Genomic DNA, 137358 nt, shown 5'->3' on the forward strand with positions numbered 1-137358 from the left:
GAGCACATGGCGCGTGCTCAAAAAGTGCAAATTCGCGTCATAGACTTTGCAGGTATAAATCGGCTCGCAAAATTGGGCGAAAATGGCTAAATTTGCCCGACACGGGTCCGGTCCCCGTGCAGTATCTCGGTAACCGTGGGTCCGATCGGCATGGGGAACACAGTATCGTATATGAGGATCGAACGGGCTATCGAATGGTGAGCGGTGCAGGAATGGTACGCGCCACGTGCACCCGTGAGGGCACTTATGCTTGAAAAATTGACGTTTCGGACGGATTTTGGACTTAATGCTATTTTCGGGTGACTGTCTGACGGAGCGGGTTCAAACAACGCCTGTTGGCAAGAGAAATGTACCGCCTCTCAAGGAAAATTTGTGAAAAGATAATTGATCAAAAACAATGTGGAACAAATCGCTGGAGAAAATGGTATTTGTTCATGACTTACTTAATTACACGGGTTTTGCTGCATAACCTGATACGTTTGACAACTAAAAATGGCATCGTTGGAAAGAGCATTCAATTTTGTTTAAGATCCAATCATCGCTTTTGCAAGACGAGCAACAGTATTCTTAAAAATATAAATTTTTCAAACCTCTACATGGCAATTCATCTATGGCTCTCATTTTTCAATGACCCATGTCAACCTATGCTATAAAATACACTTGGCAAGTTCTATAGTAGACGTATGGTTACCAGACACGAGCACCTCGATGCGATGGATGTTTTTGCCCAATCCAAAATGCTTAGCCGTCAAAAGACAACCGACCGAAATGATACATGACCCACGGACACAAGACCAACCAAACGCCCACCGATCGAAAATACCCCTTATTCGCGTTGCGGAGCAAGCGGGTCACCCTAGCGGGCCCCATCCACCCGGGGGGCCCGGGCCCTATCCACAGGGGGCTGGTCCCCGTCCATCAGAGGGCCCGGGCCCCGTCCACCCGAGGACCCGGGCTCCGACCACCCGGGGCTCCGGGGCCCGTCCATCAGAGGGCCCGGGTCCCGTTCTCCCAGGGACCCGTTGGGCAATATTCCTAATCTGATATACAACACAAACAGCATATCGAGACAAGCCTATGATCTGCTTCAAAATGTTCTACAGCCTACAACTGAAGCTGAGTAAGCAGGAATAGTGCAAAACATTGCATTATCCCTCCAACTTGCATTCTCAAAAAGGTATTGACTTCTTGCCACACCCCTTTGACACTACGCCACCTGATGATAAATTAATAGAGCAATAATGCAAGAAGCCAGAGTTGGCCTGCGCTAAGCTACGTTACGCACTACGTTACGCTACGTTTGCTTTTTTGGCCAAAACTACGATACCGAATTACGATACGTTATATATTGCTACGTTACTGAATTACGGTATTTATTAATTAACGCAGCAAATTATTTTATCGTACTACGTTATGCAATATGTCATCATCCACTACCCAGTGGAAACGGTTAGTCTCTAGTAAGCCAAATACTGCGCACAATGATCGCCGGCTTTGCAGCATCGTCGGTGCGGCGGTGCCTACGCGCTACTCGCTAGATGCGCTGGACTTCCGACAGGGAATTCCCTGGGACTCCCCAGTGGGAAATCCCCGGTGTCGGTCCGGCCGGAAGAAAGACTCAGTGGTATTCATATAGCAGGCGTCTCACATCCGTGTAAACGGCCGGAGGTCTGGTGACGACTAACGATATGAGTAAACTGAAAAAAATTATGTACCTTATACAAATACAGCTGACCCAGTGGCGGCGGAAGCAGGGGGGCAAGGGGGGCAGCTGCACCCTAAAGCTATGGAAAGGGGCGCCTCGAAAATCTGTAGAGGAGGCAGGAAGTTAAGAGGTGCGGCAGCCATAAAGCTGAGCAGTGCGACACCGCAACTGATAAAGGCACTTGTGACACGAAGAGGGTGGCAATGACGTGGGAAAAGTATCTTTTGATATGCTGAAGAGTGGAGGGCATCCTTATCTGAAACAAAGGCAGATGCTGCCGACCCTGTCGAATATAATCTTGCCAGGCGATAAAGGCTAGGAGGGCGCAGCCACTCGAGAAGCGCGCCATGCGGAAGAGGGGCGCCTGCATGCGAAAGAGGGGCGCCTGTGTGTGGGACGAAAAAGAAACATTTATGGAGACGTCTTTGAAGGCGATAGCCTCCGAACGCCAACACGAACATATGAGGGCTTAAAGCGTTGCAGGCTCCATGCGACAAAAAGGGGCGCCTGATGGCCGATATGCGAGAGGAAATTAGTTTGTGTAACATTTATCGGGGGCGGTTTGCCGTTTACAACATATGAATGTTAAGGGAGGTCCGAGATTGGGGCCTGTAAAATTGCACTGTCCGTATGGGCGGTTACACCCCTAGTGCTAGGACGTATTTTGCGTGTTTTTTTTTTACTGGGGAGATATATGGTAAGGGGCGCCCAGCGGGAAGGGGCGCTTCAATATCGTTTGCACCCCTATCCTAGAATACCTTCCGCCGCCACTGAGCTGACCTGTAATTGCTACGGAATCCATTTCGTAGTTCCTACGTTATTCTATTATTTTCCGTACTACGCTACCGAAACATCCCAATTACGCTACGAAACGGAACTGACAGCTACGGGTTACCGAAAAATAATGATGCATATCTTCATCTTATATCACACTCGCTGAGATGTAAAGTTTGAGCTTCTTGCAAAAGCAAAATTGAAATAGTTAATGTGAGAAGAACATGTGAGATAGGTACATCTGGAAGAAACGTGGTCTTCACTGAGCCACACATCTCTAAATCCAAAAGAATAAGCGATCACAAAAAATAGAATTACTTGCTATGATTTAACACAAATTCACTGAAATTCACAAGCAAAAAGAAGTTGTAATCCTTCTTGGTAGAATGAAAACACATTTCATGCTACCATTCTCGGTAGCATGGAACATGGTATCCGGCTTTGAGTCGATGATGTGAAAGTAAATCAATAATATGACGTCATTATCATTTCATCTATCTAACTTACTATTCAAACAGAATCCGTCTGTGAGTCTGTGAGTCTGTGTGTCCGCACATCGTGTAGTGGGTTCAATTAACCTCGCCTACAGGGCAGACGCATGTCGTAGGAAGTTGAAAGTTGCACACCTTATAGGTGACAGAGCGGGTCAGCGCCTTTTCTAGGTTTTGGCTTGCTGGGGTGCACGGTTCGCACGTGGGGCGCGCTGGAAGAACGCCAATGAAATTTTGATCGGTTCGTAGATCTTCATTGAGAGCCGGGGTCGACAAACTTTGTGGACTAAATGCATGCCGATCGGTGGCGGGTGCCTCGCATTGGCGGATGGGCAAGTTTTTAATTTGAATGAAAAGTGGCGAGATAATGTATAGATTATAAAAATGCACCGTGAAAGGTGACCAAGTATAAAAATGCACCGTGTTTGCCGCAATGCGTCACATTGGTGACAAGGCGTCATTTTTGCCGCAAATCGCACAGTTTTGTCAAATATGGTCCGATAAGGGTACAATTTGTTGCCAGGATACATGCTCAGCCAACAGGTTCAGATGCGCCGCGTTTGTCGCAATGCGCCACATATGCCACAAAGCGCCATTTCCGACAAATACGATTAAGCGTAATGGAATGGCACGAATAGGGGCAGGGCTGGGAACACTTTAAGTCTGATATTTAAGTACTGATTGGATCCAATTATTCTGTGACCTGACATGACCCGGCGGTGTTGGTAGGGGGTAGGGGTAGGTGTAGGGGTAGGGGTAGTGGTAGGGGTAGTGGTACGAGTAGTAGTAGGGGTAGGGTAGGGGTAGGCAGGGCTGCGGAGTCGGAGTCGGAGTCGGAGTCGGTCGGAGTCGACAGTTGTGACCGGAGTCGGAGTCGGAGTCGGAGTCGATTTTAGAAACCCGAGCCGGAGTCGGAGTCGGAGTCACCGAAAATCTGTCGACTCCACAGCCCTGCTAGGTCTGCGGAGTCGGAGTCGGGAGTTGGAGTCGGTCGGAGTCGACAATTCTGCCCGGAGTCGGAGTCGGAGTCGGAGCTGGTTTTTGAAAGCCGGAGTCGGAGTCGGAGTCGGAGTCGCCGAAAATCCATCGACTCCGCAGCCCTGGGGGTAGGGGTAGTAGTAGGGGTAGTAGTAGGGGTAGTGGTAGGGTAGTGGTAGGGGTAGTGGTAGGGTTAGGAGTATGGGTAGTAGTAGTGGTAGTGGTAGGGGTAGTGGTAGTGGTAGATGTAGTGGTAGGGGTAGGGGTAGGGGTAGTAGTAGGGGTAGTGGTAGGGGTAGTGGTAGGGGTAGTGGTAGAGGTAGGAGTAGTGGTAGGGGTAGGGGTAGGGGTAGTGGTGGAGGCAAAAGTAGAACAGTGGCCCGGGCTGATCCGATCGGACGAGAGGCGACCTATGTGACCTGGCCTGACCTAAAGTGACCGGGGCTGACCCCTTTGGCCCATCTTGACCCCGTATCAGCGAAATTTCATCCAACAAAGCCCCCAGAACAGCTCTTTTTTCTCTTCACATTTCCGTCCATATCTATGCTTCTAGCCAACATATCGATTTGAAACGAACACCATTCGAAAGCAAATTGGCTGGTGCCGCAATTTTTTCCTACCACGCAGCAAAGCAAGTGGCGCAGCCGCTTGTCTATATTACTATTTGAGGAGGGTGCGTCTGTCCGTTACCGAGGTCCCGACTTGGTGGTGCTTTGCGTGGACTACAGGCCAGACCGTTGCACCTATCCCGGTGAAATTTGCACAACTTATAGATCAAGGATGCGCGACGTGCCTTTGAGGGGTCTCAGCTTGATCGGATTGATAGGGAGCGCGTGGTGCGTGCTCTAAAAGTGCAAATTCGCGTCATAGACTTTACATGTATAAATCGGCGTGCGAAATCGGGCGAAAACGGCTAATTTTGGCCGACACGGGTCCAGTTCCCGTGCAATATCTTGGTGACCAGGGGTCCGACCGGCACGGGGAAAACAGCATCGTGTAGATAATTGAATGAGCAATGGAATCGTGTGCGATACAGAGGATAGCACGCGCCACGTGCACCGGGGAGGGCACTTTTGTTGAAAAATTGCGGTTTTTGGCGGATTTTGGAATTGATTTTATTTTTAGGTGACCGTTAAACAGGGCGAGTTGGAACAACGCCTGTTGGCAAGAGAAATGTACCGCCTATCATATAAAAATTGTGAAAAGCTGATTGATCCAAATCAAGGTGGTACAAATCACGGGAGAAAATGGTGTTTGTCAATTTTGTGTCACTTTGTTCATCAAAATGGCTTTGCTCCATGATCTGATGTATCTGGCAATCAAAAATGGCACCGTTGGAAAGAGCATTCAATTCTGACCAAGGTTAAGTCTTCATTTTTGCATGATGAGCAACAGTATTCTAAAAAACGTAAATTTTCCAAACCATTGCATCGTCATTTTTAGCGAAATTCATCGATGGCCCTCAAAAGACTTCACGCCAGTTTTCGAATCATTCTAAAGTAGAACGCATGATAATACGACACGGGCACCTCGATGCGATGTATCTTTTTGTTTTCTTACAAAATGCTTGGCCGTCAAAAAGCAATCGAACGAAATGGATATCTACCAACCAAACCGACACAGACCAACCCAATACCCACGGGTCAAAAAATCCCCCCTTCGCGTTGCGGAGCACGCGGGTAACCCTAGTTTGTCCTATTGAAGTGCATTTACCATTAGTTGTTTAATTTAAATTCAATATGTATTGCAAAGTAATATAATTTTTCGAAAGTTATTCAATTCTAAAGCAAAATGACTGTATTTATTGTTTTAGACGTCATTTTTTGTCTCCTCCGATTCTCATCGGAGGCACGGACGTATAAATAAACTGGACCCGCAACCACCTCCATCCAGGTGAAGCCGACAAGGCGCCATCTCACGTTGCCAAAAACCCGTGCTCTGAAAGGTCATCGAGCCAATACAATTGGAATTGCGTCTAAACGGATGATCGGATCGAGATGCTGGTGGTACCGTTCGACGGGTAATGCTTTGAGGCAGGTGATGATGCATGTCACAGGTCATTCGGTGTCACGTGGCGCGTGCCACGTGCCGACAAAGTCAGGAAGGGCAAAAACCTTTAAGCGACGCTCCAAATTAAACGGTGGGCGGCACAGGTGCCAAATTCACTGGTCACATGTCCCGGTGTTCGACCATTAACATATGGTATGCTCGGCAGCAGGGGGTGCGGAATGCACGCGCCAGGGGCGAAAAACATGTTTTGAGGAGGCATCCTCCGATTCCGGAAAACCTTGACCTAGGCACACCAAATTTGGCACAGTGACACGACTGGACGAGCGCTTTAAGGCGCTGTACAAATAGATGTGCCGGGGTACACGGTGCACGTGCTGTGCACGTGCAAACCTTTTGACGTGGCACTCTGTGTCACATATACGGCAGAGCGGGTAGCGCTAGCAAGCTCAAAGTGCCAAATTTACACAGGCCATCCAGAATGCATTCCCGCATAGTTATTGAGCATATCCATTTCCCGGTGGACCCCGAAGGTGCGCTCTGCACGTGCAAAAAAAAAATTGTCCGCGCCGGGCGGTGGGGATGCATGGACGCATATTTACGTCTGGACAACGAGTTGCGTTGGAGAGGCCGGAAATAGTGGCGATTTCGGGACCGCAAGATTGGACCGTCATTGGAATGATTCGTTTTGAAACCGTGCACTGTTTTCGGCCGGAATTTATTAGTTACTACAAAATATTTTGTAATTACGTTTCCACCAAGAATGAATGCCATCAGGGCTAAATTTTACTACTTTTGCATTTTGTCAAGAAGCATATAGTGCTGTTATATTGCAGTTTTTGCGCGTTTGTTACAAAACATGAAGCGAATAAGCGTCAGTGTTATTCATCAGCTTATACGGCCTTGATTCATCAGTGCCAGAAGTTAACTTGAGGGGAAGCTATGCTAATTGCTCTTGTCCATCCACTAGAAGTTATTAAACATTTTGTTTTGTGTATTCCAAAAGGAGAGGGAACTATTTTATTTGTGCCTTCATGTCAGAATTGAAGATGGATCATTAAATTTTCAAGGCAGTTTACAAACAAGCATTTGGTCTTTCTCGTATATAAGCAGTGGCTAAGAAGAAAAGGTTGATCAATCCTGAAGTTCAGTCATCGTACCTCAACTTGGCAGCAAGATCCCCAAGGACAGAGGTTATATTGTATACCTGTCCTGTAAATCAAAGCATTTTTGTGCCTGCAAAGGCTTAAGCTATTTGTGGTGTGTTCGGAGTGAGGCTATATGGTCGTTTTTGTCGTATGTTTATGTGGAGATTGAATATAACTGTGACCCTTTGCTTGTTTGTATACTTACTATGGTCAAACAGGGAACAGCACATTCACATAACATACTCACCTAGCACCTAACTCATAGCTGTACCCTGCAGGATCTGTACTTGTTCATGTCTCGAGCATTAACAAAGCACTAAAGTAGCTTAGTAATCATTTCCCACATTTTCTGAGCATCTAACATGACACAGCAGTGCAGAGCAGCTTCAGAGAAGAAACACTTCAAATGCACAGACTCACACCAGCCACCCAATGAGCCAGTTCCTCAGTTGACTGTTTCCCTGGATGCAGCTTGGCAAGGTGAGCTAACTATAGGCAAGTTGAAGGTTAGCAGGTAAGATTGAGTTAGGGTGAGTACCTACCTATAACTGGGTGCTACTGCTATGCAGGTCTTGGGTAGGCTGCAAATATGTGTGACGATTGAGGTTAGGTCAGCTGTCAGGTTATTCAGGTATGCTCATTGCTCAGGTCACATTTTTATGGACACTTGGCAAATTAAAAAACTACCATAACCTAATGTAAGCTAACCCGACTACAGCTACACAACTGCTTACTATAGGCACTAAGCACCTACCTACTTGTGCCTACATCTCATACCATGTCAAAACTCAAAGTAGAGTTCCTTGGTGGAAGATTACCCTCAGTACTTTTTATCCCAGCCCTGTGAAGAAAACTAATAGGTACTTCTAACCTCTGAGTCACTGCTGGCCATCCACAGGAAGAGACACTGAGACTGAGAGCTTTGCCATTGTATATTGGACCAACAATCATGAATCACTATCATGAATGACTATGATCATCATATGATCACATGGTTGCATGGATTGTCACATTGACAATTTTATAACAATCCTTTTTTCAAGAAATACAGTAATGATTAACATCAAAATCAACATAAAGTGGATTTCGTGATCCAAGCTTTCTCCTCCAGTTGCAGTAGCAATGGAATGATCGCATGTTTCATTTGCCAGACACTGAGTACCTGATGCACATTACAATCTGCATAGCATCTAAGCATAGTAAAGCTGCCAAAGTCCATTCATTCTAGATTTTTAACTTGATAGTTAGCACTAATTTATCTTGCTGTTGTAAGTTATCATTCAATATTCATACCAATACATCAATATGCGCTCATCAGTCAACATTTTCTGGCATGATCCTGCTCAGCGTGCTCTTCAGTATAGCTCCAAGATAAGATCTGCAATATTATAGCAATTGTTTTCGGCCAATAAGCTCTTTTAATTTTACTTTTTTTGCTGATATATGAGCCCGATCAACTTGCGTTTATCAACCAAAATTTCATAACTTCAAGTTCAACTTGATATTGATATTGCTCAGGAGTCAGGACCTCTGTCAGCCTCCTGGATAGTTCGGATTGCTTTCAGTCACATGCTTCTTGAATATGATATAAGTCAATCTTAAGGGATCCAAAACATCCAACAAAACGACGTACAAGAGTACGGAAACCACCAGATAAACTTAAAAAGCGCCTTGGAACAGAGCCAAGTGGTGCTCCTCCATTTGTTTGTTTACAATGATTGTAGTGCTGATGTATTTTTAGGACTCTGAAGGTCGGCTTATAAAAAATGAAACGTTTTTACAGAAGTTGTTGGGCAAGTAATATTAATCTGAAAGAACTAAAATATTCAAAAGCCAAACACTATGAAATACATGAATCGGAACGAAAAAGTAACCCAAAAATCCAGCCTAATCACCGGCTCCTAAAACTGCAACAAAATCAGCACTTTTCCCCGCAACTCGTTGTCCAGACGTAGATATGCTGCTTGGACACCCCATGTGGATTTATGTAAATATCTCAAAAACGGCGTTGTGTAGCGCCGCCGTTTTTGGCACACCTTTTCATACATCTTTTTCACATATGCTGCGTAGCTTTCAGACTTAGGTCACTCAAGGTTAGGTCATAAGGTTACGTCCAAGTGACCTTACCTTAGGAAAAGTTATAGTGTCCGTCATAGCTACACAGACTGAACAATCGGTCTAAAACGTTGGCAGCGATTACTAAGAGCACCATAAAACGTAAAGTACCTCTACCTCGGAATTTTACTGTCACTGACCTAGGGTTCTGTTGATTTTGCGACCTTTCTATTATAGGTAAGTCAATGGGAGACAATTAAACTGCGCTTCTGTTGCACGAAACTCATATAAACATACTAAACAATGCACTCAAATAACGGGACACTGGTAGCAGGGAAACGTGACAAATTTAATCGGGAAATTGCACCTGTGACTTCTACTTATGTCCTGGGGTTGTTTCAGGTCATGATAGCCCTCCACAACATTTTGACAGTAACCTTTGGTAGAGACATGCAAGAGCGCTGAAAACACTTTTGATATGTTTAGTTCAACTTCGTAAATTGAGTTTGTCGCGAGTTCTACGGGTCATTTATCAGGAATGTCACGTTTGTTTTGATCACAGCTGATGTTTTCATGCATTTAGGCCAGGTCGGGTCAGGTCAGGTCAGGTCAACCAGTAGGTGTCCTGCCGTTTATCCATAGTAGGTGTCAACCACCACTGATGGCGTCGTAACATGTTACGAAGGCACTAAAACTATAACTTCTTAAATGTTAAAGGTAGTGTGCCAGCTTTCCTGGACTGTATGGAGTTAATGGCCCAGATAAGGAGAACCGGATTTTTAGAACTTATCCATACCTTCAAAACTCATGGAAACGTCTTAAATTCTTCAAATTTTGAGTACCCCAGTGCGAAATTCGCCCCGACGCACAATGGGACCGGAGCGAAAATTAGCGCGACATCGGTACTTTTTCGTATTTCGTGCCCGCTTTTCACATGAAAAGGATGGTGGAATTATAAAAATGGTAATCGGTGTACTTTCTAAGCAATTTCTGATTAATTTAATTAATTAATTATTAATTAATTCATTAATTAATTGATTAATTAATCGGTTGACCTGCCCTGACCTCGACTCCGCTCGGTCACCTGATAAGACGGCAGCACCTGTCAGGCCAGGTCATGACGGCACCGGAAATTCCGATAAGCAAATAATGTAGCCACCAAAACCGTGAAGATGGGAATCTGATGGCCTACATGACTATATAACAAATTTATTACGGGTCAGAAAAGTGTATCAGAAACTCCGATAGAAGGTATGGATATTTCCGGACAAAACTTTAATATAGTTGGTACTTGGCAACCTTGTTCGGTTCCTGAGGTTCTGTTACTCGCGGCTCCCGGCCGCGGCGACCTGGAGTAAAAAAATGCCCTTCATTTTCGCTGCCGCAGGCTGACGCAGCTAAATTATACATTTTCTGAAAGGCAATTGATTGGTAAACACCATATTGATAAAAGAACAGCGGGACCTTGCGGGACTTTTTATATCGGCATTCCAGAATATCTATAACAGTAAAATTAACTCACAATTTTTAAAGCACCAAAAAAAACTGAACATTTGAAGCGTATTTATATATTCCGCTATGAGTTTTTTTCTTCCATCGTGTAGCCCATGGTCTAAACTATCAGGTTAGACGTCGAAAATATTGATAAAGCCGTCTAATAGATATATTTTTTATCTACATTAGCTGCTATTTTTCTCCGTACGAAAACGGGTCTACGATGCTTGGCACAAAACTTTGTGTTTGGGCTGATGTGGCGCGGACGCTGTACACTATGGACGAAAAATATTTGCAGATTCGTGGTCCATGGACATTTCTGAACTACGTGACACAGTTTAACTCAATTTGGGAAAGGTCGCCAAATCCACCAATGTCGCGCTAATTCCGGCCGCGGTCCTATCGTGCGACGGGTTGTCGGCTCCCCGCCACTCTCGCTGTGGCGGGGAGCGGGGACGGTCGAGCGGTGCCGAAAGCCGGCGGAGTTGTGCGTAGCGTCTTGGCTGACAGTGCCCAGAGAACGACATGATGACTGAGGAGCCATAAATGCTCAATGCGCAATGCGCATTGCTTGTTCAATGCTGATATGTTCGCTGATATTTGTTTTATTTTTTATAAGCTGCAAATGACGGGCAGATGGCATATAACTGACATAAGGTTAGGAATTAGGAAATATTCACCTGCATTTAAAGCCTATGGCGTTGCAGATAATGCGATAATGGGATGTCGGATGTTACCAAGTAGCTGCCGATTTGTACATCGCTATGCAGCCATCGAACAACGCAATAATAAGTTAATTGCCTTCGCTTCACATCATAAGGCTCGCTCGTATTTCAAACAGATACCCTACATCGAAAACCGTATTTGTTAGGAATCGTTAACGTTTGTTCGAAGCACGTGTGAGTAGTAGGTTGAGGAGTGATGGTCCTCTTGGTCCTATATACAAGAGTAAACAAGAGCCTAAAGCCTAAGCTACACTATGCGTGACCGTCCAGGAAATTACGTGCGTGATCTGCAGATCCGTGATTGCGAGACTCCCTTGACATCGGTTTCTGCGTTTTTCCAGAATTTCCGTGTATTATTGTATTCTGACATAATAATAACAACTAATAAATGGTTTCGCAACAAACGCTTAACTTTGCTATCTTCTATACTATTTTATTAATAATTAGTTTATTTTGTTAATAAAACATCAAAAACACATGAAAATTAAAGAAATAATTATTAATTACGTCACTTGGATTCATACGGTGCGCCACCAAGTGCGCCAACAACTGTCTCATATCACGCAATCACGCAGATTCTGCAAAAAAGTTCGTAGCTCTTAACTTTATATCGGTACGGAACATCCTGACCGTCCTGACTATCCGGCATTTCCTGCACTGAACGTCCGGGATTTCCTTGACTGAATCTGCGTGACCCCAGTGTAGCCGACTCTGTGTATTTCCTATCAGCTGAACTTGACCTGCGTACCGATTTTCTGCAAAACCCGCAAACTCGCAGATCACGGACGTAGGATCCCGCATAGTGTAGCTCAGGGGTCGGCAAATGGTGGGGCATGCCCCCTTTGGGGGTAATGGAGCCCTTTCGGTGTGGGTAATGAGGGATTCTGAGAAAGCCTATCTTTTTAGAGTTTGTAGCTCCAGTGATGGAGCCATCGTGACTGTTGCATCCCAGGGTTCAAAGATTAGCCCAGGCCAAAGGCACAGCACACATTGATTAGATACCAATTTTCACGTACCTGCTCGCCTCACCATCTCACCCCTCCGTACAGTCGTACAAAAGCAGCTGCAACTTTTAACCGTCGCCCGTCTGTTGGCGTTTCAACAGCCGCTAACGTAAGGGGGAGGAGTCGATCGGACCCCCGCGGCCTCTCGGACTCTGATATGGAGCTGTGCATAAAAAAGACGAGCGTGCTACCCGTGACAATAGGAAGCCGCTGCTGCCCATTTTTAAGGTCCTTGGTCATTCCGTCTCATTCAAGAGAGCAATGACAAGTGTCGAGAAAATCGGGACCCGCTATAACTTCTTGAAGTGAGATTTTATGGCTCAAGATGATCTCCAGAAAAAGTTCATAAGCCAACGGTCATTATGGGTCCAGAGGTCAGTTTTACCAACAGAAAAATAGCCGCCTGCCGGAATTTTTGCCTAAAGATCGTTTCGCATATGGAGCGTAAACGGTAAAGCCCTATCCGCTTACGAGCCCATCGCGTTTACACTCCGTATGTGAAGCGGTCTTGAGGCAAAAATTCCGGCAGGCGGTTATTTTTCTGTTGGTATAACTGGTCTCAGGTCATGATATTTTCCAGGCTGGTAAAAAAAAAAATGATGGGCTCGAGGGTACAATTTGGTCGTGATCCAATGCCTTTTATGTGAGATTTTAACGAAAAACCACCCGCCGCCCCTATACGTACAAGGGTTAAATGGGATATAACATAGGCGGCGGAACGGGGAGGGCACCGGGGCGCCGTGCACCCTTTAATTTTTGCATTTTAACATTAGCCCTATGGGCATTGCATGGAAAGAATGGGATCAAAAGTCGGCAGTGGCCCCCCCCCCCTCCCCCTTAATTGAAGGTGTTCCGCCGCTACTGGGATATAGGTAATAAATGTTTTGTGGAGGAAGTGTCATCTTTTAAATTTGATGCATTGGAAATGCACAAATACCCAAAGAGTTCCAGGACGGTATGGAATTTCAGAAAACTTGGTTGTGTCAGCAATGGGGTCTGGTAGGTGGGGGTAATGGCCCTGCCTGGCGCCCAAAAAGGGGGCACGACCCCGAATGACCTGCCGACCACTGGTGTAGCTAAACCTTTACATTTACTTGACCGTCTGCTGCAATTGATTCATAGCACGTGAAGCGTCAGCGAAATTCATAGTCCTTTACAGATGGCAGGGGTGTCGTTTGTACAGAGGTCGCTGATGGGCACGGGTCAATGCCGCAGTCGTGGGCGGAGCCTAATGTCATATGACGTAGAAAGCCTCTATCCAGGATGGAAAAACAGTTAACATTACGAGTCAATGACAAGTGCCTGAAATATTGAAATGGCGATAAAATATCTAAATTGTAAAAGTTTCGGCAGGTCTTGAAACGGCCATGTCCTGAGCTTGGTTGAAATTCCTCCACGCATTTAAAAATAATCGCGAAAAATTAGGGTCTCAAGGGGTCTGGCGTTAACAGTAGGTGTTTGACAAGGATTGAACTTGAGACGGTCTTGACGGAGGTCGAGTCTGTAGTGAACTCCCGCCCGCTGACACTGGTGAGTGACGAGGCTGACAGCGACAACCCCCTCACCCCTAGTCACTTTCTGATTGGGCGAGGTGCCGGGTTTCAAGCGAAATTGCTGGAGGATCCGGAAAATGTCTCAGGGAGGGCACTATGTGTTCGTAGAGTAGGTACTTGCGGAATATCCCACCTTCTGTACGCAAGTTTAAGTCAAAGGGTAAGTTAGAGATAGGTTCGGTGGTTCTCGTCAGGGAGGAGAACCTTCCCCGGATGAGGTGGCTTCTGGGAAGGGTCACCAAGCTATTCCCAGGGCGGGACGGGTTGATACGGTCGGCCGAGGTTCGGACTCAGCGTGGTCTTAGGACTCGGGCGGTCCAGCGCCTCTGTGATCTGGAGGTCATGCAGCCTGCGCTGGTGAGCTGGGAGATTTAAGTGCCAGGATTCAGGCATCCATCCTGTGTCCTACGAGATCCTGTTCATTAGTCTTCCTCTGTTCTTCCTGCTCGTTTGCACCCACTCTCGCCGTGCTTAATATTAGTTAGGCATTTAAGGATTGACTGTTATCTGATTTGATTGAGTGGTGAGACCCGAGTAAAGCCTACTGAGTTCGTTTGAAGCGTGAGGCTTCAAAGGCCGGGAGGATGTTACGGAATATGAGTTTCAATTTAGGTGCGTTGTTTCTTGTGCAGTTTGCAGTGAATTTAGTGGTGTTGTGTTTAGTGGTGTTGTGCCGTGTGGCGTGTGCCGTATGGAAAGTAGCGCACAGCATTCATTGTTCGTCTTGTTTTGGACACGTGTGGACGTGTGAGATTATTGAGATATTGTTTGAAACTCGATACAAATATAGAAATCGAGACAACGTCATCAAAATTGGCAGGGGATAGGTGTTTCATACATCATTCATAATTAAAGTGCAAGATGAACATTAACGTAATTGCATGTAGCGGGTAGCTCTGAGCCAAATAAGGTACATACCTACCTATACTGTGCCAACTTTTAGCTCTAAATTTGAAAATGTGTTTACAAATGGCAATAGCCAATAGGTGACATTGTTGTCAGCAAGCCCATCATGAGATAACACAGTTATGAATATGATGTACAATCATTGACGTGTGGGAAGCACTAGACATCAAAGCAGTAAAGAAGGGAATCCAGAAAGAGATTTACCTCACTTTGACTTGAAAGTTAACAGAAAAGAGACTGAAGAAAATTGCAAATATCAAGGTGTGCTAAGTAGCACAAGAGTCTTACCTAGAACTTCCTATCATAAAGTCATCCCCTTCCACCCCTTCCCCCAAAAAATATCCGTGCCGAAATATCGAGTAAAATGCTACATAATATGCAGATAACCTATCAATAAACAGATTACCAAAAGATAATGAAATGCGGCGAAGGCGTACTTAAGGAAAGATGGCCCTCCGATCACGGACGTATAAATAAACTGGACTGACGATCCCAATGGCCCTCCTATGGAAGATAGTGAAGCCGACAAGGCGCCATTTTACGTTGCCAAAAAACCGTGCTGTGAAAGGTCATCGAGCCAATACAATTGGAATTGCGTCTAAACGGATGATCGGATCGAGATGCTGGTGGTACCGTTCGACGGGTAATGCTTTGAGACAGGTGATGATGCATGTCACAGGTCATTCGGTGTCACGTGGCGCGTGCCACGTGCCGACAAAGTCAGGAAGGGCAAAAACCTTTAAGCGACGCTCCAAATTAAACGGTGGGTGGCACAGGTGCCAAATTCAAAGGTCACATGTCTCGTGGGGGGATCCATGTGATCGCAAGGCACCTCGCAGTTGCGATCAAACGTAAGTTGAATCGGAACAGATATTGGAGGGATTCATCACATCGTAGGCTAAGTAGATACGCAAGTTGTATCGCAAATGGTGAAGATACGAACTAACTTTACGAATCTTCTCGGTCGATCGGAAGGCCGATCGTAGCGAAGCTTTACCTCTTTCTCAAGAGAAAAATATAAGAAATTTTCAAAATTTTCACAAAACCGGAATATATGTTAAACAAATGTGGTTGATGAACACGTGTGCAAAATTTGAAGTCGATTTCTTCAGAAATGGCTGCGCTAGAGCGTTTTAAATTTACACGTTGAAAACGGTCACTTTCACGTCATTTTTGTAATTTTTTTTCAATTTTGAAATTTAAAAAGTGTTTTGGGCAATTTTTCGCGTTAATTGCGAAAATCTGACCAAAACATGTATCGCACCATCAATGATCCGATACGCCATCAGAGGCCGCGCCGCGGACAGGTGGGCGCGGCGATACCTAGGCCGCGTGGGGGTTACACTGGTGTTCGGGAAGGGCTATGTCAACGCGAGGCAGGCCGCGGGGGAGCCGGTTGCGGCGCCGGTCCGTATTTGTCGGCGCCTAACAGTGCAGCGGTGCGTTTATGGCGGAGGGAGGGGAAGCGGTGTAGTTCGGCAAGGCCGCACACAGGAGAGGGCACACGGGCCTCCCCCCCATTCGAGTTGGGGCCCCTAATCTTTAGACCGCCGAAGACCATGTAAAATGAAGTGAAATAATGATTGAAAAGACCGGGAGGGCCCATCTCGTTCCCCAGCAGGCCCATACGAGTCCATAAATGCCCAGTAGCGCAGCCAGGGGTATTGTGGTGAAATTTCAATGGCCCTCAAAAGACCTCAAAGGGCCCACAGATGGGGTCACCGGGTCCTCAGATGGTCTCGAAGGGCCCTCGGTTAGCGTCAAATGGCCCTCATCTGGTGTCAAAGAGCCCTCAGATGGCCAAATGAAGGGCCACAAGATGGCCTCAAAGGGCCCTCAGATGGGTTCAAAGGGCTCTCAGCCAACGTTAAACCTACCTCAGAAGACCTTAAAGGGCGTCAAAGGGCCCTAAACCTGCGTCAGAGGGCCCTGAGCTCACGTCAAACGACCCTCCGAAGGCCTTAAAGAGTCCTTAGCTTGCGTCAGAGGGCCCCCAGCTGGTGTCAGTGAGTCCTCCTCAGCTGGCGCCAAAAGTCCATCTGAAGGCCTCAAACGGTCGTCAGCTGGAGTACTACGGTCCTCAGATGCCGTCACGCGGCCCTCAAAAGCCTCAAGGAGCCCTTATAAGGTCTCAAAGGGCCCTCATTTGGCCTCAAAAGGCCCTCCGCTAGCGTTAACCGGACTTCAGAAGGCCTTAAAGGGCCCTTATCTGGTGTCAGAGGGCCCCCAGCTAGTGTCAGAGGGCCCTCAGTTGGCGCAAAATCGCCATCAGAAGGCCTCAAACGGTCCGTAACTGGAGTCCAACCGCAACGGTCCTCAGGTGGCGTCAAGCAGCCCTCAAAAAGCCTCAAAGGCCGCTTAGAAGGCAGCAAAGGGCCCTCATATGACCCCAAAGGGTCCTCTGCTGGCGTCAAACGGACCTCAGGTCTCAACGGGCGTCAAAGGGCCCTGAGCTCGTGTCAAATATAAAAGCGCCCTTAGCTGGTGTCAGGAGGCCCCCAGTTGGTGTCAGCGTGCCCTCAGCTGGTGTCAGAGAGCCCTCAGTTGGCATCTACTGGCCATCAGAAGGCCCCAAACGGTCCTCAGATGGCGTCCAACGGTCCTCAGCTGACGTTAAGAGACCCTCAAAAAGGCCTCAAAGACCCCTCGGCTGCTGAAGAGGCCCTTAGCCTCAAAGGAAACTCAAGAGACGTTAAACGGCCCTAAAAAGGCTTGAAAGGGCCCTCTGCTGGTGGCAAAGGGCTCGCATATGACTTCAATAACAGCTTTGTCAAAAACGGACCTGAGAGACCTTGCCGGTCCCTGGTTATAAGGGACTCCTGTCTCTTGCAGTAACCTGAGTGGCCCACGTTTACTCACGTTTACTGAGGGGCCCCTGGTTATTGAAGGAGTCCCTGGTTACTGGAAGGGCCCCTGGTTATCAGAGGGTTCCCTGGTCACCTGGTGGGTCCCTGATCATTTGAAACCTCCCGATCATCTGAGCGCCCCCTGATTGCCTTGGTCTTGGCGTTGGCGTACAGTTTAAAGGGACTATCCCACCTTTAACATGGGGTTTGAGTTGAGATAGCCAAGTTTGCGGCGAGGTTCAGAAACCACTATCTATCTAGGTTGCAACCCCCGCGGCCTCTTGGTGTTGAAGAAATTCGTTCCCTTCATTTGAAAATGGGCCTTGTACAAGGCCCTATCTTCAACATGGAGCGACCGTTAGTGTGACGTCACCTCGTTTAGTCATTCTGATTTAAATGGGTTTGTTCGTTGAAAAATCGCTTAAAACCTGGTCTGAACTTTGTTGTGGTGCCTACAGAGTAAAAAGAATCAGCTTTATGACAGTAATGTGGCCTGGGGAAGGAGTTAATTTTGGGCTGTGACGTCACATATTTGAAAGTTTGTGTTTGGAATATCGGAAGCCTAGAATGTTTAATGAAAAATAAATGCCAGAACCGTGTTCCTGGTCATCCAATCTATAAAGTCGGGTGTAATAGATCAGAGACGGGCTCTGGGCACGAACTGTTTATTGGCGGCCTTGACCAACGGAGCGGGCACAGATATGGCAGCGGTACAACGGCTGCCATACGAAGGGAGCTTCCCCTATAACACTTCCCCCTCCGTTCCGGACTAGGGGTACCTCCGGAACGAACCAAACCAAACAAGCATTTGCATAACAAAAACAGAGCGCACTGAAACATCCTTCTCACAGCCGCTGCGGCCCCTGAGTAGGCCGTGGCCTCAAGTTGTACGAATGACCCGGCCCGCCGGCTGGCCGCTCGGACTCCACCGGAGCCGCCGCCGCGGCCGGAGCGACCACCGGTAGAGGATCAGCCAGCGACACCTCATCCGCACCCGGCCGCCGGCGCACACCCGAACAATCACGGCGAACATGGTCGAGATGCCGCTGCACCACTCTACCGCAGTCTAACAAAACCGTCACCTTCACACTTGTCACCTCTAACACAACACCCGGTAACCAGGAAACGCCGCCCGTCCCCTGTAACCTGGTTACTGCCGTCACCCACACTGCGTCCCCAACATTCACATGTCGGGATCGGGAACCTGTATCTCGATATAGTTTTTGGGACCGTTGTCGACTTTGCATCTCGAAAGAGAGATCCGGCCGTAGTCCATCAAAATGAGTACGAAGCGGCCGGTTCAAAAACAATTCCGCCGGCGACTTCTGAGTGGTCGTGTGCGGCGTAGTACGGTACTGAAACAGAAAACGAGCCACTCTGGTTGATACGGAACCCTTGTACATTCTAAAGCCCCGTTTGAAGGTCTGCACACATCGTTCAGCCAGACCATTCGATGGGGGCATACGGCGGTGACGTGACGTGTCGGATACCATTCATAACGCAGAACTGTTCAAAAACAGGAGAAGTAAAACATGCCGCGTTGTCAGAACAGAGTACACGTGGCAGACCCCAAGACGCAAACGACATTCGCAGTTTATCCAATGTCACAGCGGTGGTCGCTACTTTAGTTGGATAAACATCAAGCCACTTGGAATGCGCATCAATAATAACTAAAAACATCATCCCTTCCAGAGGACCACAGAAATCTATATGCACACGATCCCACGGACGAACAGGCCATTCCCAAGGGTGAATGGGGACGTTGGCGGACTGGTTTCGTCGCTCATTGCACGCTCGACAACCGCTCACTACGCGCACGATATCGTCGTCCATTCGTGGCCACCACATATACGCTCGAGCCAGAGATTTTGTTCGACTCTCCCCCACATGTCCATCATGCAACAATTTGAGCAGCTTCTCCCGGGCCTGCGGCGGGATGACCATACGTCCGCCCCACATCACACAGCCATCCTGACAACTCAGCTCCCCAATACGCTGCTGGTACGGCCGAAACTCGGCAGGCAGTGCCGCGTCACGCGGCCAACCGTGCTGCGTATAACGCAAAACCGCTGATAGTACTGGGTCTCGGCTCGTCCACAAACGAATCTGAGCTGCCGTGACAGGCGTTGCGTCTAGAAACTGCAACATGTTTACCACCTCTGCAGGAGTCGGTGACGAGCCGTCCGTCACCGATGGTAGCGGCAGCCGGCTTAAACCGTCACAATGACCCTGCTTCGAACCTGGCATGAACTCTAAACGATAATCATAAGCAGCGAGAAGCAACGCCCAGCGCAGCATACGCGCCGAGATCATCTCCGGTAACGGCTTACGCTCTCCCAATAAACCTAATAGCGGCTTGTGATCGGTGCGAATCACAAAGGCACGGCCGGCTAAATAATAATTAAACTTCTTCACACCACTGATCACTGACAAAGCCTCACGATCCGTCTGAGAATAGTTACGTTCGGTTTTATTCAACGACCGCGAATAAAACGCTATCGGGCGCTCTCCTACCGCCGTTTTCTGATTCAGAACTACCCCGATTCCCACCGGGCTAGCGTCACACGCGAGAATCACTGGCAAAGAGGGATCGAAATGCGCCAGTACTGGCGGAAACAAAAGCAACGCCTTGGCGCGACTGAATGCATCCCTTTCTGCAGAGCCCCAGACCCAGGGCTCACCCTGACGCAACAGCTTGTACAGCGGGTACAGCACGGTTGACAAATTCCTCAGGAATTTGCTATAATAATTTATCAGCCCCAACCAGGCCTGCAGTTCTGTGATGTTCCGCGGCTCGGGCGCCCCCCGTATAGCGGACACTTTGTCGTCGGTGGTTTGCACGCCCGCCCCACTAACCGTGTATCCCAAGTATGTAACGGAGTGCACCCCAAAGCAACACTTCGCGCGATTGGCTCGCAACCCCGCCTCAGAGAGCCGACGCAGCACTTCCCGTAGTGCCGCGTTGTGCGTCGGAAAAGACGGTCCGGCGATGATTACATCATCCAAAAATACCGCTACACCTTTTATATCCCCGAGCAGCTTGTCTAACGTCCGCTGAAATAACGATGGAGCAGAGGCATACCCAAAACTCAGACGAGTGGGTCTCAGTAATCCCCTCGGAGTGTTCAAAGTCAATAACTCTCTTGCGTGCTCATCCAACACCAACTGATTGTACGCACTTTTGAGGTCTACTTTAGAAAAGACAGAGCACCCAGCTATTTTCACCAACAGCTCCTCTACCCTGGGTAATGGGTACTGATCGAGATTCGCTACTCTATTCACGGTCAGTCTGTAATCACCGCACAAGCGCAGGGTACCATCTGACTTCGGCACCACCACAAGCGGCGCCGCCCACTTACTGTCGCGGACTTCCTCCAACAGCCCCAGGCGTATTTGGCGCTCCAGCTCCTCGTCGACTCGCTGGCGGTACGCCAGCGGCACCGGGCGGGCCTTGAAGAACCGCGGCGTGGCGTCGGGATCCACCACGATCGACACCGGCTCGCCCGTGAAGCAGCCCAGCTGATCGTCAAACACCTTGGGGAACTCCTTCAGTAGAGGGTGCAACTGAGGATCGGCAGTCACACCCGACACCCGACAAATGGCCGCCCAGTCCAGGCGAAAATGTGACAGCCAGTCACGGCCGAATAGGCAAGGTCCGTTACCCTTCACAATCACCAGCGGCAGGTTTACAGAGACAGAGCCATACTGCACACACACCAACACCTCACCCAACACAGACAGGGCATCACCACCATACGTCTGCAGTTTGAGTGCACTGGGTTTCAGCACTGGACCCCCCTTTGGCCAGAGCTTTAAAAACTCGGCCTCGGAACACACAGATACTGCCGCCCCAGTGTCCAGTTCAGTTCTGATCGGGCGGCCGTTGAGTTTTACGTCTACGTACAAAGGGGGCCGACGACTATCACGCCCTGTACCAGCTGATTCGTAGAACAGCTGATACACCTCACCGTCCTCGTGAGCGGGCAGGTCCGATGGCTCGTCGAACTCGTCCTCAGCCACCAGATCCAGTCGTCCGCTGCTGCAGGCATCCCGAACATGCCCCATCGCTCCGCACAGGAAACATCTCCGCGATCTGGCCCAGCACCGCGACGGGCTGTGTCGACGACTACGGCAGCGGTGGCAGGGGTGGCGTCGCTCCTCGGCTGCATCTGGTCGCCGGCTCCGCCGACCCGCTCCGCCCCTGTGAGCGGCCGGTGGGCCCGTTCCCCGGGCGCGCGGCGCCAAATCTCCCCGCTCTTCACGGGTGCGGCTCTGCCGCTCTACCCGTCCGACTGCAGCTGGTGGGATGACGTCACAAGCCACGTGACCGTCCTGCGCCGCGGCCAAGGCCGCGGCCGCGCCGGCCGGAGCTGAGCCTCGGGCGATCTCCCTCGCTTGCGATTCAGCTGACTCGAAGGCCCGCGCCGCGGACACTGCGGACGCCAGAGTCAGATCCGGGTAGCTGAGAAGACGCGTCTGGAGACGACCGTCACTGATGCCACAAACAAATCTGTCCCGCAGGTTGTCATCCAGCGCCTCCGGTGTAAACGAGCACCGCTTCGCCAGACATCGCAGCCGGGCGAGAAACTCAGCCACCGACTCGCCGTCAGCCCTGCAGCACGAGTGAAACCGAAACCGTTCCACTATCACCGACTCGGCGGGCTCAAAATGATTGGACAGTACCTCCACTAACTCTGCATACTTGCAATCACTCGGCTTCCTTGGCGAAACCAAATCCTCGAGCAGCCCATAACACTGAGGTCGCAAAACACTCAGCAGTATCGCACGTCGCTTCACCGCGTCCGTGTCTGCCACATCACAGGCGATGAAATACTGCTCCAATCGACGCACAAAACACTTAAAGCCCTCCACTGTCGGGTCAAACTCTGGGGCACGGCCCCACAGCGCTGCCATGACCCCGAAAGGCCCGCGGCAGTTCCCTCGTCGCCACTGTAATAGATCAGAGACGGGCTCTGGGCACGAACTGTTTATTGGCGGCCTTGACCAACGGAGCGGGCACAGATATGGCAGCGGTACAACGGCTGCCATACGAAGGGAGCTTCCCCTATAACATCGGGCACAATTTAACTGGTTTTAACAACATTTTAGAAGGTGGGATAGTCCCTTTAAAGTCGTCGGCACACTGCGGCCTCCTCTTTCACAACAAGTTGTGTTTTATAAAAGACGTTCCTTTCGGCTTTTATTGACTTTAGCCAAAGGAGGTTAGTCAAAGTATGGCCGCAAGCGACGAGGCCCAGCAGTCGAATGTTCGGGGGCTCTGCCCGCTCCGGCCCGGCCACGGCTCGGCCGGCACACAATGTTACACGTCACACATGTACGGTTCTCCAGGGTATTAGTCGTTGGTCGCTCGGCGAGCGGGAGGGCAACCAGTTCCGCCCCTGTATCGCGTGCCCCCTTGCTCCGCCCAGTTACGCACGAGCGTACTCCACGCCGCGTAGTAGCGTGGGGAGGGGAGCGTTAGAATGGTGGCATGTGTAGAGGCTAGAACCGGTTTCCACCGCCATGCCACCGCCCAGCGACATGGAGCGGGGTCAGTGACCAGGGCGCAGGGAAAGGCCAGAGGTCAGCTATAACGTAGAGCTTTGTGTCTCCCTCCCCTCCGCGTGTAACGGCCGCACGACAGCGGCCGGCGGCCGATCAGGCTTGACATGTCAAGGTCACCCGCAGTCAACGGGCTCGGAGGGTTGGTCGAGTGCGCGTCCGTGGCTGACGACAGTCTCTACCATGTGCTATGGTGCCGATTAGTGATGTCAATTACGGAAAATCGGAATACCGATACCAAACCAAATACCAACCAAAACCGTGGAGAAATACCGAAACCAAACCAACTTGGGAACATGAGGAAAATACCAACTTTTTACCGATTTCTTAGCCTCCTAAACATTAGCAAGGGTTCATGATACCAACATAATACCAAACACATTAGCATTGAAATACCAAATACCGAGTTGGTATCGGTTTGGCATCGGTATACCAAAAAGTTTGTATCCGATTGACATCTCTAGTGCCGATAGACTAGGGTGGGTAATAAGCTTTTGTTCAGTGCATATGGCTGCTCGGGTGCGTCATCTGATATGATGCTTTGTAATGTGTATGATACGTTTAAAACCTCGCTGGCAGTGGCCGAGAGGAGAAGAGGGGGCGGGGAGACGGGTGCCGCCTCCACATGTCTATTTGCTGCGAGAGCTGAAATTTTGCAAACCTGACCTTTGATTCCAGCCGACTTTGTATGACAGCAGCTGTATTTTAACCCTCGCTCATATTGGTGTTTTGCCAGCGTCTAGCATAAAGGGGAGGGGGTCCGTTGGACCCCTTTGCCGTTCAGACCCTGATCGAGCTAGAGCTTCGCGGAAAAAGAGCGTATTGCCCGTGACGAGAGGAGGCCGTTGATACACAATTTTAAGGTCCTAGGTCATTTGTTGATAAGTCAATATATACTCAAAAGTCGGGAAAATCGGGACCTGTTAGAGCTTCTTAAAGTGAGGCTGTTATAAGGTTTTGCGGGGGTGCTGATCACGAATTTCAAGTTAACTTTTATCACAGATGATGTTTTCGTGCATCTAGTCCAGGTCGGGTCAGGTCAGGTCAGGTCACATGTTACGAGGGAACCAAAACTACTTAGTAAATGCTCAAACGGTTTCTAAATGCGAAATCAACTCCAAAATCTACCCTAGAAGCATGTAGAACTCGAAGCAGTGAACTAAGGTCATCAAAGGTCAGTGACCTGACTGTCCTTCACGTGACCTTGATACCCACTAGAATCCATGGGATCAACATCCTTTCACATGTTTGATCGCTTAAAGCCACAAAAAGACAATAAACGCGCTCATAATGTGAGCCGAAATACGCTAAATCGCGATTCCGGCCAAACATGGTCTCGGAAAACAGGTCACAAGTCAAAGGTCTTTTGAGTCAGTGTCATAAGAATTTTAAGGGTAGGCGTAATATTGATTAACTTGAGGGTACTGAAAGTTTCGTCGCGAACAGCCGCTTTTTGCGCGAGTTATTTGCGAAAAACTGAGAGTGGGGCGTCTGTTCGACACCCTCTTACAAGTGCGAAGGTTAAGGTCAGGCCGTTGACCAATGACGTCAAAAGTGAACCTCTGTAAGGTCCCAAAATGTAGCGACGTCGCAACACCCTTCGTGCCAGGGGACCTTTCACTGGGTAATGAAGCTTATATGATCTACATAATACTATCTCCTAGAGGCCTCACAACTTGAATGTAGTTATCTCGTATTTTTCTTAAGAGTCACCTGAAGTCAGGTCGGTCACGTAACTTCACGATTATTAATCAATGGGGAAATATGAAAACTGTTATTTTGGCGCCGGGAGCCGTCTAAAGCTATCTCAAGCGCATTAACCCTATTCCTGGCGGGCTCCGCCGGGACAAGAAACTGGCGGGGGGGGGCCGATTCGGCCCCCCCCCCCTGAGATCTCGAGAACGAAGCAAGATAGCGACAAGCGGTAAACGGCATCGGATACGCATGGACAAGGTCTACAATTTTTACGAAGGTCATTTTCAGGTCAGGTCAAAGATGACGTCACAGGGGTCGAAAAAGTCAAAATGGCGGCGCTAGATATGGAGAGTTTTTCTCGAATAACTTTCGAATTAGTCAAGATAGGAACAAACTAAGGGCATCATCGTGATCCTCTCGTCAATCCGCATCGAATGACATATATGTTGACCTCGAAAGGTCAAGGTCAAAGATTGACCTCAGGTCACGTGACCTCGAGGTCATCATGTATATCATTCGATGCGTCTTGACGAGCTGAACACAATGAGACCATCCACGCGTCTGTATCTTGTTCCTGTACGGAGTTATTGGCCAAAAACCTTTGGTGACCTTTGATGACGTCACATGACCTCACAGCTGCCCAACAGCAAAACAGACCTCAAGGTAGTGAAGGTTGATCGTATATGAAGTCATGTATGGTATATGGGGCTATTCCGATCCGTTTTAGTGGTAAAAACAGGGAGTTGATTTTTCCCCCATTGACTTATAATGGGGAGGTCGCGAAACTGACCTGACCTTAGGTCACCGATATCAAAATTCCGAGATATACAAATTGCACATACTGGTACCCTAACTAAAGCCTGAAGAGAAGAAATTGATCGGTCAAAAACTCTAGCTCTGGCGTGATTGCAAACTTTTCTGAGGTAGGGTCACCAAACCGCCTCTGGTGACCTGACCTGAGGTCAGATCAACTCAAAATTTTCAGACATGTTGCGTAGAAGCCTTATAGGAAAAGTCAGAAAATTTGAGCTTCCTAGCTCAACGCGTTTGGGAGAAATAACCAAAAAACCTCAGGGGGGGCTCCTGAGGCCCCCCCCCCGCCAGGAATAGGGTTAATTCGTGATATTATACAATCTTTACGAGCCCCAGCATTTACTTTTGCATTCTTGATCTTAGGCGACTTCATGTATGACGTCACTAAGGTCACAGGAGTTTTCACCAAAAAAGTCCCGATCAAATTGAGCTAGCGAGTCGGGAAGCCACCAAAGGACTTGTGAGGACCTAACCGAATCAAATAAGCGATACGATCTCCTTGGGCCAGCTTCGTGGACTGAGTGGCTCTGCCCTGATCATGACCTGAGGTGAACACCTTAAATTGACCTCAACAAAAATAAAGCGTATACTATTCGACGCGCTTGAGCATGCAAAACTCGATGGTGCCATTACCTTGGCTCTGTATCCACTATGGTGAAGTTGTTTACCAAAAACCGATCCCGCGACTTGGAGCACTTATTCTGACCTCAGAGTTTATCGTTTGACCTGAGACATTCAACTCGGGCAGCAGCTGCTGCATCTCATACGACACACGCGCTCAGTTTTATCCGGAAGGCGCTAGCTCAATTAGGGGCGAAAAGACGGAGAGGGGTCGTAATCGCCCCCCCCCCCCTCGGCCTGGGTATATGCAGAAAACCCAAAAGACTGTTGAGGGTTAAGCACTGAAGTGATATATTATGATATGAGAAGATATAGGTCAAAACAAGTATGCACACGAGCGGGTGTGAATAAAATTGTATTTGAGGTGCCTGCCTTTTTAATTATACGTTCGATTTGCTTTTGTTATTGGTAAGAACAGAGGCAACCAGGAAGAGCGCCCCTGAAGAAAAGGTGGCGCACTTGACGGGTGCGATTTTAAGGTCTAAGGTCAGTCGGGGACCTCTAAGTTCGGGTCAAGCACTCCATGTTAGGGGTAAAAGAATGGGGGCAAAAAAGCATCCCGATTTTGGCAGCATCGTCTTCGTCATGCTGTGTCACGGCACCTATCCACTCCCTCGCCCGAAATATAGTTCCCGTTTTGTATCAGTTCTGGCATAACCCGCACATTATGCTGCATGTTGTTTGTCATGAAAAACAATGCATGTTCAGCTACGTTCTACGCAGTACGCACTAACCTAACCACCATCTCACCATCCATCACTAACCACCATCCCGTTCTGTGCTCCCTTCCACCCCACACGAATCAGCCGAGATACTAGTCAGTCGGGCTAGCGCTATCCTCCCCTCCCTTCCTGACTGCACAGCGCTGAAACCTAGAGCCGAGACTTCCCGACTCCCGAGCGCGACCTCTGACCCCACGCGGTCCGAAGGGTCAGCCGTTGCCTAAGGGCGCGCCGCCCGCCGGCCACCCGGATAGCCTCTGCTGAGTCTCCCTTTCATACACCGTTTACTACGCGCTCGATTCATTCATGATTCTGTGTTTCCGCGTTCCTCTCGTTAGATGGCTCTACTGATGTCATAGGCGATCCCAGGCAGATTGCGGCCAGAATACCCCAAACGGCAGAAAATGAGGTTTTTGGTGAATATCTCGGAAAGTATTTGGCATACAAGGATGCAATTTTACAGTCTAGTGGTAAATGTGCATACACACAATTCGGGTTCATACTTATGCATTTGAACATAATATAGGACCAGATATATCCAAAAAAGCAAAACCAACAAGACTTTTACTGGAGAACCGTACGTCATATCCCGGGGCCAATCAGGAAAGGATTGCCATATTAGGAATTAAAGCTGGGCGGTCGGCAAGGAGGCTAATTGAGAGGACAGGGAAGTTACTTCGTTACATCACAACTGCGAGGTCCTTTTGAAATTTGATTCCAATAAATCATAATATTTCAACTTCAATTACTTTATGGGAAAGGATATGACGTACAACACAAGTTAGTCATATCATTCACAACACAACAACACATAATACAACACCACACGCATACCACAACACATCACAGTACAACACAACATAACACAATATAACACAACACTAGCGATATATAAGAACAGACAAGACGGTCGATGATATTAAAGTCTCGTAGTTGAAGAAGTAGTTATTGTTTATAAGAGTCCACCAGTTCAGTTCAAACTTCACTTCTGGTTGCAGTTCATGTGACTCACTCACCCATTTCTGCCTCTGTCACTCACACCATTGCTCAGTGTTCATACTTTCAGTCTCTATCGAACCATTAAAAGTCCACTGATACTGTACCGGGGCACCGGGGCGATGGGGTCCAGGTGAACAGGTGTCGGGGACACGGTGCTGATGTAGGACGTTCCGCCGGCTGTGGGGTCCCGTGGGCGGCTCTGGTGCTCACCGCGCACCACGAGACCCGGAGGGCATCGAGTGTGTACCCAGTGCCGGGCGGAACGACGTTACCGTTGGACAGCAGAGCACCGAGTTCGGGCGGCTTCGTTGTGTCGCCGACGTCAGGTATTGTCAGCCGACGTCAGGTCTGTCAGCCGACAGCAGCAGCGTCAGCTGATGGCGCCGCGCCTGTGAGGTGTCACCTGGGGTACCCGTTGACCGGCGGCAGCCTGGCAGGTCATCCAGTCTTTTCTCTATTATCGGGGTTACATGAGCACAGTAAATACGTATTTAGCCGCTAATTCGAATTAGGAACGCATTACCGACTCATGTAGCCACCTGCTAGTACGAATCGGCGATCCGATCCGCGGTTACATGAGCAAAGCAAATACGTATCACGATCGGATTCACCGCTAATGCGAATCAGGAGCGTACTACCGACTCATGTATCCACCTGCTAATACGAATCGGCGGTCCGAACAAAATCCGCTGAGAAAGAGGCTTAGAAGCGAATAGGACCAAGATACGTATTACAGGAACTATTTCTTCGCAAAAAGAAACATTAAAATGCAAAATAATAGATATTTTTTTCATTTTCTTCTTTTGAAATAATATTTAAAAAAATATGTCGGTATTTTGCCAAGTTTTCAACACTAAATATAGTGAAAACCAAATAGTAAATATCCACATAATTTCAGTTGAAACATTTTTCTGACAGCACTACAGACGAATCAAGAGAGGCAATTGCCCAATGAGTCAAAGCAAGACAACTTTATGTTCAACTTTTTTTTGTTAAGTTAATTGAGAATGTTTTGAGCAGATTAAATGCAAAAAAGACGTAAGATAATAAATTTTTAATTTAGTCACCTCTATTGTTACGGAAGTGCGCCACATTTGTATGCTATTCCGTTTGTAATGCGCATCGGGCCGAGAGCCAAACTAGATCCGTTTGACGTCACTGATACGAATTTGCTCATGTAGTCGGTGCACTGAATGCGTTCTTGGGGAGCTGATGCGAATTAGCGTAGTGCGTATTTGGAACGGATCGCTCATGTAACCGAAACGTCCGAGGCACACGATTCGGGCCGTATTTCACAAGAACTATTCTTTGCTGACTGGAAGCGTCAAAATGCAAAATACTTTACAATTTTTTTTATTGGCTGCCTCGTAGAAAATAGCAAAAAAATGTTGGTATTTTGGTTTAGTCTTTGCATGTGAAATAAAATGAATGAAATATTTTGATAGATAATTTTTTCTGACCACCCTGCTGTCGCTGCATGGCGAATCAGTGCCCACTGACTTAAAACAAGAAAACTTTGTTTTCATTTTTTGATTTCATGTTAATTTTAAATGTTTTTGAGCCTATCAACTGATATAAGTATTTAAAATTTAGCTCAGTCGTCCCGGTAAATGCCGCAACTGCGCCATGACTGTACGCTAATCCTATTCCGTTTGTGATGCGAATTACCGGCCGTCGAGGAGTCAGCCCGGGTGAGCCAAACAAGATCCGTTTGACGTAGATAAAACGAATTAGTCTCATGTAACCGGTGCCGTAGATCCGTTTGTGGGGAGCTGATGCGCATTAGCGTAGTGCGTATTTGGAACGGATCGCTCATGTAACCCCGGTATATGACCGGCTGCGACCTCGGCGCCAGTCAGCCTCTGTGGTGTCTGGCGGCCCCCGGGGCCCGGTTTCATATCTCTCGGTTCGATAGGCTGGTCTCTTGTTTCTGCCGAGACAAAGAAGACGAGCGGCAGTATCTTATGGGCGGTGACAGATGGGGAGCCAAGTCAGGTGTCTGTCGTGTCCTCCAGGGCTGGTGTCGGTCGTTTGGTCCGGTGCAGAGTCGTCATGAGTCGAGTCGGGGGTAGGATTTATGTCAGGGGATGAGAAGTCGGGGTGGACAGAGGGGCTGAACGTCAGACATCGGGCGTACTTTACGGTTAGAAGCACTAACGCAACCAACGCCGCTGTTGTGGTGACCGACACTGAAGGAATAACTACTGTCCTAAAGTAATGACGATCCCTAACTTTGAGTATTTTAATCCGTTGCTTCAAAGCAGAGAGCATTGTTGCCTTCATCTGCATCGGCGGCATATTCTCTAGCGCATCATCAAAATGTACATCCTCAGCAATGCTGGCAGTAACACGCTGCCATACGTCATTAGACATTAAGCTACGGTTCATCTGTTGAAGCTGGTACGGCTCAATATGGGAATCAGTGCGGTAATGGGTGGGAAGCTGGAAATGGAAATTCGAAGCTGCACAACCGAAATCCAATGTTACTAACGTCAAAGGGGACACAGTCGTCACAACTTTGGTCTTGTTCATAACGTCACCGTTTTTACAGCTGATCTGTAGGTCAAGCGGGTCCACACTAATGACTATCCAATGTCCGTTTCCTATGTACTCTGCAGTCGGGTCACTACTTTGGTTCACGCGAATAACGTTGTCACAAAAACGGTCAACTTTGTCAGTCTGGTTGGTCAACAAGGCAGTGACACACATCGTCGAGGTCAGCACATTGCTCTCTGGTGGAGACCGCCTCCTCGAGGTGGAGAGTGGAGACGGCGGAGGCTTATCCCGACGCCGTCGCCGAGCTGGTGCCCCCGGCCCGGTGCATCAAAACGGTCTCCAAAAGTGCCCCTTCCGAGGGGTGCTCCTGGCGGCGGCTACCACCACCGGCCGCCGCTGCATCGCTGCGCCAGCCTCTTCTGCACTCTGCTTCTTCCCTTCACCGCTCTGGGGCAGCGTCACGCCCACCAGCAGGCCTGGAGCCGCGCGTCGCGCGGCTCGGCCTGCTGAATGATTAGCGCCCGGGCTGCGCCCCCCGCCGCGACCGACGGCGACGGGGAGGCGCGAACTGGTCGGCCGGGCAACCGCCGCCGTCGAGCCCGCAACCGCCGATACCGCCGTAACCGTGCACGGAGAAGTCTCCTCACCATCATGGTGTGGAACACGGAGGGCCTCCGCCCGAAGATAGCGGAGTTGTCACCCTGGCTTTCGGAAGCACGAGTGGACGTGATCGCGGTCCAAGAGGGTCAGTTCCCCAAGACGGCACCAAGGCTGCCTGGCTTCCAGCCCCCAGTCGTGGCGCGCCGCACAAGAGGCAGAAGAGCTGACGGCCCCGTGAAGGGTGGGGACGTTGCCATATACGTCCGTGATGGTACCCACTTCACGACTCTGAGTGGCCCCTTCAAGCCCAGTGTGGATGACACCACCGAGATATGTGGCGTTCGCCTCATCGGAGCACCCGATCTCGAGCTCATCAACTTGTACCGCCCGCCCATCCGCCCGGATGAGTCGGATGATCGTCAGGACAACTTCGACCCGAGTCAACTACCCTGCGGCGACAACACCATCGTTGCCGGTGACGTCAACGCTCACCACCCGCTGTGGGACGTCAACTGCGACACTGCTGACGAGGTCGGCGAGAGGATCGCCACCTGGCTGGATGACATCGGCTGGACGACCCTCAACGATGGCCGGCCGACATTCAGCAGCTACCGCTCCGGGAGCCAGACAGCCCCCGATGCGGCGTTCTGCAGTCCAACCCTGTCGCGGCGGGTGACATGGAGCGTCGGGCCCGATCTCGGCAGCGACCATCTCCCCCATGCTTCTGACAGTCCGGACCGGAGGGGCCGCCCCCCAGAGGATCAGGAAGACTAGATGGTCCTTCAAGAAAGCCGCCTGGTTGGCCTTCCAAGACGAGTGCGAGGCTGCCTTCGCGGAGGCGGGGCCGGAACACGAGTCTGTTCAGGAAGCCGCTACCAGGTTCCACCAAGTGCTTCAGCAGGCGAGCGTGCACCACATCCCAAGAGGAGCACGCGCAGGTGCTAAGCCGTGGGCCCTGGATCCGGAGCTGGAAGAGGCGGTCGAGGCCAGACGCGCGGCACGGCGCGACATGAGGAGCGGAGACCGCGCGGCCAAGGAGCGATGGGTGGCAGCGAAGCAGAGGGCAGCGTCGATTGAGCGCCGTGTCTCCCAGCAGCAGTTCAGGGACTTTGTGTCGAGCACCCTCAACAAACACCAAAGCCTAGGACGCGTGCACAAAACGCTGAAGAAGTGGGAGGGCTCCACAGACGACCAACACAGAGCTGCCGAGACCATGGAGGACAACGGACGCACCCTCGTGACGGACCGCGAGAAAGCCACAGCCTTCAACCGCACATACGCCACCGTGTCCAAACAGGTGCGGAACCCGAAGGTAGACCGTGACGCCAAGAGAAGGCTGAAGGCTTCCAACGTCAGGACCTGCAACGAGTGCCGCGGGCAGAAGACGGGCTTCTGCTCACCGTTCACTGAGGAGGAGCTGACGCGCCAGATCTCCCAGGCGCAACTACAGAAGTCCCCGGGCCCAGACGACCTGTGCAATGAACACGTCAAGCACCTGGGTCCGAGAGCGCGCCTCGCCCTCCTCAGCCTCATCAACGCATCGTGGCAGGCCGGCGTTGTCCCGCGTGAGTGGCGGCGCGCCGTCATCGTGCCCATCCCCAAGTCGGGCAAGGACCCGAGGAAAATCGGCAGCTATCGGCCCATCGCGCTCACCTCACACATCGCGAAGCTGGCCGAGCGGGTTATCGCGACCCGACTCACCCACCTCGTCGCGGAACGACAGCTCGTCCCGCCCGAACAAGTCGGGTTCAGAGAGAAGCGCGGGGTCGAGGACGTCATCGCCCGACTCACACAACAAGTCCAGGACGGGTGGCAGAAGAAGCCGTGCCCACCCTCCAAGAAGCAGGTTCCGGATGGCGAGGCGGCCCAGAAGTATGTGCTGGTAGCCTTTGACTTCGCTCGCGCGTACGACAAGGTGGACCACCGTCTCCTGAGAGCCCGCCTCGCAGAACTGGGGATCCCGGCCTGCGCCAACACCTGGGTGTGGCACTTTCTGCGAGATCGGAGAGCCTGTGTGGAGCTGAACGGCACGAGGAGCGAGGAACGGGTGTACCGAGCGGGACTGCCCCAGGGCAGTGTCCTCTCTCCGACCTTGTTTTTGTTGTGGTCGGCCCCACTCGCGTCAGCCCTCAGGCGTCTCCCAGGAACAACACCGTTCATGTTCGCGGACGACACCTCGGCCCTGTGCTCGGGCAACACCATCGCCGTGGCTCGGGAGCGGGCGCAGCTGGCGGCCACCTCGCTCGTCAGGTGGGCCCGCCGCAACAAGATGGAGGTCGCGGGCGAGAAGACCCAGCTCCTCGTCCTCTCCCAGAACCCCCGAGACGCCGCCGATTGCCACATCCGCGTGGCGGGCCAGCTGGTGGAAGGGGGAGCCGAGCTGAAGTTACTGGGAGTGACTCTCGACAGGACGCTGGGCTTCGGCGCACACTGTAGGAGCCTCCGCCGGCGCGTCCGACCCCGCACCGCCCAACTACGACGCCTCACCGGCCGCAGCTGGGGACTCAAGGAGCAGCAGTTGCGCGCCGTGGCCAATGGCTACGTGCGCGGCGCCCTGGAACATGCGGCTGCTGCCTGGCTGCCGGCAACGTCAAAAACCAACGTGGAGCTACTGGACCGAGAGATGCGCGCCGCGGCCCGAGTGGTCACGGGCTGTATCCGCTCGGCGCCCCATCACGGCGTCATGGCTGAAGCCGGGATCCTCCCCGTATCGGCCAGGCGCCCAGCACTGGCGGCGCGCATGCTGGCGAAGGCCGCCGCCCTGCCGCCGGAGGACCCCCTGCATCAGCTCGCCATGGACGACCCACCGCGGCGGCTCAAGCTGATCACCGGCTGGCGGGAGGTGGGCCGAGAAGTCCTGCGGGAGCTGCGGGTAGAGCTGCCAGTCGAGCCCCTGCTACCGAAGAGGCCACCGCCGTGGACACCGAGCGGACCCATCACATTCAACGTGGGGATCGGCGCTCTTCCCGCAGGGGCCGCCAACTCGACCAAGAGGGAGGCGGCGCTGCAGCATCTCGGGTCCCTGACACAGTGCGCCATCTGGGCATGGACCGATGGCTCAGCGAGCGGTGGAGTGTTCCGAGGAGGGGCTGGCGCCCTGATCATCGGAGCGGACGACAGCCGCACCGAGCTTCGGATCCCGGCGGGCACCCTCTGCTCCAGTTTTAGAGCAGAGATGGTAGCCCTGCAGAAGACCCTGGAGCACATCATCGAGAACGAGAGTGGTACGGATCCGGTCATCATCTGCACGGACTCCATGTCGGCCGTGGCCGCCCTGAGGGAGGGCCCGTCGGCCCAGCGGTCTGCCCGAGGAGCGACGGTGTGGCAGCTGTTACGGGAGGCGACAGCTGGGGACCGACCGGTCACCCTGCAGTGGGTACCATCCCACTGCGGGATCCCGGGCAACGAGGCCGCCGACACACTGGCGAACGAGGCTGCGGCTCTGGCGCAGGAGGACGTTCCGCTCGACGTGGAGACCATCTACCGAGCAGCGGTCCGTACTGCAAGAGACCGCGCCGCCAGGGAGAGGCCGTCCTACCCGGACCCGGAACACAAGGCCGCGACCGGTTGGTACCGTGAGCTGATGGGCACAGGGTACCCACCGCCAATCTCCAACATGGACAGGACGAGTGCAATCGACGTCCACCAGATCCGAACTGGGCGATGGAGCGGCTCCGCCCAGTTCCTCCACGAGATAGGAAGGAACCCGTCCGTGGACTGCCCACAGTGCCGCAGTCTCGGCTGTATCGCGGCCCGCTGCAGGCTCTGTGGAGAGGAAGCCGACACACCGAGGCACATTCTCCTGACATGCCCGGGGATGATGGGGGTCCGCCTCCGGACCCAGGCCATCGGCAACATACTGCCGACCCCAGAGGAGGTTCGGCGCAGCGATGTGGTGGCGGCCCTGGTGGCCGCCTTCAGGGCCCTCCAGAGCCACTAGGCTACACCGCGGCTTCGCCGCGGCTGCGGGGACCGACAACAACAACAACAGGTCAGCACATTCATGATAGGTCGTCGAATGGGACAGAACGGTAAACGTCTTCGCAAGTACAGTTGAATGTCATCGTCATCAATGAACATAAACTTCAGCGAGTCCTGAGATAGCGCAATGAATTTCACGGGCTCAATATCATAGTTGGCGACTACGGCCTGACTGCCAGTCACTTTCGGTACGGGTACGTTGAAGACTTGGAACACGTTAGTGTTGCTGAACGGAGATCAGGGGGATAGTCACAAGAACAGATACACCTTTAGTTGTTCTAATAGTCCGGGTATGAGAGATAGAGAAGTACTGGTCGGTGTCCAACGGGGAGAATGGCAAAGCTAATTCCCGGGGCAGGGTCTTCTGAATGCCTTCCAAAATTCCTACGAAACGGCTAGGGGGAAGCAGTGATCTTGGTAGAATGCCGTTTTCGGCCAAACTGAGGATAGTTTCCATATTCATAATACTTTTACGAAAGTCACGAATGGAGGTGCCGAGGTCAGCAAATACCTCGTCCATCCGAGACTCCAAGTTAGAAGCAAAATAGCCGTTGAGAACGACGTCCTTGAGTCCACCTATTTGGTCAGTCAAGTAGTTTGTCGAGTTAATCAGTCGGTTAATAGTCTGTCGGTTCATGTCTATGTCTACAATAGTCTGGTTGATCATAGTCACGCTACTGTCAATCACGTCCAACACATCGTCCTGAGCGTCAGTCAACTCATTCACACGAGACAGAATGTCCTGGATTTCCGTGGTCGTCGCAGTACCGAATAAGGATGAGAGGGCATCACCAACAAAGGGTAGAAGAGCACGTTTCCTACGGTTTGAGCTAGGTGTCTGCAAATGCTGTAAAGCAGCAACGGTAATGTTCAGTTCCTGATCTAGTAGATCCGTTTCATGCATGAACTTTCCCCAAATGCGTTGTATCAGGTCAATACGCTCATGTTGGCGGTGCTGCGCAAAACGACTAGTAAATCTGTTTTTGAACACTTTAACACGGTACGTTAGTTTTTGCACATAAGTCCACGATGTCTGCGTCTGAATGGGAAAATGTAAAGTCCAATGATTGAACGAGGCAAAGAGGGTTCCACGGGGCAAGAAAAGTACGTTGGCGTCGACAGAGCATAGACATATGAGGGAGAGAAGAGGATAAAACAGATTCGTCCACATCTGCAAACACACAACAATTCATGAGTTAGTATGGGTTAGACACTGGGTTGTCGTACAGACAACACGTCAATATCAACGTAAATTACACTTGACGACATTCCAGCCGTCCGAAACATCCGTTACATCTGACATACTAGCCAGTGTACTAATAACGGCACATAACGGCATTCTAGCCGTCCAAATCATACGTTACAACTGACGTCCTGGTCAGTGTACATAGCATACCGCTCAGGCACGTCTGCCATTTGACGGTACCGCGGCAGCGTCCTCTCGGTTAGGTAGCGCTGCGATTTGATGCATGAGCTCCTGCATCATGTCCAAACTACGTGCTAACATGTTTTTAGTAGGGTTAGTAGCACTCACACTTTTCACACATTCACCGGCTGACTGTTCCATATCAGAATCCACGTCTGACTGCCCATGACAAGCCCATGACAAGAAAATTTCGACGGGGAGGTTTGAGTTTCTGAATCGGACGACAGTGACTCAGAGAGAAAACGAGGCCTCTTGACACGAACGTGCGGCATCACGTCAAGCTCATATTGTTTTGCCTTTTAATTTAAAATCATTACGAGGGCAACATGTTTAGGTGGTTCTGCAATTCGTTTGGACGTGTCCGATTTGATCACATTTCACGCTAATTGGCCGCCCGTCCTTGGTCTATGGGTACCACGATGTACCGCGTGGTACCTGCCTTGCATTTGTGACCGACTGTGGCGGTCGGATAATATCTAGCATGTTGCCAGATGGCCTGGGTTGATGGGCATTGAGGCTGGGCAGCCATTACGAAACACGTTAGTCAAAACACTATAGGTTACCCAACACACAAATCAACAAATACAATTTAACAAATGCAAAGTTGCAACACAAGACAATAAAGAGATGTGATCGAATTAGTTTTACGGAAAATAGGAAAGAAAACCGACTGACTGATGACTGACGAGTAGTAGTAGAAGATGACGTACCGTTAATGTTGATGAAGAATGAAGAAGAAGAATTTGAAGAAGAAGCTTGTAGTCCCGACGTATCCGGGTCTCACGGCGCCAATTTGTAACCTTTGGCTCGTGATAGTAAAAATAAAACCTGAATTCTCGCGTTGTGTTTTATAAAAGAAGACGTTCCTTTCGGCTTTTATTGACTTTAGCCAAAGGAGGTTAGTCAAAGTGTGGCCGCAAGCGACAAGGCCCAGCAGTCGAATGTTCGGGGGCTCTGCCCGCTCCGGCCCGGCCACGGCTCGGCCGGCACACAATGTTACACGTCACACATGTACAGCCCTCTGCAGACTGCGTGGTAGGTATTCTTTTTTCGACAAAACCGAGAATAACGCGAATACTATGCTATCGGCCACTCGGAAATCGTAACAGCAAGAAACGCGATACTCCGCAGCTTAGATTGGCATCATCACCGTATGCATTTTCCATCCAGTTTGGCAACAAAGCCCAAAAGTTTATATTTGCCCCTAAAACGAACTTTTACATTTTGTTGCCACACAAAGCGTGTACTTTGTTTAGTGATAGGCCCAATCGAAGGAGTGGAGCATGATGCATCTATTTGCAGTGAGTTTTGACCGACTGATAATATGGCTTTTGAATTATTATCAGTTTTGTCGGAAAAAGAATGCCTACCACGCAGTCTGCCGAGGGCTGTACGTCATATCCCGGGGCCAATCAGGAAAGGATTGCCATATTAGGAATTAAAGCTGGGCGGTCGGCAAGGAGGCTAATTGAGAGGACAGGGAAGTTACTTCGTTACAGGGTGACCTGAAGCCATCAGAAAATACAGTCATTGCCATGGACGACGAAAGTTATTTTCCGTTTCATTGCCCGGAAGTCCAAGCAAATAGAGGTAATACGGAAAACAAAGAAAATACCGCACCAGAAGTCAGATATCAACGCAAGGAGAAGTACCCAAAGAAGGTGATGGTTTGGGTGGTCATTTCCACGGCTGGGATCAGCCAAAGTTTCATGGCATACAAGAGTGCCATGAATGGTGAGACACACCGAAAGCAGTGCCTTCCTCGGTTAAAGGCCTTCGTTGAGAAACACCATGCTAAAGAAAACGTGATCTTTTGGCCAGATCTGGCCTCATACCATTACGAAAAGTCCGTCCTGGAAGAGCTGGAGAGGCTTCATATAAAGGTCGTTAAAGGTAGTGTGCCACCTTCCAATGATTTCCCGTTTTATTTTTCCTAGGATAAGAAGCTTCTGTTTTTACCTAATATCGCAAAAATCGAAAATGGGCCTGGAATAGTCCCTTTTTTGCCTAAAAGTTTATCGGTTTTTCGATATGTATAACAACTGTAGTGGGCTGACCTGCAAACAGGCGTCGGCAACAATCGCGAATGCGGCGCACATGTGACAATAAGCAAAGGTCATTATAGAGTTACAATGTACGGGAATGAGTTTTCAGCTGTCTAATCGTAGACAACGCAATGTCGAACTTAAACTGTAAGCCTGTATTGGTATTGTTTCTTTAATTTGGCTGTCGAACATTAATTAATGGTTTGAAATATGATTTTATGTAAAATAATTGATATGAAACAGCCGTCTCTTAAGTTATGACCCCATTTCACCACACGCAAATGGAAGAAATGACAATGATCAGCTGACGCATTTTTCTTGGCCGAAGTCAGAGCGCGCGGCCCGACGCACCACGCGTATTTGGAAATTCCGACCTCGACGAGCATCAGAAGCCACCTAACAGGCGTGTTCGAAACCGCAGGAGATGATGATGAACGGGTTTATCGAAACTTGATTGGATGAGCCTATCGGTAATAGCGATTTTAGTGTGTGCATTTTTTGTTCATAGTGGTGTGAAATGTGGTTGGGGTACGACCGACAACCCGTCGGGGCGAATTTCGCACTGGGGTACTCAAAATTTGAAGAATTTAAGGCGTTTCCATTAGTTTTGAAGGTATGGATGAGTTCTAAAAATCCGGTTCTCCTTATCCGGGTCATTAACTCCATATGGTCCAAGAAAGCTGGCACACTACCTTTAAACGAGACGAGAACCCACCTGCAGTGCCTCAACTCCGACCAATAGAAAAGTTCTGGGCTTCGCTGAAGGCATCAGTATACAAGGATGGCTGGCAGGCAGAAAATGAACAGGAACTCCAGTCACGAATAGTCAAAAAGCTGAAGGAAGTTCCCGCGGAAGTGTGCCAGAGGCTGATGGCACAGGTGAAGAGTGAAGACAAACGTCCGCCGTGTGTCTGACGAAGGCCACCAGGCGCTCCTGCGGCTCTAGGTCTAGTAGAGGACAGTGCACCGAGTGTGTTGGTGTGATCTTCATATATCTGAGTTGCTCAGTATGCAAAATACAAGCTCCTGCATTTTGTGTCAATTTTTAGTTGTGGACCTTTATTGAAACACGAGCGCCAGCTGCGCCGCGCTTGAGCGCAGCCATATCCTGGGATAAATTTTGGTATATAGTTGTGAGCTCCCGATTCTAGCTGTTTTTCTAGATGATATAGTATACTTCTAGTATATACTAGGAAAAAACTTTGGAGTACCCGACTCTTTAGTGCCCTGAGTAATATAAAATCTGGCCTGCCAAACATATGGCCAGTCAGGCCCAAACCAAAGCGGGATGACAATAGCAGATGTCAAAGCGATACTGTATCAGCAGAAACCATTCAGATGGCAAGGAAAATGCCGTGTGTTGATGTTTAGATGTATAAAGGAAACAAGAAGGAAAGAAGTCCGGAAAAGGGAGGAAAGATCCTTTATCCCTGCCTCAATGTTGAGGGGGCGCCGCCCCCTCGGCTCTCAAGTTGGGGGGGGGGGGGCAAGCGCCCCCGTTGCCCCCCCCCCCCCCCCTGTTTCCGGGTCTATGCCTCGGCAACAGTTAAAAACAAAGCTTCTCCCAAATTTGTCGACACTTTATCCAGGGGTGGACAATTGTGCTGAGTTGGGGTAGACCGAGTCTTCCCAATTCCACGCTGGCTGCGCCGGCTTCGCTTTGGAGCCGCACCAGACAGCAGAGGTCAAGGTCACCGCCAGGGCGGCGGAGGATTTGCTGCGCCCGTGCAACCCCAACTCGGCATAGTTATTTCTCCACCCCTGACTTTGTCCCATCGTACGGACATTGGGTGCCTGCTGCCACCAGTGACGTCATAGCATGTTGATATTTCAAGACACAATTTCCGGGTACTTACCGTGCACGATTTGAAATATAATATTTTTTTCGGTAAGAAACTCTTGGCCAGACGATGAAGCTGCCAAAACTCACGTGAGAGCTTCGATAATGAACTTGGAGCCAGCGTCCTTTTGAAGAAAAAAAAAACGAACTACAGTCCCGCTCACATGGTATGCTATTTGTAAGTTACTAAGGTACTGCCGTCGATTTGCCTAGTCACTAGCACCAACATGTTTTCGGTGGTAGGGCGGTGCCGTCGGCCGCCGCCGCTCAGTGAGGCGTGGCGAACAGCAGACTGGCGGCCGGCGCCGCGGCGGCCCGCTCCGGCGAGACCGACCCCAGTCGGTCACGGATGTTCTCCACGATCAGGCTCATCGCAACTGCAACAGGACAAACGGTCAGACGGCTGTGAGCAGCTGGACAAACGGTCAGACGGCTGTGAGCAGCTGGACAAACGGTCAGACGGCTGTGAGCAGCTGGACAAACGGTCAGACGGCTGTGAGCAGCTGGACAAACGGTCAGACGGCTGTGAGCAGCTGGACAAACGGTCAGACGGCTGTGAGCAGCTGGACAAACGGTCAGACGGCTGTGAGCAGCCGGCTGGGCCAACTGGTGCACGGCCAATCCTTCAGCCGGCCGAGCCAGCAGGCGCCCTGCGCGGCTCGTCTTTGTTGGCCGATTCATCCCCGCTCATATCATTAACCCGCGCCGGGCCGGTGCTCTGAAATTCCGCGCCGGGCTGGGGGGTGTCTGAACACCCCCTTCTTCTAACTCGGCTCCTGAGCCACGTAGCGACACGCGGTAAGCGGCAATCGAAAGAACGCCCAAAATAAGGACGAAAACACTTCGGTAATTTTTTGGGTCAGGTCAAAGGTCAGGTCAGCAGAGGTCACCAAAGGTAACATTTTGGAAAACTGCCGACAGCTATCTCGGGAACCGATAGAGCTCATGGTGTGTCAAAAGTGGAAATAGCCGCCCGGCTTTAGTTCGCCAGCCTTGTCAATAGATGGCAGTACCACAATATGGGCAGCGGATCGTGCAATTGACGTCAAATTTTCGTTATCTGCTAAGAATTGAATGGCGGATCTTTTCATGCAAGAATCAAGTAAATCGGTCCACAACTTTTCTAGCAACAGAGATATGAAGTCAAACACCCTGCCAGAGCGGCGGCGCGGCGGCCGGCGGCAGCCGTTACGCGCCGCCTGGGAGACTGGCGGCGCTGAACGGTTCCGAATTGGCACTGCACTAAAACCTGTTAACTGCTTGGAATAGTTATTATAGCAAAATTTTCATTCAAGTGAGGAATAACCAAGGGCAGGAAGGATGTATGCTTGTGTGCGTACTATGTAAGCCAAGAACCTGCATTAGCAGATACTCGCTAATATTAGATCCAGCCAAGTCCAAACGCATTCCAGGTGATGTGTTTCTGATGGGTCAACAATATTTATCGTTCGAGGGCGGATACAGTTTTAACAATACAAAAAATATTTTTGCACAGCTCTATTCCTTTAATAATTCTCTTCAACGCCTCATTCCTAGTTAAGCGAATTAGCCCACCCTGGTTGAATAAATAAGGCGATTTCGCCACAAGGGCGCGGAAAACCGACCGAAAACGGCCTCGCTCAACGTTAATTTGGGCATGCAGACTCTTAAAAACTCGCATTGGGCGGGTAGGGTTTCCCAGGTATTGGCTCCAAAACACCGTATTCGGCTCCCGAATACGTCCAAGTGACCCGCCACGTTCCTAGTTAAGCTCTAATTAGATCAAGTGACTCATAGGGAGCGAAAAAGCGACAAAAAGCATGAATTTTCCTATGGCGGCTGGCTGCCGGGTTGCCAGACGGCGCACCGGCTATTTCCACTTTTGACACACCATGTATAGCGCCGCGGAAAAGCGCATTCGATAGCCCTTTTACAGACCTTTCTGAGTTATGTTCTCAGATTTGACCTCAGGCCAACGGTTTAGCCTCCAGAGGGCAAAAACTCCAAAAATAGCCGTTTTTACGAAAAACGTTTTTTCGGCAATAACTTTTGACTCGAGAGAGCCATGACATTACTTTTGCCAGCATCGTGTTCCTCTCGTCGAGACGCGTCGAATGAACTATAATTTGACATTGAAAGGTCAACTTGTAAATTTGACCTCAGGTCAAGTTTATGACCTGACCGGGAAAGGTCATGTTGCATATCAGTCGATCCGCAACGTCGAGCCGAACACATCTAAGGCGTTTTCAGCGCTCTAGCACGCCTCTGTGGCAGAAGTTATTAGCGAAAAACTGTTAGATTCTGTTCGTGACCTGAGATGACCTCGGGGACATACCGAGGGGTCACAGTTGCCATTTTCCGGTTCAGTGTGTCAATCTTACCTACGTCTCGATGCTTGAGAGTGTCTAGAATAGCGTTCGTGCAAAACAGACGCTTTTTAATTTTCTCCCATTGACTTATAATGGAGACTGGAGAGGCCGTAAAATTGACCTGACCTTAGGTCACCGATATCAAAATTCCGAGATAAACATTTTGTAGATAATGTTGCCCTTATCAATCGCTAAAAGTTTCAAGGCAATCGATCAATCGGTGTAGCTATGACGAGCATTCTTATTTTTTCTGAGGTGAGGTCACTTGGCGTGACCTGGTGACCTGACCTAAGGCGACCTGGGTCTGAAATTTTCACAACATGTGCGGAAAAGATGCACAAACAGGTGTGCTAAAAACGGCGGCGCGGAGGCGCCGCCGTTTTTGAGATATCTGCGGAAAACTGCAGGGGCGGGGGGTGTTCAAACACGCCCCCCGGCCCGGCGCGAGTTAAAGTGGTGTCACGTGGTCGGCTGCGCCCGCCGTCCCGCCGACCGCAGCGCACAGCCAGCTGACAAACGCTCCCAGATGGCGGCCGGCTTATTGTATCGTGCAGCGCCCGCCGCGGCGCACACACCCAGCGACGCCGGTGGGCGCACCTCGCTCCGCCCGCAGTGCAAAAGGAGGGGCATAAACTTCTCTGTCGGTGGGGATAGAGGGCAGCAGGGAGCGGGAAAGAAAGGGTTACGTCGGCACCGACGATTGGCTGTTTTGCCCCGGGCTTTCCTTGCGCAGCCGCCAGCCGGCGCCACCGTCGGAAGGCCGGCCATGCTGATTGACAGAGGCGTCGCCAGGTGAGAAGCAATGGAGAGTCGTTCAGTCGACGCTGGACCAGAGGGTGTAGCGCTCTTATAGTAGGTGAATACCATCGCTGAAAGTTTTGCAACAAGCGGCAGGTGCTCCGAAGGACGTATTCTAATGAACAAACGAATAGGAAATTAATATTCAGCTCCTAAAACTAACCCAAAAATATGTAATTAAAAAGTCAGCCCAGATGGGCAACGATCAATGCACTTGACCTGACCCTGTATGTGACCTTGATACCTGCCGTAGTCCAAGGCACAAACATAACGTTCTAGGTTGGCACGTTTCTATTCACAAAAAGTCTGGTAGTGGTAGCGCATGATGTACATACGTCGGACCGCCATTTAGGTCTGTGATGGTCTCTATAGAGGTCAGAGGCCAAGGTTCTTTTGGGAGTTTGCAGATCCTTGTCTACAAGTGCCAGGGTTCTGTTATGGACACGATGTGGAGTTTATTAAGGTAATAAGTGAATGAGGACTTAACTCTACAAGAAATCGTTTTTGTCGAACGATTTCTTGTGGAATAAAGTCCTCATTTACTTATTACAGTGCCAGAGCTAGTACGTAGGGTGAATGAAAAGTTTTGAGCCTATAGTCAAAATTGATGTGAAAATGATCAATAACATGTCAAAAAATTGTATTGGTTCTTTAGTTTACCAAAGAGAAACAAAAGAGAAGAGAAGAGTTCTCTCTCTCTCAAAACAAAAGAGTTTTGAGCCTAACATAGCTGCAGGTGACGCAGATTAATGAAACTTTGGTCACATATTTTGCCAGTATTTAATGTGAAAGTTTGAATGTGCTATCGTCAGTAATACAGAAACACTGCCCAATTGATCATTACTTATTGAATGACCTAATTACGGAGCGAGCGAAGCCAGCGGAGTCTTTCCCATATATGGGAAGGACTCCGCTATATATCCGCTATATACCGGGTGGCCCAGAAAAAACGTTCCCAACTTTAAATCAATATTTCTCAGAAAGTGATAAAGATACAACACTGAAACTTCGAATAGTTAATGCGGCACACATTTTCAGTAAATGGTGTGATTTTCATGGTGTTCGGTAAATTACTTTTTAAACGGTTCGTGTTTCAAGCATGCCATGTAAAAATTACTTTTTCGCTCCGATGTTACTCAAAAATGTGAGTGAACAGGTCACTTTCACCCCTCGGCACCACGGCCTAGAGCCATGGCTGCTACTGGCAGCTAGTCTCATTGATGGTTCGGGTCTCAGGATGACACATTCCATCAGGCAACCACGATGGCTCTGTGCCAGTGGCATCGGAAGAAGTTTCCAGTTTTCTAACCATCTTGTGGCTCAAATGCTTTCCTGGCGGACATTCTTGGGAAAAGGTAGCTTTTCAACCAGTTTTCTTTTTTTGTCATCTGCTGGCAATGTTGTTTTTCATAAAATGTTATGTGGTCTTCTGGCACAGGAACTAGTCTGTTTTAGTTTGTTTTCCTTATCCGGTCGATTTACTGTTTGATCTACTGAAAGGAGGGTAATCAGCAGTAATCCATGCACCGTGCCACGAATCATGATTTGGTGTTAAAACGAATGGCATCCATGAGCACCATTTTGGCTCAGTATTTGAATATTTGGCACATAAGTGAGACACAAATATTTAAGATAAGAACATACGTGTTGGTTTCATTCACATGCTCTATTTTTCTATTCTTTTTTTTATAACATGGGGCGTCTAACCCAATCATCACTATCGTTTGACATCGACAAAAAAAGCAAAAACGTCTTGCTTAATTCAACTCAAGATTGCCAGCTTGAAAATGATGGTATAGTGTTATAATTTAGAATACCAATGCGCAAAGAAATGACGCAAACTTGCTGAAAATTTTGTCTCGTTATTTGCACTCGAATTTGATATATAGGCCTCCAAAGTTCGGAACGTTTTTTCTGGGCCACCCGGTATAACGGTTTCTTTCGCATATATGGGAAAGAAACCGTTATATATAACGGTAAAAGATCAGTATGAGCGGCCCGGCCTGGCCCGACCCGACGTGTAACGCTTTTGAGAACCTTATAACTCAGCAGCCGCTGAGCCGATTTACTTGCGGTATTTTTTGTAGGGTAACTTGATTCCTTCCACCAAGTATTATGCTATTTTTGATGCATGTGGGTGGCCTCTTGTGCACGGGCCAAGAGGAAAACGGAGAGGTGTCAGTTTCGTAACAATTGCAATATCTCGGTAGGTACTGGGCCTATTGCGCTGAAACTTTGCATGTAGCTAGGCACCCACTAGGCAATGCAGTTCCATGTCCCACAGTAGGGGTGTTGCTACACGTGCGCACGTGCACGGGTCGATTCCAGATCCTGAGAACGGCTGGACCGATTGTGCTCAAATTTGGGAGCCGGTTAGGGACCATGGTCCCTGAACAAGAAAACAAGTTCAGTTCACTTCAAACAAAGTTCACTTTCACTTGTTCACTGAAAACAAGTTGAAAGAACGTTATGCAAAAGCATCTTAAAATATTCCACACTTAGGTTTTTTGGGTATTAGGGTAAACTGGCTTAGAGGCGAAGTAGAACGTCTGGTTCATGAAAAACACACACAGTGTTTCACATAGACCGAAGACACGTGCTGCTTCTTCGCGTGCAGTCTTAGTGGCCCCAGGGGGCTTCAACTCGACCAACACCGGTTCTTCTTCGTTCTCCCTAGTCACGTGATATTACGTCACACCAAGCGCGCGAAAGATAAACCCTTTGAAGGTTTTGCACGAACTAGCATCGGGTTTAAGAAGAAGGGGTTGTGGTTTAATCAGTGTAATGGCTTTCATCAAGACCACGCCCGCGGTACCACGTTCTAGCGTCCACCGGAAGCGATCGCCATTTTTCGATCGCGTTGGATCACGCTTTGTGCAGTGACGAGCGGCTGGTGCAAGATTGGGTGAATGGCAAGTAATCGAATATTGAAGAACTGAAATAAGATTAATTTTTGGCTTGTCAAGTGTTGTGTATTATCTATATTACTTGTGATTGACAATAATAAGCAATATCACAACGCTCTTCAAATGCATGGATGAATGCATTGGATGAAGACAATTCATATGCAAGACCAATCAATGCAGTAAGTATTTATATGTTGTATAAATGCCCCATAGCTTAAATTATGCATGTGGTATTTAGACAAATCTTCCAAATGAAGATAATTCAGGAATAGAATCAGCTTGCCATTTTGGGGTCAATTGATTTAGGTAGGTATAAATTTGGCTGATTTTGATAAACATATGTTCTTGCTGATTAGTGCAATATTTTATCTAGCTGCACTTTATATGTCAAGTGCATTATTTTATTTTCGGAGTAGGCTCATGGTTTCTGAAGTCAATCTAAGTTTCTTTACTTCCTGTCTGTTGAATAACGCATCCGCCCGACTCTTCATTCCAGGGGACGAGGCCATCTCCGCTCTGGTTGAGGCCCTGGAGTCTGAGGAGAGCGTCCTGGCGCGCGGAGACGTCGACATCGTCGAAAACGCTGGCCTGAAGCTGGTGGTGGAAGGAGAAACTGTATGTGATTTGGGAGAATGCGATATCGCCACCCGGCTGCTGACATGGGCGATAGCGCTATACATACTGTGTTTGGGAAAACATCCACTTGCTAAAGCTAAAAATGTGTTCATATTTGGCTCTGGAGTTCTTTGGCTTGGATGTGTAAGGCAACTGACACGGCCGAATGGAAAGCGTTCCTGCAGGCTGATTGCGGGCTGATCGCATGGGCTGAATGCGGGCTGGTTGCGGGCTGATCGCATGGGCTGGTTGCGGGCTGGTTGTTCCTGACTGGAGACTTGCAGGCTGATTGCTCAGAGTAAAGAGGAAGGTAATACATTTTAAAGTGTATCAAGTACTGTGTTTGCGCAGCAGATGTGACGGCGCAGGTCGATAGCCATGCATGGGAGGTTCAATAAACGAATGAACGGGGATTTTGCGGTATTGCAATAGAACTGAAAGGGTTCTACAACCGATATTCAGAACACAGGGTGGTTTCCCTATAAACCTCAGGGACTTCTTCACAGACCCTTTGGGGTTCTTATCTAGGTGCTAAGAACGCTCTTATTATAAACCCTAAACCTCATAAGAGTCTTTGGAAGAATCGTGTGGATTCTTTTGATGAGAATGCAAAGCCGTCTACGTGAAGAGCCATGGGGGTTCTGAAAAACGGTGGCATAACATTTTACCCCACAGGGGTCTAAATACCACTGTACGTTCTAAACGTTCTTCCAAAGTGTTTTCAGTGCAGTTAGTAGGGTGCCGTGCAAATGTCAGCTGGGACCCATTTTGCACGTGCGCACGTGCAGGATGCCGCTTCCACATCTTGAGAACGGCTGGCCCGATTTTGCTTTAATTTGGCACATTGCTAGAGACCGGTTAGTAGGGTTCCGAGCACAAGTCAGTTAGAGGTAGCCCCTCACAATTTCGCACGTGCAAGGCTCACCCTCTCGCTCGCACCGTTTGTCGCCCTATAAGGCGTTTTACTGGTAATAAATTTATCGTAACCGAATCGATCTCACCCGACCCATGTTACAAATACAGGGCCCGGCAAAAGTTTTGTCCTGTTCCTATGACAACAGTTAGCCGGTTCCCAATCTAAGGCATAACGGGGGTTTTGGCATGAGGTCAAGGTCAGATCAGGTCTGACCAGGTGAAAACGCTCGCCCGTAAACGGTGTTTTGCCACCTTCGCCCATGCAGGGGGGGGGGGGGGTGCGCGACCCCCCCTGGCGTTTGAAAACGGAGCGTCGTAGAGCTTAGCGGAAAAACCAACGGATTGCTTTCAACGAGATCTCGCGATTGGTGGTATATTTTGTGCTCATAGGTCAATATTTGATCTACTTATGACCGGTCAAAGGTCAAATTTTCGGAAAAATCTAACTTTTTCAGATTTCCGCGCCGATTGCGGCAAAACGGTAAGAGATATCGACTTGAAACCTTCACTATTGTGATCCTTGATCAATTCTCTATCGTTTGGTGTGTATTCCGATGTCATAACTCTAAAAATGATGCGTTGGGAGCATCGGAAGTCTGCAAGGTCATTTGTGCATTGGGTCACGTCAGGCGTGTGACGTCACTGACCCAAAATGAACTACAAGAAACAACCGACGATGCCTGAAATGGATAGCAAATTCGAATTCAGGGCATCATAATACCCCGAAAAGGCATACAAGTGCAAGAAGTCATTACAGGTCAACCGAGGTCACTGACCTTACCTTGACCTTTAGTAACCTTCAAAATGTCAACGGACATTGTGCCAATGTCAAATCAGCCAGTTGTGATTCTAAAACAATCCATCAGTGTGTCAGGTCAGTCGGCATTTATACCAATGTGAAGCAATCTCCAATTTAGCGTAAATCTGGCCGGAGGTTGTTCCCTTTATGACGTCATAACTCCGTGACCTGACATGACCTTGACAAAAAAACAAAAGTTGCGCAAAGGATGCCCCAGAGGGTACTGAAAATTTGAGTAGGCTATCTGAAACGGTTCGGCGTGTAGCTAAGAAAACCTCAGGGGGGGGGGGGTTGCACCAACCCCCCCCCCTACATGGGCGAGGGTTAATTGCGCATGCAGGCTGCACCCCTGTATTGCACGGTCCTTGGCCCCAAGACTGAAGTCCTGAACGGATCTCGGGCCATGGGTCTCCGAACTACGGCCAGTTTCACACAGATAGTCCACCCGAACGACAGCTTCGCAGAATGAGTCAGAAATTTCTGCCTCGGGGGCCGAACCAGACATTCGTTATCCTCCAGACCGAACTGACACCGCATGACATTGCTGATCAGTTGGGACATCTGCCTGCATAGTCCGGCGATGGTGGGATAAGCATACGGCTACTGGCAGTGATGCTGATCGGTCCCAGGTCGGACGTTCGCCCAGCATTTCGAGTAACAGTTTTTTTTTTTGCCAATAACTCGCGATTGGAAAGAGATAGAACGCTGGGGATGGTCTCATTGTGTTTGTCTTGTTGAGACGCATCGACTGATATGCAACATGACCTTTTCCGGTCACGTCATGACCTTGACCTGGGGTCAAATTTTCAAGTTGACCTTTCAAGGTCAAATTATAGTTCATTCGACGCGTCTCGGCGAGAGGAACACGATTCTGGCAATAGAAATGTCGTAGCTTTTTGCAGTCGAAAGTTATTGTCGAAAAACACTTTTCGTAAAAACAGCTATTTTTGGAGTTTTTGCCCTCTGGAGGCTAAACCGTTGACCTTAGGTCAATTTTGATAATGACCTTATCAAAAGAAGAGTTCAAAGCTATCGATTGCTCTTCCAAGCGTTTTTCTAGCTACCATAGTTCCTGAGATAACGGCACGTTTTCTGAAAAATATAATGATAATTGGCAAAATTTGACCTTTGATGACCTCTGGTGACCCCAATATTGCTCTAAGATGAAAAATGACTGAAATACTTTCAAACGTACGGATTGAGAGCTATCGACTGCTCTTTACCGCGTCTTTCTAGCCCTCTTAGCTTTTGAGTTAGAGGTGGGTGGTAACATATGCCCCCCCCCCCACTAGGGCGAAGTTGGCTGAGACCGCCACTGGGGCGCGGGTTAACTAGTGGTCAGCTTACAAGTTCATTGCTCGCACGGAGTGGAAAATAATGATGGAAGGTCATTTTCGAAAATCGAAGGTGCTTGAAGAAATGCTGGAAGGAGAGGCAGAGAGGGTAGGCTCATTGGACTCAAGATTTTAAATATGTCACTGTTTTCACACATTCAGCTACATTTGACATTTCAAGGCGCCAGCTACTGATACCACTACTACTTTTGGGTGGAACTTACTTGAGCTGTGCGGAATAGGGAAGGTGCATTGACATTGCTAAGACTAAAATGGCAAGATTTTCAAGATAAATGACAATAACTTAAAAAAAAAGAAATTGAATAGCATGAAAGAAATGTATAAAGGCTTGTTTTTGAAGCAAAACATGCAAAGTTTGCATGGTTGCGAACCCGAACAAACTTGCTGTCATAAGATTGTGCCACTGAACCCAGCAAGTCATGCAGCATGCTGCCAATATTGAAGGAAAAGAAAATAATAGTAATGTTGTAAAATGCAAATGAATCCATAACTGTTGTGTGTGCACTGTGCTGATATTGAATGCATGTGTATCTTGCATGCATGAGTCATGCAGGGATCATGTTAAAACTGGCTGTTAGTATTGTGAGTTTAGTTTTGCAAAATTGTGGAGGCACCAGGCAAATTGCGGCCGAAATGTTACTTGTTCACCTCAGCGCTGAAATTTCTGCACAAAGAGGATCATGGGCCGAAGTTGCAAAAACGGTGGTGAATCCACCGTCGTCCGACGGTTTCGATGACGCCAATCATCGGCGAGTGTTGCTGTGATGGCCGACCTGACTGAGCGCACAGCGGCAGCCGCCGTCGCCAATAACGACAGTGAGGACACCTCCGAGTCGGACGGAGACGCCGCCGCTGACGACTTCACCGTGCTGGACGAGGTGGAGCGCTCGAGCCGACGGGCCGTGCACCGCGTGCGCTGCCCGACTGGCTGGCGCACCCGCAGCCGATTGGCGACCGGCGGCCGGCGCCGGCCAATCTGCCAGCGCTCTGCCGTGAGCTGCGCGCCCGGCTGGCCGCCGAGGGCATCGAACGGTTGTTCCTGGTGCAGGTGACCGTGCTGCCCGAGCTGCTGGCGGCCGCAGAGTTGCCGCTGCCACCAGCCGACCTCTACGTCTCGGCGCCGGCCGGCCGCGGTAAGACACTGCCGTTCGTGCTGCCGCTGGTGCAGGCGCGGCGCCGCGGTGCGCCGGCCGCCGGGTGCGCGCGCTAGCTGTGCTACCCACACAGGCGCTGCCCGCTCAGGTGCCCGCCGTGTTCCGCCAGTACGACGCCGACACGCCGCTCTGCGTCAGGCTGCTGGGTGGAGACACAGTGGCACGAGGGGGCACCAACTGGTGGCGGTGGGGCCGCGCGGCCCACTCTCCCTGGCTGATCGTGGTGAGCGCTCCCGGCTAGCTGATGGATCACATTACCAGCGCCGAGGGCTTCTCGCTGGCGCACCTGCGCTACCTGGTGATCGACGAAGCCGACCGGGTGATCGAGCTGGCCGAGACGGGCTGGCTGAAAGCGGTGGAGCGGCTGCATCGCCGGCCGGCTGACGGCCGCCGCCGTCTGCGCGCCCCACCTGCCGCTGCAGAAGCTGTCGTTCTTGGCCCGGGTCACGGGACCCGGAGAAGCTGGAGCGACTGTCGCTGTTCTTGTCGCGGCTGCTGGTGGCCGGCCCGGCGGCCGCCGCCGCACTGCCCGGTCAGTTCGTCGGCAGGTTCACCACGCCGGCCGAGCTGAGCGAGTCGTTCAGCGTGGTGGCGCCGCAGCCGCTGAAGCCGCTGCTGATGCACCACCTGCTCCGACAGCCCGACTGGCGGCGCACGCTCGTGTTGGTCAACTCGAAGGAGGCGGCGCACCGGCTAGAGCTACCGCTGTCGGTGCTGGGCGCGCGCGAGGCTGAGTTCCCTGGGGCAGTGCCGGCGGGCCAGCGGCGGCGCGCGCTAGCTGAGATGGCCGCGCTGGTGTGCTCGAGGCTATGGCGCGCGGTATTGACGTGGACGCCGTGGACGCGGTCGTGTCGTACGACATCCCGGCGCTGTTGAAGACACACTGCGTGCGTCGGACGGCGCGCGTCAGCCGGGCCGGCCAGGCGGTCACGCTAATGTTTGAGCGGCAGCGCAGCCATTTCCAGCGGCTGATGGCGCAGGCGGGCAAGGCGGACGGCCGGGTGCGGGAGACGCCGTGTTCTTTTCACCTTTTTATGCTCATCGCTCATGATTTATTTACATTTTAGAAATATTACAATGAATAAGTGTTTACCTTGTTATCAGCCTAAAAAAGTTAAAGTAAGTAAGGCGTTTTAGTTGCATAATGTATATTTGTTCATGAACACGGATTTAACGTGTCCTAACTCCCAAATACTTCGATATTAGACCCGAGTTTTGCAAACCAGTCGAAAGGCTTAGAACGATCATTTGGGGCGTAGCCAGACGGCTCGGCTGGGCGTGGAAGCCGGCGAAAAGGTGGTCACCTCGCGATCATCATGTAGAGCGGTCTCCGTCGGACGATTGTGTCCGCGCGCAACGAATGATCTCGGCACACGCGGAGGAGTTCGACTCTCCACTGAGCGGTACTGGGCGCAGTCGAACGACGGTCGACGAAGCTAGCGCAGGTATTGTTACGAGCCGGACCAGTGTAGCGAGGCCGGAGCTTATGTTGTTTGCTGTGTGGCGTTCCTTCGTCTCGACCGGGCCCGGCAAACGGGGCCTGCATATCGGCTGAAACCACCTAGCCGGGCAGCATGACCTCCACCGCGCCGAACTGGGGCGAACGACCGCCCTCAGCCCTGCAATGACCGCGGTGCTGTTAATCTAGGTAGGTATCTTCCTAAGGTAAGACACTCGCCTTGGCACAAGGCTTTATATAGGCCTTGGCGAGTTCTTAGCCCTCTTAGTCCTAGAAGTAGGTGCTAATGCAGTGCGCGCGAAGCCGCCTCGCAGCACCGCAGTTCATTCGCTCGGCAGCGGAACTGTCCGTCCAGCTTCAGGTGGCGCCTCTGGGAACAATGTTTGCCGCTTCTTCCCCACTCTTTGACATCTAGGAAAGAGGTGCGACTCCCGGATCCGCCGGGAGCGGGTCCCATCTATTATAGTCCCCACCTCATATAAGGTGGGAGTGGGGGTCCATACATTGCGTGCACGTTCGACACGATGATTTTCTACAAGGTGCGACTAAAAGCAGACAAAAAGGTAAATTGCAAGTTGAAGGTATTGTAAAAATGAAATATAATAGGCTGACAGGAAAAAAAGATCCACTTAAACGCACGCTTCCTATCGTCATCATCATAAATGACATTGGTTTACAATTTAGTGGTCTTGTATTGGCAAGTTTATAATGATCTATTTTGTGGTTACAACTCTTAAAAATATATATATATAATGTTTTCCAATAATAATATTTCTAAATATATGTGATAGTTGCATTGAAAAACACGCTTATATTTAATTAAAAAATGTTTTAAATAATTTATCAATCTCCTTGACCATTATCGATATTAAAATATCAGCTGACTGCCGGCCCCAAATATTTCCGGCCGAAGTCGGCTGGAATTTTTTGTTGGTGAAACTCGTGGCTGTGTGGCGGCTATTTTTTCGGCTGGATATTTTATTTCGGCGGCCGGCTGAAATTTTTTGGTAAAACTGGCCTCTGGTCGCGAAATTTTGTCGTGATCAAAACTTTGAACATTTCAAAGTTTTTGCCCCAACATTGCACGAAGTCACGACGAGTTAACGCACACTTCACGTCAGTTCACGACTAGTTTGCGCACGGGCACGATTCGATTCGTGCCAATGCGTGCCACAAAATCGTGCAAGTGTCAGGGCCCTTTTACACAAGGGTCTGATACTGGTTACAGAAGTTTTCCGCCATGTTAGTACGAAAAATCTCTGGGGGGATATTCGCCCCCCCCCCGCGGAACGCGGCTTAAGCTAACACACCGCCCCCCCCCCCCACCCGTAAGGGTCTACAGGGGCCCCTTTGCCAATTTGCCCCCCCCCCGCCAGGTTTATGGCCGCCCCTGGTGGCGCCCACTTACGCACCATTGCGCCCCTCGGAACCACTATGGGCGCCCTTTCAGGGCTGTGCAACCTCAATAAAAAACACAATAATCCACCCCTGGGTCAGGTTAGATCATGTTTTGTTTAATCGAGATTTTGATAAGACTAATAGCGGGAAGTCTCGTAAATATCTCAAAAACTGCAGAATCAGGTGACGTTTCGTGAGTCGCCGGCATCAAGGCAGTATATGTGGCAGCACCTGCGACGCCTGCTATAATAGGTCGAAGAGTTAACGGCGTGGTTGTTTATGCTGTCCGGTGGTGTTTTAGCTTCAGTTTTCTGGTGTTTCAGGGTACGCTGTTGCAGTTAACTGTGCGTAACTATTAGATAAGTGCATTTTAGTAATTTATGATACTTATCAGCTCCAACTGACCACAATGGAAACGTTAAGTTACGTCAGCCTCTCCGACCTTTTTGTGAACTGTGAAGAACATGACCTAGGTATAGGGACGGAATGTGGTCGGGCCGCGTCGCCGTCCACTCACCCGTATTGTCAGCACCACGCGGAATGATGACGTCAGCAAACTTCTTGGTCTGCGAAGGGGAAAGAATAAGGTGGTGTCAGAGTGGGCTGCGACAAGCCGCGCCGGCCGGGACATCGCGGCAACTCGCAGGCATCAACTAGCATCCACAACAGTCGGCTAACTCTTTACTCTTATGCTCTCACAAAGTCGACATTGATATCATGGTGTGTCAAAAGTGGGAATAGCCGGTCGCCATCTGGCAGCCCGGCAGCCCGCCGCCGTAGGGAAATTCATGCTTTTTGTCACTTTTTCGCTCCTTATGAGTCACTTGATCTAATTAGAGCTTAACAAGGAACGAGGCGGATCACTTGGACGTATTCGGGAGCCGAATACGTTGTTTTGGAGCCAATACCTGGGAAACTCTATCCGCCCAATGCGAGTTTTTAACCCTCGCCCCGTTGGGGGGGGCAATTTGCCCCCCCCCCCTGTGGTTTTTTTCTGAATAGCAAGAAAACGGCGGCGCGCAGCGCCGCCAAATTTTCAGTACCTTCCCGGGCATCAATTTGACACCTTCACACGAAATTTCAAGTCTTAGGTCACCTAAGGTCAGGAGTTATTGAGGTCAAACTGAGGTCATGTTCGGGCGAAAATGAGCAAAAAACATGCAATCTTGAAACGCTCACCAAATCTACAGTTACCAAGCAATTTCAAAGTTTTTTTTTATATGGTCATGCAGACAAAAAGCGGCGCTACAAAACTGCTAACTCGGATTTTCAAAATTTTGGGTTTTTGACCCAAAACAAAATTAAAAAAATGATTTAAAACTAAAAAAAAATCCAAAAGATTTCCGGAGTTCGAAAAAACCGGAATATATGTGATAGTCCCTGCGCTGTTCTATATACATACAAACTTCAGATCGATATCTCGTTTTTTGTTCAAGTTATAGCGAAAAAAAACTGTTCAAAAATGATGACGTCAAATTTTGAACTTAATGTTTAGCGATTCTAGACCACGTAGGGCAAAACAAAGACCACCATTGAACTCCCCGTGACGAGCTGCATCGAATCGATACCCGTTTTATGCAAAAATATCAACGTTGAAATTTGACCTAATTTGAACTGACCTTCACCTGACCTTCACCAGAACATAATCTTAACTGGCCCCAAAGGCTGCCTGACCCACATAATCGTATTTGGCATATAAAATGGACCATAATACATGCATCACATATTTTCTCCGCCAAGTCGGGACCATCAGCCGCCGCGGCGCCAGCGTGGAATGTCGGCCCTTGTCACGGATCGATGACGCGGCATTCAACTTGACGCTCTCCATGAGTGACTGGTCCGGCGTGTACCGTGCCGACTCTCCCGACACCAAGTGGGCTGCATTTCTCGCGGTGTTTGCACCACTACTGGACAGTGCGGCGCCCCGCCGGCGCGTGCGGCTTCCACCGCCGAGCGCGCCACGTATCACGGACGCCACTCGGGAACTGCTAGCGCGGCACCGCGCCCTACTCAGCCCGGCGGCCGGCAGCCGTGCCGAGTATAAAGCGGTGAACAGACAGTGCCGTGCTGCTATCAGGCACGATCACGCTAATTACTATGCTGACCAGCTGTGCGAAGCAGGACCGGCGAAGATGTGGACAATGTTGCGACCTGTTATCGGAACGGGTAGAGGAGCCGCTACGGCCACACCGGCTTGCACGCCGGACGTGCTCAACATGTGGGTGTGGGCCCCAGTACGGTAGCCAGTGTCCCTGTCCCTCAGACGGCCCTGCCAGTCAGGATCCCTCGAGTGATCACGTGTGCATTCCGACTGCAGTCTATCACATACGAATACTTGTACCGCCTCATCCGTGATATGAAAAATTCGTCTTTCGTAGGGCTTGATGACGTCAGTGTCAACATGTTCAAAAAATTCTTTCATGGACTAGGACACCTGCTGTTAGATACCATTAACTGTTCACTGGAAACCGGCTTAGTACCAGCGAGCTGGAAACATGCTTTGGTCACTGCCATTCCGAAGGGTGCTGACAGCTCACAGCCGTCAAACACCAGGCCCATCTCCATGTTGCCCAGTGTCATGAAAGTTGTCGAGCACGTGGTGCAGTGTCAGGTGACCGAGTATTTCAACCAGCACCAGCTGTTCACTGACGCGCAGCACGGCTACCGGCGCGGCCGCTCCACCGAGACGGCGCTGACAGTAATCACGGACAAAGTATATAGGGCCATGGACAACGGAGAAGTGTCAATTCTTGTACTCATCGATCTTTCAAAACGTTTTGACGTCATTAGCCACGATAAGATACTCAACAAGCTACATTTGTACAACATCGACACAACCTGGTTTCGGCATTATCTCCAGGGGCATTCCCAACAAGTCAAAGTGCGGAACAGCGACGGCTCTTTTAGTCTCTCACAGTCATTACCGATCACGACAGGCGTATTCCAAGGCGGTTCGCTCAGTTGTCTCTTGTTTTCAATTTTTGCGAACGATCTGTGCTTGTACATGAGTGACGTTACTATAGTACAATACGCTGATGACACTCAGCTGCTGATATCTGGAAGGAAGGACGATCTGACTTCTCTGATCTCGAGAATGGAGGAGGCACTGTCTGACCTGTTTACGTGGTTTTGCACGAATATGACATGAAAGTGAATGCATCCAAATCGCAGATGATTGTACTCGGTACGCGCCAGATGCTGAGAGGCCTGCAGCCCATCAGCATTAGGTTTGCCGGTGCTACTGTTTGTGAGTCGGCGACCGTCAGAAACCTGGGACTTGTGATGGACAAACACCTGTCATACCATGAACATGTCACACACGTAGTGTCCAAGTGCACAGGATCACTACTCGCACTCAGTCACGCCAGACATGTGCTGCCGCCCAACTCGCTCAAACCGATTGTCATCTCACTTGTCGTGTTCGTGGTGCGCTATTGCATAGCCATCTACGGGACATGCGGCACCACTGAGCTCAGCCGTATACAGAAAGTACTCAATTTTTGTGCGCGCGTTATTAGTGGTCGCCGAAAGTACAGCCATGTGACCGACATACTTCGCGATCTGAACTGGCTAAGCGCAGCAAATCTGGCCATGTACCATCGGATATGTAGCGTGCATAGAGTGATAGTGTCTAGTCAGCCAACCAGTGTCGCTTGTACGCTCGAGACCCTCGACCATGGTCACGGCACTCGTCATTCTGGTCGTTTGTGACTACCACGCGTTCGAACAGAGGCAGGCCGCAGACAGCTGGTGCACAGCGGTGTCAACTCGTACAACGATTTTATCGCAACGTATGACGGGCGGACTCGTTTAAAGACGGCAGTGACTCGTTATTTACTGCATGATCAGCGATAGACTGGACTGTTTTATGCATGTATGAGTGTGTGTTTACTTCATCCGTCCATCTTTTTATCTGCTGACATGCGTTAGTGAAAAGCCGCGTGCGCGGAATTAACGTGAATACATGAATTGAATTGAATTGAATTCATATTGTGACCCTCAGTGACCTGACCTGGTATCAGTGACCTCAAATAGCAAAATATGTGTTTGAAGAACATTTCCCCATCGATGATTTTCAATGAAATGTATCTTACTCGATTTTACAACGCATTTCTTGAAATGTCTGTAAACGGTGAAAATTCGACCTTTGAACTGACCTGTGACGTCATCAGTTTGACCTAGGTCAATGAAATTAGGTCACAAGGTAGTAGTTCCCTGATGGGGCTATCCAACACCGTTTGCCGCTTGTCGCTAGGTTGCGTGGTTCTCGAGATCTTAGGTGGGGCCAAATGCCCCCCCCCCCCCCTCCAACAGGGTGCGTTGCTCGGCGAGCCCAACGGGACGCGGGTTAAGAGTCTACATGCCCAAATTAATACATACTTTACGGTGCGTTCACTGGAGATTAGCCGTGCGTTAATTCGAAGGTAGCCGTGCACCAATTTAAATTGGTGCACGCGCGTGCATTGATGAATTTCTCGACTGAAGTTTTTCGGAAGGGTCATTGACTTTATTCTAAGAATTCCCACAAAAGGCCCATTTAGTGTCATGCATGAAGTTTACTTTAATTTAAATTCGCACCGTTAAGCATGTATTAATTAGTTTAACACATGGTTTCTGTGCATAACCGGTTTTCACGCACTCGTGGATGGAATGGAGCACTTGTGCGTTAATGCACTCGTTTCAGTGCTCCAATCCATCCACGTCGTGCGTTAAAACCATTTACACACGGGAAACCATGTGTTAATATACTCGTATATTAACGTTGAGCCCGGCATTTTCCGTCGGTTTTCGCGACCTGTTGGCGAAATCGCCTTGTTTATTCAACCAGGGTGGACTAATTCGCTTAACTAGGAATAAGGCGTTGTAAGGAATTATTCAACGAATTGAGCTGTGCAAAAATGTTTTTTTGTATTGTTACAATTGTATCCGCCCTCGAACGATAAATATTGTTAAAGGGACTATCCCACCTTCTAAAATGTTGTTAAAACCAGTGAAATTGTGCCCGACTTTATAGATTGGATGACCAGGAACACGGTTCTGGCATTTATTTTTCATTAAACATCTTAGGCTTCCCATATTCCAAACACAAACTTTCAAATATGTGACGTCACAGCCCAAAATTACCTCCTTCCCCAGGCCACATTACTGTCATAAAGCTGATTCTTTTTACTCTGTAGGCACCACAACAAAGTTCAGACCAAGTTTTAAGCGATTTTTCAACGAACAAACCCATTTAAATCAGAATGACTAAACGAGGTGACGTCACACTAACGGTCGCTCCATGTTGAAGATAGGGCCTTGCACAAGGCACATTTTCAAATGAAGGGAACGAATTTCTTCAACACCAAGAGGCCGCGGGGGTTGCAACCTAGATAGATAGTGGTTTCTGAACATCGCCGCAAACTTGGCTATCTCAACTCAAACCCCATGTTAAAGGTGGGATAGTCCCTTTAAAGCATCAGAAACACATCCCGTGGCATGCGTTTGGACTTGGCTGGATCTAATATTGGCGAGTATCTGCTAACGCAGCTTCTTGGCTTGCACAATATGCACACAAACATACATGCTTCCTACCCTTGGATTATTCCTCACTCGAATGAAAATTTTGCTATAATAACTATTCCAAGCAGTTGAGCAGCAGTTGAGCAGTTTTTTCTACTGCAATTGCAAACAGATTAAAATCAGTATTAAGTTCATTGATATCTCCCTCGCAGACGGCTTATACCCCGGGTAGATTTATAGGCGAGAATAGCAGGTTGATGTATGACGTCATAGAGCACGTGAACAATGTGGGATCGTCTGGCTGTGCAATGGCTATTGACTTCGAAGCTGCCTTTGACACAGTTTCCTGGCAGTTTTTGCTAGAAGCGCTTCATTATTATAACTTTGGACCATTTAACGTAAAAATGGTAAAAACGTTTTATTTGAATTCAAACAACCATGCTCGTATCCTGCTTGACGGAAAATTAGGCGATAAAATTGATATGGAAAGAGGCATAAGGCAGGGTGACCCGATATCAGGCTACCTTTTTAACTTAGTTGTCGAGCCCCTAACTAGCCAAATGATAAAATCGGAGATCATAAAAGGAATTGCATTAGGACGATTCTAATACACAAGGCTGGTTAATTAAAGTCTAGCGGCTATTTCCACTTCTGACACACCATGTTCACAAAATTCGTCTTTGCTAAACTTAGCCTTACCAGTCTTTTATTAGTTCCATGGTTGGATAAAACTATGGTCGAATAGCTAATGACGTACAGCATGTCTAAAAAATGTCCCCTCGCCACTAGCGGCACTGAAGTTGCGAGCCGGTAGTAGGCTGAATCCGCACCGAGACCACGCATTCCCATGCGCTGGGCGAGAGCTACGCAGTGGCTGATAGTAGCGTAAGCCCGAACCCTCGTGACACGACCTCGGAAAGGAGGGAGGGGACTGGGAGTAAGCGGGGATCGCATGGTGCGACTGCGCTCCCCCGCCCGCCAGGGAGGGGTGCGCCGCGCGGTAGACTGGGGGCTGTCGCGGCCATAGGGCAGGGGTCACATAGGGCGCTCCCCCGCCCGCCAGGGAGGGGTGCGCCGCGCGGTAGACTGGGGGCTGTCGCGGCCATAGGGCAGAGGTCACACACCAAGCCAACGAGTGCCGATGAGGGTTCGTAGGGACAGTGAAGTTTCGTGTGGTATGTGAGTCTTGCAATGCACGGGCGCCACGTTTAGCGATGTGTCTGAGCCAAAGGAGAGCACTGAAGAAAGACACCTGGTCAGTGGCGTAGCCAGAAAACAGCAAAAGGGGGGGGGGGCATGGTGCTCGAAGGGGCGGCTTTTTCCCTTGAGAGGGGCGCCATTGTGAGCTAGTGACAGGGGCGTCAGTGTAAAATGTAACGTCATATATTCATGCATGATTTACTAGATGTTGCAAAATACGAGTATCAGTAAGTATTGGAGTTGTAGCGTGAAACTATCAGCTCTAATTTGGACGCTCTTGGGTTTTGGGAACTTGTATTGAACTCTCAGATCTTAAGTTATTAAATGGATCATTAGTACTTTTATATTTATTGTTCATGTCGAAGCAAGTGTTTTCCCTAGTAATGGTTACTTTTAGTAATGTGTTTGGTTAGTAATGATTTTCTGCGAAAGGCAACGCTGAACGTCTGGGAGATCTTCCTGTTGTGGCGATGTGCGAGCCGGTTGTTCGCCATTGCGGTTGCGTTTTCGTTCGGTATTGCGCCGACATTGCGTTGGGCGGCCAAAGCGTGGACCGGACAACTGTGAACTGGCTGCGAGCGGAATGTGGTGGGCAGTCCGGGGCGGTGATCCTGTGGCCGGGCTTTGCTGTGGCCGGTGACTGGTGGCCGGCGTGGCGTCGCGCCGAGTTCGGCAGCGGGCTGGTGGCGGCGGGCCAGCGGCACGGGCTGTGAGAGCCAATCGTTCGGTGAGCGGCTTACTGGAGCCGGGGCCGTGCTGGAGAGTGAGCTCGGCTGGATGGGAGCTCTGGTCGACGTGCTTTTGAAGCTCTGGTCGTCTGGTCGATTTTTTGTGTAGATACTGGACACGTCAGAACTCGCCTGGTTTCCAATACATCTGAGTGATTGAGTACTGGTCTGGGTTCCTGGTGGAGGCTTCAGCGTCAGGCTGCAGAACGTCAGGCACCTGACGCCAGAGACGAGACGCTTACAATGCACAGTGGGATTTTTCCGATCTAGCACGTCTTTATTCGTAGAGGGCAAACCATAGGTAGTATTGTAGCCAGATTGTGCACAGATGTTGGCTGGTGTGTTCTGGTGAGAATGCTACCTGTAAATGTGCATAATCAGCATAGTATAGGGGGTTCTATTGGACCCCTGGGTCAGCCGTTTTGTTCCTGATCAAGCTAGAGCTTCGCGGAAAAATCAAGCGTGCTGCCTATGACGAAATGAGGCCGAATATATCCAATTTCAAAGTCCAAGGTCATTAGTTGACTTTCCAAGTCAGCTTAATGACTCAACTATAGTTGGGAAATCGAGACCTCTTGAAACTTCGTAAAGTTTGGGCGTTACGGAGTAATTTAGGGTGCTGATCACGAATTTCATGTTAGTTTTGATCACAGACGATGTCTTTATGCATTTAGGCCAGGTCGGGTCAGGTCAGGTCAGATCAACCAGTAGGCGTCCTGCCGGCCATCCATAGTAGGTGTCACCTACTACTGACAGCTTCGTAACATGGTACGAAGGCACCAGAACTACTTCGTAAATACTAAATATTCAAATGGTTGCTAAATTCGATATCAGCACCAAATACTACCCTAGAAACAAGTAAAACTCGAAAAAGTGAACCAAGGTCATCAAAGGTCAATGACCTTGACTTGACCTTCACGTGACCTTGACACCCACCATAATGCATGGCACCAACATCATTTCACATATTTGAACGTTTAAAACCACAAAAAGACTGGAAACCGCGGATAATGTGAGCTGGTATCCGCCGAATTGCGATTCCGGCCAAACATGGTCTCGAGAAATATGCCACAGGTCAAAGATCAGTTGGGTCAGAGTCATGCAATTTTTAGATTGGATGTAAAATTGATGATCTCGAGGGCACCGAAAGTTTCGTGGCGATCGGCCGCTTTTTACGCGAGTAATTTGCGGAAAACCGTGGGATTTCATCCGACCCCTTCCCCCTTCCACTCCCCACGAGTGCGAGGGTTGATAAGGTTACGGTATGTATAATTTACGCTTGTCATCCTATTCCTAATGAATGTGTCTCAGAAAATATGCATCATATAAATCACGAAGTAAAATTATTCGCCTATGTCCGGAACATACCTATATCGTGCTGTCTGCCCTAGCGCTCCTAGAGTGGGGTATTAAGATACTCTAATGTGAATATTCCGTGTTCAGGCAGGTTTCGGCAGCCAAACTAGGCGTTGTCTTGTGCAGGCGAAAGTGGCAAATTCGATAGGATATGTTTCGGAGTGGAAAAGAGTGGAAAACATTGTTGATTTCCTACATTTATTTAAAATACCATTCCTTCAATATGGTGTCTGTAAGTTTTTTTTTGTAAATTGCATTTTTGTGACCTTAGTAAGGTTGTGGCATACGTTCTGTTTGCAATTCCATTCCTAATAAAGGTGCCTTTCAGAAGATATGCAGCTTTAGGACCTCGCAAGAATAAACCAACAGGACAGGATAATGAAATTGAGCTATACTTTCGGGCCTTACTGAGCCCATTGAGTAATCACGCATGAGTGTGAACTTTGGACGAATTTTTCCTAGTCTTGCTGTGGACATATATATAAAACAATGCCATATATGAAAAATTCAAATATTTCTTTGCCCCACTGACACAAAAAAATAAACAAAAATCCAAAAAAGATTTTTGGAATTAAGACGCGCTAGATCGGAAAAATCCCCACTGTGCAATGGTGGCAGCGGTGGGATGGAGTTACACTCACCATCAACTCAGTGATCTCAACACAGATGTCCCACTGCAACTGGTGCTCTCTGCCGGGACTTCTTCTGGTCTTGACCTGGTTGAGATCTTCTCAGTGGCGTAGATAGGGGGGGCCATGGGGGCCATGGCCCCCCTTTCCGCTCAGCCGCCCAGATGGCGCCCCAATTAGCGCTGACTAGGCTGATGCCGTTTTACAGAGGGAACATGAATTAAAAGTGATATGCAGGCAGGGATCGAACTCAAAATCTCTTTGGGGGGTGCCTGGACACCCCAATGTTCTCCAGGACACCCCCAAATAGGACCTGAGCCCCCGAATGTTGAAGGGCGCCCCTCCGGAAACCAGAATATTCCGAACCCCCAGGATCGATGGCGCCCCTGAAGAGCCGCTGGCACACACCTGAACGGAACAGTCGCCCCATTAAAGGCTTATGGCGCCCCTCTAGAGCACCTGGCGCCCCTCTGAAGCTCACAGCTGCCCCAATCGGCCCCATCCAAGATCGATGGCGCCCCCTGAAACCACTGGCGCCCCTCTAAAGCACCTGCATTCTTCTCAAGATCACAGTCACCCTATCCGAGATCAATAGCCCCCTCGAGAGCCCAGCACCAGTTTCCCTTGAGACTGAAGTCGTCCCGCTTGAGACTAAAGTCGCTCCATTCAAGCCCAATGACGCCCCTCCAGAGCGTCCGGCGCGCTTCTGAAGATCACAGTCGTCCTCATCCGAGGTCGCTGGCGCCCCTCAAAAGTCACTGGCGCCCATCTAAACGGAGATTACAGCCGCCCCAAAGATCGATGGCAACCCTCTGAAACCAATGGCGCCCTTCTAGAGTACCCGGCGCCCCACTGAAAATCACATTCGCCCCATCCGAGACAACGCCCCTTGAGACTACAGTCACCCCATCCATGCTCAAGGCGCCCCTCCAGAGCGTCCGGCGCCCAGCTGAAGGCAACAGTGGCCCCATCAATGCCCAATGGCGCCCCCTCAACGCCCTTCTAAAGATCACAGTCGGCAGTTGCCCCATTAATCCTGGGTCACTGGCGCCCCTCAAGAGCCATGGCGCCCACCTGAACTTCAGTCGGCCCATCCTAGATGAATGGCTCCCCTCCAGAGCGTCCGACGGCCTACTGAAGGCAGCAGTGACCCCATCCAAGCATTGCATCCCTCTAGAGCACCCGTTGCCATTCTGAAGATCACATTCGCCCTATCCGAGGTTGTTGGCACTCTCCAGTAGTCACTAACGCCCATCTGAATTGAGCCTTCAGTCGCCCCGCCCCATTCAAGATCATTAGCCCCCCTGAAATCACTGACGCTAGGTAATTATTTGGCAATGGGGCCTTTTCATTGACACTAAGGGCCATTTTCAAGATGCAGCAGCCAGGCAGCGCCGAGCTGGGCTAGGATGTGCCAAGCGTTTCTAATAAGGCAGCCTCGTTAGTGCCATCCCTCGTTGCGATACCGCCCCTCAATGCGACGCCGCCCCTTCACTGTACAATGCCACCCCTCAATGCAAGTGGTGCCCCTCAGCGCAGTGCCGCCCATTAATACGATGCCACCCCCGCCTAGCAGTGCGGTGCCGCCCCCAGCGTATGCGTTTTTTTTATTGAAACTTCTGGGGTTCTGGGGGTGTTTCAACACCCACTTCTAACTCGGCTTGTGGGACACGTCGAGACAATCAGAAGGCAGCGTTCGAAAGAGCGTCAAAAACTGATACGATACTACTGAGATCATTTTCAAGGTTGGGTCGAACTGGTCGAAGGTCAGGTCACCAGAGACAACCGAAAAGCAAATTTCACCGATTTTGACATTTTTCGACAAAGCGGCGCATAAGTCAGGATTCAGAAAGAGATTGAGCTCAGCTACAGCGCCGCAGCAAAGCGCATTCGATAGCTCTTTTTATGCTCTTTCTTATTAACTATCTCAGATTTGACCTAAGATACACGTTTTAGCCTCAAAATATACCTACGTTCTCGCGGAGGACGCTTATCTGTAATACCTTTTGGCTCAGACCTGCACGAGATTAGTTTAACCGGCAACGTATTCCATTTTTCGAGACGAGTCAAATGAACTAGAATTTTACATTAAAAGGGCATTTTGAGAATGCGACCTAAGGTAAAGGTCATCACCTAACCGGGCAAGGTCATATTGCATATCAGTCGATCCGTATTGTCAAGACGGAAATAATTATATAAGGTGTTTCATTGCTCTACCATGTCTCTATCAAAAGTTAATGTCCAAAAACTACTGCAGACCTATCATGACCTGAGATGACATCTGTAACATAAAAGTGGTCACATCACGAGTGAAATTTTCCGATTACCTAAATGTGTCATATTTACTTGTATCCCGATGTATGAGGGTGTTTTCGTTCCGAAGAAGAGCATTTCAATTTTCTCCCATTAACCCACGCCGTGCTGGACCCCCCCTAGGTTTTTCGCAAATAGCTCAAAAACGGCGTCGCACAGCGCCACTGTTTTTGGCACACCTGTTCATACAACTTTTCCACACATCTTGTGAAATTTTCAGACCCGTCGTTCAAGGTCAGGTCACCAGGTCACGTCAAGTGACCTTACCTCAGAAAAAGTTTAAAGGCTCGCTCACTATAGCTACACCAACTGATTGATCACTTTTGAAACTTTCAGGGATTGATAAGACTAACAATATGTATGAAATATTTATCTCGGACTTCTGATATCAGTGACCTAGGGTCAGGTCAATTTTGCGACCTCTCCATTATAAGTCAATAGGAGAAAATTGAAATGCGCCTCTTTTGGACGAATGTCGTTCAGAACCCTCTCAAACATCGGTTCATAGGTAAACATAACACACTGATTCGGAAAAATGCACCTGTGACCCTTCTGTGTGCCCCTGAGGTCATTTCAGGTCATGAAGGTCACCAGCAGTTTTTTTTGCTATACCTTTTGATAGAGACGCGCTAGAGCCGTGAAAATGCGTCAGATGTGTTCAGCTCGACGATACGGATCGACTGATATGCAGCATGACCCTTTCCGGTCAGGTCATGACCTTGACCTGAGGTCAAATTGTCAAAAGGACCCTTCAAGGTCAACGTATAGTTCATTCCACGCGTCTCGACGAGAGGAACACGATGCTGGCAAAATAAATGTCGTCACTGTCTTGAGTCAAACGTTATTGCAGAAAACGCTTTTCATGAAAACTGCTATTTCTTAGTTTTTGCCCTCTGGAGGCTAAACCGATTACTTGAGGTCAAATCTGAGAGCAACAATTAAAAAGGTCTGTAAAAGGGCTATCCAATGCGATTTTCCGTGGCGCTGGAGCTCTATTGGTTCCAGAGTTAGTCGTTGGCAGTTTCCAAAATTGTTGAAATGGACTAAATTTGACATTTGATGACCTCTGGTGACCTGATTTTTGACCTGACCTAAACATTGAACGAAGTGTTTCCGTCATTATTTTTGACGCTCTTTCGATTGCCGCTTACTACGTGTCGCTACGTTGCCCAGGAACCGAGTTAGAGGGGGCGTGAAAACGTCCCCCTCCCCAGCACGACACGGAAAACACAGGCCACCCGCACGGCACGGGCTCACTAATAGGTAATGGAGAGGTCGCAAAATTGACCTGGGCCTCAATGTAGATATTTAGTCTGGGGATTACGCAAGGCGAATGCTCGCTGAGGTCGGCAGGTTTCTATGGCCCTTATTCAAAGTCGATCATGCACACTCACATCATCAAAGGTCGTCTTCTATGCTACGTCGTCCGACGACATCCTTTACCTTCGTGCCACTATATGGGACAGTCTCACGCCTCACCTATCTGGCACTCATGCAGTCATGCATGTCCACAAGTAGGGGTTGCGCGCACTAAACATCGAATTGTTAAGGTGATTTGTGAAAAAAAAAAATCCAGAACGTATGTCAGCGTTCGGTCGCCTCTGCCTGCAGTCGCTGCTGGTATGACAATGAGTTGGGATCTCATGGTGGATCTCATGGTCTTAAATATTCAAATCTTTTCTTGATTCCAATTTAGGCAATTAGTCGCAGCGTGAATTCTACATACGTGCGGTTTGAGATTCTAAGCACAGCCACCGCGGTCGACCACAGGCTGCAGCCCACAGGTCACTTTGAATCAGTGAATGAACCTGTAGGTATATCTTTTTTTGCAAAGAATAAAGATTGTGCCTATCGACCAACGTATACTTTACCGTTTCGAATTCGTATGGATGCGTATTTTGAGAATAAACTACCTATATGTAGCCTGAGATCGTTTCCTATATCGTGCTAAATGTTCAAGATTAACCCGCGCACCGACGGGGGGGGGGCGGATATCCGCCCCCTAAGGTTTTTCGCGGATAGCGGGAAAACCGCGGCGCGTAGCGCCGCGAAATGTGGTACGACTATTCTCTCATCAATTTTGCACATGGTGTGCAAGTTTGAACCTCCTAACTTTCAAGGTCAGGTCACCAGGTCACTTTGAATGACCCAACCTCAAGTCACTTTTTTGCAACTTTGTCACCGTGCCAGAGCTACAGTAGATGTCGGAGGCCTTTGAAAGTCGCAGGATGTTATTGGGTCATTAGTAGCTACAATTTGTATATCTCGGAATTTTGATGTCGGTGACCTAAGGTCAGGTCAATTTCGCGACCTCCCCATTATAAGTCAATGGGGGAAAAATCAACTCCCTGTTTTTACCACTAAAACGGGTCGGAATGGCCCCATATACCATACATGACTTCATATACGATCAACCTTCACTACCTTGAGGTCTGTTTTGCTGTTGGGCAACTGTAAGGTCATGTGACGTCATCAAAGGTCACCAGCGGTTTTTTGCCAATAACTCCGTACAGGAACAAGATACAGCTGCGCGGATGGTCTCATTGTGTTCAGCTCGTCAAGACGCATCGAATGATATACATGATGGATGACCTCGAGGTCACGTGACCTGAGGTCAACCTTTGACCTTGACCTTTCAAAATCAAAATATATATCATTCGATGCGGATTGACGAGAGCATCACGATGATGCCCTTAGTTTGTTCCTATCTTGACTAATTCGAAAGTTATTCGAGAAAAACTCTCTCCATATCTAGCGCCGCCATTTTGACTTTTTCGACCCCTGTGACGTCATCTTTGACCTGACCTGAAAATGACCTTAGTAAAAATTGTAGACCCTGTCCGTGCATATCCGATGCCGTTTACCGCTTGTCGCTATCTTGCTTCGTTCTCGAGATCTCAGGGGGGGGCGGTCATCCGCCCCCCCCCCCCCGTCGGTGCGAAGTTGGCGCAGACCCCCGTCGGTGCGCGGGTTAAGGTTTTTTTATTAAAAAAAAAACGGGCTGCAAATTGCATTAATTGGATTTTATGAAAAATGAGCGAAACCTGTTTATATAGGTACTACGTATTTTGCAACACCTAGTAAATCATGCATGAACAGGACGTTACATTTTAGACTGACGCCCCTGTCACTAGCTGACAATGGCGCCCCTCTCAAGGGAAAAAGTCGCCCCCTCGAGCACAATGGCCCCCCCCTTTCGCTGATTTCTGGGGCATTCCACGATAGATCGTACCAGGCCCGTTACCCTCATCTCTCAGATTTTAATGAAAATCGGTCCTAGGGGTAATCATAGGCCCCAAAGACGCCTGGCAAAATATCAGACTTCTCAGATCAAAACTTTTTGAGTTATATTGCATTACATTTTTTTAACTTCGGTATGTAACGGTGAGTTTGATGGCCTATAACTCAAGAACGGGTTAAGCAACCAACAAAAAGTAAACAACACTAAGCTTGCGATGAATCAAAAGTTAATATTACTATTTAAAAATTTCAAAGAAAAAATTTCATTGTTGAGCAAAAACCTTAATCTTTTTTCATTTGCCTCTAATGACTTTTGGGACCACAATTTTTCACATTTTTATTTTTTCAAAATAATCTTCATGTCATTGCAAATCGACGTGCAAAAAAATTAAAAAGGTGTTCTTTCTATAAGTTCCTCATTTTCCCGCAAACAAAATGGGTTTCGGAGGGGTTGATACGACCCCAGCACGCCGTTTCGCTTCTAATAGAGCTAGATCCTCGCGGAAAAAACGAACGTGTGTGCCGTTACAAGTCACAGCGATTAGTAACCGATTTTAAGGTCTCAGGTTAACCGGTAGCGTCTGAGGTCAGGTCACGTGACTGAAGTTACGGGTTCGGTTTTTAGTAAATAACTACGCAAAAAATGGCCGCAGAGCCGCGATTTTGGCATCATTGTGTTCGCCTAGCTCAGGTGCATCGAATGGTATACTTTTTGCTAGGGTGAGGTCAACTTAAGTAGTTGACCTGGGTCAAGGTCAGGTCAGAGCCCCTCAGGTCACGAAGCTGGGCAAAGGGTATCATATGGCATATCATTCGATTCGGAAGGTCTTCCCGAGTCCATTGGTGGCTTTCCCGACTCTCTATCTCCATTTGATCGGGAGTTGTTGACGAAAAACTCGTACGACCCTAGTGACGTCATAAATGACGTCACGCAAGGTTAACAATGCAAAAGTAAAGCATTGGACTTTGCGAGGAGCGCATGAAATCACGATACCATGTACGTGGGATAGTTTTAGATCATTCTCGGCGCCAAAATAACAATTTTTATATTTCCCATTGATTTATAACAGTGATGTCACGTGACCGACCTGACCTCATGTAACCTTGAAAAATTCCCAGATATACAAGTTGTGAGACCTCTGGAGGACACCATGTATGCGTCCTGTTTATGTTTATGTTTATGTTTATGTTTATTCACCAGAACACCAACAGGCATCGTGCCCAATAATAGGTGCAGTCACGACATAAAACCAGCACAGCGCTTGTCAAAATACAACTATACATACATACATACAATTACACACTGACACATGGGATAAAATAAAAACAAAGAAAGTATTGCACTGAGTCACGGCTAGTGCAGGTCGGCTTCCTACAAATACGTGCCACCTCGACTCGCGAAAGTTCGAACGCCAGTCAAGAAGGAGTAGTGAGTGGAGGTGAAGAAATCAGCAGATGAACAGGATCTGAGAAAGGAGTTGGTATGTGCCGGTACTCGGGAGAGGAGGCTGCGAAGGACAGTGTTGACCCTGGCAAAAGGTGTGGCCCAGAGAGAAAGATTGCGAGTTGATCGGGGTGGCACGGACAGGCCAAACATCGATACAAGATCGGGGCAGTCAATGCGGCCGTGATGCACATTGTACAAAAACATGACGTCATGCTGGATAAATCTAGCTTTAACTGAGCACATGTTAAAATGAGCTAAAAGCGCCCCGTAGCTCAGGTCAACGCTGGGCCGGTCCGATCGGAACGCCAGCCACGTGAGGAACCTATGCTGGACTCGCTCGAGACGTTTCAGATGGGTATCAGCAGTGCCTGACCATACTACGCTGCCGTACTCGAGCAGAGACCGACATGTGCGTTGTACGCGCATATCAGGGCCCGGTGGTCTAAGCGTGAGCTACGCCGAAGTCTCGGCAGCTGCATACTGCGGATGAGAAGGCCCAACATCCGGTTCGCCTTGGACACTGTCGAATCCACGTGCGAGGCGAACGTGAGTTTAGCGTCAAGTATGACCCCTAAATCGCGTGTCTCTTGACGGCGTTCCAAGACAGTCCCGTTCAGTGAATAGTTGTGGACAACAGGCGATTTACGCAAAGTAAAAGAGATCGTGTGACACTTTGTCGGGTTAAGTTTCAATCGCCAGATGTGCGACCACTCGGTGAGCCGGTTCAGGTCAGCCTGGAGGGCGTCGGCATCGGCGGCACTTTTCACGCGGTGGTAAAGCTTCACGTCATCAGCATACATAATACAGTTGGTGCGAACAGCGTAGCTAATGTCCGAGGTAAAACAGATAAAAAGCAACGGCCCACAAATACTACCTTCCGGCACTCCAGAGGTGACAGGCGCCCAGTCTGACAGTTTGCCGTTCAGGACGACTCTCTGTCTGCGGCCGGAGAGATAGGACTCGATCCAGGAGTACGCCAGACCGGTGATGTTGAAAGACGTTTTTAGCTTGTGTAGAAGAAGAGTATGATTTACACTTGTAAAGGCCTAGGAATAATCTGTGTAGATGGCGTCGGTCTGTGCACCCTGCCGGATCGAGTCCCATCCGTGTCTCAAGAAGCAGCTGAGGTTTGAAACACATGACCGCCTGGGCAGGAAGCCGTGCTGACCCTGCGGAAGGACCGGCAGGCAGTGGGATAGAAGGCAGTCAAAAACAACTTTTTCTAGAATTTTTGAGCACAGGGGCAGCAGTGAGATCCCTCTGTAGTTGTCAGCACATTTCTTGTTCCCTTTTTTATAAATCGGAATGATGTTGGCCTCCTTCCAGGCGCTGGGAAAGACGCCCTGAGCTAATGAAAGTTTGCAGAGGATGCTGATGGGAATGGCCAGCTCGCGCGCACACTCTTTCAGTATACGGGCGCTGAGCCCATCTGGGCCACAGGCTTTGTGTTGACCGATGCTTTGTAGTAGTTTTAAAACCTTTCCTGGTGGCAGATTAAACTCACTGAGGCTGGGTGTGTCAAACATTTTAGCTTCTGGAAGTGCGGCTACAAGAGGGTCCGAAAACTTCGAGCTAAAAGACCTGTTGAATATGTTGGCGCAATCCGCCTGGTTGGTGTAGCAACGGTCCTGATCGACAAGGGTAGTCAGAGACGGTTGCGAAGACTTTAGTGACTTGATAAAGGACCACAACCGTTTTGGATTATCACGAAAGTCGCTGACAAGACTGAGCAGATATTCACGGTACCTCGCGTTTGCCGTGCTTTTAAAAGCGGATCTGGCTTGAGAAAAGGCCTGGTCATTTTCAGGAGATGGCGAGGATTTTTTCAAGCGGTGAGCTTTGTTTTTCAGCCTAACAAAGCTCACCGCTTGAAAAAATCCGTAAAAAAATCTGTAACTTTCATCTCAGACAGCTATGGTCATTGGCGTCCAAAACAATGTCAGTACCAAACAGCCTTTTTCACCCTCGCGCTTATAGAAAAGAGGGTTGAATGAACCCTCTTTTCACTTTTTCAGATGACTCAGACTTGAATTGAAATTTCAGTAACCCGTGATGTCACTAGGCAGCTTTACCACGCCATTTGTAAGCTCCCCTCCCGAAATCACTATTCGAAACCAACCGTTATCGTGACGTAAAATAAATACATTTATAGAAAGAACACCTTCCTAATTTTTTGCATACTTCTTAAAAATGAGCCAAATATTTTTTTAAAGAAATAAAAATTCAAAAAAATTTGGTCCCAAAGTTCAAAAAATACAAATGAAAGAAAACTCGATATGTCATATATCAAAAATAGCGTATTTTTCGAAATTTCAAAAATACATATTAATCTCTGTTTCATTGCAAGTTCAATGTTATATAACATTTGGCATTTGAATAATCCGTCTTAGAGTTACAGCCCGCCAAACTTAGCGCTGCAAAGCAAGATCCAAAAAATGTTATACACCATAACTCAAAAAATACTTATCTGATAAGCCTGCAATTGTTACAGGTGGATTCAGAGCCCCTGATTACCCATGAGACCAATTCTCGTCAAATTCCGAGAGATGAGGGTGTCAAATTGGAAAAAAGTGGTACGATCTATCGTGGAATGCCCCTTCTGGCTACGCCACTGGTCAGGGGCACTACAAGCTGGTGAGAGGGCTGACATACCATGTTTTGATAGCATGACTGAAACAGACTTTTTGGGGTAGCCAGGAAATCGCATGCGAGAGCCTATTGAAATTCTTACATCGGCCTTTATATGCACCAGTCGTATACAGGTGCGGGATTTGGCATACGATTTCCAGACAATCGAAGTACTGTTTGGAGCCAACGAAGGAAGGAGTGAGTGAATACTAAGTTGAAAGCATTAATTTGGTTCAAAATGATGATTCAGATTAATTAGTTATTTAAATCTAAATATCTTACGACGAGAGCGATTGGCATTTTTGGTATGCAGTATTATTCATTGAAAACAGGTTGGAGCGTTTAAGTCTTTAATTTAGTGGTCGCCGCTTACTAATCATGCGGCATACACGCCGCACATAACCGCCAATGCCGCAACACAGCTTAGATTTCGAAGTAAGCATTTAGTCTCACCCCTTCAGAACGGAGGGACCCACGCTCATTTCTGGCCGTATCTCAATTTTCCGAGATGTACGTCAAACCTACGTATTTAAAACTACACATTCTACAGCCGAATCTTCAAACTTAGGGTCCTCACTCACAATCGCACGTGAATCAGCCGCATTCCTGTGTGGCGCGCAATGCTGAAGAGATACGTGTGTACGCAGATATCTCGCAGGCCCTAAGAGAAACAGCTCGCTGCAAAAACTGAGCACTTCAAATCACGCCAAATCCTAGTCAAATGGATAATTAAACAGGCGCGCACACAGGATTTTTGAATGGGGGGGCACGACCTTCGAACTGGGCCCCCCCATGCCGAAGGCCCCCCCCCAAAAAAAAAAAAATACGGCCCACGGGGCTATATTTCGGTTGGTTTGAAGCTTGAGCAATTGCAGGGGCTCCGCCACAGGGGGGTACGCGGGGGTCCGGACCCCCTCAATAATTTACCTGGGGGGTACAGTACCCCCCAATATTCCGAATAACTATAAGCTTGTTTTCGCATAAGAATGACTAAATCATTCACAGAATGTGTTGAATAATTTAGAAGAATGTGTTGACAGTCGCAAAGCTAAGGAATTTAAGATCTAGAAATGTAGGGATCCCTTAAAGTGTTGTGACACACGAAGTGTTAAACTCTCGCCGACCTATATGTACGGGAGTGCCATTATTCTACCATTTTGTTATTAAAATGAATGCGTTTAAGATTGCTATAGGATTAGCTAGGCATGCCAGAATTCGGCTATAATTTCGTGAGAGAGGTCCACCTTGCAGGACACCTCCTAGACACAATACTTGCCCTAAATGAGCTTCAAATCGATCTGAGAATCCTGTTTCCATGTGAGGTCAACCGATAGTGTTGAGGGAAGGGGGTTAAGCCGGTCTTTCGAGCACCGTACAAGTCTAAGCAGCCTCATGCCGTTCTGAGGCTATCTGCAATAATCTGCACAGGACTCTGAATGCGGGTCGGTAGAGATGCGTCTACAAGTCACAACTCTTACAGGATCCCCTGCATAACCTGACCTTTGATTCAATTGCAGCATTTTGATATCATTTTCAGGTCAAGCTAGGTCACTCTCTGATCACAGAGACTGAATGTCAGTCTCTAAAGACTCCATACTGCTATATGTATCAGGGCAGGGCTTTCAAATCCCTTCAACGACTCCTAAAGCCCTGCGCTTTCCTTTGACTACGGCTTTGGAGGACCCGGCACTGGTCTAAGAGCCTACATATAGTGTATAATGTACATATAGTGCCTACATTTAGTAGCGATGTCAATTACAGAAAATCGTAATACCGAGACCAAACCAAATACCAACCAAAACCGTGAGGAAATACCAAAACCGAATCAACTTGAGAACATGAGGGAAAAACCAACTTTTTACCTATTTCCCAACCTCTTATACATTAGTGAGGGCTTATAATACCAACAAAATACCAAACACATTCAGATTGAAATACCAAATACCAAGTTGGTATCGGTTTGGTATCGGTATACCAAAAAGTTGGTATCCGATTGACATCTCTACTACATAGATATCTGAGCGCCTATGAAGGTCCCTGAATTTCCAAGCCCATGCCAGTCACTGAGAGCCTAATGCGCTGTCTGCTGGCTAACGCCGCCCTTGGAGCGCGCAACAGCGGCCTCCATTCCTCAAGGACTTTGATTTGAGAGGCCGCCATGTCGGTGTCAATGGGCTCCGCTTCTCGGTTTTCGATTCCTTGTGCAAATTGAACCTTGGTTTTTCGGTTTAAAGCAGAATTCTTCCGATAAAATTATGAAGTTTTCTTTGAGCTCTAGAAAAAGCGGCAATTTTTCATCATCTTCGGGAGCTGCAGGGGGAAGGGGGAGGGTGAATTCGCCCAAAATACCCACCCTGGATCCGCCAGCGAGGTTTTGTGTTTGGGTCGCACCCCCCCCAATCCCAAAACCGTGGCGGAGCCCCTGAGCAATTGGTTTGTCAATGCATGTAAAACAATTATTTCGGTACCAGCTTAATTTTTAAAACATATATATTTTTACGCTAGGCTGTTTTTTTCTCAAATGCGACTCAGAGCCGGTACATATACCTAATCATCTAATTCATTACGTAAAACATTTCATTAATAAACATTTTTGCAGGTCCCTCAGAAATCAGCCCCGGGCAGCGACTGACTGCCGGCCGGCCGACCGGCCCCGGGTGGCTAGAAGCAGGGGCCGGTCACTGTTTGGCCCGGATGTGTAGGAGCGGGAGCAGCACTCCTTTTTCACGTATATTCGCATATTTTTTTTAGGCACATCGACATGAAATGTCGTTATATCTGATACGATGCGGGATAACAGACTAGAGATCCAGCTTATAACTTATATTTAATGAATCAGTCAATGATTCATCAATGAATCAATCAATGAATCAAATCAACAGGACTATGTACGATGCATGTCGGACACGTACCCAGAATTTCGCCCAAGAGGGGGTCACCTGCTGGTCACCTGACCCCGGGCCCGCGAGTCACCCGGGCGCCCGGGGTCAGCTCAGGCAAGGATGTACCTAGGACCTTTCGATGGGAGGAGGGAGGCACGGTGGGTCCAGTCTCACTGGCAGACGGGTCTCTTTAAAACGGTCTTTGCATGAGAAAATGTGGAAAATTGGCAAGCAAAAGTATCATTTATGCCCGAGGAGTGTGCCTAATGTACACTAATGCCTAATTTACATGGTATTTTACGAGCGAGCGAAGCGAGCGAGCTCCTCAGAGTCACCGGTGTGTGGCGCGTTCAGAGGTGCCAGTGAAAGGCCGTCAGATGCGCTGGTGTTGGGTCCTCACAGGCGCCGTTGCGGGGTCTTAGGGCTTAGAGACACTGGTGGAGCCATCATTGGCATGTGTGTGGCCCTGCAAAATGGCCTGCAAGTGGAAAGTGGCCCGTCATAGGCTGGCAAGGACACTCGGAGGCTGGTAAGAGGCCCTCAGAGTCACTGGTACGTGTCCCTCAGAGGCGTCGGTGTGGGGACTCTCAGAGCCGCCGATGTAGGCCCTTAAGATGCGCTGGTGGGGGTCCCTTGGAGGTGGGGCGAGGGGCCTCGCAGTTGCCGTTGTGGGCAAGGCCATATATAGTAGGTAGCGACACTGAGCGATTTGTTTACAGCCAGTTTCGATCCCGATGACGCAAATGTGTCGTCACGGGACAAAACAATATGGCCACCTCTAATGAGAACCAAGTACAAGAAGTTCCCGGATGTAGACAGCACTGACGTCACCGGGATCGAAACCAACGACATCAGTACTGGACCTATGGCGAAGCAAAGTAGTGACATCCCCCTGCGTTGTGGGTGCCTTTAGAAACACTGGTGTGGACCGTGTGTCTATCACAGACGGATGTGGAGCCATAGCAGCCAATCCCTCGTTGGCCGTTACTACTTAGGGCCCTGAGCGGCCGGCGAGGTCTCTCAGAAACCGGCATTGGGCCTTTATGAAGATAATTGTGGCTACATAGGAGCCAATAACGTCCCCCCCCCCACAAGCCTTGTGGTGTCCTTCCGAGTTGAAGTGCGGCCAGCGCGAACCCTCTGCTACCAACTGGCGCCGCAGGGCCCCTCGGTTTCGAAGGAACTCTAAACCCGAGAACGGGCACGTACCCCCTCGCTCCCTTGCTATGTAACTGAATCCAAGTGATGGGACCCTTTAGGTAATCAGGGGCGTTTCAGATGACCAGGGGTTTTCAATTGATCAGGGGCCCACCAGGTGACCATGGGCCCCTCTGGTAACCAGGCGCCCCTTAAGTAACCAGGGACCCCATCAATAACCAGGGCCCCTCAGTAAACGGGGGCCACTCAGGTAAGTGTAGGAGTCCCGCAGATAACCAGGCCGGCAAGGTTTCTCAGGTCCGTTTTTTTTTGACAAGGCTCTTATTGACTCAGGTGCGAGCCCTTTGCCACCAGCAGAGGGCCCTTTCAAGCCTTTTGAGGGCCGTTTAACGTCTCTTGAGTTCCCATTGAGGCCTTCTAAGGGCCCTTTGAGCAGTCGAAGGACCTTTGAGGCCTTTTGAGGGTCTCTTGACGTCAGCTGAGGACCATTGGACGCCAGCTTAGGATCGTTTTTGGGCCTTCTGATGGCCATTAGACACCAATGGATGACCCTCGGACACCAACTGGGGCCCTCTTACACCAGCTAAGGGCACTTTAAGTTTGACGCTAGCTCAGGGCCCTCTGACTATGGCTGGGGGGCCCTCTGACGCTAGCTCAAGGCCCTTTGACGCTCTTTAAGGCCTTCTGAGGGTCCCTTGAGATCTTCTAAGGCCCCTTGAAGCTTTTTGAGGGCCGCTTGACGCCAACTGAGGACCGTTTGAGGCCTTCTGATGGCCATTTGGCGCCAGCTGGGGGCCATCTGGCACCAGCTGGGGGCCCTCTGTCACCAGCTAAGGACCCTTTAGAGCCTTCGGAGAGCCATTTGACGCAAGGGCATGGCCCTCTGACGCCAGCTCAGGGACCTTTGACACCCTTTAAGGCCTTCTGACGTCCGTTTGACGTTAGCTGAGGGCCCTTTGAGGCTATCTGAGGGCCCTTTAAGGCCATCTGAGAGTCCTTTGAGGTCATCTGAGGGCTCTTTAAGGCCATCTGAGGGCCCTTTGACACCAGATGAGGGCCCTATGACGCTAACTGAGGGCCCTTCGAGGCCATCTGAGGGCCTTTTGAGACCATCTGAGGGCCCTTTAAGGCCATTTGAGGGCCCGTTGTACACGGTCTTCGGTGGTCTAAGGATTAGTTAGAGGCCCATTTGAGGCGGCCTTCGGCCGCCTCAAATGGGCCCCTTCCTTCGAGTTGGGCCCCCCAACTCGAATGGGGGGGCACGGGCCCGTGTCCCCCCCTTGTGTGCGCCCTTGTAATTAAACAAGATATCTTGCGCTCGCTCCGCGTCGCTTTGGTTATAAAAAGATTCGGGAGAAAATTTGGGATCGATTGGTGTTTTTCCGGTGACGATCGGACGTCTAGAAGCTTCGATATTCGCGAAAAATTTGCTGAACTTGCAAAAGTACTTGGTACTTGCTTGGTACTTGCAAAAGTACTTGATACTTTTTTGGTATTTGCATAAGTACTCGGTATTTGCCAAAGTACTTGGTACTTGCTTGGTATTTGCATAAGTACTTGGTACTTGCTTGGTACTTGTAAAAGTACTTGGCACTTGCTTGGTACTTGCGAAAGTACTTGGTACTTGCTTGGTACTTGCAGCATAAAATTTACCACTCTACACCCGCCCACCCCCTTTCGGGATAATTCCGGGTCGGGATAATTCGTCGGGTAGGAAAGCTTGCCACTCTACTCGCCCCCCCCCCGTTCCCCCGACTCTACTCCCACCCCTACCCCCTCGGGATAATTCCGGGTTCGTCGGGTAGGGAAACTTGCCACTCTACTCCCCCCCCCCCCCAGAGCCATTTGGTATCGATCCGTGTTTGTCCCGTGTCAATCGGTCGTCAATAAGCCGAGATATGCACGGCGAATAATTTCAATCGGCGCCGATCAGAATTTCAGAATCAGAATCGCATTCCTGTGTGGCGCGCAATGCTGAAGAGATATGTGTTTCCGCGGATATCTCGCAAGCCCTAACAGGAAAAGCTTGCTGCAAAAACTGAGCACTTCAAAAAACCCGCAATCCTAGTCAAATGCGTATTTGGAAATTCCGACCTCGACGAGTATCTGTGGTAGACTAGAAAACCACCACTTTGGTAGGGGAAACTACTGCTGTCTGCTACCATTTGCACTGCATGTGTCGCTATAGCTGCGACATCTATGCATATACATATAAACCGCGACATCTGTGTGCGCTGATTCTAGTTAGCGATTAGCTAGGGCACCAGGGTGGATCCAGACTTTCAGTTTGAGGCAGGGCCGGGGTGCGGAGCCGGAGCCGGAGCTGGAGCCGGAACCGGCATATTTTGCCCGGAGACGGAGCCGATGCCGTGAAACATAGGCGTAGGAACCGGGGGGAGGGAGCAGGTGGGCAAGTGCCCACCCATTAGTCAGAATAGGCCCCTGACACTGGCGTTCTGGGAGGCCCCCTACCCTCACTAGTCAGAGGAGGCCCCTGACCATCCTCAATAGTCAGAAGAGGCCCCTGTAACTGATGGTCTGGGAGGCCCCTCCATCTACACTGTATAGAGGAGGAGGAGACTGATAAACTGAGAGGCCCTTCTATTCATACTGACCACAGGAGGCCCCTGAGGCTTGTGGTCTGGGAGGTCCCTCTATCCACACTAGTCAGAAGAGTCACCTGAGACTGATGGCCCGGGAAGCCCTTATATTCATACTAGGCAGAGGAGGCCCCTGAGACTAATGGTCTGAGAGGCCCTCATATTCACACCAGGCAGAAGAGGCCCCTGAGACTGATGGACTGTGAGGCCCTTCTGTTCATACTGGCCACAGGAGGCCCCTGCAACCGGTGGTCTGGGAGGGTCCTCTATCCACACTAGTCAGAAGACGCCGCTGAGACTGATGGTCTGAGCCAGGCTCTTATATTCATACTGGCCACAGGAGGCCCCTGAAACAGGTGGTCTGGGAGGGCCATCTATCCACACTGGTCAGAAGAGGCCCCTGAGACTGATGGTCTGAGAGGCCCTTATATTCATACTGGGCACAGGAGGCCCCTGAGACTGATGGTCATAGAGGTCCTAGTGAATCTGAGGAGGCCCCTTTATCCACACTGTTCGAAGGAGGCCCCGAGACTGATGGTCTGAGAGGCCCCTTTATTTATACTGGCCCCAAAAGCCCCCTAAGATTAACCTTCCAGGCGGTGGAGGGGCATTTTTTGCCCCCCTTTAGTTTTTTCGATATATCTCGACAACCGCTGCGCCGATCGTCACCAAACTTTCAGTACCTTCCCGTGAATAGCTATTGCACATTCACGCTGGTCCAGATACACGTAAGACCCGATCAAAAGTAATATTTGCTGTTTTCGAATTTACTTATTCCAGGGTTATTTTTCTTTTGTTATGTTCCTGGGGAACCGAGATATGCTTTTAGTTTGGTTCCCGAGCCCTCTGATCAGGAGCAGTGCGCGTTTAAAAGTGAGGGTTTTTTCCCTCTTTGTGCCGCTTCTCAGCAAGTGACGAGTTGTGCTCGTGTGCTCACCAGTGAACGTTCGTGTCTCCAAGTTTTTGTGGTACCTCCAGTCACCCAAGGATGGCAACTTCCCAACAAAGTGGTCGTTTCCCCTTTTGAGCCAATGCTGGAAGAATTTCCTTTGGTTGGAATCACATGTGGTCGTGCGGTCGCTTGTTGTTTGTTCATCGGATGAAATCGTACGGAAGGACAGCAAAGTACAAAATCAAACCCATATCATGTGATACCTACGACATCACTCTTCACTTGGTAGGAAAAGGATTTGCTACTTTTTGCTACTTTAGCAGTAAATTAGATTTTCCCATTTCAGATCCACTCAATGAGCTGACGTCCCCCACCCGTCGGGAGCTTCTGGAGGCGATGCTGGGAGCCGGTCAACTGATGTCGGACGAGGCATTGCAAGCTGGTGTCGAGCTCTTGTGTCTTTCGGTTCCTCCTGGACGTGTGCCTGACCGATCTGTCATCCGGGACGTCGTTCTTGATCACCGGAAGAAGATGCATCGACGCTGGGATGCTCCAGGAGTTCGACGGATCTTCGCGAAGATGCTCGACAAACATGCAGTCTGGCTTCTCGAATCTGTTCCAGAGGCGATCCTGGCACCTCCAGCTCCTGGGCAAGACGACCCGATGGATGGCCGCGGACGACCGTCGCAGATGCCGGCTGCCTTCACCCTCGTCTCCTCCCCCACCAGGCGCCGCAACGTGTCCCAGCTGCTCGACCAAGGATTCACCGGCGAGCAGCTGGCGTACGCGGCTCAGATGACTCTGAGGAAGGAGGGGAGGAAAACCGAAGCCGACATCATCAAGGAAGTGATTGTGGCAGACGGCCCGGACCCTACTGTGGTGCAGGCATCGTACCGCGGATCCCCTCCATCGCTTCCGAAAACGCTGTCGGCCGACGAAGCTCTCGTGTTGCTCTTCAACACCAACATGACACGAGCTGCGTACCAAGAGGTCCGTGAGACATCAAAGGACCACGTCGCCGACATCTTCCCGCCGTACAACTTCGTATTGGATGCCAAGAAGCGATACCATCTGGCTGGAGTTGTTGTCGACGACCTGCGCGCTTCTGTCCCCGTGCAGCAGTTGCTTGACCACACGGCGTCAAGGCTGTGCACGCTCCAGGCGTCGGTCATCCAATCGTCGGCAGCTCAAGGCTCCTTGGTCCTGACCTCCAAGTACGGGTTTGACGGCGCTACCGGTCAACAAGTCTACCGCCATCGACAATCAACGGACGTCGATGACTCTACCATGTTCCTGGCGAGTATGGTCCCTCTGCGGCTCCGGACCGAGGATGGCCGAGTGATCTGGGCGAACCCGAAGCCAAACTCCACTTTCTTCTGTCGTCCGATCGGCTTAATCTTCGAGAAGGATTCCAAGGAGTTGACCACCGCCACCTACGTCCAACTCCAGCAGGACGTGGAGTCACTCACGCCGTCAGTCGTCCAACTCACTAACGACGTCACCATCTCCGTCCGCCATGAAATGACGTTGACCATGGTTGACGGCAAGGTCCACAACGCCATCCAGGGCATCCGGTCGCAACAGGTCTACATACAGCATCTGCCGGGCCAAGCCTACGGAGATGAACAACATCGACGGAGTCCTGGCCCGGCCCATTGCAGGAGACCGGACTCAGCACGGAATCTCCACCCTCCACTGCTGGATCCGGTCGATGGAGATGTTCCTTCACATCGCGTACCGACTCCCGTTCTGCGAGTGGCAGGCCCGTGGAGAGGAGAAGCAGCGGATCGTCAAGGAACAGAAGCAGCGGATCCAGACCGAGTTTCGTCAGTGTTTGGGGCTCCTGATCGACCAGCCCCTTCCTGGCGGAGCTGTAACGACCAACGACGGCAACTCGGCCCGCCGCTTCTTCTTGGAGCACGAAACGTCTGCGGACATCCTGGGCCTTGATTCCACCCTGATCCGCCGCTTCAGCTACCTCCTCCGCGCTGCGTCCTCCAACTTCCACCTCGACGAAGAGCGGTTCGGCGTGTACGCGGTTGAGACGGCCAGGATGTTGGTCAGTCAGTATGGGTGGTTCAGGATGCCCCAGTCGGTCCACAAGCTCCTGATCCATGCTCCCACTGTCTCCGCCGGCATGCTCCTTCCCCTGGGGGCGATGTCAGAGGAAGCCCAAGAAGCCAGGAACAAGGACTTCAAGGCAATCCGGGAGCACCATTCGCGCCAGATGTCCCGGGTTCAGTCCAACACCGACCTGGTCCACTGGCTTCTTGAGACTTCCGACCCCTTGATCAGCCCCCTCCGGATGCGGAAGCTGAAGACTCCGACGACCATCGGTGAAGCTGTAGAGCCTGGGTGGTGGTGGTGGTGGTTGTCTTGCTGGTCGCGGGGATGAACCTTCAGTGTGTGTTATGATGTGACATAAACAGTTTTGTTACAAATCAGTGTGATTGTTAAAGCTGGCCAACTAAAATCACTCGTTATTTACGGTTTCTGAGGTAAAATGAAGAAATTCGGTCATGTTTATGAATATGCTTATAGATCCTTTTCATGTGGATTTGAACTCAGTTCACTCAAAAATTATTTTTGATCGATCTTCGTGAATCTGGACCAGTGTGCATTGTGACCAAATTTTTTTTTTTTCCAAAGGCTATGATAGGTTGGACGCTAATAATTTCGACCCAAAAAAAGGTTTCGCGAGAAGAGCTGTCAGGCCTACAGCTTTAGAGATACAGAAAAATGTTCCAGACATAAAAGGTGTAGAATTTAGAGGGCTACAAAACTGCTATCTCGGATTTTTGAAATTTCTGGATTTTGACCCCCAAAAATAAAAAATAGATGTTTTGAATATAATAGCCGAAAAATCCAAAAAGTTTTTCGAATTTCAAAAAACCGGAAGCTATGTGATAGTCCGTACCACCTTTTATCTACATAGCAAATTTGAGATCGATACCTCTTTTCTTGGCCAAGTTATAGCGAAAACTCTGTTCAAAATTGATGACGTCAAATTTTCAAACTCAATTTGTAGCAATTCTAAACCTCGTAGCGCAAAACAAAGACCATCATTAGACTCCCCGCGACGAGCTGCATCGAAACAATACCCATTTTATGCAAAAATATCAACTTTGAAATCTGATCTTTTTTGACCTGACATTGACCTGACCTCCACCAAAAAGCGACCCAAACCGTACCTGATGGTCTTATAACCAACACCATTGAGTTGGAAATGAAAAACTGGCCATAAAACATGCATCGCACAACCTTAGTAAAGTTGGGTTCATGTGGTGACCCTTGGTGACCTTTGGTGACCTGACCTGTGACCTGACCTGGTATGACCAGTGACCTCTAATAGCAACATATATACTAGACAACTGACGCCCTATCACTGATTTTCGACAAAATGCGTTTTACTCGGTGTTATAGCGCTTTCCCTAAAAGCCCCGTGAACGGTGAAACATTTTATCTTTTGACCTGACCTGTGACGTCATCGGTGACCCCGAGGTCAAGGAAATTTGGTTTCTTGAGACAAATTTGACAGGGCTATCGAGCGCCGTTTGAATTTTCCGGATCCGTCCAGTAGTTTCGGAGATATGGGAGGGGGGGGGCAAAAAACATGCCCCCCCCACCGCGCGGAAGGTGGCCGGGAGGCCCACCGCCTGCCGGGTTAATGGTCTGAAAGGCTCTTCTATTTATGCTAACCAGTGCCCAGTGGAGGCCCCTGGGATTGATCGTCTAACAGGCCCTTCTATTTATACTAGCCAGAGGAGGCCCATGAGACTGATGGTCTGAGAGGCACTTCTACCTATTCATACCTACTGGCCAAAGGAGGCACCTGAGACTGGTGGTTTGAGAGGCCCTACTATTCATAATCGGCAGAGGAGGTCCCTGAAATTGAGGGTCTGAGAGCCCTCCTATTCTTAAGTAGCCAAGAGACGACCCTGAAATTAATGATCTGAGAGGCTCTTATGTTTATACTAGCCAGAGGAAGCCCCTGGGATTGGTGATCTGAGAGGTCCTTCTATCAATACCTGCCAAAGGAGGCCCCTGAGACTGATTGCGGCCAGAATAGGCCTCCGAGACTGATGGTCTGAGAGGCCCTTCTATTCAAACTAGGCAGAGGAGGCCCCTGAGAATAAAAGCCCGAAGAGCCCTGCGGCGGCAACTGGCCGTTGAAAAAAAAAAAACTCTGGCCATGTTTCGGCTTCTTAGGGCCTCACAGAGCTCATGAGAGCACCGCAAGGGCTCCTAAGTATCCTCCTACGCTTATCTCCATAAGGGTACCACGCCGGCTTCTGAAGGCCCCTTGTAGGCATCTAAGGGCCCTTTCCGGCCTCTAACGGCTCCACCCGCCCGTGATGGCTGCACACCAGTGTTTATGAGCGCCACACACCGGCGCCTTTGAGGGTCATACCAGTGTCTCAAGACCCTATATCGGTGACTCTGGGGCCCCACACCTATGCATCTCAAGGCTCTATAGGTGCATCAGAAGGACCCACACCGACATCTCTGAGGGCCCCACACCGGTGACTCTGAGGACTCACCGGCGCCTGAGAGCACCATGTTGATGTCTAACGGCTTCACAAGGCCACTGAAGGCACCACACAAGTTCTCACTGAGCTCTAATGTCCCATACCGACGTCCCTGAGGGTCCACATATGGCGGGCACCCATCGGCTACTCTGAAGGTCCCACACTGACACTGTCGACTCCGAGGGCCCTACCTGCGTCTGAGAGCGTCATGCGGTCTTTAAGAACCACACAGGGCTTCTGAAGGCGCCTGGCAGGCTCTATCGCTTAGCTCTGATAAGTCTCATGCCGCCCTCTGCATATAAGAGTCAAACGCCGGCGCTTAGGTGATAAGGGCGCCTACATGCGAAAGAGAGTTGATAATTGATATCCCTCGCCCCGTTTGGGGGGCAATTTGCCCCCCTGTGGTTTTTCCTGAATAGCAAGAAAACGGCGCCGCCATATTTTCAGTACCTTCCCGGGCATCAATTTGACACCTTCACACAAAATTTCAAGTCTTAGGTCACCTTAGGTCAGGAGTTATTGAGGTCAAACTGAGGTCATGTTCGAGCAAAAATGAGCAAAAAAACAAGAAATCTTGAAACGCTCACAAAATCTACAGTTACCAAGCAATTTCAAAGTTCTTTATACGGTCATGTAGACAAAAGGCGGCGCTACAAAACTATTATCTCGAATTTTCAAAATTTTGGTTTTTTGTGCCCAAAAATTAAAAAAAAGATTTTTTTTAGAAAAACGCAAAAAAATCCCAAAATTTTTCGGAATTTCGAAAAAACCGGAATGTATGTAATAGTCCCTGCGCTCTTCTATATACACACCAAATTTCAGATCGATACCTCCTTTTTTGGCCAAGTTATAGCGAAAAAACTGTTCAAAATTGATGACGTCAAATTTTTGAACTCAACTTTTAGCAATTCTAGACCACGTAGCGCAAAACAAAGACCACAATTGAGCTCCCCGTGACGAGCTGCACCGAATCGATACCCATGTTATGCAAAAGTATCAAGTTTGAAATTTGACCTAATTTGACCTGATCTTGACCTGACCTTGACCTGAACTTCACCAGAGCATAATCTAAACTGATCCCAAAGGCTGCCTCACCCACATAATCGTATTTGGCATATAAAATGGACCATAAAACATGCATCACATGACATTTTCATATTGTGGCCCTCAGTGACCTGACCTCTGTGACCTGACCTGGTATCAGTGACCTCAAATAGCAAAATATGTGTTTGACGAACATTTCCCCCATCGATGATTTTCAATGAAATGCATTTTACTCGATTTTACAACGCATTTCTTGAAATGCCTGTAAACGGTGAAAATTCGACCTTTGACCTGACCTGTGACGTCATCGGTTTGACCTAAGTCAATGAAATTGGGCACAAGGTAGTTCCCTGATATGGATATCCAACACCGTTTGCCGCTTGTCGCTATGTTGCGTGGTTCTCGAGATCTTAGAAGGGGGGGGGGCAAATTGCCCCCCCCCCCAGCAGGGCACTGCTCGGCAGACCCCAACGGGGCGCGGGATATGAATTCATAGGAAAAGGGGCGCCCGCCTGTATGCAAAAGCAGGGCGCCTGCCAGGGTCGTCGCCACAGATTTTTGATTGGGGGGGGGGGGGGCATATCGGGAGATTTAAAACCCAAAAGTAGGTATTGTTGCCACACGCTTAGCCCAATGCACTATCTGTGTTAAAGGTTGTACAAGCCGGATTTTTTTCTTTACAGTCTGAAGTCCGATTGAATTTGACACAGTTAGGGGCAAAGCCGCTGCTCTTCTTTTATGGTGTACCTAATTGTTGACGCATGCTACCAATCTGAATCTGATACATAATGCATTCATGCCCGCGTAGGAGGAGGGGAGGTATTACAGTTACAAACTCTCCTTTTGACTGCTGTAGGAATCGGCGGCGCGAAGCGTCGCGAAAATTGACTAAAACACTTTGTCAAAATACAGCTCCAAAAAAGGCATAGCATCCATACAAGGCATACTTTGCAAGCCTTGTAGCATGTAAGAGATCAGAACACCTAAGGTCGGGTCACCAAGTCAAGCAGCCTCTAAGTTTTGTGGTCCTGTATCAACCGTGCAGCTTGTTTCCTAGAAGTTGGAAATTTAGTGTAGTCTGCACGACTGCGAGGTTGAAGCCGGAGACGGTCGGAGTTGACTATTCTGCAAATAGTCATTTTTTAAGCATCCTTGGGTGTTTATTTTTTGGGGGATTTGCCCCTCGGATTCCTCGACCGGGGGGACGCGTCCCCCGTCCCTCCGTTTTCGACGCCCATGGCGCCTGCGATGCCCATACGGCCGCCTGTGATGCTCATAGGGGTGTCTGCTTGCGAAAGACGGCACCTGCCACCTATGATGCCTACTCGGGTGTCGACATGCAATAGAGGGGCGCCTATCAATGCCACAGCGGCTCCTCCGTACGAAAGACATGCCAACGATGAGCGGCTCTGAGGCAGTAAGGGCACCTACATGCAATAGAGGGGCGCCTCCGAGGCCTACATATATGGGCGTCCAAATGCAATAGAGGGGCGTCTATCAATGTCATAGGGGTGCATTCATACGAAACAGGGGCGCCGGCATGGCAAAGAGAGGCGCCTCCAATGTCAATAAAAGAGTGGCGCCTAAGACAAAGGCACATTTTATGCGACAAGGGTCGCCTGTGGGTCATGTAGGGATGTCTCTGATGATGACTATAGGGTGCTTACGTGTATATGCCAAAGAGGGGCGCCTATGGAGCTAGGGGCTCCTGGGAAACGAGGAAGACATTTGTATTAGGGTTTTCAGGGGTCATGCGCCGTTTGCGGCAAATAGATTCTAAAAAAAAAAATCGGAGAGGGGAATAACTTTTAAAAATAGTACGGACTTTCCGCGCTGTTCGCTTAAGCGATTACGCCCCTGGCCCCTGGGTACATCTGCCCGATCTCAGAAGCTAGATTTGGAGGTCATACTTGAAAGCAGGACGATAAAAAAGTTAGAAGCCCCTGAAAATAGGGGGCCCCTGGAAAGGAGGCCCCTCAACATTGTGGCCCACCCACTTTTCATGACATTCCTACGCCCATGCTATGGAGTCTTTTTTATCAGAATTTCTCTTTTACCTAGCATGGCCTACCAACGCGCAAAGCATATTAGCACGATAGCATAGCGATCTCTTCAGCTTACGCATGTCGCTGCTATCATTCAGTTTGCTGTTAATCACATGCCCAATGTGGTGTCGCGGTTTGAGAACCACGTTGAGGGCCACTGTCCACCGGCTGCTGTGCGCCGCTGGCTGACGTCACCGCCCGGCGCCCGGCGACCAATGACTGGTGGGTATTTTCAAGGGCATTCAGAGACGGGACGCGGCGACGGAAGGACGTCGCCGCGATGCTCTTGTTTTTCTACTCTGACATAGGCGTAGGAACAGGGGGGGCCGGGGGGGCCATGGCCCCCCCACTTTCGGAGGTGGGGAGGCCAGCAATGTTAACTGGCCCTCCCACTTTTTGCTGACTTAAGTGTCTGTCTGTACCTAACCTACCACCCGGTAACTTGACAACTATTCAGCTTGCCCTTTAATGAGGATTCCTTTTTGTTTCTACAGCGTTATTGACCGCAATTTCCTTCACTCAATGAAGGAAACCATATCAGAGACAAGACTGTGAGTCCTGGTGACAGCATTTTGTTGAATACGAGGCGCGGGACAGCGAGCACTAAAAAGGTATAGGCAATACTAAGACAATACTAGCACGGTGCAGGAGAATGCGTATACAAACGACCAACGCTTGACCTTATCTGCTTGGGGTCGGCATAGTTCGTCAAAGGCGTACTAGCTGGGGGCCAGGGTGACCGTGCCTCAGCCTCGGTTCAAACAGGCTGGGGGCCAGCAATGTCTGTTTCTGCCCCTCCCCCTTCCACTTTCAGTGCAGTGGCGGTCACAGAGGGGGATCAGGGCCATGCCCTTCCCCCTCCAAAGGCTAATCAGGGGGCCATCATATCATTTGGCCCCCCCCCCCCCCAAACAACCAATGGGCCCCCATGGGCGTATGGGGCTCTGGCCCTTATTCGATTGTCAAGAGGCTCGAGAATCCCACGCTAGCTATTAACAGCTCCCAAACCAGTCTTTGAGGGTCCTACACTGATCTCGGAGGGCCCTTCAGTGGCGGTCAAGCGCCCACATTGACCGCTGAGAACCCACATTGACCTCATTTGAGGGCCCCTAAACCGGCCTCAAGGGCCCAGCCGGCGTCTGAGGGCCTCACACCGGCCTCTGGTGGCCTCATTTCTGTCTCTGGGGTCCCAAGACTAGCCTTTAGGTGCCTTTGAGGGTCCCGCACTGAATTCTGAAGACCCGATGCCGGCCTCTAAGGGTCCGCATCGGCCTCTGAGGGTCCACCTTGGCCTAGGGGTCCAACGCCGGCCCATGCCGGTCTTTTAGGGCCCCACACTGACCTCTAAGGGCCCATGCTGACCTGTAAGGACCCACATTAGCCTCTGATGGCCCAAGTCGGCATCTTAAGGTCTCATCTTGCCCTTTGCAGGCCCTGTACTGGTCTCTGAGGGCCTTAACCCTCGCCGGCCGGGGGAGGGGGGGGCGGGTGCCGCCCCTCCATAGTTTTTTTTTCGCGATAGCTCCGAACACGCCGGCGATAGAGAGCTGAAGCTTGGCATACCTGACCTTTGAATCAAACGGGATCTTTTGACACCAACCGCATTTTCGGGTCAGATCAGGTCACTGACCAGTGACCCATGTGGTCCATAAGTGAACCTCTGCACGGTCTTCAGATGTCGCAACTTCGCAACGCCCTCACTGCCAGAGGAGATTTCACAGGGAAATGAACCTTGGAGGACCTAGTATCCAATAGGAGTCTCTCAACTTGTATAATGTAACTATATCTCGGATTTTTCCTAAAGTTCATATGAGGTCAGGTCATTTTCGTGACCTCACCATTAGGTATAAGTCAATGGGGATAAACTGAAAACTTTTCCTGGCGCCGGGAACGATCGATCTCCAACTATCTCAAGCACACCGAATCGTGATTTCATGCACTCCTTGCAAGGTTCGATGCGTCACTTTTGCAATGTTGACCTTGCGCGACGTCATTTATGAAGTTATAAGGGTCTTATTAGTTTTTCGTCAATAACTAGGTACCGATCAAATTGAGCTAGCGAGTCGGGAAAGCCACCTATGGACTCAAGAAGACCTGCCGAATCGAATGATATGCGACATGACCTCCTTCGACCAATTTCGTGACCTGGGGACGCTGACCTGACCGTGACCCGAGGTCAACACCCTAAGTTTACCTCACCCAAACAAAAAGTATATCATTCGACGCGCCTGAGAGAGGCGAACACGATGCTGGCAAAATCGCGGCTCTGCGGCCATTTTTTGCGAAGTTATTCACCAAAAACGGAACCGTGCCTTGAGGCACTTGACCTGACCTCAGAGGTCACCGGTTTTTGTTTGTTTTGTTGGGTTAGGCCCTTTCGGTCCAATGAGACCATTTCAGAGCCGGAAGGATGATAGGATATAGGGGGAGACATTGGTCTGGGCAGGCACCCTAGTGAGTCGCCGGGGCTGAGCCCGTCCAGAGGACAGGCCACCCAGCCCCAAGGCACTCACTGCACCCGGCTACAGGGTGCGCTCCCCCGGGAGCAGCGGTGCCGCTCCAAGGGAGCAGCCCGCATGAGATAAAGTTGCCTGTCCAGCCCGGAGGGGGTTGCGGTGTGGAGGAGAAGGATTTCAGTATCCTGAGGATAGAAGCACGGAACGGTGTCAGAGGTCACCGGTTGACCTAGGACCATAAAATCGGGTATCGATCTCTGCGTCTCGTAACGGCGCACACGCTCGTTTTACCGCGACGCGCTAGCTCCACCTGGGGCGAAACGGCGAGGGGGGTCGTACCCGCCCCCCGCCCCCTCGGCCAGCGCGTATGTAGAAAACCTATAGGACCGGGCCGTGGAGGGTTAAACTGGCCTCTGAAGGCCCAGACCGTCTAAAAGTCCCACACCGGCCTCTGATAAGTGATAGTCAATCAGCCCAGTTGCAGTGGTCGCTGATATAAAACCTCTTAAAAACGTTATAGGCCTGGCTGAGCCTAGCTGGGCCGTTCATGCTGATTTTTATAGGTATATTGAAAAGACTCGCTTTGCACGTTTCACGCTTGCTCGTAATGAAAAAGTTGCTGGATGCCTCTGGAATTTGCATGGGTGCCAACGGCTGCGGAGGACAGGGGAACGCGTCCATCAGTTTGAGTTTATGGACGGGAGACTCCCTGAAATTTCAACCAATTTTTTCTTTTTTTTTGTCTCGATTTTTTTAAACCTCTGAGCATGTTTGCGAAAACAAAGTGGCCGAAATCCGAGGAGAAATCGGACTTTGGGGGTAGGTTAGGTTTTGGACCTCTGGGACCCTGGCCCCCCCACTTTCGAAAACGTTCCTACGCCTATGTACTCTGAGTCCGTTTAGTTAAAATATATACGTCGTGCGGAACGGAATCTTTTAACATAACATGGCGCGGTCGATTTCCGCCTATGCTTCCATTTAATTAACGTAACAAGTCACTCGACAATAACGTAAAATAGCAGTTACTCCCAGGCAAGATGGCCGACGAGAAAAAAGAAGACGCGCACGTTGTTGTCGAAGCCACACCGGCTGTCTCAGTGACGGAGCTGCTTACACTGCTCAGAGACCAGGCAATTGCAGCTAACCGGCGAGAGGAGGAATCTGCGCGCCGAGAAGAAAGGCTGACAGCCCTTCTGGACGGCGCCATGCGGTCCAGCGCGGACGCCCGGGCGGGGTCAATGACCGCCGCCGGCGTGGGCTCGGGACCGATCGCCGGCCCGCCAGCTGACGGCCGCCGGCCGCCCGTTGAGTCTGTGGGACCGGGCCCGCGGCTGCACGAGGGGATCAGCCTGCAGGAGTTTGGGACGTGGGAGACCCGTGTCCGGGCACACGCCAGGCGTGCCAGGTGGGACAGCCTTCCCATCGAGGAGCAGACGGCGGCTCTCCTCGCCCTACTCGATGACTATTGGACGCGAACTCTCCAGCACGGGCTGGACGTTGCAACGCCCAACACATGTGAGAATCTCGTCGCGGCGTTCAGAAAACACCTCCGCGGGCAGCGGAGTGTTGTGCTGGACAGACGTGAGTTTTTCATGCGCCAGCAGGAGCCCGGTGAGACTTTCGATGACTACCTAGTAGCGCTAAAGGAACTCGCTCAGTTTTGCGACTTTTGTGTACACTGTCGTGACGAACAGTTTCGTGATCGCCTGGTGAATGGGATCAGTGACCAGGAGTCTCTCCAGGCCATGCTGGCTGAGCCTGAACTGACGTTGGAGAAGGCAATCAAAATCTGCCGGGCAAACGAGAGTGCCAAACGAAACGCTGAGGTGCTCCGTCCGGCCACGGTGCAGGCGATGTCGGCCTACCGGCGCGGCCGCAGCCTGCGCCGCCCCAGCCCAGCACCGGCTTCGGACGCCGGCCGGCGGCGCTGGTCCAACGACGGCAGCGGAGGCAGTCGCTCACCGGCTCCACGGAACCGCGGCACCGGCACCGGCCGGCCCAGGGACCACGACAGGCGCGCCGGACGAGGCGATCGGCATCACAGCCCGGAGCCCGGCGACCGGACGTGTGGTCGCTGTGGCCGCCGCCGGCACTCCTCTGGTGAGAGGTGCCCGGCCAGACAGGCCGCCTGTTTCGAGTGTGACGTCACCGGCCATTTCGCCCGCATGTGCCCGAGCGCCAGTGGCCGGAGGACTCCTCGAGCGGCCGGCCGCGGGCCGTCACCGTCGGCAGGCCGCCGTCGGTCGGTCCAGGCCGTCATAGCTGACGTGCGCGTGCGGAGCACGTCTGACCGCCGGTCACCGAGAGTTCGTCTGCAGACACGGCACAGCGGCGGACTCCGAGCGATGCTGTGGACTCCGGATACCGGCTCAGAGGTCTCCTGCATCGGACCGACCCAAGCTGAACAGCTCGGCGTGGACCCGAGGAGCCTCTCGGCAGCGTCGGAGCGGTTTTACGCCGCCAACGGACAGGAGCTGCAGTGCAATGGCCAGTTTGCATGCGACTTGTCACTCGGTGACAGATCGACCTCAACGACTGTATTCGTTCTACACGGACTGAACGCTGCACTGCTCGCGTGGTTCGACGCGGTTCATCTGGGTATCCTACCCCCGGATTATCCGCAGCAGATCTGTGCAGTGAATCTGGATGATAGCGGCGCGCCCCCCTCCGCGCCGCCGCCGCCGCCGCCCGCCGGTGCGGCGTCTGGCCCGACATCTAGCGGCCAGCCCGCGGCGTCTCGCCTGACATCTAGTGGCAAGACCGCGCGGCCCGGCGATGCGCCGACCGTGCGCGGTTCCCCGCCGCCGCCGCGTCCGGGCGGCAGTCCGGAGCGGCCGGAGCCTGCGAAGCCGGCGAGCGCAGGGATGGACGACCGCCCCTCACTGCCTACATGGGACCCAGCGTGGGGCGATCCCACAGAGGAGCAGATCGGTGAGCACCGTGCCGCACTGCTGCGTGCTTTTCCCCGTGTGTTCAACTCTGACCCTCCGCTGCGGCCAATGACAGGTGGCCCAATGCACATCGAACTGATCCCAGATGCACGACCTGTCGCACTGACTGCTGCTAGGAACATTCCCTATGCGTGGCGTGACGATATCAAACATCAGCTGGACGAGTTGGTGTCTCAGTGTGTGATCGCCGCTGTTGACTACCCTACTGAGTGGTGCCATCCGATTGTGCCGGTGTCGAAAAAACCCAACCCTGACGGCTCCGACGCCGGTGTCCGTCTCTGTGTCGACCTGACGCGGCTGAATCGCTATGTCCGCCCGCCCGCTCACCCATCCACATCACCTCATGACGCTGTGTCGTCTATCGAGCCGGGCTCGCGTTTCTTCACCACTCTCGATGCCAGGTCGGGCTATTTTCAGATCCCACTCGCTGAGACCGACCAAGATCTCACCTGTTTTATCACCCCGTTCGGGCGATATAAGTTCCTGAGGGCTCCGATGGGCCTCTGTTCGAGTGGCGCCGAGTACAACCGGCGGGGAGACGTCGCCCTGGCCGGCATCACCCGTACCGCTAAGGTCGTGGACGACATCATCGCCTCTGATGCGGACTACACAGACCATCTGCATCACGTGATCAACATCCTGGAGCGCTGTGACGAGCACGGGATCACGCTGCACCCGCTGAAGATGAGGTACGCCGCCGGCAGCGTGGAGTACTGCGGGTACCGCCTCAGCGAGTCCGGCTACACGGTGGACGACCGGAAGACGAGGGCGATAGCAGAGTTTCCCACGCCGTCAAACATCACTGACCTACGATCTTTCCTAGGTCTCGCCAATCAGCTCGGCCACTTTTCGCCGGACATCGCCGGAGCCGCTGAGCCGCTCCGTGACCTGCTGCGCCCGAGCCGCACCTGGCTTTGGACTGCACAGCACGACCAGGCCTTCAGCAGCGTCAAACAGAAGCTGGTGGCCCCGCCTGTCCTGGCGTTCTACGACCCCGGCAAGCAGACGGCTCTGCAGACTGACGCGTCACGGCTTAACGGCCTGGGCTATGCCCTCATGCAGCTGTACGGCACGAACTGGAAGCTCGTCCAGTGCGGCTCGCGCTTCCTCACGTCCTGCGAGACAAGATACGCCGTCATCGAGCTGGAGATGTCGGCCGTCACGTGGGCGGTCAAGAAGTGCCGCCCATTCCTCGCCGGCCGCCCGTTCGAGGTAGTCACTGATCACCGGCCGCTGGTAGCGATCCTCAATCACAAGTCACTCCCGGAGATTGAGAACCCGAGGCTCCAGCGGCTCCGAATGAAGCTACTGGACTACCAGTTCACCACCTCATGGCGGCCCGGCCGGCAGATGGTCATCCCGGACGCCCTGTCACGTGCCCCGGTGGACGCGCCGGCCGCAGAAGACGAGGACGACAGCGCGGAGATCGGACCCCAGATCCGCTGTATGCTGGTCCGGTCACTGGCCGAGACCGAGCCGGACGGCACTCGCGTCTCCCCGGTGGAAGATGCCATGCTAACGCGGCTCCGAGACGCCGCCCGCACCGACACGGAGTACCAGGCGCTGTGTGCGGTGGTTCAGGACGGCTTCCCGAACGAGAGGGCAGATCTGGCCCCCCACCTGAGGCCCTACTGGCCCGTCCGGGACCGACTGGCGCTCGAGGACGGCCTACTGGTGTGCGGGCCCCGACTGGTCATCCCCAGTCGCCTGCGACGGGAGGTGCTATCCCGTCTGCACGACAGTCACCAGGGCATCATCCGAACCCAGCGGCGCGCTCGTCAGACGGTGTACTGGCCGGGGATCGACAGAGACGTGACCAATGTCGTCCAGTCGTGCGCGTCCTGTCGCACCTACCTGCCCAGCCGTCAGCGCGAACCGATGAGCTCCGACCCCGCGCCCTCTCGACCATTTGAATCTGTCTCGACTGATTTCTTTTCTCACGCTGGTCATAACTACCTAGTGTACGTAGACCGTCTCTCAGGCTGGCCAATCGTAGCCTCGTGCCCTGGCGATCCCACTGCCCGCACCCTGATCCGTCATCTCCGCCAGATTTTTGCATCCACTGGTGTACCGTGTGTTTTGAGAAGTGATAACGGCCCCCAGTACACCGCCCGTGCGACACGAGACTTCCTGGACAGGTGGGGAGTGATTCACCGCCCATCAACGCCGCACTACCCTCAATCTAACGGCCACGCGGAGGCGGCCGTGAAGCTTGTGAAGCGCCTCATCCAGAAGTCCGAGGCGGCTGCAAACCTGGACTCAGATGACTTCGCGCGCGGACTCCTCGAAATTCGGAACACTCCGCGCTCGGACGGCCGCTCGCCCGCCCAAGTGCTGTACGGCCGCCCGCTCCGGTCCGCCGTCGTCGCCCATCACCGAGCGTTCGCTCCCGAGTGGCAGCGCGCGGCAGACGACTGCGACGCTCGCGCTGAGGTGGCCGCTGACGCATCGAGAGCCTCATACGACCGCCACGCCAAGCCGATAACTCCGCCGGCGCTCGGCTCCTCCGTCACGGTGCAGAGCCCGGTGTCTCGCCGCTGGGAGCAGCTCGGCACCGTTGTCGGTCTCGGACGGCGCCGTGACCTGCTGATCAAGCTGCCGAGCGGTCGCATCCTGTGGCGAAACCGGCGATTTGTGCGCCCGTTTCCGCCGGCTCCCACCCGTCCGCCCCCTCCTGTGGCGCCGGAGGGCACGTCCCCGCCTGACCCCGACCCGGTCACTGACACACCCCATTCACCCCCACGGGTCACCCCACGGTCAGTCAGGTTCCCGGCCGACCCCGTGACGGCCGTCTATGACGGAAGCCGACAGCGCACGCGCCGCCCGCCCAATCGCTTGCAGGTCGACCCTAGCCGTGCATCATATGCATAAGCTTGTATCGTGCGGACGGGCGAGGATAGTGTTATTCACGGTCGCGGCATGACACTTTGTCAGACATGTTTGCTCGTTCACTGTGTGCTTATTCGTTGCGTTGCGTCACCCGTGACCAATGATAGTTTTGTCAGACATGTTTGCTCGTTCACTGCGTGCTTATTCGTTGCGTTGCGTCACCCGTGACAAATGATAGTTTAACTGTGCGCAGAATCTTTGTCTTATGTTTGTCAGACAGTCGCTCGTCACTGCGTACTATGCTCCCGTCTTGGGGGGAGGTGTGGTGTCGCGGTTTGAGAACCACGTTGAGGGCCACTGTCCACCGGCTGCTGTGCGCCGCTGGCTGACGTCACCGCCCGGCGCCCGGCGACCAATGACTGGTGGGTATTTTCAAGGGCATTCAGAGACGGGACGCGGCGACGGAAGGACGTCGCCGCGATGCTCTTGTTTTTCTACTCTGAGTCCGTTTAGTTAAAATATATACGTCGTGCGGAACGGAATCTTTTAACATAACACCCAAGATACTTAAACTCATCAACCCATTTTAGGTTGGTACCTGACAACCTCGCAATTGGGGGTTGTGACATGAACAGATGCGAAGATGCACTTGGACGCTGGGGATTAAACACCATGCATACACTCTTTTTGGCATTGAATTGTATGTCCCTGGACACAGCAAATGATTCACATATTTTGACAAGCTCTTGTAAACCACCCCTTGATGACGACAAAACAACAATATCGTCGGCATACGCCAGCACATTTACAGCACAGCCATCGAAATATTATTATTATTATTATTATTAACATTATTATTATTGTTATCATTATTATTATCATTATTATTATTATTATTGTAGGTGTTCTGAAAAAACCTAAGGCGAGCCCCATCCCTCTTCAAATATTAGCAGTAAATTTTTTTACCGTGTTATGAATCAGTCCGTTAGAAAATTACTATTCACTTGAAAACTTGTTTCCATCGACCCGCGCTTAAATGAGTACGTCAGCCTGTGACAGCGCGGCCACACTCCCTCCCCGGCCAGCGCGTGCCTCCTGGAATGTTCTTCAGCTCGCTGCGAACCCGACCAGTACCGCAGCCTATGACAGCCCCCGGCAATCTGTTCGGCTTACCGGCAGGCAGAACTCCTCGAATGCCGGCTTCACCAGACGAGTGTACTGGTCGAGCACCATGTCTAGGTCGCGGCCGCGCTCGCGGGTGTCGCGCCGCACGCGCCGGCTCAGCCGGGTATCGGCGTCTGTGTCGACAAATAGCTTCATGTCGAACAGGGCGCGCACTTCTGGCTGGTAGAACACCAGGATGCCCTCACAGAGTACGACGTCGGCCGGGTACACCTTGCGCGTCTCCGACAGCCTGCAGCGGCACCGGTCATAGGGGTTGGTACGACAGCCTGCAGCGGCACCGGTCATAGGGGTTGGTACGACAGCCTGCAGCGGCACCGGTCATAGGGGTTGGTACGACAGCCTGCAGCGGCACCGGTCATAGGGCAGTTGGTACGACAGCCTGCAGCGGCACCGGTCATAGGGGTTGGTACGACAGCCTGCAGCGGCACCGGTCATAGGGGTTGGTACGACAGCCTGCAGCGGCACCGGTCATAGGGGTTGGTACGACAGCCTGCAGCGGCACCGGTCATAGGGGTTGGTACGACAGCCTGCAGCGGCACCGGTCATAGGGGTTGGTACGACAGCCTGCAGCGGCACCGGTCATAGGGCAGTTGGTACGACAGCCTGCAGCGGCACCGGTCATAGGGGTTGGTACGACAGCCTGCAGCGGCACCGGTCATAGGGGTTGGTACGACAGCCTGCAGCGGCACCGGTCATAGGGCAGTTGGTACGACAGCCTGCAGCGGCACCGGTCATAGGGCAGTTGGTACGACAGCCTGCAGCGGCACCGGTCATAGGGGTTGGTACGACAGCCTGCAGCGGCACCGGTCATAGGGGTTGGTACGACAGCCTGCAGCGGCACCGGTCATAGGGCAGTTGGTACGACAGCCTGCAGCGGCACCGGTCATAGGGGTTGGTACGACAGCCTGCAGCGGCACCGGTCATAGGGGTTGGTACGACAGCCTGCAGCGGCACCGGTCATAGGGCAGTTGGTACGGGTCAAAGTTGCCAGCTCTTCATAGGCGAGTGCTGTTACCATAAAAACGTTGAGGAAACAATAGACATCGCACATCATATCCTATTATGTCACATTTCCCTCGGGCGCCCACCTAGACAAGCACCAGAGCACCGCGGCGTCTGGCGCACAGGTGGCGCCGGGCGTGGCCCAGTCAGAACACACGTGAAAAATTGCGCCTTAACCCGCGCCCCGCTGGGGGGGGCAGAATCTGCCCCCCCTCCCGTTTTTCGCCAATAACTTCTAAACGCGTTACGCCAGCGACGTCAAACTTTCAGTACCTTATCATACATTAATTTGACACGTTCCCTGAAAATTTGAGCGAAATCCGTCGGAATATTTTTGAGAAATTGACGTTTTAGTGACGTCATGTTCGCCATTTTCGCCTCAAAAACGGCAAAATTTCAAACGCCGCTAACATCTTCATTTTTAAAGGAATCAAGACGTAACAAAAAAGGTTATACGTGATTCTACTTTGTCTATCAAATGGCTATCTCGGTTTTTTGAAAATTTTGGATTTTCGCCAAATTTTTTCAAAAAAACTGACTTTTTTGGGAAAATATTTATAAAATCCAAAATTTTGAGTTTATCCAAAAAAACCGGAATATATGTCAAAGAAGTGGTCTATGTGCACCTACATACCAATTTTTAGAAGAATCGGTTCAAAAATGTGGGAGTTATTCAAAATTTTATTACGTCACGACACACAAAATTTTTGAAAAATGATTTTTTTGGAAGTTCTAGACCTCGTACGGAAACAAAAATAGCACCATTCGATTTGCCGTGAAAAACTGCATCGGATAGACACCTTTTTAGGCCTTAACAACCAACTTCAAAATTTGACCTCACTTGACCTGACCTTGACCTGACCTCGACCTGAAATTCATCCAGAGGTGGTCCATATCACTTATTGAGTGTGCCTATTGAATTCCATGAGTAAAATGACCCATAAAACATGTGTCGCACATGCCCTTTTCTATATTTTGTTTTTGGTGACCTGACCTGACCTGACCTGACCTTGACCTTGACCTTTGAATGACATTGTGTGCAACGAATATTGTCTTGGTAGTCTAAGAACACGTTTTGGGCAATCAGTCTCAGTCCATTCTTCGGCAACTACGGTGCAAGGCCGATACTGTAGAAACTTGCATTTTGTACCCTTGACCTGACCTTGACCTGACCTCTGACCTACTTAAGCAAAAAAATTTGGGCTCTTAAGATCCGCCTTGTTGAGAGCTTTCGATTGCCGTTTTCCCCGTCTTTCTACGACCATCGGTTCGGAAGTTAGACAGGGGGGGCAGAATCTGCCCCCCCCCCCCCCCAGCAGGGCGCGTATGGCTGAATAGCCCAGCGGGGCGCGGGATAATGATGCTGTAGTTCGTTTTTTTTTTCTAAGTTGGACCCTCACTGTAAACATGTTTTTGAACAAAGCACGATACTTGCTAGCTAAATTACTCAGAAAACTGGTTAACGCACATTGTACTGGAGATATGAATAATATTTTCCAAATAAGATTTTAACACCGATGATATACCCTTCTGTTAAACGCCGTGCGATTCATTGATTAGTTCAATTACCTACCTATAATTTCTGACAAGTCGTCTTTCTCTGTGCGGTTGAATAGGTATATAGGCGAATACGAGCTAGGAGTCTGGGAACTAAGAGCCAGGAAGAAATAATTTTGAATACCGCAAACGGGGGTGACTTTGCCATGTTTTCAACTTTAGACGCTTGTATTATTTAAACTTGTTAACGTATTGCAATGAATCTAACGGGTGGTCAGTATGAAACTGGACAAAATTTGATTAAGCATAGCATCTCCAATTATGGACATATTTTAATTATTTTTGGCAGGTGAATACTTCCATTTATTTTATATTAGCAGCTCAGATTTCAACTTTCTGCTATTAACTAGTAAGAAACATTGCGCCGGTAAGTCAGCAAGCGTTCCGGGACCTGTTCGCGCAAGTTTTTGAAAACAATGCAAATTACAAAAATGCTAGCATTATGCGTCACATTACGCCACAGAATGTCACCAGATCTTAAGAATATGTGATCATCGATAAGTTCTGAGAGCTTGCAGATGTTTTACATGGTGGGAACGGCAAGGTCACCAGAAAAATGTCCATTCAGCTCCGGAAGAAACAAATCGGCGCCGTCACCGCACAGTTGGGGCTATTCTAGTGATCCTGGGAAGCAATTTTGGGATCTTCAAAACATATGACCAATTAATATGTCAACCAGCAGAAATCAAGTACAGAAATAGGATAAAGGCGACGGAGGCACAATTTCGTACACAGAAAACCCGCCTGCGCCGTCTGTCACAGGGTCCAATGCAGGGTAGCAGAAAACATGGAGGTGCATAATGCAGGTGAAATAAGATTCATCATCCATATGCACTGCATATGGATGATGAATCTTATTTCACCTGCAGTGGCAGCCAAATGCCTTCCATTGCCGAACTTTATACCTCAGCTGGTGGAGACACTATTCCACATGTGGATCTAACCTTCGCTTTCGACCTGAGAGCAAGTACCCACCCGAGATGCCCGTCTGGCTTGCCATGAGTCCGAGGGGACCACGCGTCCAGTTACTTGCCGAGCGCAGGCATAGTACACGGGCGAAGTGCACTATGAAAAGTGTTTGAATGGCGTGTTGTTATCACTTATTGAGTCTCAGAACACAGATCATGATGCTCTGTTAGGCTCCGACCTTCAACAGCCACAGTACGCGCGCTAGACCACGAAACTTCTTGAGGAGGCTGGGGTGCCCGTAGTAGCACGTGACATGAACCCGCCATGCACCCCTCAGATTTGACCCATTGAGGATATGTGGGGGCTCATCAAACAGAACGTGTATAAGGGAAGGTGGCAAGTCAGCTGAGACGAACAACTGAAGTGGAGAATCCAGCAGGCTATCCGTCAAATCGACCCGAAGGTGCCGCGAAAGACAATAGTGGGGCTGCCAGCGCGCGTGCGCTTGGCGGCTGACAGAGGTCCAGTGTCGCAGATCCACTAGGCCGAGCGTGATTACAATAAAATGAAGGCACGGTAACGCGATTTTCGTTGCTTTCGCTTGAATACTTTTGACACAGTAACAATTCAAACTTTGTCCAGTTTCACACTGACCACCCGTTATGTTCAAAACACGGATGAAGATTAGCTCTTTGGGTTTTGCTTTTATCGTATTTATAGCTTGCCTAAAAATATAAATTTTTAAAGAAATTGAGTTGTGGCAAAGTTACACTGAAAAAGGGGTGACTTGGCCACTATGCCAAATAATGGTTTTTTTAACGCTAATAAATTTTTTTTTCAAGCATTTCTTTTAGTTGTATGGGGAAGGGCAACCATCCTTAATTGTTTAATGTAAAAAAAATAAAGCAACTCGAGGTTTTTTGCTCTTAAATGATGTACAAAAAGGAGCGATACATTACTTTTTATAATACATTATATTTGTTGAAAATAATTGACATTTTATAGTAAATGGAAACTGAAAAATTGTTCAGAATAGATAAATAGGCAAAAATATGATTGTATCGGTACTCTAGGACCTTGCCGCTTTCTTCCAGCGGCATTGAGAGGAAGAGAAAGAGGACGTTCTTGCGGCAACTTTCCGGCACCCTTATTATCAGCGTTTTGATCTATAAAATTGTACAGATTTCTTCAGCCAGTCTTACTGGCCAACTCAGGAAATGTAGATGATCTTGGCTGTGCTGAAAAATTGGGTCCAGCTTCATCCATTTTTTTTAATTTGGTAATTTTTGCTTTTCTATACTACCACTGTGCATTCCTGTGTTAATTTTTAATCCATAAACTTTTACTTTCTAAAAACCAATTTGGAGATCAAAATGATGCTACCTTAAAAAATTATTTTGAATTGCATCGGATAAGTATTTCATTTTTGCATTGATAACATGGTGGCAAAGTCACCCCATGTGGCCTGCAATTCACTTGAAAAAAAAACTCCACCGAAAATTTTAGCTAAATGAAGTGACAAATGCCAGTTTTGTTCGATATGTCAACTTAACAGCATTGTGATGATCAACCATACCAAGTTTCAGCATCGCAGTTCGTCTGAAACATTGTTAGTTAATAAAAAGTTCTGACCTCTTCAAATTTGACCATTTCAATGACTCCAATAAAATGGAGCCCAGTTAGGTATTAAGTGGTAACTTATCTCTCAGTGTTGGTTATATTGGAAGGCCCATCAATTATCTTTCATGCGTGCATAAAAAAGTATTACATTCTTCGTAAAATATCACTGGAGATCTCCCTAAAGGCTTTTTCGAGAAGCATGGCAAAGTCACCCGGCAAGGCAAAGTCACCCCCGTTTACGGTACAATTAATCGCCTGTGAAATCAATGTGCGCCAGTCAGTTTTTTCAGTAATTCAGCTAGCAATGGGGTTGGGAACTCGATTTTTTAGGAATGTATAGAAATGATCAAACTATTTTCGCAGAATTTATGGTGCATACAATTTCCTCATAAAATCAATATGCTGAGAGAAATTGGGGGAAGAGAGATAGAAAGCATGCTTTTTATAGTTCTTGAAAAAGACGCTGTTGATGCTGTTACGTCACATGTCACCTTCTGCGGTTGACAATAACGGCGCATCTGGCGCACCACTGATGACATGTTATAGCTATATGTGAAAGAGCTTGTTTGTTTCACTCTGCCATTCGCGCTGTTTTTAGCTTTAAATTATGCTAAAGCATTCACGGATGAAAGGTTCAGTCAGGGTTCAGTGTCAAAAATTGATACGTCTGCCGCGTGCTGTTCCCATTTAACATTGAGCGCGTGGTAAGCATTTTGTGCACCTCGAATTTTCATATGAAAAAACATGGGCCCTGTTCATGAACCCTGCGGTCGCTGCGGCTGCTGCGGTCGCTGCGGCCAGCCGGGTTGTTACGTTACAAAAAGGGGCGGGGCTCATATGTAGTATAATACATTCCTGCCCGGGGCTGGGAAAATTTAATGGTGTCACCGAGTTTTTTAATTGAAAGTACCGAGGGCCGGTAGGCCCGAGGTACTTTCGATTAAAATACGAGGTGACACCATCAAATTCTCCCAGCACAGGGCAGGAAGCTATTTCCCATACATGCGTACCATTATAGGGAGCGTTGCAAATGTTATGGAGGAACCAAAACGCTCCAATTTCAACCTTGTTGAGTCCTTCGTGGCTATGGTTTGTTGCGAAATAGCGTCAAAGTTTAAGTTTTATATGGTGATGTTTCACTTTATTCATGACAAATAATAAAATTATTGCATCAAACAAAATGTAGGCAGATATATCATAAGCCAATCAAATAAAATGGACGATAGATAAAATTAAGTTATAAGGAGCAAAATGATGCTCTTCAACTTTATGATGTGACGTCATTCATAATGACGTCATATATTTGAGAGGTGCAGGAAAATGTCGAGGGGTGCAGGAAAACGTCCAAAGGTGCAGGAAAACATATTTTCCTGCATGTCTCGGAAACCAATCAGCATTGAGTTCTCGTATGTTTCAAAAGTGCAGTATAATGCACGTGCCATTTTAATGCCTGGCTTTCTCGATTTAAACGTGCAATGCTGCATGTATGGGAAGATGAATACATGACGTCACCTTGCTGCGACCCCTGCGATCTCTGCGGCCGCAGCCCGCAATCCAGCGACCGCCAGAGCCGCAAGAAAGTAATTGCACTTAACTTGGCGCACGAAGTTAAACTGGCACAAGCCATGTTGTCATGGAGACGATTTTGTAAACAAATTCATTCCGTCTGGGAATTAGGTGAATGAATCGGGAATTGGCATGATGAATCGGAAGCTGCTGAAGGGCAAGCTCTTTCCAATACGTATTTGGCCTAATTTACAATTAAAATTTTACCATTTCTCTTATCTTATTAATAATTTCTTTGTTCTTTTTCATAAAAATGACTGAAGGCGTTGAGTGCCGAGGTAATTTCTATCTACCATGCCATAACATACCAGCAACAGCAATTTATGTACGGTGGCAAGGGAGACTGTGAAAGAAGCGTAAGATGGATTCTAAACAATTCTTTTGTGATATACTGAACGGCAAAGTGTAGGGAAAAGCGTAGAAGTCCTGTTTTGTGCCAGGCTGTTGCAGTAGCACTTATGAAACTCCGAAAAAGACCTTTGTTCATGTCCCAAACAACATTACACTGAGGAGATGATCGTCTGCAATAGCAAGACGAGCTGATGCAAGTACAGGTCCCGCGGGTTTTAAGCGTAGGTTTTGCCTTTCCGGCTATATCTTTTTCGTCTTCAGCTTTGTAGGCTTGAAGATGTGACCGATTTATTCGTATAGCTCCCTTCCATGATCATGGAAAAAGGTTTGATTGCATGCCCGCTAGTTTCGGAGAAATTAAAAGAAAACCTCAAAATTCGCTGTTTGGGGCATTCTGACCGCGGCTTCCCTGCAGTCGCCTATGACTACAGTGGTGCCACCCAACGGGTAGGACGCTGAAACACAGAGGCATGAATGAATCCAGCGCGTGTGGACGGTGGATAGAGGCGGGACTCGGCAGAGGCTATCACTGCGGCCCGCGCAGGGCCGGTGAGGCCAGAGGTCACGACAGCCAGGCGCTGTTTGGCATACAGGGAGGGGAGGCGCTCGCCTTAGCCAGCCTCGCCTCAGCCAACTCAGCCGGTTTGGTGGTAGTGGTGGTGGTGGTGTGTGTGTGTGGGGGGGGGGGAGGCCGCAGGCGAGAGGGGCTAGAACGAACGGAATAAAATAGAATGGAAATGCCGTGCCATGGTCAACTTACAATGTTGTTTACCTAATAAGCATTTTTTACATTACGAAAGAATTCATCATATTAAATTGAGAAATATACAGGAGATGTTATTTATCGATGTTACCGTTTACTTTTAGTAGAAACCCTACTTCTTATTAGGGGTGATTAAATGAACCCCTCTCCTTGGTTTTTCCTGAATAACTCGCGTAAATAGTGGCCGATAGCAGCGAAGCTTTCAGTGCCGTAAGTTTCTCACCATAAGTAAATAAATACCTATGCGGTCAGGAGTCAGGATAAGTTCAGGCCATCTGCAACTGAAAGTTTACACCTACCCTGAAAATTTTTGACCCTGACCAAAATGACCATTGATCTGTGACCAGTTTCTAGAGCCCATTATAGGCCATAATTCGGCGTGTCAGGTCTCTAACCGTTCGTTTCTAGACTTAACCCGGTAGGCGGTGGGCCTCCCGGCCACATTCCGCGCGGTGTGGGGGGGGGGGGGCATTTCCCCCCCCCGTATCTCCGAAACTATTGGACGGAACCGTAAAATTCAAACGGCGTTCGATAGCCCTGTCAAATTTGTCGAGGGAAACCAAATTTCATTGACCTCAGGGTCACCAATGACGTCACAGGTCAGGTCAAAGATAAAATGTTTCACTGTTCACGGGTCTTCTAGGGAATGCGCTATAACACCGAGGAAAACGCATTTTGTCGAAAATCAGCGATAGGGCGTCAGTTGCCTAGTATATATGTTGCTATTGGAGTTCACTGACAATATCAGGTCAGGTCACAGGTCAGGTCACCAAGGGTCAGCACTCATCACATGAACCCAACTTTACTAAGGTTGTGCGATGCATGTTTTATGACCAATTTTTCATTTCCAACTCAATGGTGCTGGCTATAAGACCATCAGGTACGGCTAAGATCACTTTCTGGTGGAAGTCAGGCCAAGGTCAGGTCAAAAAAGGTCAAATTTCAAAGTTGATAGTTTTGCATAAAATGGGTATTGATTCGATGCAGCTCGTCACGGGAAGTCTAATGGTGGTCTTTGTTTTGCGCTACGAGGTCTAGAATTTCTAAAAATTGAGCTGGAAAATTTGACGTCATCAATTTTGAACATTTTTTTCGCTATAACTTGCCCAAAAAAAGAGATATCGATCTCAAATTTGGTATGTGGATAGAAGGTGGTAAGGTCTATCACATATACTCAGTTTTGTTTCAAAATGCAAAAAAAAACTTTTTGGATTTTTCGGCTATTATATTCAAAAGATCTATTTTTTTATTTTTTTGGGGGGGTCAAAATCCAAAAATTAAAAAAAAATCCGAGATTGCAGTTTTGTAGCCCTATTAATTCTACACCTTCTATATTGAAACATTTCCCTGTATCATTAGAATATATGACCTTCTCCTCGGAAAATGACAAAATGAATGAAAATGATTATTGATGAATTAATGATATTTCGGTCGCAGACCTTCGTCTAAATCGAATTCGTTAAATCGTACAAGGCAACAGTAGCGAGTGAAATGCGCAACAATTGTCGACTGCCTGTAAAAAGTGAAAATTCAAAATTCGTTTGTCTCGTGGTCGTCATGCAGGGCTAACATCACATTTCGAGGTTCGCATTGCTTTCGATTGCATAAACGTATCGATATGAAATCGTACAACAATATCGAACATCAAAACATCAACAAAACATCGCTCACAAACTGATGGTAAGTGAACATATGGGTGGTAATATAAAACACTTTGATCCTACACCCTTAAGATATCATGCACTTAAAAGGCAAAAATATAGCTACGTCTTAAAAGGTACACATGAGCAGAAGTTCGGTACAGACGGATTGGCAAAAGCATATTCATCTAAATACATGCTTGCTGGCAAGACGGCGAAGCGCCCGCAAGACGGTACAGCGCCTAGACCCACAGCGGGCCTCGTGATGGATAGGTCAGGCGGCTGGCGGGGGGGGGGGGGGGCGTCGCCGAGCAAAAGGTGTGCGTCATATTTAGGTACACTGTACAACGTACATACATATATACACATATATGGTGAAATATCAAAAACCAGTAATATATATATTATATATATATATATATATATATATATATATATATATATATATATATATATATATATATATATATATATATATATATATATATATATATATATATATATATATATATATATATATATATATATATATATATATATATATATATATATATATATGTTACAGGGAGTTTGAGAAATCCGTGAGTTTGCAAACTCCCTAGTGAGTTTGCAAACTCCCTGACCCATCAGTGACTTTGCAAACTCACTAGGGAGTTTGCAAACTCACTGACCGGTCAGGGAGTTTGAGAAATTCCAGAGCGATTGGGCCAAAGAAAATCAAATGTGGATGAGGGTGGCATACGTGCCGTCCGTGATGTTAAAACAAAAGCGACTAGTGGTATGGTCTATATATAATCGTCGCACGCTGACAAAAAACTTACAGATCCTTCATTGTTTTACCGAAAAAAAATGCTACTCGCGGCTATGTGTAAAGGGGAGGTTCGGAGCAACGTGCTCCTCCGTTCCGTCGTTTCCATCCTCAGGAATCAGGATACTGAAATCCTTCTCGTCCACGCCGAAACCCCCACTCCGGGCTGGACAGGCACCTTTATAACATGCGGGCTGCTCCCTTGGAGCGGCACCGCTTCTCCCGAGGGAGCGCATCCCGTAGCCGGGTGCAGAGAGTGCTTGGGGGCTGGTCGGTCTGTCCATTCGGACGGGCTCAGCCGCGACGACTCTGCATATAGGGTGTCTGCCCACACCAATGTCTACCCCTATAATTCATCATTCGTCCGACTCTGAAATGGTCTTGTCAGACCGAAAGGGCCTAACCCAACAAAACAAAAACAAACAAGCAGCGTGCGCCAGTCGCAGCTGGGCTGGCTGCCAGCAGCGCCGGCTCTCGATGACACGTCTATGGCGGAGTGGGAATGGGCGTGAATTGATGCGTGTGCCTGTACTTTAGCATAAGTGACCAACAGTGAGCTGTTTCTACTTTGATATATTTAGCCTGACTCTGGAATAGCCACACTTGAGTGGAACGGGTCTAATTGGGACGTGAACTAAATAAATGTATAACTAAATAAAGCGGCGGTACATGCATGGGTAAATCACTGAGCAGTTTAAAATAAAAAAGGTATGGTGTGCATATGATCTATAAGCTTTTTGTCAGCGTGCGAGGCCTTAGAGCTAGCCTCCTTTGTTTTAACATCACGGACGGCACGTATGCCACCCACATGCTGCACACTTGTTTTTATTTGGCCCAATCACTCTGAAATTTCTCAAACTCCCTGACCGGTCAGTGAGTTTGCAAACTCCCTAGTGAATTTGTAAACTCCCTAGTGAGTTTGCAAACTCACTGATGGGTCAGGGAGTTTGCAAACTCACGGATTTCTCAAACTCCCTGTAACATATATATATATATATATATATATATATATATATATATATATATATATATATATATATATATATATATATATATATATATATATATATATATATATATATATATATATATATATATATATATATATATATATATATATATATATATATATATATATATATATATATATATATATATATATATATATATATATATATATATATATATTGAAACGAACTGCAACTTAGTTTTGCACCAATATTTACGAAAAAACCACACTTCGGAGTTGATCGTATATGTGCATGTAAAACTAACAGTTTCGGGTCATCTCGACCCCTTGTCAAAGTTTACACACATTGCACAGAGCAACACATCAAGCGAGACATTATACAGATGACATCGATTTCTTTGCACACAGACACATGACACCGTTCAAATGGCGCTTCTCTTGTAAAACCTGGCCTTAATAATTCCGGAAATGACCTTGTTAAATGCAAAATGACCCAATGACAAAATGACAAAATGACAAAATGTTAAAAAAATGAATGAATGATATATATATATATATATATATATATATATATATATATATATATATATATATATATATATATATATATATATATATATATATATATATATATATATATATATATATATATATATATATATATATATATATATATATGTTACGGGCCAAGTGCGAAGGCTAGTCCGTTTGCGAATGGACTAGGCCGTTTGCGAATGGCGGTCCGTTTGCAAACGGACTAGTCCGTTTGCGAATGGCCTTGGCCGTTTGCGAACGGACGGGTTTGTGGCGTTGCACTTAGCCGCCGGAAGCATGGATCCTCGGATTGGGGTACGATTCCGAATGAATGGGGGACCGCTGGTCGATGCAGGGGCGTCGCCGACAGGGGGGGGGGGGGGGTCGGAGGGGTCCGGACCCCCCCCCCCACACACACACACATTCTTGAAAATATGCCGGTCCGACGCCCCCCCTCCCCCCCCAACACACACTTTTGGCCACGAAAATCGATCAAGAATAAAATAAAATATTTTAAAAACGATTTTGGTGCAGTCTCAAAATAAAATTGTCTAAATCCGAGGAGTTTTCAGTATTTGGTGGGGATTACTTTGACTGACCGTCCGACCAGATCCCCTAGTCGAAAATCCGTGGCGACGCCACTGCGTCTATATGTTTAGTTTGTTCTCCGGAGCAGATCTGCGAGCTGGCGCAACTCTGGGTTAAGGTCTCCACACACCTGGTTCATTCGGGATGCGACTTTCCGCTGAACCCTGCACAACGCGGAAATTATAGCAACGTGTTGCCGCTGGCCAGGTTTCGGCCACCGATCTGGATCTGGGGAGGTCAAATATCCCCGTGACCTTCGAACAGCGGAGAGTCGCGTGGTGTGCGGAGACCGTTAGTACCGTGCTCCGGGCTCCCCGCTGATGACCCGACCTGACCTTGGTCGAGTTTGTGGCGCTCGATTCATTCTGCTCTGGTGTGGTGTACCGGGACGGTGCGGCTTGTGTGTGGTGAGTGCGGTGCGGTGAGTGTTCGAAAAACTGTTGTGTTGCATTGCATTTAACAATACGCGCACTGCAGGGGGGGGGGGTTGCTTTCAACCCCCTGTGGTTTTTCACAGATCACGAGAAAACGGCGGCGCGCAGCAAAGCCAAATTTTGTATACCTTTTCTCCCATATTCTGCGCACATTGTGTGAAAATGCTGACTCCAGATGACCTAAGGTCAGGTCACCAGGCCAGGTTAAGTGACGCCACCTCCGAAAAAGTTTGCACTTGCACCAAAGCTACAGCTGTTGAGCAATCGATATGAAACTTTCAGGATGTAGTAAGGGTGACACTGACCCGGTTTCCATGGGCACTTTGAGACATAGCGGATTACGGGAGGATTAGGGTTGTAATTCCGACCCGTACTCACGGAACCCATGTTTTTAAGTGGATTAGGGTTCGAAATGCCTTCGTTTTATCGGCTGAGAATAAAAAAGTATCGGAAATTACGGAAAGCAGGCTGTAATCGCACTAATCCTTTATTTCACTGATCCGATCAGTGAAATAAAGGATTAGTGCAATTACAGCCTGCTTACCGTAATTTCCGATACTTTTTTATTCTCAGCCGATAAAACAGAGCCATTCGAACCCTAATCCACTTAAAAACATGGGTTCCGCGAGTACGGGTAAATAAGTGTCGCACTGGATCAGTGTGTTCTTGAGTTGAGTTTGTTTCACTTCACCATTACATTGCAAGGCTCACGAAATTCATCGTCAGACAATGTTTCCAAGGGGTGAACGCAAGGATGGTGTGAGGTAAAGAAGGGGCGACCTCAGCATGACTGTGTAAACATTTTCCGGTTGAGTTACCAATACTTTGCACGCATGATTTCACACGGGACTTTGCACATGCCAAGTTGACTTGCCAAGTTGACGTCACTTTGCTGGATATTTCGCACTTGGCCTGACTTCGCACTTGGACTGGGAGCATAAACGCCCGTCCATTCGCAAACGGCCTAGGCCAACTGCAATAACGCACATGGACTAGTCCATTCGCAAACGGCCTAGTCCAAGTGCGTTATCGCACTTGGACTAGGCCATTCGCGAATGGACTAGCCTTCGCACTTGGCCCGCAACATATATATATAACATACACATCAAATCTAAAAATACAAAAATACACAAATACAAAAAAGTCACACTACTCGCATGATAGGCCATGACGATCCCTGAATATTCAATGTCGGTGTCTCGCTCCTAATGAGTATGCTTTCAGCAATTTTCCTGTCTGGATGATCCTGGGCTCTGTAAAGTATTCTAAGATGTAAGACATCTGAATCCGTATCAGTCAGTGAAACGTGCTCCTTCAGAAAGTGGTCACCGAATGGAGTGTTGGGGGTTCTATTGATAGCGTCACGTCGGTGTTCATTGTATCGTAGACTGACTGGACGCATGGAATCCCCTACGTAAGTGACATCTTTTCCCTCGCTTTTGCATATGCTACATTGAATTTTGTAAACCACATTATTTTGTGTGCAATCTCCTTTGAAGTCAGACATGCACAAGTGACATCTTTGGCCCCCTGGACATTTGGGTTTGCATATGGCTGATTTTGTAAGGGCGTTCTTTAGTTTGTTTTCGTTTTTCCATGCTATATGTACGCGTAGGTTTGACTTTCTCACGATGGATTTGATTTTCCGTGATAGTTGTTCGTCAATGAACGGCAACGTTAAAAACCCGTCTAACTCGTCCGTCCCTTTCTTGTTTCTCCCTCCGCTCTTGTTCCGTGGCTCTCTACCCCTTCTTGACCTTAACCGTTCTACTTCTCTGAGAAGTCTCCTTAACAGTTTCGGAGGATATCCGTTCTCTAAAAGTAACTGCCAGATCTTGTTGATGCTTTTGATTTCTTTTCCTTACTGGAAGAGTTGTTAAATGCCCTACGAAACATGTTTCAAATAATGATATGTTTAGTACTTTGAGGATGTGCCGATGAGGAGTGTAGAATGATGCCAGAATTTGTTGGCTTGATGAAAAGTTCTGTTTCAAGCGTTGTTTTTGCACCACGGGTCTCTACGGTTACGTAGGTGTCCAAGAAGGGCACTCCCACTCCATGACTACTGTGCTCCATAGTAAAGGATATGTTAGGATGTTGGTTGTTGAGGAACGCTAAAAAATCGTCCAATGCCTTCTGTCCGTGGTTCCAGATTCCCGCATAATCATCTATATACCGGGCTAGCCATATTGTATGGATTTCTTCTGAATACATCTGTATCTGTATCTGTATCTAGGAACGCTGGTTTCAAAGGGGAGTTCGCGAGGGCTTTGGTTTCAAAACGGTCGAGGAATAAAATGGCCAGAGGCGGAGCGCAGGGGTTACCCATAGCGATGCCTACTTTTTGTCGGAAGTAGTCATTGTTGAAGGAGAAGACGTTGTCCCCAAGGCTCTGTTCCAGCAGGCGGGAAATGTCATCTTTTGTCAACCCAAATGTGTCGATCTCATCTCCATGCTCGTCTAGTTTTTCTCTTACTGCGTCTATGGCCTCATTTATCGGTATACTTCCATATAGGTTAACAACATCAATCGAGAAGAAAATGCTTTCCGCCTTGGGTTCGTTATCCTTCAAATCCTTCAAATCCTTCAAATTTCAACGATATAAGAAATTTCCCTGTATCTCTAAAGCTGTAGGTCTGACAGCTCTTCCCGCGAAACCTTTTTTGGGTCGAAAATGGCAGAAATGACGTCACTCCGACGTCATTAGCGGCCAACCTATCATAGCCTTTGGAAACATTTTTGGTCACAATGTGTAATAGCTATTCCCGAGAGGGTACTGAAAGTTTGGTGACGACCGGCGCAGCAGTTCAGGAAACCGCAGACAAACACTGTTCTAATTCCTCTAAGAACTCTGCACTATTTTTTGGTAATCTATAAATTTGAATCACAAGACAGCGTCTATTATCGGGGTTACATGAGCACAGTAAATACGTATTTAGCCGCTAATTCGAATTAGGAACGCATTACCGACTCATGTAGCCACCTGCTAGTACGAATCGGTGATCCGATCCGCGGTTACATGAGCAAAGCAAATACGTATCACGATCGGATTCACCGCTAATGCGAATCAGGAGCGTACTACCGACTCATGTATCCACCTGCTAATACGAATCGGCGGTCCGAACAAAATCCGCAGGGAAAGAGGCTTAGAAGCGAATAGGACCAAGATACGTATTACAGGAACTATTTCTTTCCAAAAAGAAACATTAAAATGCAAAATAATGGGTATTTTTCATTTGCTTCTTTTGAAATAATAATTAAAAAATATGTCGGTATTTTGTCAAGTTTTCACAAATAAATAGAGTGAAAACCAAAAAGAAAATATCAAAGTACTTTCAGTTGAAACATTTTTCTGACAGCACTAGGACGAATCAAGAGAGGCAAGTGCTCAATGAGTCGAAGCAAGACAACTTTATGTTTAACTTTTTTTTGTTAAGTTAATTGAGAATGTTTTGAGCAGATTAAATGCAAAAAAGACATAAGATATTAAGTTTTTAATTCAGTCACCTCTATTGCTACGGAAGTGCGCCACATTTGTATGCTATTCCGTTTGTAATGCGCATCGGGCCGAGAGCCAAACTAGATCCGTTTGACGTCACTGATACGAATTTGCTCATGTAGTCGGTGCACTGAATGCGTTCTTGGGGAGCTGATGCGAATTAGCGTAGTTCGTATTTGGAACGGATCGCTCATGTAACCGAAACGTCCGAGGCACACGATTCGGGCCGTATTTCACAAGGACTATTCTTTGCTGACTGGAAGCGTCAAAATGCAAAATACTAAGCATTTTTTTATTGGCTGCCTCGTAGAAAATAGCAAAAAAAAAATGTTGGTATTTTGGTTTAGTCTTTGCATGTGAAATAAAATGAATGAAATATTTTTATAGATAATTTTTTCTGACCACCCTGCTGTCGCTGCATGGCGAATCAGTGCCCCCTGACTTAAAACAAGAAAACTTTGTTTTCATTTTTTGATTTCATGTTAATTTTAAATGTTTTTGAGCCTATCAAATGATATAAGTATTTAAAATTTAGCTCAGTCGTCCCGGTAAATGCCGCAACTGCGCCATGACTGTACGCTAATCCTATTCCGTTTGTGATACGAATTACCGGCCGTCGAGGAGTCAGCCCGGGTGAGCCAAACAAGATCCGTTTGACGTAGATAAAACGAATTAGTCTCATGTAACCGGTGCCGTAGATCCGTTTGTGGGGAGCTGATGCGCATTAGCGTAGTGCGTATTTGGAACGGATCGCTCATGTAACCCCGGTATATGTTTATCTTGATTAAAGGGACCTTCCCACCTTCAAAGAAGTTTATGAATTGGCATGAAAGTGATGTCGCTCGGTTCAGAAAGAGCGAAAACGAATAGCTACCAAATTTCACCGAAAAATATTCACCGGTTTTCAAGATATTAGACTTCTACTTTTGTTTACTTTTTGGGATCTCCTCTGTTCCTAGCGACTTTATTTGGAAGCAATAGTTTGGCAGCTGAAAGTGCGGCACTTGTTGCGCGCAAAGCAGCATATACCACCGCGTGCTACAAAACGTTTTAGTCAAACATTTAAAAATCGTTAGATATCTGCGCCGACGTCACACATTCAGACGGGTATTGCTATGCATTAGCCCCTCTGAATCAAAATGCTGCAATTTTGAAATTCAATATTTCCGATTTAAGGCATTTCTCGATGTTGTGAGTGCCGAAACCGGTAATTGTGAGCCAGGGACCCCATTTTGGCTATCTCAACTCAAATCTAATGTTAAGGTGGGAGGGTCCCTTTAAGCATTAGGAACACTACATCTGCTGTAGTAAATTGAAACAAACTTATTTGTTGTACTGGTGTATCTTCAAATACATACACTGCTGAGCCACCACCAGCTTTGGTGGTGCGGCTAGTACAAAACAGTTTGTATTTTTTTGTTAAAGAGATGCTCCATATCCTTTGTAAGCCATGTTTCGGAGACAAAAATCAAACACCATTTGCTCAAGGATAAGAATGAAATAATTTCATCAAACTTGTAACTACAGAACGAGCATTTATATGCAACATGGTGATACCGTTTATATCAATTTTGTTAATATGATCTGGTTTCCAAATTGTGCAATTGCTTCTAAGTCTTTCAAAATGTTCATGTGTAAGCGAAAGTTCATCAGATATTATATCTGAAAATGGATCAAAAGATGCATCTTTGTACCTTGCGCTACTGCCGAAGGTAGCAATACTGAATGATATTTCTAGCTAGTAGCTACTAAGGTAACCTAGACACTAGTCCACTGTCGGACCGAGGCGTGACCTCACTTGCACGTACACAATATAAACAAACGCTACTTGACACTTTCCGGAGGTGCCACAAAGAAAGAGGAATTTTAGTGCGTGTCGATTTACGAAACCGACACGCAAGCAATAATAACGTCAGTCAACATGATGATTGATATTTTTAGAAGTGTTGAATAAATGAATAAATGGAAGAAAAAAATGTTAACGGTTGAAATGCAAATAAGCCTTCACTCAAAAACAAAACATTTGTAAAATAGTTGTGGGATTGCTAGCAATCAATTATGGACTCACACTATGCCAATCACAAAAACAAAAAGAATCGAATGCATAGATGGTATTCCAGCTTTAAAAGAATTGCAAAAATGAAAGCTTTTTCCATTCCTAATATTTCTTCCTTTTTTTTTTGATATCAAAGAAATCAAATTTGATAGCAAAAATGTAGTTCAGGGAAAATTTGTGAATAGGAGATCCTTGAATGGGATGCGTAAAGTCGTGTATCGTAACACGTGGTGTGTACGCACGCCTTGCGTATTTCTCACATTTTTACGTTCACTTATATTTTACATTCCTTTGTGATAAGGAAAAAAACAGTGGTGCTTTGTTACTATCGATCTGCAAGCATAGTTGACTAGGTTGTGCTCAGGTTCAAGTGAGTACCTATTTATATCATATTATATCATTTATGATTGAGGGTATTTCAACTTGACCCTCAGTAGTAAGAGAGCTGTAATTTGAATTACTGCTAATTGGATCACCAAACAATTATGCTTATTTGAGAAAGAATAAAACATTCCGATGTTACATGTAACATCTACTTGAGTTTAGGAGCCAAAACAGTCACAATTACCATTCATGAAGTGCTTCCTTAGTAAGTGTAGTGTAGTACCCCTCCCCGGGCCCCCCGCCGGCTGGCAGCGGCGGCCGGAGCCAGTCCGACCTTTAGCCGGCCGGGTCAGGTAACCGGGACGGCCGCGCCGCGGCGCCGCGCCCGGGCCGGCCGGGAGACGGAGTCGGGTGCCCGCCGGCGAGCCGTCGGCAAGGGCGCGGGGCACATTAGTTCTGTATGTTCAGTCTTGAGTGCGAGTGATGAATGTGTGAGTGCAATACACTACAAGTGGCGACAAGAGGATGAGATAAGCGGACTGCATTCAAGACGACATGTTCCAGTCACCGGCGCCACCGGAGTTCCTGTCGCGGCCGGGACAGCGTCCTGGGAGCTGGCGACAATGGTACGAGGACTTCCTGGTCTTCGCTGAGGCCAGCGGGTGGTTGGACTGGACGGACGGTCGTCGGACAGCGTTCCTGTTGACAGCAGTCGGAGCGGAGGCACGTCGACTCTACCGAGCTGCTGCTTCAGCTACCAAGCAGGAGAACATCGAACCTGGAGTAAGTGACACTGACGCCGGCGGCGCTGGTGCTGCAATTGTGTCTCAGTTCGATGCTGCTGTAGCTGTTTTCAAGAAACTGTTTGAGAGCGATTCTGATGTTCGTTCTGCTCGCTTGAAATTCCGGAAATGCACCCAAGGCCCTGATGAGTCATGCGTGATATTCCTGGCCAACCTCCGCGAGGCAGTGGCCTGTTGCAGTTATGGTGCCCTGACTGACGACATACTGCGTGATCAGTTTATCGAGGGTTGTCGCTCTGACCAGCTTCGTGACAAGCTGATAATGATTGATGACCTATCTCTCTCCAAGCTAGAGGCTGTGGCCGAGGCCCACGACCGGGGCTTGCAGCGAAAAGCTCTACTGCACGACTCATCTGCCGGTGCGACTTCACCTTCAGCTCCTGCGGTGGAGGTGGCGTATACTGGGCAGCGGCGCAGCACGAGCCGCAGTGACTCAGCGCGTAAGCAGACGCAGCGTCAGCCTCCTGTGAAGAAGTCAGGTACGTGTCGTGCCTGTGGTCGACCGGGTCACTGGGCAAATGACAAGGAGTGCAGAGCGAGGAACCTGAAATGTTTCAAGTGTAACACTGTCGGACACTTAAGCAAGTGTTGTCCTCGTTCTAACAAGACCGGTGCTGTTGACAATGTGCAGATTTTGTCCGTGTCTGCTAAGGATGACGTATGTCCGGTCGTTCAGACAGTGTCGTGCCCGTACTATGATGCCTTCATTGAGATGAAGCGTGTCAGGATGCTGGTTGACACCGGCTCGGCGGTCAGCATCGTCCCAGCGAGGACGTACTGGCAGCTCTTCAGTCACGTCCCTCTCCGTCCTGCGGGTAAGCTCGCCCAGTGGAACGGCAGCGGCATTAAGGTGCTGGGTAAGATGTCAGCTGACGTCACAGGACCGGACCAGCTCTCCGTTCCAGCGGAACTGTACGTGGCGGTGGGTGATGTACCGATCATGGGCCGTGATCTCCAGCATCAGCTCGGAGTCACGGTGAGCCGTGGCAGTGTCGTCTGCCAGGTGAAGCAGGATCAGGTGCTGCCAGCCATCAAGGGATTCGTCCACAAGGTGCGTCTGATTCCCGGAGCTGTGCCCAGCACGCCACACCTGAGGACTCTACCGTACGCTGTGAGGCAGGAGGTCAGTGACCATCTGGAGTCCCTGGAAGCCCAAGGAGTCATCGAGAAGGTACCCTGTGGCTCTTCGCCCTGGTTGTCTCCGATTGTCGTGGTCCGGAAGCGAGGAGGTGAGGGCCTGAGGATCTGTCTCGATCTGACGGCGGTGAACAAAGCCATTGTCGCAAACGGCTACCCCATCCCTCCGATGCAGGAGATGCTGGACAAGCTCCGAGGTGCCAAGGTGATGTCCAAGCTCGACATGAAGTCAGCCTATCATCAACTGGAGCTGCACGAGGAGTCCAGGAACCTCACTGCTTTCGTGCATGAGGGTCAGACCTGGAGGTACAAGCGGTGCTGCTTTGGGCTCAAAAGTCTTCCGCAGTGTTTCCAGAAGCTCATGGAGACTGTTCTGCAAGGCATCCCTGGTGTTCAAGTCTACCTGGATGACGTACTGGTCACAGCGCCCACCCGTGCAGAGCACGACGCGAGGCTCAGCACCGTCATGAAGCGGCTGAAGGACTACGACATCACGCTGAACAGGGACAAGTGTCTGCTAGGTGTTGTGTCGCTGGAGTTCCTGGGGTTCGTCGTGTCGGAGCGTGGGATCGAAATCTCACCAGATCGGGTCCAAGGTCTTCGAGACATGGGACAACCCCAGAACACCAAGGAGCTCCAGGCTGCACTGGGGTCCCTCGCGTTCTACAGCAAGTTCGTGCCCAACTTCAGCTCTCGGGTAGAACCTCTGCGGCAGCCGCTGAGGAAAGACGCCCCAGCCTTCCGATGGACGGAGGAGATGACAGCTGCGCTGGAGGATGTGAAGTCGGCGATCCTGAACTCGTCTGCGCTGGCACCGTTCGACCCCAGTCTGCAGACGTTCGTCACGACCGACGCCAGCGACGTTGGTCTCGGGGCCGTTCTCTCACAGATCCACCCAGATGGAGAGAGAGTGGTGGCATTCGCCTCCAGCACGCTCAGCGCAGCACAGCGCAAATACAGCGTAACTGACAGAGAGGGCCTGGCATGCGTCTGGGCGTGTCAGAAGTGGCACAAGTACCTGTGGGGCAAGGAGTTCGTTTTGCGGACGGACCACGCTGCCCTTCGCTCTCTGCTGTCTGCCAAGGGCATCGGTCGGGCCAGTATGCGAATGTCTCGCTGGGCCGTCAAGCTGATGAACTATGCGTTTCAGGTTCAGCACATCGAGGGGAAGTTGAACCAGGCTGATGGCATCTCACGCCTTCCCGGCAGTCATGGGGTTGCAGAAGACGAGGACCAGCTGGTCGCAGCCCTGGAGGAGATGATGCCGGCGGTGAGCAGCGCTGATATCGCCGCAGCAGGCCTTGAAGATGACGAGGTCAAGGCGCTGATCTCGCAGATCCCACAGCGCTGGCCGTCGAAACTGAGGGAGGTGCCGCCTGTGCTGAAGCCCTACTTCAGGTACAGGAACGAGCTGAGCATCGAGAAGGGTGTGGTGTTCAGAGGTGAGAGGATACTTGTTCCTTCTGCCCTCAGAACCCGCGTGGTGACAGTTGCCCACGACAGCCATCCCGGGATAGTGCGCACGAAGCAGCGTCTGCGCGCAGTCTTCTGGTGGCCAGGGATGGACGGCGAGGTGGAGACAGCCGTCAAGAACTGTCCCACCTGCTCTGTTGCGGACAAGTCGACCAAGACGTCCAGGACGCCTCTCATCCCGGTCTCGCTGCCTACTGCGCCGTGGGACAAGGTGGGAGTGGACTTCATTGGTCCGATGCAGGGTCCGGCAAATCAGAGGTACGGCATAGTGCTCACAGACTACTACTCCAAGTGGCCGGAGGTGGCGTTTGTATCAGAGCCAAGTACAGACGCCGTGATTGACTTCCTGACGTCAGTGGCGACCAGAGAAGGGTGGCCGAAAGAGCTGGTGAGTGATAATGGAACCCATTTCACGTCAGCACGGTTTGCATCGTTCTTGCAGGCTAACGGGATCAAACACATCAAGGTGTCCCCGTATCATCCAGCAGGTTCCGGAGCTGTGGAACGCTTCAACCGCAGTCTGAAGTCTGCCATCCAGATAGGTGAGCAGCAGAAGGCAGACAGGCGGCGGCACGTTCAGCAGTTCCTGATGGTGTACCGGGCGACGCCGCACGCCACGACGGGACGCAGCCCGTCAGAGCTGCTGCACGGACGCCAGCTGCGGACGTCACTGGAGAACGCCGTGGTGCAGAGCAGTGACTGCAGAGGTGACGGCGCCATCCAACAGCACGTCCGGAAGAAGCAGCGAAAGATGAAGCGGTATCATGACCGAACTGCAAGGAAGCCCGACATAAAGGTAGGCGATCTCGTTCGCTATCGCCTGATGCCAAGGCCGCGCAAGGGAAAACCTCGGTTTTCCAAGCCATGTGTCGTCACCGCACAGCGTGGTCCCGTGTCGTTCGAGCTGGAGGGTGGCATCAGAGTCCATGCTGAGCGACTCTCCCCGTGTCATACATCTGTCCGCCGGCCTGACGTTCCCGGAGGAGGCGGGCGAGAACAGGCTGACGAGCCTGATCTGCTTCCTGACGACGCCGGCGGCGGCGCCGAGACTGTCGGCGTGGAGACAGCCGAGAGAAGAGAGGCTGTCGGGCCTGACCAGCTTCCTGACGGCGCCGGAGGCGGCGCTGGGACCGTCGCAGTGGAGACAGGCGACGGCGGAGCGGCCGAAGTCGACGTAGGTGGAGACGTCTGGAACGACTCTGCCGGAAATGCCTCTAACGTCGACGTCGAGGACGCCGGAAACATGGAGGGCCCGTACCGCACGCGAGCGGGACGGGCAACGCGGCGCTGGTGGAGATGAGCGCTTCGGGGGGAAGGGAATGTAGTGTAGTACCCCTCCCCGGGCCCCCCGCCGGCTGGCAGCGGCGGCCGGAGCCAGTCCGACCTTTAGCCGGCCGGGTCAGGTAACCGGGACGGCCGCGCCGCGGCGCCGCGCCCGGGCCGGCCGGGAGACGGAGTCGGGTGCCCGCCGGCGAGCCGTCGGCAAGGGCGCGGGGCACATTAGTTCTGTATGTTCAGTCTTGAGTGCGAGTGATGAATGTGTGAGTGCAATACACTACAGTAAGTTATTTGCTTACATAATCCAAACACATTGTAGGAGTGGAAATAATGTCAGCATAGAGCTAGAGTAAGCATAGTATGCTTGCATACCTATATGGTAGGTAAGTTAAATATGGTATTTAACTATTTATGTCTGGAATAAGTTCATATAGCCTATAGGTGATCAGTGCATGGGTTACATGGATACAGTAGGTGATATTGAGTACAAAGGGTAACATGGCAACATGTTTAACATGTTTGGTGATATGGCAATATGAGTTTAGTCAGTGTGCATGACCAATAGCAGCAAGCATGGGCATTAGCGAGCTTGCAAGGCACGGGTAAAAACAGGCAGAGTTGCCTGATTTGCATATCAAAGTGATATCAGTACACTAGCTTCATGGAAGCAAACAGTGGTAACATGCATGGCATTCCCAAAGTTCCACAAATAATATTAAGGCACATCAATGCTGCAGTCAGCTTCAAGTCTGGGTTCGGATAAGTATGTCCAAGTGGATGGCGACTCTCCATTACTAGGTACCAGCTGTGGTCTGTTGAGCTAACAGCTTGCACTGCTGAAATAATGCAGTCATATGATATGGATAATGTATTATCCATATAATTCCTGTCAGTTTTTCATTGCCACTTTGCTGGCAGTTTTTTGACAGGCCTCTCCAGAATTTAGGTAAGGTGCACTGGAGAAATGCACATCAATATACCTGTGGTGTCACAAGTTTAAAAAGCTCCATTTCTGGGGCTAAGCTTATTCAAGCTTCACACTCTCATTCACGCTCACATGTACTCACATAGTCCTACATCACACCAATAGCGCAATGGCAGTGTGAGCAGGAAAATGCCCACAGGTATTTTATATTGCATGAATACATGCATCTTTACTCCAAAGTCATCTAGCAATGGGACCACAAATCCACATAGGACAGAAAAAGTTGCATCATCCATACCACAGGCATTCCACAGACAGCAGTGTACCATCAATACACTTGTGAAGCCTTCAGGAGGGAAAAAATGCCAGTTTATGAACACCAATGAAATCTACCAAGTGCTTTAAATTGACAAAGTAGTCATTACTGTTGGTTGCCTCTGCCCCGGCCCTGGCTGCCTCTACCCGGCCCCCAGTCAATGGCATTGGTAGCTTCACCCTCTGGTGACGTAAGCAGAGCGTGAAGGTTTTTTTATTTTCCCTTCACTAGTGCTTTACCTATGGGAGATACCGATTTCGAAGGCAAAACTAAAAGTCGATTTATCAACTTATTAGTCGAGATACGTATAAACCGAGTGTACCATACGACAGCCTGATCTTTCTTCTATCGATACCCGCATCCATTTTGGCGATGGTACATACATAAAACGCTGAAATTTGGCGATAGGCGGGAAGGTGCAATCCTAAACGGTACCATTCAATTACATCTTGATGGTTGCTTTTTCGAATGCTCGGAACATACCGAGTAGTGATGAACCTGACCTTTGATTCAAGCCGGATCTTGCAATACCAGCAGCTTTTTCAGGTCAGGTCAGGTCACTGACCTTTGACGTCATAAGTGAACCTCTGCACGGCCCTCAGATACCGCAAGTTCGCAACGCCCTCAGTGTCAGAGCAGATCTCACAAGGAGATGAAACTTGCAGGACCTAGTATCCTCCAGAAGTCTCACAACGTGTATATCTCGCTTTTTTATTCAAGGTCACATCAGGTCAGGCCGGTCATATGAAGTCACCATTATAAGCCAATGGGGAAACTTGTAAACAGCTATTTTGGAGCCCAGAACGATCTCAGACTAGCTGTAACACACGCAACCGTGATTATTTCATGCACTCTTTACAAGGTTCGATGCTTCATTTTTGCACCAAGAGCTTGCATGACGTCATTGATGACGTCACTAGTGTCATAAGTTTTTCGACAATAACTTCTGATCAAATTGAGCTAGCGAGTCGGGAAAGCCACCAATAGACTCGGGAAGACCTGCCAAATCGAATGATATGTGACATGACCTCCTTCGACCAAGTTCGTGCCCTTGGGACCTCTGACCTCACCGTGACCCGAGGTCAACACCCAAAGTTGGCCTCACCCAAATAAAAAGAATACCATTCGACGCGCCTGAGCAGGGCGAATACGATGCTGTCAAAATCGCGGCCCTGCAATCATTTTTTTGTGAAGTTATTCGCCAAAACCGAACCCGTACCTTGGGCCACTTAACCTGACCTCAGAGGTCACCGGTTGACCTGAGACCTTAAAATCGGGTACAAAACGCTGCATCTCGTAACGACACACACGCTCGTCTTTTCTGCGACGTTCTAGCTCCATTAGGGGCGAAACGGCGAGATGGGGTCGTACCTCCCGCCCCCCCCCCCCCCCCCCCCACACCCTGGCCCCCGGCCGGCGCGTATGTAGAAAACCAATAAGTCCGGCGAGGGTTAAGCGGGTTCCACTGTGCACAAACAGCTAAGGGTTGTGCATTTAGTATGGTCATGAGAGAATCCTGTTTGATTTGGGCTCATAATACAATGCATGATCACTTCTTTTTCATAAGTTTAACCCGCGCCGTGCTGGTGGCCTGAACTTTCCGCCGAGTGCTGGGGGGGGGGCGTTTTCACGCCCCCCCCGTCTAACTCGGCTCCTGGGCCACGTAGCGACACGCGGTAAGCGGCAATCGAAAGAGCGTCAAAAATAAGGACGAAAACACTTCGGTCATTTTTTGGGTCAGGTCAAAGGTCAGGTCACCAGAGGTCACCAAAGGTAAAATGTTGACTATTTCAACATTTTGGAAACTGCCAACGGCTATCTCGGGAACCGATAGAGCTACAGCGCCGCGGAAAAGCGCATTCGATAGCCCTTTTACAGACCTTTCTGAGTAATGTTCTCAGATTTGACCTCGGGTCAACGGTTTAGCCTCCAGAGGGCAAAAACTCCAAAAATAGCCGTTTTTACGAAAAACGTTTTTTCGTCAATAACTTTTGACTCATAAGCGCCATGACATTACTTTTGCCAGCATCGTGTTCCTCTCGTCGAGACGCGTCGAATGAACTATTCGTTGACCTTGAAAGGTCATTTTGAAAATTTGACCTCAGGTCAAGGTCATGACCTGACCGAAAAGGGTCATGTTGCATATCAGTCGATCCGTATCGTCGAGCTGAACACATCTGACGTGTTTTCACCGCTCTAGCACGTCTCTATCAAAAGTTATAGCCAAAAAACTGCTGGCGACCGTTCATGACCTGAGATGACCTCAGGGGCACACAGAGGGGTCACAGGTGCATTCTTCCTATTCAGTGTGTCATGTTTACCTATGAACCGATGTTTGAGAGCGTTTTGAACGATATTCGTCCAAAAGAGGCGCATTTCAATTTTCTCCCATTGACTTATAATGGAGAGGTCGCAAAATTGACCTGACCTTAGGTCACAGATATCAAAAATCCGAGATATACATTTTGTACATACTGTTACTCATATCAATCGCTGAAAGTTTCAAAGTGATCGTTCAGTCGGTGTAGCTATAGCGAGCCTTTGAACTTTTTCTGAGGTAAGGTCACTTGACGTGACCTGGTGACCTGACCTTGAACGGCCTAGGTCTGAAATTTTCACAACATGTGCGGAAATGATGTAGGAACACGTGTACCAAAAACGGCGGCGCTGCGCGCCGCCGTTTTTGAGATATTCGCGAAAAACCTGAGGGGGGGGCGTAAAAACGCCCCCCCCCAGCACGGCGCGGGTTAATTGATTTTCTTCTTCCCAAAAACAAACAATAAATGCTCTTCTCCATATTCCCCTTCACTCAACAACTTTTGATCACTTTTCCCTAAAGGCCTAAGGTAGGTAATGCATTGGTAAAAACACAAATGGATGGCTCATCTCAATAGTCAATACTTCTGTCTCCTAATGCTCCTAATGCATTTGATCATGGTGGCAATGCAATGTGATGATGACAGCATTCCATTTATCACCACTGAAATACAACTTAGCTCAAAAACACTCATATAACTACATAAATTTATTTTTATCTCCATTTGTGCAAAATTACTTAACTTATCACATTCTTTGACTAGGTATTGCTTCAGAAAGACATATCTGACCATAAGATTGTGTGAAACAAGAAAAGATTATCAGGCAATAGAGTTGATATATGAGTAGATGAAGTCCAGATTGTAGACTTGAGTTTGGTAGGTTGTAGGAGTTAGGTTGTAGGTTTTAGGCTGGTCGGTTCATAGGTAGTATATTGGTAGGTTGAAAGCTTTGAGTTAGAAGGTAAGGTTAGGTCAGGTTAGATGTTCAAAATCTTCACTGGACTTCATCTTCACATTTACCAGAGTTGACACTTGACATGCTGTGCCAGCCAATCTAGCAACTAAGTATTCCCCATTAGCACGCACATAGGCTGGAAATGTGCACAATCACACGAAAAAAGGCTGCAAGTTTGGGAACTCTGCAACTTCACTAATATTCAATGATGTCTCATTTGCCTTCTGAAAATTCTTAGATAGCATTGCATCAACACTCAACAGTGTCAGCTCATATCACAGCACAGCCATTTGGCATGGCATTTACCACATCATGGCACGCATTGTGCACTGATACACACAAAATTCACACCACAATTAATCTGCACTGCATTGTGCATTGGCTAAGTGCCTCTGCCTGCACATACATCTTGCTGAACTGCCATTCTTAGCAATATAATGTTGCAGCCACAGGCATTGTAAGCATCAGAAGAGAGCCTGATGTTCTGGAGATTAACGGAGCAGTTTGAACATGCTTGCAAATCTGATGTTATTCATAGGTCTAAGCCTGACTTCGAGGAAATTTGAAGAATAATTTGAAACCAGTTGCAATACTGTTATTCCAGCCGTTTCAGTTTCACTTTTCAGCGAGGTTGTGCAGGGCCATAACAAGGCCTTCTTCACTTCAAATAATAATTGCCATTGCAAATCAGAGGCAGAACTGAATACCACAATTATTGAAGAAAATTCTAAAAGTGAAAATCACTGCGACGAAAAAGTACTGATGGCAGGAGACGCGATTTCAATAATAGAAATATCATATCACCCAAAGCTACCTATACAGTGCCCGCAAAAGAAATCTTTACATTAGAAACGCAATAAAAATCTTTACATTAAAAGCTTTGATGGTGTGTATCTCCTGTTCTGAGGTGCCCAGTGCCTCTTGTCACGAGCCAGTCGTTTTACGGTACGACATTAATGTAATCGAAACTTCCCATCCAATACCATGGCTCTGGGCAAGATACCTATAAGAAACAGGTAGATCCGATGTTTGAAAGTAAAGCCCCAGTCACAAATTTGACGCACCTGTGACATTTCCTGACACCCACGTGACTATTGTATTAACTTTTGTGTTTTGCGATGTTTTGACCTTATTTAAAGTACTGAAAGCTCAAAATGTATGATTTATGTTGTTTAAAGCAGCATATTAATAATTATGTTTGTAAATTATCGATAAGCTGCTTATAGCAGGTCACGTGATTGCTACCAGATTATGTGCTCAGAAAGCATCTTTTCAACTTCGATTTTGAACAATTTTTACCTCCTTTGAGGCCAAATGATGGACGGTTTGAGGCACACGATGAAATGCTGAATCTATTGATGCCAAAATTTGTTCGTTTTTTGCATTTTTAGACTAGTATATCCTGGCTCAAACTTTGACCAGTTTGTGTGTAAACCCTATGGTGAAGGGAAAACTTCACGCCCAGCAGGCGTCCTTACAGTGCTGCCAAATCGTGTTTGGTGGGGGTCGGCTCTGGGTGCATTTTAGTGATACAGTTTCAGTCGTAGTAGTTTCGTATAGTATAGTCGTATAGTAGTTTCAGTCGGTCTGCTGGACAGGGTGTTGTAGGGACTATCGAGTATTTACGATTCCATTAAACTTCAAACCCAGCATCGACAGCAAACCCCATGGGTGGAGCTTTTCTAGGGAAGTTGGTGGGGCAAAAAGTCGTCAAAGCCCACAATGTCCGATTATGAAGTTGAATAAAATGCCATACTGAATCAATTCCTATCATTACAGATATAATATTTTGCAGTAACCAAACATTTCAAAGCTCTCCAATGCGATAAAGATTAATTTGCAAAGCAACAACGTCTTAGAAATCAGCTAAAGTTGGTAGGGCAAAACGCTTATTGGTGGGGCAAAATACCAAGTTGGTGGGGCAACCGCCCCACCAACTGTATAGGAAGCTCCGCCCCTGGCAAACCCGCGCAATGGGTCGAAAGAAGTTAACAAATGTGGAGAATCCCGTGCATTGACCTTGTTAGAAATGAACGTACCTGCCATACGCGTAGCGGCCGAATTGAAGGTGACCAGGCAAGCGGTATATGACCTCAAGAAGGCAGCGGTGAACCTGCCACCTGGCACTGTTCCGAAGCGGAAGCCGGGGTCTGGACGTCAAAAGAAGACTTCCAGCAGGACAGATGCAATCATCAAGCGTGAAGTTATGGCCAAACCGTCGATTACTGCTGCAGAACTCAAGAGAAAGCACCAGCAGCTTCTCCAAAACGTATCGATTAGAACCATCCAACATCGCCTTCAGAAGGATCTTGGTCTGCCTGCTCGCCGTGCTGCCAAGAAGCCGCTGCTAACTGCGGCCATGAAGAAGAAGAGGCTGCAATTCTGCAACAAGTATAAAAGATGGACACCACACGACTGGCGGAAGGTTATGTTCTCTGATGAGAGTACCTTTCGACTTGTCAGAGGATGCTCCACTGTTGTAAGACGGCCAACATCTTCATCGCGCTACGACTCACGGTTCACCGTCAAGACGGTGAAACACCCTGACAGTGTCATGGTGTGGGGCGCCATCAGTGGCAGCGGTAGAGCGGGGCTTTACTTCCTCCCAAAGAATGTAACCATGAAGGGGAGCAACTATCTGGAGGTGTTGCGGGACCACATGCTGGACTTTTGGGATATCCACGACTGCAACTTCTTCATGCATGATGGTGCCCCGGCACACAGGACTAAGACGGTGAAGAAGTGGCTGGAAGAGAAGAACATCCCAGTTCTCGAGTGGCCAGGTAACTCGCCGGATCTTAATCCCATCGAGAACGCATGGAACTACATGAAAAAGAAGGTCCAAGACACTCAACCACCGTCTATCCAAGCGCTGAAGGAAGAACTGAAGAAGCTGTGGGTGAACATGGACAAGGACTACTGTGTGAAGCTGGCTGATTCCATGCCTCAACGACTGGCGAGTGTATTGAAGGCGAAAGGGGATATGACAAAATACTGAAAGAGTGGTGTGGAGTCGCTTATCGTAGGTTCGAAATGAATAAATAGCATCTCTGAATGCGTTTTATGTTTAACACAGTTTTTTTTACCGATGTAAAGATTTCTTTTGCGGCCACTGTACTGTAATTTGTTTACCTCGGCCGCCGAAAACACGTGTTTTTCCGACCGACTGCATTCGCCGACTCGCGGCCCTAGATGACGTAATCAACAAATAATTGGCCAATAGAGATAATAAAAATGATTGTTGGAACAATATAAGAAAAAACAGGTAACACAATATAATTTTTTTATTTAATAATGTCAAAAATTCGTCTTAATGACCTTAAATGGGGACTTTTTACTCTATGACGTCATGTGTGCCAACAGTTTTCAAGAGGAAGTATAACAGTGGAATAAACCTACCTCTATTTGTAACTTGTTCGCCATTTCTGTCGACATTTGACTGCTACCATATCCCAAACTCTGACTGTACCCGGTGTTCTATATACTCTGCCTCTACCCCTGCTTGCACTTCGGGTAGACACTTTTAACTCTGACTGTTCTAGATCAGCTCTCTGACCTGCCACTCGTCCAGGTGGGATGGATGAATGAGCTTGGGATTTGAGGAGGTTCTGGTTTTCAGTTTGTTTTTCACTTTGGGTACTGCTTGCTCTGTAGCTGTCATTATCTCCTCTCTGGACATGTCAGGACTGATCATCACGTAACGCTGATCACGTGTCATGCGTGCCATGATCACACCGTTCTTTGTGTAGTAGTTTGATATTTCTTTCTTTTCCCACATGTCCCCAAGCACTTGAATTTGTTTGGCTCTCCTTGCAGTTAAGTTTTCATGAATGGTAATCTTTTCTGCCTGCCCCATGCCATTTTGATTGAATTTTGCCTCATAGGGGAAGGTGGGGTAAGACGGACCAGCTAAGGTTTGAGGCCGCATATCTTGCTACACTGCTCTCGTAATTCATATTATTTATAGTCTTCGGAATGCTCAATCCTTCCTCTGTTGATATGTGTTAAGACTAAATTTCAAATTAAAGACATCTAGGTGGTGGATGCTCTTAAATACCGGGGTTACATGAGCGATCCGTTCCAAATACGCACTACGCTAATGCGCATCAGCTCCCCACAAACGGATCTACGGCACCGGTTACATGAGACTAATTCGTTTTATCTACGTCAAACGGATCTTGTTTGGCTCACCCGGGCTGACTCCTTGACGGCCGGTAATTCGCATCACAAACGGAATAGGATTAGCGTACAGTCATGGCGCAGTTGCGGCATTTACCGGGACGACTGAGCTAAATTTTAAATACTTATATCATTTGATAGACTCAAAAACATTTAAAATAAACATGAAATCAAAAAATGAAAACAAAGTTTTCTTGTTTTAACACGCGCAGTGGAAGGGGGCCGGATTTCGCCCACCCCTCCTGTTTTCGCCAATAACTGGCGCCGCAATCAAAATATTAATGTGAAATTTTGGCTACCTGCCCAGAATTGAATTGCGGATCTTCTCGTGCAAGAAATAAGAAAATCGGTTCACAACTTTTCTAGTGAGAGCGATGTAAAATCAAACATCCTGCCGCCGCGGCGCCGCGGCGGCGCGGCGGCCGGCGCTAGCCGTTACGCGCCGCCTGAATTGTAGACTGTGCCGGGGCGGGACGGTTCCGTCTTTACATCGCGCTCCTTACCGCTGATTATATTAGATTCGCGTCAAATTTGGTGAGAAGACTGAGAAATGTACAGGGAATCATATGGTCAAAGAATTTTGAAAATCGGCCGGTAACAACTTGAGCTATGAGTGTGTACAGGGTGGGCCAAAAAAAGTGTGTCACTTTTCAGCGGCTATTTCTCGAAAGTGGTAAGAGATACCAAAACGAAACTTTCACAACTTAATGAAAATCGTTTGACAAATTATATGATACTTATTTTATGAAAAAAGTCTCAGTCGAACTGATGTTGCCATCACCATTTCAAAAATGGGATATGTGCGTCTTTTATGTTTGCGCATGTGCTCGAAGTGGGCACCGCCAAGCTGAAGGCCATCTGAAAAGCGCTCCGGAAGCTGACGCCCACCTCTCCGTGGTGTCTGCTGTCACTTCACGCACGTACTGCTCGACGCTGACACGCAGCTCCTCCAGGCTACCGGGCTTGTTGTGGTAGACGCTGTCGCTGTCCTTGCAGGCTCCCCAAAACCAGTAGTCCAGCGGGTTGAGGTCAGGACTGTGAGGAACCCACTGCTTTTCGCTTCCCTTGGTGATCACGCTACAAGCTTTGTTCATGCAAGATGTAGCGCCACCGCACACGGCCCGAGAGACACTGCAGCTGCTCCAAGAGCTCTTCGGTTGCCGCGTGATCTCCAAGGGAAGCGAAAAGCAGTGGGCTCCTCACAGTCCTACTCCTGACTTCAACCCGTTGGACTACTGGTTTTGGGGAGCCTGCAAGGACAGCGACAGCGTCTACCACAACAAACCCGGTAGCCTGGAGGAGCTGCGTCTCAGCGTCGAGCAGTACGTGCGTGAAGTGACAGCAGACACCGCGGAGAGGTGGGCGTCAGCTTCCGGAGCGCGTTGAGATGGCCTTCAGCTTGGCGGTGCCCACTTCGAGCACATGAGCAAATAAAGAGACGCACAGATTCCGTTTTTTAAATCGATGATGGCAACGTCAGCTCGATCGAAACTTCTCCATAAAATTGGTATCATATAATTTGTCAAACGGTTTTCTTTAAGTTGTGAAAGTTTCTTTTTCGTATCTCTTACCACTTTCGAGAAATTACTGCTGAAAATTGACACACTTTTTTTGGCCCACCCTGTAAACACAAAATTGTGATTGCCGCGTTTCCCGCGTCGGCCGATCCCGCTTCAGCCGGCGACATCTTACCCTTAGCAGGCTTCTAACTGCCATATTTATTGTTGGATTAACTAGAAATTCACCTTACATACTCACAAATGTTTGGTCTTTCGTATGGTGAAAGAAAAAAGAAAATCGGCCCGTAACTTTTTGAGTTATCGGCGTGTAAACGCAAAAAAGTCGCTAATATGGCAGATTTGACGACATTTGACCTCATTTGACCTTGAAGATATTGACCTAGGGTCATGAAATTCACACACAACAGAATTCCCCATGGCCCCCACCTACCCTCCAAATTTCGTCTTTCTAGCTCCAGTGGGAGCTGAGATCCTAGGGGGGGGCGACATCCGCCCCCCCTTCCACTGGGCGTAGTACTGGCAACCCTTCCACTGCGCGTGTTAAGTCAGTGGGCACTGATTCGCCATGCAGCGACAGCAGGGTGGTCAGAAAAAATTATCTATCAAAATATTTCATTCATTTTATTTCACGCAAAGACTAAACCAAAATACCAACATTTTTTTGCTATTTTCTACGAGGCAGCCAATAAAAAAATGCTTAGTATTTTGCATTTTGACGCTTCCAGTCAGCAAAGAATAGTTCTTGTGAAATACGGCCCGAATCGTGTGCCTCGGACGTTTCGGTTACATGAGCGATCCGTTCCAAATACGCACTACGCTAATTCGCATCAGCTCCCCAAGAACGCATTCAGTGCACCGACTACATGAGCAAATTCGTATCAGTGACGTCAAACGGATCTAGTTTGGCTCTCGGCCCGATGCGCATTACAAACGGAATAGCATACAAATGTGGCGCACTTCCGTAGCAATAGAGGTGACTAAATTAAAAACTCAATATCTTATGTCTTTTTTGCATTTAATCTGCTCAAAACATTCTCAATTAACTTAACAAAAAAAGTTAAACATAAAGTTGTCTTGCTTTGACTCATTGAGCACTTGCCTCTCTTGATTCGTCTGTAGTGCTGTCAGAAAAATGTTTCAACTGAAAGTACTTTGATATTTTCTTTTTGGTTTTCACTATATTTATTTTTGAAAACTGGACAAAATACCGACAATTTTTTTTAATTATTATTTCAAAAGAAGCAAATGAAAAAATACCTATTATTTTGCATTTTAATGTTTCTTTTTGGAAAGAAATAGTTCCTGTAATACGTATCTTGGTCCTATTCGCTTCTAAGCCTCTTTCCCTGCGGATTTTGTTCGGACCGCCGATTCGTATTAGCAGGTGGATACATGAGTCGGTAGTACGCTCCTGATTCGCATTAGCGGTGAATCCGATCGTGATACGTATTTGCTTTGCTCATGTAACCGCGGATCGGATCGCCGATTCGTACTAGCAGGTGGCTACATGAGTCGGTAATGCGTTCCTAATTCGAATTAGCGGCTAAATACGTATTTACTGTGCTCATGTAACCCCGATAAAAGAGGGGCATGTCAAAAACTCAGACAAGAAAAAACGTGGGGTAAGACGGACCACCCAGCAGTGCCTGCTATCCGTTCATGTGTGTTACACTTCTGCTCTGTACTCTTGTAAGAAAAAGTAACCAGAATGGTAAAATAACAAAATGAGCCTTTATTCTTTACTCATGTGTGATGGAAGTGCAGCTAAAAGCTGGGAACATGTGTGTTGATTGTCGTTTGGCATGAATGCATGCTAACTGAACACTTTCATGCATGGCTCACATGCAACAATGACTCCTTCCTGAAAAATTACCTTACTTAAACTTGTGTCAATGTTTTGGAAAAAAAAACTTTCCATATGCAAGGTACAATGGACCACCACAGCAGGGCTGGTAAAGTGTTATGTCCTATTGACGTCGTCGGGGACACAGTACCAGTAAAAGTTCAAGTACCCGGGGTCAAAATTACCACATTTAGTAAACTTTTACAGTAATAAATAACTTTCAAATAAAGCAGAAACTAAACGCGAGTAAAAGATATCATTGAATCCACAACGTATATCCCCTTTAACAAGGACATAAAAAGCCCCTATACCTAATACATACCAACAACATGGTTATGAACAATTAGTAGCCACAACTCACTTCCGTTAACAGCAAAACTACCGTCGACAGTTGCTAACGAAAACAAGATCAAACTAGATCAAACACATACTAACAGACGCTTAGACACCGACCCCGCTGTCGGCTGTGCTATTTCAAGCGGGGTTGATTGACGACCAGTTGTAGCCAGCTATACGACTAGACAAACGACTAGATTCCGGACCCGGGTCGGACCGGTTGGACATGGTAAATTCATGCGGGGTCGATACTTTCTAGCCGTCGTCGTTGTGAGCTACCGATACAATAGCGACACCTATTGCATCTGTTCGACGATCGTAGCGCCCCCTACCCTTTCCGGGTTCTTCGTCTGTTACGCTACCCGCTGACCGAGTGATGCCGTGACATTTAATTAACAAACTGGAAATTTCGAAGCGCGAGTCTGATAAGTAATTTAGTACATATGACTGCTCGTAAAAAAATAATATAGAAATGAAACCTTAAGAAACGCGCATCGTAGTTGCATGCAGCCTGCATACATGAATCGTAAAAAGGTCGGGGTCATTTTTCGCTCTCATTTTTTGGTCGGGGACGCAATTTGCTTTTTTACCAGCCCTGCACCACAGGGTAAGATGGATCACAGTGGTCCGTCTTGCCCCAAATCTAAATTCTGTCACTATCATGACGTATATGTCAAATAGCCCAGCATTGCAAAACCTTGCCTTTCCTAAAGTGTGATTATAACTATGTTTATAATTTGTTCTTCACAGTAAAGTGCAAAATAGAAACTAATCATGCAAGAAAGGCGCCGTAATTGAATCACCCGTAGACCTCTTATATTAGATCGGTTTGACGAAAAACAACATTTTTCTCAATAACTCAAAAGCTATGCGTCCTATCAGCATGAGCTCAAGGTGGCCATTGTTACGAAAGAAAACAAACATAGTGAGTGCATAAAGCAGTAGATACCAGCAGCGGTTCAGCCGGGAGGGCTGGTGGTCCGTCTTGCCCCGCTGGGCCGTCTTACCCCACCTTCCCCTACACAGCACTCCGATCATCCAGGTCCTGAAATTTGACAAGCACTCGCTTGTTGTTCCTCAGCCTGTGGCATGCCGAAATTTGCCCATTGAGTTTGACACCCAGTTTTTCTTGGATGACCTTTTTTGTGACCTCCCTGGTCTCCTCTGGTGTTTCATAAGTTCCATTTGGAACAGTTGGGAACCCTCCCCCACTGAGAATAAGAGAGTCCTTGCGACTGCACTGCTCCATTTGGTCCATCGCTCTCTCCATTTCTATCATGTTTTTTTTTAAAGCTTTCATTTTCATTTTTCAGGGACAGGATTTCCTCTTTCATTTTTTTTGCTGTCCTCTAGGACTTTTTCCATTTTCACATTCATCTCCTTTTTAAGTTTTTCTATAGCTTCCTGCACAATCCCACAGACAGCCTCCTCCTACATGACACCTCCGGAAATTTTTTCAACTACTTTAGAGCTTCAAAAAGGAAAAAAAGTCTGAAACTTCACAACAATTTTAATGAAAAAGATCTAATGAAATGTTGTATCAATACCAAAGAAAAAGGCAGAAAAAAAAATAGCTGTGGTCAATTCAGTGCGCCAGGAAACGCCACGAAAACGCCGCGGAGCTGACACGTCCGACCTCCATCACAGCCAACTCACAACCTTGGATCACACCAGGGCTATTGAACTCAATAAAAAAAAAATGTTCTGTTCAGTGCTAAACTGAAAAACCCAAGCATTCAAAATATTCAACAATACAATTCATACAGAAACTGTCTGAATGCTGCATTACGAAATGCAAAGAAACAATATTACATGTCAGAATTCTCAAAATACCACAACAAACCCAAACAAACTTGGGAAGTCCTTAAAAAAATCTCCTAAATCAGGTTTACAAAGACTTAAACCGAACTGTCCGGGCCGCAGTGCGACGAGACCGACGCGGCGAACTTCACAGAGAGATTAGTGGAGAAATACCGAAATCCAAAGCAGTGGTAAAGAAGTTGGTGAAAGATCATTTCATATCAAAATATTGATACTTGATAGAATGTTCATCTTTTCAGGGTACCATTAATGCTCCAACATTTATTATACTATACAGCTACTTCATTGTTTTGCTGTAGATATCATAACTAGTATAATATACATATGCTTAATATATATGATATGTATATGTATGCTGTGTATGTGTATGTATATGCTATATACGCTATATTCGTGTATATATATATATATATATATATATATATATATATATATATATATATATATATATATATATATATATATATATATATATATATATATATATATATATATATATATATATATATATATATATATATATATATATATATATATATATATATATATATATATATATATATATATATATATGAGTAAACTTTGGCAGAATGTTATTCTTAATGCATTGTTTGTTGAAAGCGACAGCGAGCTGGGCGTTGACGATCTTCTTTTCTGTCGATTCGATCTTTCGCACTAGCTTCTTTCCGGGTTCGTTATATTCGTTAAGTAGTTCGGCGAATGTCATTGTAAGTAAAAATATAAAGCAACTGGTTGTAAGGTTCATATTTTCAACGTTTCATTGTAAATCAAACAACATTTTCAAGATCAGAACCTTGACTGTGTTAACAGTTGCATATCACGTCACTAGTGTACTCGAATATATAAAACAAACACGTGCATTGGTACGCTGGAGCATCTCTCCTTACATTCCTACGATCATATATACATCATTACATCATGGAAATATAGACATGTGACACCTACTCCTGTGTGGTAACATACCACATATCACCAGTGGTGCAACATCACACAGTTAAAGCGAGACGTGCACCCAGCGGTGCTCCACCGTACAGGGACAATGTTCCGCGTGCATTGACCTGCTTGTTGATGAGAGGGTCTAAGTCTCGAATGTATACCGCCTCGAGTGCTGTAAGATACCGTCCAGTGGCCCCATGTGCTAGTATTGTCGTGTTGGAGGTCAGCATATGTCTCGTCAGTCGTTGATGATGATGTTTTTCCATGTGTGTGAGTGGTCCACCGCTTTGTAGATGCATGGTCAGTCTACGTGAGAGTGAGGTCGTCGTCATGCCGATATAACCACTGTTGGGTAGAAGTGCACAGTCTTCTGTCATGCATTTAAAGTGGTATATCACGTTTGTCTGTTTGAGTTATGCTGATTGGCAATGGCTACAGTGCAGAGATGATTGACAAACAGGTTCACGAGGCCCTGAATCGACACGCACAACCAGGAACCGCACCATCAAAGCCTGAGACAGTTCACAACCTTTACTACCGTAACACCATGTCACCAGGATACCGAACGGACGAAAAGGTACTCCACAGCATAGTACAACGCAATTGTAAGGTACAAGACCCCTCACACCAAGTACGGCTCAACATATACTATCAGAGTCCAAAAACATCATCCCTGCTATTACGTAACAACATGACAAAAGACAATTCACCACTCAAACAGACAAACGTGATATACCACTTTAAATGCATGACAGAAGACTGTGCACTTCTACCCAACAGTGGTTATATCGGCATGACGACGACCTCACTCTCACGTAGACTGACCATGCATCTACAAAGCGGTGGACCACTCACACACATGGAAAAACATCATCATCAACGACTGACGAGACATATGCTGACCTCCAACACGACAATACTAGCACATGGGGCCACTGGACGGTATCTTACAGCACTCGAGGCGGTATACATTCGAGACTTAGACCCTCTCATCAACAAGCAGGTCAATGCACGCGGAACATTGTCCCT

The 137358-nt window shown here is 48.9% G+C and overlaps 3 protein-coding genes across 3 annotated transcripts; 1 reads left to right on the top strand and 2 right to left on the bottom strand.

The window, feature by feature from the left end:
* Nucleotides 1-18297: 18297 nt before the first annotated feature.
* On the bottom strand, nt 18298-23010 carry LOC122394348. The gene is made up of 2 exons (XM_043391183.1): nt 21046-23010; nt 18298-19041 (listed from the first exon to the last, which is right to left on the bottom strand). The coding sequence occupies exons 1-2, from the start codon at nt 22733-22735 to the stop codon at nt 18962-18964; spliced, it is 1770 nt and encodes a 589-aa protein (XP_043247118.1). The 5' UTR covers nt 22736-23010; the 3' UTR covers nt 18298-18961.
* Nucleotides 23011-40635: 17625 nt separating this feature from the next.
* On the bottom strand, nt 40636-100858 carry LOC122394351 (uridine-cytidine kinase 2-A-like). The gene is made up of 3 exons (XM_043391187.1): nt 97836-100858; nt 54751-54799; nt 40636-40863 (listed from the first exon to the last, which is right to left on the bottom strand). The coding sequence occupies exons 1-3, from the start codon at nt 98130-98132 to the stop codon at nt 40754-40756; spliced, it is 456 nt and encodes a 151-aa protein (XP_043247122.1). The 5' UTR covers nt 98133-100858; the 3' UTR covers nt 40636-40753.
* Nucleotides 100859-117023: 16165 nt separating this feature from the next.
* Nucleotides 117024-121181, top strand: LOC122394345 (uncharacterized protein K02A2.6-like). The gene is made up of 3 exons (XM_043391177.1): nt 117024-117251; nt 117561-117750; nt 117952-121181. Exons 1-3 carry the CDS (start codon nt 117024-117026, stop codon nt 121179-121181), a joined length of 3648 nt encoding a protein of 1215 aa, XP_043247112.1.
* The last annotated feature ends 16177 nt before the right edge of the window (nt 121182-137358 follow it).

Source organism: Amphibalanus amphitrite, unplaced genomic scaffold (assembly GCF_019059575.1).
Source record: "Amphibalanus amphitrite isolate SeventyFive unplaced genomic scaffold, NRLGWU_Aamphi_draft 000586F_arrow, whole genome shotgun sequence".
NCBI lineage: Eukaryota > Metazoa > Arthropoda > Thecostraca > Balanomorpha > Balanidae > Amphibalanus > Amphibalanus amphitrite.

Coding starts and splice junctions, on each gene's coding strand:
- LOC122394348 (XM_043391183.1), bottom strand. CDS start 22,735: ATGGCAGCCGTTGTACCGCTGCCATATCTGTGCCCGCTCCGTTGGTCA. Junction 19,042..21,045: donor GTTGGAGGAAGTCCGCGACA/GTAAGTGGGCGG, acceptor TTTCTGTTTCAG/TACCGTACTACGCCGCACAC.
- LOC122394351 (XM_043391187.1), bottom strand. CDS start 98,132: ATGACCGGTGCCGCTGCAGGCTGTCGTACCAACCCCTATGACCGGTGC. Junction 54,800..97,835: donor TCGAGGAGTTCTGCCTGCCG/GTAAGCCGAACA, acceptor TCCCCTTCGCAG/ACCAAGAAGTTTGCTGACGT. Junction 40,864..54,750: donor GCGTGGTGCTGACAATACGG/GTGAGTGGACGG, acceptor GTCCTGTTGCAG/TTGCGATGAGCCTGATCGTG.
- LOC122394345 (XM_043391177.1), top strand. CDS start 117,024: ATGTTCCAGTCACCGGCGCCACCGGAGTTCCTGTCGCGGCCGGGACAG. Junction 117,252..117,560: donor AGGAGAACATCGAACCTGGA/GTAAGTGACACT, acceptor TCTCTCTCCAAG/CTAGAGGCTGTGGCCGAGGC. Junction 117,751..117,951: donor GCCTCCTGTGAAGAAGTCAG/GTACGTGTCGTG, acceptor TCGTTCAGACAG/TGTCGTGCCCGTACTATGAT.